The 110691-nt window shown below is 34.9% G+C and overlaps 12 protein-coding genes across 24 annotated transcripts; 9 read left to right on the forward strand and 3 right to left on the reverse strand.

The window, feature by feature from the left end:
* The first annotated feature begins 7583 nt into the window (after positions 1 to 7583).
* Positions 7584 to 9278, forward strand: LOC100854924 (uncharacterized). Of its 5 annotated transcripts, none has more exons than XR_002031074.2 (2): positions 7584 to 8322; positions 8616 to 9278. XR_002031074.2 is itself a non-coding variant. In XM_019222820.2 (2 exons), exons 1-2 carry the CDS (start codon positions 7895 to 7897, stop codon positions 8835 to 8837), a joined length of 390 nt encoding a protein of 129 aa, XP_019078365.1. In that variant the 5' UTR covers positions 7886 to 7894; the 3' UTR covers positions 8838 to 9278. The 5 variants fall into 5 exon arrangements, 1 of the variants encoding a protein (XP_019078365.1); XM_019222820.2 differs by having other exon boundaries at positions 7886 to 8062; XR_002031075.2 differs by having other exon boundaries at positions 8074 to 8523.
* Positions 9279 to 11259: 1981 nt separating this feature from the next.
* LOC100254347 (uncharacterized) lies at positions 11260 to 16765 on the forward strand. 2 transcript variants are annotated; one of them, XM_002284538.4, is made up of 3 exons: positions 11260 to 11979; positions 15777 to 15848; positions 16421 to 16765. In XM_002284538.4, the coding sequence occupies exons 1-3, from the start codon at positions 11416 to 11418 to the stop codon at positions 16421 to 16423; spliced, it is 639 nt and encodes a 212-aa protein (XP_002284574.1). In that variant the 5' UTR covers positions 11260 to 11415; the 3' UTR covers positions 16424 to 16765. The 2 variants fall into 2 exon arrangements, with proteins under 2 accessions (XP_002284574.1, XP_059596704.1); XM_059740721.1 differs by lacking the exon at positions 16421 to 16765 and having other exon boundaries at positions 11346 to 11979; positions 15777 to 16026.
* Positions 16766 to 26432: 9667 nt separating this feature from the next.
* Positions 26433 to 44981, forward strand: LOC100254414 (casein kinase 1-like protein HD16). Of its 4 annotated transcripts, none has more exons than XM_010658032.3 (18): positions 26433 to 26667; positions 28042 to 28503; positions 32634 to 32759; positions 32850 to 32923; positions 33043 to 33112; positions 33230 to 33285; positions 33389 to 33460; positions 33555 to 33649; positions 33769 to 33835; positions 39637 to 39766; positions 39877 to 40095; positions 40188 to 40315; positions 40759 to 40933; positions 41040 to 41130; positions 42467 to 42624; positions 42704 to 42892; positions 44062 to 44168; positions 44549 to 44981. In XM_010658032.3, the coding sequence occupies exons 2-17, from the start codon at positions 28111 to 28113 to the stop codon at positions 44119 to 44121; spliced, it is 2103 nt and encodes a 700-aa protein (XP_010656334.1). In that variant the 5' UTR covers positions 26433 to 26667; positions 28042 to 28110; the 3' UTR covers positions 44122 to 44168; positions 44549 to 44981. The 4 variants fall into 4 exon arrangements, with proteins under 4 accessions (XP_010656334.1, XP_010656335.1, XP_010656336.1 ...); XM_010658033.3 differs by having other exon boundaries at positions 26448 to 26667; positions 28110 to 28503; XM_010658034.3 differs by having other exon boundaries at positions 26450 to 26667; positions 28064 to 28503.
* A 2333-nt stretch (positions 44982 to 47314) lies between these two features.
* On the forward strand, positions 47315 to 47674 carry LOC104880676 (uncharacterized). Its single transcript, XM_010658192.1, has one exon. The coding sequence runs from the start codon at positions 47315 to 47317 to the stop codon at positions 47672 to 47674; it is 360 nt and encodes a 119-aa protein (XP_010656494.1).
* Positions 47675 to 51386: 3712 nt separating this feature from the next.
* Positions 51387 to 58481, forward strand: LOC100266187 (FRIGIDA-like protein 4a). Of its 3 annotated transcripts, none has more exons than XM_002281119.5 (3): positions 51387 to 52507; positions 57468 to 57643; positions 57740 to 58481. In XM_002281119.5, exons 1-3 carry the CDS (start codon positions 51658 to 51660, stop codon positions 58313 to 58315), a joined length of 1602 nt encoding a protein of 533 aa, XP_002281155.2. In that variant the 5' UTR covers positions 51387 to 51657; the 3' UTR covers positions 58316 to 58481. The 3 variants fall into 3 exon arrangements, with proteins under 3 accessions (XP_002281155.2, XP_059596870.1, XP_010656337.1); XM_010658035.3 differs by having other exon boundaries at positions 51531 to 52507; positions 57450 to 57643; XM_059740887.1 differs by having other exon boundaries at positions 51530 to 52507; positions 57468 to 58481.
* A 3815-nt stretch (positions 58482 to 62296) lies between these two features.
* On the reverse strand, positions 62297 to 63063 carry LOC100249249 (multiprotein-bridging factor 1c). The gene has a single exon (XM_002284569.5). It carries the CDS (start codon positions 62861 to 62863, stop codon positions 62429 to 62431), a length of 435 nt encoding a protein of 144 aa, XP_002284605.1. The 5' UTR covers positions 62864 to 63063; the 3' UTR covers positions 62297 to 62428.
* MSH7 (DNA mismatch repair protein Msh6-2) lies at positions 62994 to 79764 on the forward strand. Of its 2 annotated transcripts, none has more exons than XM_019223216.2 (17): positions 62994 to 63778; positions 64860 to 65346; positions 68746 to 68841; positions 68958 to 69013; positions 69341 to 69422; positions 71051 to 71146; positions 72851 to 72982; positions 73084 to 73117; positions 73205 to 73252; positions 75423 to 75622; positions 75732 to 75858; positions 75965 to 76242; positions 76963 to 77157; positions 77910 to 78323; positions 78457 to 78553; positions 78747 to 78874; positions 79109 to 79764. In XM_019223216.2, the coding sequence occupies exons 1-17, from the start codon at positions 63423 to 63425 to the stop codon at positions 79613 to 79615; spliced, it is 3333 nt and encodes a 1110-aa protein (XP_019078761.1). In that variant the 5' UTR covers positions 62994 to 63422; the 3' UTR covers positions 79616 to 79764. The 2 variants fall into 2 exon arrangements, with proteins under 2 accessions (XP_019078761.1, XP_010656338.1); XM_010658036.3 differs by having other exon boundaries at positions 69341 to 69407.
* Positions 79765 to 80318: 554 nt separating this feature from the next.
* Positions 80319 to 85168, forward strand: LOC100255904 (ARF guanine-nucleotide exchange factor GNL2). The gene is made up of 2 exons (XM_002281148.4): positions 80319 to 81527; positions 81622 to 85168. Exons 1-2 carry the CDS (start codon positions 80464 to 80466, stop codon positions 84728 to 84730), a joined length of 4173 nt encoding a protein of 1390 aa, XP_002281184.1. The 5' UTR covers positions 80319 to 80463; the 3' UTR covers positions 84731 to 85168.
* A 1957-nt stretch (positions 85169 to 87125) lies between these two features.
* LOC100250739 (uncharacterized) lies at positions 87126 to 88174 on the forward strand. The gene has a single exon (XM_002281160.4). The coding sequence runs from the start codon at positions 87210 to 87212 to the stop codon at positions 88113 to 88115; it is 906 nt and encodes a 301-aa protein (XP_002281196.1). The 5' UTR covers positions 87126 to 87209; the 3' UTR covers positions 88116 to 88174.
* Positions 88175 to 88977: 803 nt separating this feature from the next.
* On the reverse strand, positions 88978 to 100247 carry LOC100245606 (uncharacterized). Of its 2 annotated transcripts, none has more exons than XM_003633078.4 (2): positions 98471 to 100247; positions 88978 to 89192 (listed from the first exon to the last, which is right to left on the reverse strand). In XM_003633078.4, the coding sequence occupies exon 1, from the start codon at positions 99574 to 99576 to the stop codon at positions 98476 to 98478; it is 1101 nt and encodes a 366-aa protein (XP_003633126.1). In that variant the 5' UTR covers positions 99577 to 100247; the 3' UTR covers positions 88978 to 89192; positions 98471 to 98475. The 2 variants fall into 2 exon arrangements, with proteins under 2 accessions (XP_003633126.1, XP_010656339.1); XM_010658037.3 differs by having other exon boundaries at positions 88978 to 89195; positions 98471 to 100176.
* A 715-nt stretch (positions 100248 to 100962) lies between these two features.
* Positions 100963 to 101997, forward strand: LOC104880677 (glycine-rich cell wall structural protein 1). The gene has a single exon (XM_010658193.1). It carries the CDS (start codon positions 100963 to 100965, stop codon positions 101995 to 101997), a length of 1035 nt encoding a protein of 344 aa, XP_010656495.1.
* A 1189-nt stretch (positions 101998 to 103186) lies between these two features.
* Positions 103187 to 107387, reverse strand: LOC100262777 (probable sulfate transporter 3.4). The gene is made up of 13 exons (XM_002281199.4): positions 106987 to 107387; positions 106521 to 106569; positions 106218 to 106425; positions 105781 to 105952; positions 105624 to 105689; positions 105410 to 105523; positions 105171 to 105287; positions 104976 to 105102; positions 104599 to 104885; positions 104126 to 104316; positions 103906 to 103988; positions 103669 to 103745; positions 103187 to 103576 (listed from the first exon to the last, which is right to left on the reverse strand). Exons 1-13 carry the CDS (start codon positions 107338 to 107340, stop codon positions 103439 to 103441), a joined length of 1983 nt encoding a protein of 660 aa, XP_002281235.1. The 5' UTR covers positions 107341 to 107387; the 3' UTR covers positions 103187 to 103438.
* Positions 107388 to 110691: the final 3304 nt, after the last annotated feature.

A 110691-nucleotide genomic window follows, 5' to 3' on the forward strand; every position in this document is an offset into this window, starting at 1 on the left:
AAGGTTAATGAAACCCTAAATTAAATAAATAAAGACAAAATATGGATAAAGATATTTTAAAATATTTAATAAAATAGATAAAACAAAAGAAATAATGTTTAAGAGGGTTTTACAATCCAATGTCAATTTCAAACTCACCATTCTTTTCTGCCTAGTTTGCTTCAATCACGCATAACATTCTAATTTCAGCTCTAATTGACACACCATTTAAAACGTTGGACTCTTGGCTTCCCAAACTTCGAAATGATATATAGTTTGCCCAAGATTGACCTCAGAAAGTGCTATAGATTTAACCTCAAATTCAAAGTATAAGCTGCTACCAAATTTTGAATTCCAAATTTTCATATGAATTTGATTGCATTTGCTTCTCACCTTCTCAATTATGGTTGTTTGCCCTCTATCTCACTCTATAACATTCATTGCTAGTACTATGACTTGCTTATTATGTCCTTACTTGGACTCTTCATGATTCATAAGTCTCAAGTATCTCAATTATGCATGTTTAACCCCTTCTGCTTTCTAAGTAGATAATAACTTCTACACTTGTCATATTTTTTCATTCTTTAAACATGGAATTAGCTCAAAATAGAAGTTAAATCCATAACTAGGGTCTTAGCATCAATTTGAGTTAAATTAGATGATTTGAGCTTTTTAAATTACATAAATCATGTCATATATATGTCATTATTTTGACTCCAATCAATCGCCTTAACCTTGTTCACCAAATACAATTTTTGTGAAGAGGCCCCCCAAGGGAATTGTTATCCCAAAGTTTAATATGTTCAATAGGAATGGCAACCCCCTTAAGCATTTAATGCATATGTGCTAGATAGTGGTACTATCACAAAACAATGACCGTTTGTTATGTAAAGTCTTCCCTTAAAACTTGCAAAAGCTAACATTGTTATGGTTTCATCAACTTCTACCTCCATCAATCTTAAATGTTAGCCCAAAGGTTCTCCTATGTATGTTTTGATGATAAAAAAAATATATAGTTAAGTGGACTAACGATTTTAAATCAAGTAAAGTTTTAGATTTGAATGAGAAAATCAAAAGAAAGTTTAAAGTTCACTTAAAAATGATTCAAATAACTTGAAGACTTGGATGTTTGAAGACTCATCAAGTCTAAGAAAAAATTGTAAGATGAATCATTTGGGTGTACTAAGAATTAAAATGTTTTGCCTTCATTCATTCATACTCAATTTTCATAAAAATGAGCTTAATCATTTATAAATTGTTTCAAACTGAGTTAATATTCAAAAACCTTAGGCAAAATTGTTTTAAATTAACATTCAAAGGTTTTTTAATGAGTTGTCTAAGTGTTGGAAAGCTTTAGAATGAAAACGAGGAGATTTTGGGTTGTTTTTATGTCCAATCGGTCAAGTCCTTTCTAGGACCGATTCAATTACTTGGTCTTCCCCAATTGGGGACCAATCAAGGCACCAAAATACTTTCTTTCTTTTCTAAAACCTTTGTGTTCCCAATAAAGACACTATATTTCCTGGTCGAGGCATTGTCTTTCTTAATCGAAACTCAAAAAGGACCAACAGTCACCTACAGTGTATTTAATGTCCAATGGCTATTCAATTGATTGAATTAGAACTTGTTTGGTCAAGGCAGACTTCTATAGAAAAGGGTACCTGAGGTTGGTTTCCTATATATTGAGAGCTCCTATGCATTTATTGATAAGAAAACAACTGCATTGAATTACTTAACTACTTTTTTCTATCTTTCAACGCTCAAAACCCAAGTGCATTGAATTCTTCACTTGTAAATCATTTAGTGCACTCATTTGTTTTCATTCTAGCTTTATTTGTATTGAGCCTTTATTGAGCTAGGTTAAGTGTTGTTATACTTCCTTCATTTGTGTAAGGTTGAGAGTTTTGAGCTTCAAGTTAGCATTGAACTTAAAAAGACTTATAGAGCCCACCGGGGCCATTGAATCCAATTGTACAAGTTGAAGGCTTAGTTTCAAGCCTTAGTTAGTGGAGTCTTCACTCAAAAAGAAGATTAAGGGGAGTGAACGTGGGCGGGATTTGCCAAACCATTATGAAACAAGTTTGCATTTCTTTTTCCCAATCTATTTATGTTTAATGCATGGTTAACTTAAGTAGTTTTCAAAAAAAGTTTTTAATCACCTGATCATCCCCTCACATCTTGGGTGTTTTCCTTAATCAAATTAGCTTTGTTTCACATTAAACTTTGAAGGCTTGGGAGTAATGTTTACAACATAGTATATCTACTTAATCCATTAGTAGAAAGGATTGGAGGCAATCTTTCATGTTCGAAATGTCACATCTTAAAGCCTAAAAACATGGTTCAACTTAATGTCTAAAAATAATCCATGAAATAAACATGGAAGATGTTATGGTGTTTATATTAATTAAATTATGACTTATGTCTCAATTGTCTACTCATGGCATCATTAAGTCACTTAATGTAATGTTATAAGCTTGCATAGACATGTTGACTACCTAATCTTGCTTAACAAAGGTATTCTTTACTCAAGTGAAGTTGACCTTCAATTTTGGCAAACTTGTAAGTTGTACTAGGCTTTGGCGGAGATTAACAAAGAAGACGATGATAAAACTAATGCATCAAGTGAGGGTGGAGATGACGAAGCTTAGAATTTTATTTTATTTTTTGTATTAAGTACCATTGTACCTCATTTCTTTCCTATGAGATAGTGTTAAGGCTCCCTTTTTTGTTTATACTCTCATAATGATATCTCATGGACTTTAAGACGATGTGTCCCATTTGGTCATTCTAAGAACATGTGATCATGAAACTTGTAGCATTATAGTAATTTCTTTAATAGAATTTTACATATGCTCTTTGTGATGTAGAATATGTCATTTGATCATATAATAAGAGGATAACTCAAGGATAGTGGAAGTAATTTTAAGAGATTAATAGTTTTCACCTTGTTGGATTACAAAAATTAGTTCATGAGGAAACTGTATATAGTGGATAGCAAGTCTTATTGTAATATACATATGATTTTAGAATATAATTGACTCTCTATAGTGGGATGTTGAGTTAACTTTAGAATTGGATTCTAGGAGAACTAGTATTGTCCTATAAGTCCTGGTGGTCCTCACTCAAACTCATATATCTTAACAGCATGGTTTCTGATGATTGGATTAGTTTTTGGTTCACTCATGTGCACTAAGATGTTCTAGTAAATATACAAGGTTTCATAGGAGTTAGTGAGTAGTATATTTAAACTAGGTTAATTGATTAATTAGAGAACTTTGTTAGGTTAATTAATTAATTAGCATCATTTATTAGGCTATATTAAGTAACTCAAGCTCATGGTAAGCTCAAGTCAGTTAAGTCTAGTAGAAAGCCTATAAATACCCCTTTAGAGGTTAAAGCTTTAGACTCTTAGATTTTTAGCCACTTTTTCCCTTCAATCCATAGAAAGAACTCTAATCTCCACCCTAGAGGTATCCACTATTTTAGTGTCTAAACTCAAAGAGGAGTCATCAGATGGAAGATTGTAAATTGTAACTTTCTATAAATTTGAAGTTTTCTACATTGATGGGAATTAATCTAGGAACATCCAAATTGGAAGTATGTAACTATATCTCTAGATCTAGTTTATTATTAGTTTTGAGTGTTATGATTATGTTGCATTTAGATTTAAAGAGCCCTATGAATAGACTGCATGTACCTTACGAGATTCAAGGCCTAGAAACGAAGTAATCCAATATTTCTTACATAAATATGTGGTAACTCTAGCCAAGAAAAACCAAAGATAGAGTTACCATGACTTTTTAGGATTTTGGGTTAATGTTCTCTAGGATTAACTCTAGTGTACTCATTTGTTTTAAAGTTAGAAAGATTAATTGTTTGTTAAAGTTAATAAAATCCTAATTTAAATAAATAAAAATAAAATATGAATAAAAAATTCTTAAATTATTCAATAGAATAAATTAATGAAAAGAAAACGTCCCTAAGAGTTTCGCAATCCAATGTTGAATCCTTAGAGAGAGAGAAAGAGAGCATTATAAAATCTAGGGTTTAGAATAAAAGTCAATTCGTGATAAATTGAATTATGTGACCAATATTATATGCAGAACTTAGATTTTTATTTTTGAAACACAAATGTATTAAACCAATTAAATATGATGATTAATTTTGGTTTTTGGTTTTATTCAATCAAAAGCTCATATCCATTTTGTAGATTTGACCCTTAGATTTGTGAACAATAGGATCAAACTAAGGTAACTAGTAATCAAGGTCTTTCCAAAAATCACCAATATCTTGGTAAGAATTATATCTACCTTATTTAAGGTGAACTAACACAGAAGGTTTATTCTTAACAATTCAAATATTAAAACATAAAGAAACCCAATCAATACATTACTGTTTTTTGGTACTTCTCCTTTGAATTCTTCACCTTCATTTTAGCATCTTTGGATCAATCAAGTTATTAGATGGTGAAAGATTTCTCCTCACAATCCATGTGTGGACAAGAAAACTAAAACTTAATTGAAGAATTTCAAGATGAGATATCAATCTTGTTCCCTATGTTCCACCTTCTTAAAACCTAAAAAGGATTTAAATGGCAAAAACTACACCTCGACACATGGCATAGTCCCTTTGGCTAAAAATATCTATAAAAAAATATCTCAAAAATCATAAAATTCTTGAATCTTAGGCTTGTTAGACTTTTCTTGGGGCTTGGGAGGCCCAAAATCAAAGTAAAAGAAACTTGGAGGGGCTTGTTTCATGTTTGAGAAGTTGAGTTTGAAATCTAGATATTAAGTTCAAAATTTTCAAATTCAACTTCTGCCCTTTAAAACAAATTTGAAATTCTCTTCAATTTTGAATTCAACTCTTGTTTATTTTGCATAGTTGTATTCAAATGGTCATATTTCCCTTGTTTCAACTCTAATGTATGCACCACTCGAAGCATTGGACTCCTAACTTCTTCAGCTTCAAAAAATACATAGGTTGCCCCAAAAAACTTCTAGAAAGTGGCCCAAAATTTAGTGTAAAGTTAGGCGTAGTGCAATTGCTTTTGTTTGAGCTGAATCTTCATCTAAACTTAGAAACAAGACCTTAAAACTTCTTTTTTCATGGTTTTTTATTTTCTAATTCTATCTACAACATTCATTGCTAATATTCAATGCCCATGACTCACTCATTTACCCTTAGACTCTTCATAGTTCACAAGTCCTGAGTCTCTAATTTATGCATATTTAACTCATTTTTTTCATGGTTGAACTTGACTTTTTTAACTTATCTTTTTTTTTCTTCCTTAAAGCTGAAATTAAGCTCAAAATACATGTTAGATCCATAACTAGGGTCTTAACACCAAGTCAAATTAATTATAATAATTTGAGTCTTTTATATTGCATATATCATATCATAAATGTGCTATTAGAGCACATATTTTAGATCAAATCAGTTAATGCCCTTGATGGTTTGACTATTAAAGGTTAGATAAGATAAGGTTGTCCTATGGAGGTGCTCAATCCATAGTGATTTTGTACCCTTAGACTAATGTCCTTATGGGTTTGGGCTATAGGAGTCGAAAAAATAAGGTCATTCTAAGGAAGTGCTCAACGTAGAATGACTTTGGCAAAAGTTTTACTTGAAGGTTACTATATTAATAATATTTTGGTAGATTATAAGCAATACATTTCTCTACCTCAAACTACCTAAACATGATATTAACTTCCCTAATTTAGGTCTAACTTTCCTTTTATAAAGTCCTTGGTATTCTCAAAAGCACTCCTTTGACCATTTTTTTTCATGGTAGTGAAGGCATAAAGATCCTAATAACCTCCCATAAATTTAAGATCAAGGTGTCTATTTCTCTTATTGACACTTTTTATGTAAATGAAAAATGATTTCTTCAAAGCTTACAGAGAAAGAAAGCCAACCACATGAAAGTATGAAAGTGTGATGTAATGGCTACTAAAATAGTGTGCATTGAAACGTTCTCCCAAACATACTAAGCAAAGCACATGCAATCAACAAACCTTGACTCTAGTAGTCTAGCCACAAATGAAAAGTTGCACCCAAGTGATTAATTGACTTACCCTTTTGAATCAATTTCAAGTCAAATGATATTGGAAAAGTAACTTCCTAACCCTAATAAATTAGTCTAAGGTGAAAATCATAACTATGACTACCATCAAAACATAGGCAATCTTTGAATTAAAACAATGGAGTAGTGCCTTCACACAAGAGAAGAAGTGTCTCAAAAGTAGTGGCAATGGTAGGCGAAGACCCTCCTTTAGGTGCCTCACTGTAACATATCCCTCTATAAGAACAATGGCCATGATTTATCCTTGTCAAGAAAGCCTAAGACCTCCACACTTATGGGGTTGTGATAATGATGAGGTAAAGAAACGTGGTCTTGACATTGTACCTTGAAAAAGAAGTTATTAGGAAACAAAAGAAAATAAATGAAGAAACTAGTAGTGCAAAGAATGAAGCAGAAGAAAGAAAGTGAAAGTAGAAAAAATGATTTATATGGTCACCTAGAAATGGCTACTAAGATACTCGAAAGTAGGTGCAATCATTACACAACTTCTACAAAATCCCTTGGAATATACATCAATTGAACCGTCTTTTAATTTTCCAACAAATAACTTACCCATGTGAGAAATAAGGGAAACTAGAGGGACACCTAGACCAAACGAGACATACCATACTAAGATGTGGAAGTCAACAAGCAATTAATTGGATAATTGGAGGCCAGTGTTGATGGAAGGTGATGTTTAGACTAGTGGTTGTCCATTTAATGCAACAAGACGAGCTTTAAACATGACTGATTTTATCCTCATGATTGGAACACATGTGGAGCCTTAACTTACAAACCAAGCATCTCATAATCAATGTTTGATAATGCATTAATAAGGCACAACATGACACAAGTTGCTTAATAACCAACATGGGCAAACTTGTCAAACCAATAAGACCAAAATATTATAAAACTTAACTAGAGCAAGCCAAGGTACAAAATACTTTGGATCTTCCTTCATTATCTTAATACTTATTTATAAAGCCTTTTTATCACCCGTGACTGACTTGACTATTGGAGAGAGGCCAACCAAATCGACCACTCCTGCATATGTCTTCTCTTGTATTGAAAAGAAAGGCCCTACATAAAAGAACACCTACCACTTTCCCAAGAATAAAACAAGCATAAAAAAACATAACTACATAAGATCAAGATAGAAAGAAATAATATTTTGAGTACTAACAAATAGAATTATTTTTATAACATACTGACTTTTTCAATGATCATCATCCTTTGTGTATGACATTAAAAAGTATTACCATAGAATGATCCAATTTGTAAAATTATGTATTGATTTGGGTAGACCGTAGACCAGCCTTTAGAAAAGCATTTTTTTGATATGAGATCAAAAAATTAATAACCCAATCATAAATCATTACGGGTTTTAAAAGTTGTCATTATTACTTTGTACTTTGGTCATGCAATACACTCGACCCTCGTACTTCTACCCTCGTGGTTGGACGTGATAGCCAATCAAGACGGGATCATTTGCCAACTGGATATGGTATCACCAGTCCACTAGAGTACTGCTCCTAGCACATTGACGCCCGTTGGTTTGACTGCTGATGAGAAGCCACGTGTGCCACTCATAAAACATCACACGCTACCCATCCATTTTTTCCCTTATTTGAGTTACTAGAGAACATGCCCCCCTGCCCACTTGTCACCTCTTAGCATCAAAACTGCAGAAGGCCTATTCCTTTGCCTGTCACGCACACTAGCCTTTATCCATTCTTGGAGTAGTGCGCGTTGCTGTCTTTCCGTTTCAATACTGGCCAGAAGGCGCCACCTCCCACCCCACCCCTTTCCTCTTGTCTCTTACCCAAGCATAAGAGATCAAAGCTTGGGGGTATGAGCATGACCACCCAGTATTGGAAAATGATCCTGCAAGTTGCAGTCTCCAAGGCCGAGGAGGTCATTGGATCAGATGACCCTTCCACTAAACGATGTCGTTCTGGAAAAGTTAGACCTATGTGGAAGTCTGGAAGAATCCAAAGTCTCTGGTCCACGTGGGAGAATGTAAGTGGGAGTTTGGGATCTTGGGGCTTAAGTCTAAGGGGATGAATTTGACGTTTTCCAATCAGAGAATATATACCACGTGTACATTCAGCCAGATAAACCTCCCCACATGGACCTGATCATCTCCTCATGCACACCACCCACCTCATCAACTGCTTGTTGCTTTTCCCCTTCAATAACCGCCTTCCTCTCCCGCTACTAATCAGTGATCACTCGGGTTTCTTTGCTTGGATATCACTTTTTGTCTTTTTGACTTCAGCGTAAGTCTTTATACCTTGGTTTAATCCAAAAGAATCTTTAGGCCTGATCCTAAATCCCTAATTATGAATCATCAAGTGTGGAGCCTACAGCTTGAGGTGTGCTAGCTGTGGATTTGGGCAGCACAACAGCCAAACAATTTGTATCCACCGGGCACCACTTGTTTGTTTGGTTCACCTCTTCAGACCTAGCTAGCTCGCGCTGTATATATGATATTGATGAAATAATAGCTTGTTTTCCATCATATTTCTTCGGTACTCATTTGGGGTTTCTTCATTTTCTCATCTTGCTGTAGAATATGGCCTCCCATGGCAGCATCAAAGTCGTCACATCCCCCAAAGGTACCGCCAACGGCGACACGAAATCACCCAAAGGCCACTGTCTTTGCTCACCCACCACGCATCAGGGCTCGTTCCGCTGCAGGTTTCATCGGTCTGCTACCATGAAGCGATCAAAATCCATGCCCTCCAATACCGCCGTGACGTCCCTCTCCCCCAAATCAGTCGACTCTACATAATTAACCACATGTCTCTAGTATTTCCTAACATACCAAGTTCTCTGGGGTCTCTCCCTTTTTTCTCTTTGGTGTGAGGGTATGATCTATCTGCACTTGTTCAGATTCAGATACACATATAAAGCCTATTCTCTCTTCTCTCCTTTTTCTTACGTGATCTCTCTGTGTAAGCTGCTTTTTCAATTATTTGCAGTCGCCATGGATGATGTTCATGAATGAATATTGCACTCCATATTTAATTTCTTCTGTTGAATCAGATTTCAATCTGTTTTTCTTTCTTCTACAGATCTTATGAGATTGAATACCACTGAATCATGTTGTTCCACATCTCACAAACCCACTCTCGTCCGCTCATGGCAGATGTGGAAGCATGAATTTCTATGTATTATTCCCTTTTTTTTCTGGACCATAATCATAAAAGAATGTTGTGAATCTTTGTGATGAGCTTTGAATGGCCAAGAATGATGGTGATAAAATGCTATGTATTGTGTATATGCAGAGAGCTTGATATTTGTTCCTGGAATCAGTTTCCAAAGAGGCCATGGCCATCAACAGGGACAGGGGAGAAAATTTCGTATGTTGCGATAACAACGCATCTAGGAGTAAATGCATCTGTGGCAGATAAAAGTACCATGTCGCTTTCTTCTACACTATCTTCTCCTCATTAAATACGGATCATTAAAATTCCTGTATTTATGGACTCACATCTCGGCTAATGGTCCATGCTTTCTCTACAAATAAATGTGTTGGACTTCAATTTGTATGCAAATTTAATCAACCTTTTTTTTAAGCTAGATTTAATTCAAATTGGTGATCATAAAATGGATTTTTTAATCTTGAGTTTGAAACATGCCTCATTACTTATTATTTTTCCAATTAAAACCAATTTCATTAGATAGAGTTATGGAAAATAATTTAGGCCATTAAAAATGTATAATCAAATTAAATTCGTTAGATGATGATATAAATATATATAAAATGAAGTAAAAATAAATAAATGAGATCGGACTATGTACAAAGTAATATGATCGAATTAAGCATAGATCAACGAGACTTGAGATACGTAAATTAATCTCAGTTTCAATATGAATCAAATTTATTTTTATAAAGAAAAACATGTGTTTTTTTATATAGATTGTTGGAAAAAATTATAAAGTGAGAACTCAAATTTATAAAATTTAAACTTAATTAATTTGTCCAATAATAATTAAGATTTTGTATTTTTTCGATATAAGATATTATGTTTTGATACACAGGTGTTATCTTTTAATGATATTTACGTAATGTTTGATTCCCAAAAGTGGTGACTATGTTTGGTGGTCGAAAAGTTTGAAATAGTGAAGGAAAAAAGCCAAGAAAAAAAAAATTAAATCAATAAATAATTTTAATATCCTATTTCAAATTCATTTTAACTTATATAACTTTTTTATATAAAGATTAAATAATTTAAAAGTATATAAAATTTTCATTAATTTTAATTTTTTATAACTTTCTTTCTTATTTTTCATAGTAAATTCAAATATAAGAAAATTATTTTCCTTAACATTTTTTTAACTGTTTTCCAAAAACCAAACAAGGGTAAAAAAATGCCAAAAAAAATAATAATAATATCAAGGCTATGTTTGATTCATAAAATTTTTTTCGAAAAAATGTGAAAGAAATAAAATATACAAAAAAAAATGTGAAAAAAATAAAAAAATAAGTTTAAAGCCAATAAAATATTTTTATATATTTTTTCAAACTCATTTCACTTATTTCCTTTCATTATATAAATATTTAAAATTTTAAAATACATAAATCTTTATCCAATTTTAATTTTATTTCATTTTATTTTACATTTTCTATGGTAAAATCAAACATGAAAAACCAATTTTTATTTTCTTAATATTTTTTAAAAATCAAAACATAGCCCAAAGAAATCAAATATAAATTAAATTAGTAATAAATTTATACATTTTTTAATTATTTAATCTTTATATTAAAGACTTAAAATAAATTTAAAATAATATATATAAATATTATTAATTATAAATTTTTCTTCACTTTTTATTCCTGTTGGCTTGTAATTGAAATTTTTTTTTCCACATGTGTATATGAAAACACAATAATCTTATTGATATCATTATTTCGATCTTGATCTTGAATCATTATTGCATAAATTGATTCATTGCAAGAATAAAATCCTTAATTTATAAATTAAGATTTTTTTTATTTATTTTTTTAAATTGTTGCGTAGGCGACTCTGTTACGAAACCGAGTAACGTAGAGTTCACCTCAGCTTAAATCACTTCCTATGTTTTTTACGGTAGTTTATTGAAAGTTTTTGAGCTTAATATAATAAGATTAAATTAAATATCATATGAAATGATGTGAATACTTTTATTTTTAGTATATGAGTTGTAAATTGTAATATAAGATTGGAAAATTTGGTTACGGCGGTTGTTGGGTAGAGGTTAAACTTATGACTTAAAACCAGTATGACGCTGGAATTATTTTATAAGCTAAATTTAAATAAATAAATAAACCAAATTTAAAAACAAGTCCCCAGGAAAAGAGTCTAACCAACGACGAAGTCTCGGCAATGACAACGAGTCACGACAACCTCGTCTACGCACCGATCGGCGGCGACCCCAACTACCAAAACGTCGTTGTTTTACTCCCTGTATACTACCCTCGCCGCCGCCGTCTCCTCTATCGCCTCTGCAATGCGTTCCTTGCCTGTGCCGTTTTCCTTTCTATCTCCGCCGCCGTCTACCTCCTCTATCCTTCCGACCCCACCGTTCAAGTTGTTGGACTCCACCTCAATAGCGTCCAAGTCCACACTTCGCCTGTGATTTCTCTCGACCTCTCTCTTGATCTCACCATTAGAGTCAGAAACAGAGACTTCTTCTCCTTCAGCTACACTTCCCTCACCGCCTCCGTCGGCTACCGCGGAAGACGGCTAGGGTTTGTAAACTCTTCCGGAGGGTATTTGAGGGCGAGAGGTTCGTCGTATATCAACGCGACGCTTGATCTTGATGGAATTGAGGTTCTTCATGATGTTTTTTACTTGCTTGAAGATCTAGCCAGAGGCTCGATCCCTTTTGATACCGTTTCGGAGGTTCGAGGAAAGCTAGGGTTGTTCTTCTTCGAGATTCCGCTGAAGGTATGTAATCAGTCTTTGTTGTTTCTGTTTCTATTTGGTTGCTGAAAGTTTGATGGGGAGGAATGGGAAATGGATAGGATTCAAACTCTGGCATTGTTTTGTTTTTCTCTGTTTCCTTTGAAATCAAACGGGCGGTTACGATAATTTTGGTAGTGCAACACATGAATTGGATATATTAGATTAGTTCTTGAAGTCATGCAGTTTTGAAATTCTGAAACATGGATACAAGATTTTAAGGGTGTTCTGTGGATGAACTAACATAAATGTAGAGCTGACTCTTGTATTTTTTTCTTTTCTGATATTGAATTGTGCTTTTTCTTTAAGTGTTTTTGGGATGAATCAAGGATGTAAGATTAAAATTCAACATTCCCATAAAAATTTTGGGCAGCTATTTTGCTTGTTTAGGGTTTTGTTTCTAACTTATGTCTGTAGGAGCTAAAAAAATTCTCCTAAAAATCGTAGAAATATAAACAGGATAAAAGAGAAACAATCCAAACAAGTACAACTCTAAAGATGTCTCGTCTTTCTTTTCCATCAATCACATCAATAAACGTGATTTGTTTTGGAGCCACGTTTTACAAAACTGTACAGAATGATACCAATTCATTGGATCATATGCAGATGGCATCCTATTACTCGGATGTGCATCTTCTTCCTAGTACTCAAATGTGCATCTCCTCAGTTGTTGTTTGCTCTCCCCCGAAAACTTTGCTTTCCTTTGTCCTTCTTGCTTTTAGCCCAAACTCGTAAGTTATAATATACTACTCCCCATCTTTACACCTTTGGCTTGAAGAAAGGTGGCAAGGGACTCAACTTCTCGTAGTTGATGGGAACTCTTCTTGACAATCTTCTCAGAGGCTTCTCAGATCATCTTCCCTATTCTATTCTGATGGGAACTCTACTTAACAATCTTCTCAGAGGCTTCTTGGATCATCTTCCCTATTCTATTCTGATGGGAACTCTTCTTGGCAATCTTCTCAGAGAGGCTTTTTGGATCATTTTCCCTATTTTATTCTTGTTTTTTAGTGTATTTGAAGTTGTTTGGACTTCGGGCGGCCTTCGCATTTTTGCTAAATTTTGTGCTAAAATACATTTGGTTTATTTATTTACTTTTAATATATTTTTTCTAAGGAGTATTTTCTTTTCATCCATCTCTTAAGTCAATTCGTAGATTGAACTTTTATAAGATATTTTATCAGTCTAAAAATAGTTAATTTTTAGTAGATAATTATGTGATTGAAATTTTATTTTATAAAATCCAGAAAAAATTAAAGAGGGTATGCAAGACATGTCTTCTTGTGAAACCTTGAAAGAATAAAAGTCTTACAGCAATATAATTATAATAATAACATCAAAACTATAATGATGAGATCAGTGTTTCTAAAATAAAAGAGCTTCTATAAATAAAATCTTGAAATGGTAATTATAATTAATAAAACTATAAATAAATGAAGTTTAAACCCACAAAAACTCTTCTCTATCATTCTCCCATGAGATTTGTGAGAAAGTTTTGGATGCTGATACTGCATGTTGCTTTGTACTCCGATTTCTAATTTTGAGATTAAACACCCTTGCTTTGCACTTTGATGAGAGATTGACTTTTTCATCGTTCCCACAGGTGGGATCACAGTGTTTGTTTTAAAAAATCGTCGTCCTTTTCTTCTTTCTTTCCTTTATATACATGCGATTTTCAATTATAATACATGGAGGTTGGACATGGGATTGCGAGCCACATCCAGCTCCCACATTCTATACAGGCAGGATATGCTAGTTGTAGTGGGATATTGCCCTGAAGTTCTCAGAAGAATTATCTGGTAACCATGCAATGGCTAGTCCGGGTTCTTGGCTGTGTTCCCCACAGTTTGGTTGTCTTTTAGCAAAGTTCAGTAAGGTCTCCTTTCACATGATTGGTGAAGAAAATTTTTGAAGGAGGGAAAGGAGGACATCATGTAAATCTATTAAAATAATATTAGAAAACTTGTTCATGGAGTATCAATTCTTACATGATTTTCTAAATTTAAAAATTCCAACATGTCACTAATTCAAGCACACGAGCAGGGAATGCCTGATTATTCATAATTTTAGGCATAGGAACATTAGAATGCTTGAGATTCTGCTCTCTTCACATTTCAATTCTGGTGTGATAGCTTATCACAGGAATTTTTTATTTTGCAACAGTACGGACCTGGTCTATGTGTTTAAGCAGATTGTTTTAATGAGTACTATTCCATCATGGACTTATGCCTTACTGCACTGTTGGTTAATATTTGGAATTGCATACGCACTCATAGTTATTGCATACTAAGTTGCAGTACACTCTGGACTGATTCTCATGATATACTTCATTATGAATATCCTGTATGCTAAAACTAATGAGGAATTTCCAAACAAGATGTTTCACAAACCACTGGAATTAGTTTTTATATATTTAGGCCATCAAACTAGATTAAGTTATGTAACCAAAGATGTTTCTTATTGATCTTACATCCCCTAATTTTTTAACAAAGTTGTTAAATGGGTTGTGTTTAATTATGTACTTATAAGTGGTTTTAGTTTGGACTATATTCTTATGTTTTTTTCTTATCTTCACTTGTCCAATGTTACCTTTGCCTATAGCTTGTCCTAGGCTGAAAGAGAAGAGGGAGGTTAGATTTTAGGTTGATGGCCTGCATAAAACCTTCAGTCAAGCTTTTAGGAACCTAAATTTGAAATCTAGAAAAATTCTTTGCCTAAATATATGGCTCCTACAGAGGCCTAGGTAGAGTTTTTAAAATAAATTCTGAAGAATTTTTATGTTAAAGTTATATAAGTTTGTAGCCTAAGTTGGCTTGTTGGCTTGCTTTACAGTATTGACCCATTACCTAGTAACTTAAACTTTTGGTTTAATTGGTAATTTAACATGGTATCAAAATATCAGTTTTCAAAAGGTCTTAACTCATAAGTTCAGACATCACCATGTGTTTATTTTCCCATTTGAACCCAGGGGCAAATTCAAGGAGTCTGCATGTGAGGCTGGTGTTAAAGGTCATAGCCTAAGTTTGTCCGTTGGCTTGATAACATTGTTGTCTCATTACCTAATAGCTTAACTTTTTAGGCTAATTTGTAGTTTAACAGGTAAAGTGCCCCATTAGGCTTGTGATTTATGAAAAATACATTTTTCAAGTAGGCCTGATCTGAAGGGGTGAGAGGAGGAGAGCTGGTGCTGGATAAGTCAAAGAGAGGATGTATAATTTGAAGGTGTTGAAAGTGGGGGGAATGTTGAAGGACTTGAATAAAGCTTTAATTAGAGCAATGATTTTGACAGACACACATGATGAAATAAGAGTCATATTTTTTATTTTTTTATTTATTCTTGATAAGTGATGAAATAAGAGTCATATTTTTAACTGAAAATGGGTGCAGGGGCACTGGGGCTTGGTTGATTAACTGATTTATAAGTTATTCAGCAATTAAGGTTGCACCTACTATTTTTGTACTCTGTAGCAAGTAATACTACATTTACGACCGCTATCTAGTAATGAATAGGAAAATCGTATTTGGCAGGTGGGGCGGTGATGTGATTACCTACTGACGTATAGATTCATATGAATGCATTTTAGATTTTATTGTAAAGGCACCATATTCTTGCACAACACAAAGGTAACTAATGTGAGAACACAAAAGATACACAACACAAAAATCATGCTCACTGGCTTGCAATTGCCTTGACCATTTTTCACTCTTTTTCTTCTTATTCTGCATACTAGATGTTACAGCTGCTTAAGTTTGTTTAACTGCATTATTTGGATTTTGATCAGGCAAGAGTATCATGCGAGGTTTATGTAAATACAAGCAACCAAACAATCATCCATCAAGATTGCTACCCAATGGTGAGTATCTCATCACCTTAGCTTGACCTCTTTGTGTGGAGAACAATATAAGCAAAATATGCATTTGAAAAATACTCTGTTGCTTCCTCAGTTGTGGACATATAGAGGCTGTTCAATCAGCGAGTCATGGTCCTATTCTATGCAGTTATTCGGTTTTGACATATTTAATTCTATTTCACTCTAGTAACCATGTTACATCTCCCTGAAAAATACATTTCCTAGGTTACAATCAGTAGACAATATAAATGTCCAGTTGCAAATGTCTACCGTCCTATTTTCATGATTCATCTGGCATGTTTTTACTAAAAGAAAAGATGCACTTTTAGTGAAAACTGCTGATTTTGCTGCTAATCTGTAAAATTCCATGCTTGGTTCTTGGACTTGAGCAACTGTAAAATGAGAACCAGGAGGTCACCCAACCCAACCAGAGTGCATGTGTCTTATATCATTCCCACAGGTGGCTTTGCTAGAGTTGTTTGTGATCTGTCTTACTGGTCCAATGAAAGGAGTGTCAGGCCGTCAGCAAGCATTTGGGTTTCTTTGCTAATTTTGAACTGGTATTTGACTTTCAGTGATTGCAGTGGATAATGTAAAGGCCAGAAAGTCATCCCAATCGTGATTTGGATATGGTAGCACATCATAGGGTTGTGGTTGGTACTGTCAGCAGCTGATAAGGTTAATTGAGAAAGCGTCAGCATGTGGATGTGAATAGCTTACAGGTTAGTGCCTGTGAAGAGGATTCATTTCATTAAAGGACAGCAGCAATGTGTGATAGTAAGAATATTAGCTCATTAATGTTAATTCTTCAGAAGATTGCTGCTGTAATTATAGCACCATGGTTACTATTATGTCTATTTGTAAATTCCATATGATGGTTAAGGACTTCTGCTGCAGAAGCTGAAAGTGGGTTTTTCTAATTTTGTTTTTCAATTTTTTTCCATAATTGTTGGAAAATAATAGTTGATAAAAAATAGTGCTAGTTTGAAAAAAAAATAAAATAATAATAATAATAATTAATTAAAATATATATATATACAATTTGCATTTGGAGATTCTTTTTCTTGGCATTCTTGCTGTCGCTCTCAGGTGGGTTGTGAGTCATGAGTCAGCCACCATCAAACTGAATTTTAACCTATTATAATATGTTATTTTATTTTAAACTAAGTATGGAACAGGTTCACTTGTAGAATACTCAATAGAATACGTGAAACACGTGGACACTGGATAATTCTTTTTTTATATATATTTTTTATTTTTTAAGCCGCAGGCCACGTTTTTGGCTTATTGGGAGACTTTGAATGTATTTTTAAAGGATAGATAATGTTGACAACTTTTTATATTAATTCTCATCCCCACCTTCCTTATCTATATTTTTTAAAATCTTTTTTACTCATGAAATTAATCTATAGTTGTTTATAATTAGATATGATATAATTATTTGTAAAGTAATTTTAATAAATTGTTATGAGAAATTAATTTTATAAAACAAAATTATTTAAAATGCCACTAAAATGCCTTTTTCTGTCAACCTTTCCTATTTTTTCTTCCAAACCCTTAACAGCTTACCCTTTTCAATGTCAAATATTTTATTTGACATTTGATGTGGAATATTTGATTAAATTCTAATTTAAATTTCAAGATTAGGAATAATAATTTTTATAAAAAAAAAAATAATTTGATGGTTGTAAAAATTACAAATCTATGAGTAAGGGTAAATTAAAAAAATTAATATATATATATATATATATATATATATATATATATATATATATATATGGATGAGACTTGAGTGGTGGTATTTCTTACATATTTAATCAATGTTTTCAAATTCAGACCGATTATTGAATCGAAAAAATTATCGATTCACGGATTGACAGTTCATCGACATTATAAATATATATTTTACTATTTTACATATTATTAAAAATTAATAAATGCTATCAAATTTTTTAATCCTTGATCCATTCACAACATCAATGCACCAAATAAAAGAGCCTAAAGAAAAGCAGATATATGCATAAAGGTAGATCAAAATTATTTAACTAAAAACGCTCTCAGCCCATGATCGTGGATGGCGGTTCTATTTTCGCATTTAAACCGCGCAGCGGTTTTCGTGAGGAAAACCTACGGTGTCTACGTGTATGGAACGCACTAGAGACGAAATTATGAATTGTTTAAGATCAATGCTAAAGTGGGCCAAAAGTAAAACTTACCAAACTCTACAGCCAGATTTTCTACTTGGCATCGCTCAATCTTAAAATAACTTTCTGATCTATCCCAATACAAAAAACAAAAAAATTGAAAAGACGAATCCTAATTAGTGGAAGAACAAAGCTAATTTGTTCCCTTGCCTTCTGGGTTATTCCTATCCCTTGACCTTTATCCAGAGAAATCACAGAAAGATCAAAGAAACGCTTCCGGTAAGAGACAAACACCATGCGAGTCAAGTAAACTTTACCATTAAGATCCAATTGATGAGAAGAGAAACATGACACACCTCTCTCATTTTTCATATATATACTTACAAGATGTAGACTAATCACTAGGTTTTTCTCTCGTAACTCGGCCACCCCACACGTACTTAGCGCGATGCAGCCTGCACCGGAAGGACCCCGGATGCCGTGTAGGCGAACATAGACAGCACTGCTTTACTGTGCCCTCCCGGGCATCTCCCGACGCTGCTGCTTCACTGCGCACGGTATTCTCCGCCACCATTGCAGCCAACTGCAAAAGAAGCCATCTTCTTTGTGCTGCCAACTCCTGATGATCAGGCCTACCCTGAGGAAGACCCGGGTGACACATCTTTGATCCTCCTCCTCCTTGTTGTTTGCTGGGTGAGAAAAGAGTTTGAAAAGAAAAGAATCTGTGGGCTACAAAAATATATAGAATAGAAACAAAAGGAATCAAGGAGAGGTGGGCAAGTAAAGTTGGGTATAAAGGGCTTTTAGATTGATTCCCAGAAAGTTTTTTTTTTTTTTTTCTCTTTCGAGTCTTCAACGAAGCGTTTCTATGTGCATGAGCCGCTTGTGAAGGTGTGGGGCGTGTGTGATGAAATCACTGACGACTTATAGCTTGAAATAAAAGTAAAAACTGATCATTGGTCAACTTTTTTGATGGGGCTGATAAAGATAAAGATAAATTTTAAACCATTTAAATCGTTAAATTTGAATTGTAAAACGCATTAACCGCTTATGGTAAATCACGAAAAATAAATTTTTAATTTTTAATAAAAAATGATAATTTGTTTACCATAAATTTTTTTTTAAGTTTTAAAGATAACATATCAAATTTTATTATTAAATGAAAATTTAATCACTTCATTTAAGCAATATATTATAATGAAATTAAGTTTATCAAAATAAATCATTTTTAAATTCTCATTATTTCCATTGAAATTTAATACTTAAACCTAGAATAATATTAAATAATTTTTTATTATACTTATTCTATATAACCATATAAATATTGTCCGGATCAAAATGAATTCTTATTATTTTAAAATATGTTTACAATATCAAAAGAAATTCATACATATATAACGTCAAAAATTTTCTCTCAAATATTACAAGTACGCACTCGTTGTATCTCATGAAATTATGAAATTAAACAAACAAACACCCCGAACCAAATAAACCCCAACAAAGGTCGAAGATCAACTCCAATATCATTTATAACGATTCACATTCAATCATATAAATGTTATCTACTTTGGATTCAAAGGGTTCTCATGATTTTAAAATACGTCTGAAAAGATAAAGGAGTTCATGTATATATAATGTAAGAAACTTTTTTCTTTATCCAGTTGAGATATCACATATTGAACGCTTACAATTTTAATTCTTTAGAATTTTTTTTATATCTAATTTTCAAATTTATTATAACACCAACGACCTGTTTTTCATATTCATGATTAGCCAAATACGTATTCAGCCACTGTGAAACAGAAACCATACATTTGTCCCTCGAAGCTCTTTACCAACAAAAACCACCTCCAGGAGTTCTATGCCACGTCCTTTATATGTCAGCATGCTAGTGCTACTGACTCAGCACTCAGCCACTTTTTGGTGGTACAGTCTCTGTTTTCTGTCTCTGGCACGTATTTTTCTACTCAATAATTTATATTCAGTTGGGTGCTGAGGCTGGGCCTGAACCCAAAACGCGGCGTTTTGGAAGAGGATAAGGCCATGACGATGCCCTTCTCAGTCAGATTATACAGTGAAAACCAGAAAAAAAAAAATTTGTGATAAATGTCCCTGCTAAACGACCCAAGTCTGTGACCATTAACCTTTGGACCTGGCGGCCCATTTCAAGGGACGAAGGAAGAAGTCATGGACCAGTTTGCTTCTAAATTTGGGCTGGACAAACCCGAGTTCACAAAAACAAGGCCCGTTTGGGGCTGCCCAGTGTATAAGTTTGACCGGAGATTAGAATTTCCTTCACAAAAAGGCATAAACATAGATTTGTTGCAAAGAAATGTGTGGGCCCATGTATGGGCCCCAACCTCGGTTGACAGAAAATGTAGCCCAGTTCTTCTACATCAATATATTATTGTGGAGCCGTACATAAGATATTATAATGCAATTGAATAGACTATATGACAGAAGACATCCAAGGTAACCAGTAGGATGGCACGAGGTGCAGGAAAATGGTAATAAAATCAGTTTTTAAAGACCATTCAAAACTGGCTTCCCATAATCAAATAGCATTCCCCCTTTTGACCTCCTAATTTGACTTGTACTCCACTTCCCCTTTGGAAAAGGACCCTTGTGTTCACATGCCTATCGAGGCACTAGGAAGGAGAATCCAATTAGAACCTGTAGAGTAAAAATGGTTGCGCTCTAGAACAGGTGATTTGGACCCTTAACCAAAGTCCACGGCCAATGGCGTATGATGTGACCAAATAAAACACAAGTTTCTGGACAGGCGAAACTTAAACGCCACGAGGCAGTTGTTCAGTCCCCCCGGCTACAGCCGCAGTCGCTTTCGGGGGACGAGTCAATAAGCCGCCAGTCGAGTCTAAAACTCGCGTTTCTCCCGCGTTATTTTACAATTTCCACCAATTCACACTCTCTTTTCCTGGAAGGCACATCCTCCACTTCACCCATATATATATACACGATATACCATAACCCCCTTCTCCATCCTCTCCTCAAAACGCCCTTTCCACGATTTTTCTCTCTCTACGATTCCCCTCCTCGCCATTTCTTATATCTTTTCTTCCCGATTTCTTTTTTAAATCTCGCACTTTACGAATCGAAGACGATGAACCCAATCAAATTCTACGCTTTTCCCATCGTTGGGTTGGTGTTGTTGGCCCTATTGGAAGGGAGCCGAGGCCAGGGAATCGCTCCTTCGCCTGCTCCACAGGGCCCCTTCAGCGACGGCAGTACGATTGATCAAGGCATCGCTTTTGTCCTCCTCGTGGTTGCCCTCGTTATCACATACCTTGTCCATTGATTTACATTTTTTTTTCGAGAATGTTGATGTATTAATAATATTTTTTTTATGTATTTCTCTGCATATTGTCTAATAGAAATTGCAGTATTCTTTTTTTATATATGTATATGAGCCTTTGTCCAACGTTAAAAGTATATTTAATATGATTATTGGAATTTAATTATGAAAATTAATGTTTCTCATTTTAAAATTTTGTTTAAAATTAATATCCTTAATATTCATTATGTTATCTACAAAATTGGGATTCCCTCACCATTTAATAAACATGTAACTCAAAAAAAAAATGATAAATTAGAATGATTTAAGATTTAAAAAAAAAAAAAGAGTATAAAAAGCAAATTTTTATGTCAAACAAAAGTTCATTGAATATGGAATGTATAAAATCTGGGTAAATGAGTATTAAATAAATTAATATTTTTATTTAAATAATAAAACTTTTGATCCTAACTCGGATTAGTGTACTAAATTTATAAAGTAATAATATTTTTAGAAATATTTAAGGGAACGAGGAAATATTTTAACATCACATCTCTTTTTTTTTAAGGAGGTATTTTGTAAAACTTAATACTTATTTTAATGACTTAAGTTGATTTTAAGTTAAATTATACTTAAGTTATTGAGTTAAAACTTGTTATTTGATTCTTATTTTAAGTATTAATGTCATTTGATAGATTTTACTTTTTGATAATTAAGGTAAAAAATGTCAAATAATAATAGAGGTTATGAAGTAACAAAACAAATCGTGGAGGTAATTAAAACAAATGAAAATAAAAATATAAAATGAAGATATAAAATTAATAATAAGTTAATTATTTTTATTTATTACTTAAAATTATTTTTTTATTTTAAGTTATACCATTAAGTTATTTTACCAAATATACTTAATTTATTTAATGATTTAAATTAAGTTATTAAGTCGTTATTAAATTGATTTACCAAACACCCACTAAAAATCTTTCTATTTCTTACAATTAATAACCAATTTTTATTCTTTAGAGTCTCTTAGGCTTTTATGTGTGAACTTTTTATCATGTTCGTTGTTTTTAAATTTATAAGTCTAATATCAGATAGAAACATAATACTCTTTATAAATTAATAAAATATTCATTTATCGATAAATCAATAACCTCATTAAGATAATAATTTCTTTTGATTATGGGAGTATTATTTTATAAGAGTTTTATCGTATGTCTTTTAAATTTGTATCTTTCAAACATAATGACCATTCATCTATGTTAGTTTTTTATTATCCCATCTCAACTACCATTATGCACTTTTCTAAACTATTCTTACAATATTATAAAAGTAAAAGAAAATTATATTTGTATCTACCAAAACTCCTTTTGTATCCATTTTATTTACACATCCACTTACTTAAAAATTTAAAGCCTATCAATACATCTACCTATAATTTTAAAAATACTCAAGATACTCTTCTCATTCTTCTTTCACTAAACTCGTCTTTTGCATCATTTTTCTCTTAACCTGTTGCTCCCCAACCACAAATCCTTAGAGAAAATCATTTTATTTTTAACTCATTTAATAAAAACTTTGCTTTAAAATTAATTGAAAAACAATTTGAAATAATTTAAAAGTGATTTAGAAGTGGAAAATTGTGAAAAAAGTACAATAGAAGAGAAAATAAAAAAAATAAAAAATTATACCCTCATGTCTGAACTTGAAAGGTCGAACAATGAAAAGATATTCAAAAGTATAGTTTCGAACATTCTTAAAATGTCTGAAAGTACAATATCGGACAATTGTAAAATGTTTAACAGTATAACTTCAAACATCATTCATAACACTTTCTTCTTTAAACTTGGAAAATCCTATAAGAAATACAAAAAATAAAATAAAATTACAAAGAACACACTTTTGCATTTGTACCATCATTGAAAATGATTATTTGATTATCTATTAATGAAAACACAATTATTTTGTTAAATTTTGTTGGGGTTATGGAGAGATTAGAATAAAAGAAATGAAGAAAGAAAGGGAAAGAACTTGATGTGTTTTTGTGTTTAAAGGGAGTTTAGGGATCTCAATAAAAGGGTATTTATGTCTTAAAAAAGTATTAAAATGGTAAATCACAAATGGGAAAGGAGTTATGACAACACAAATATAATTTATCAAAAGTAAAAGGAATTTCACAATTTTTTATTCCTAAAATACCTTTATCCATTTATTTAATACATAAAGCCATTTGATTTCCATTTTTTATTTATAATTTACCACAATGTAAATTCCCCTTATTATTTATTATAAGTATTAAATTCAACTTACAACCATTCAACTTTCACCATAAGTAAATCTACATGTTATCATCTCTCTTATTGAAGTTTTATTTAGGACAACTCTAATGATCCTTTCTCAATTTCGAAGATTATGACAACTATAACGATTCATTCACGACCATATAAATATTATCTGATATGGTCCAAAAACCTCATTACCTTAAAATATATTTATGTGGTTAAAACATTAAAATCACTCATTCATGTAATCATGATGTTATTGTCTTATCTCATAAGATTATAGGGTTAAATAAACAAATACTCTTTATAGAGTCAAACAAATTCCTTAATTGAGGTCGGAGATTACATTGATATCATTTGTAATGATCTATTTTAAAACGTGTAAATATTGTTCACTTTGAACCAAAAAAATTTCATTACTTTAAAATACGTTTATATGGTTAAGAGAAACATATACGTATATAGTGTCGATTTTTTTTTCCTTTATTCAATATGAGATTTCATAATAGCCGTGCTTTAAAGGTGTGAGAGACCCGTTAAACATAATATCTCTACATAATTGAAAACAAATCATTACAATTTTTAATTCATAAAAAGAAAATAATGTTAAGATATGGACTCATACATATTTAACAATGATGCATGATTAAGCTATTCGCCTTTTGATATTTATTTTGTATCAATTTCCATAGTATGGAACACCTTATGTGTAGAGCCCATTGCCATCACGGGCTTTAGATGATGGGCCTAAAACTCGTGAGGCTCAATAGCCAAAGGGTATGGTCCATAAGACAGGAGAGTATAAAACTAAAGGTTAAGTGTCTGTTCAGTCTAATCACATCATTTGAAATAAGAACAGACTTGTTTTCTCTCCCGCTCCCATCGTCAGAGAGAATTCAGAAAGAGGTGGTGCCCTCCATAACCTTAGAAGATTCATACCTTGTTCTTTCAACACTCAAAATAGAATCAGGTTAGTTCAAATTCTATATGTTCCCTTTTTATAGAAATGTTTGACATAATTTCTTCATATGATTCAACATGCGATTCCTGTCTAATAATTGGATACAAGCAAAATGGAGTTCCAACAAATAATAGCAACGAGTCTACAAATTAATTTATCAAAATTTTATATAAAGGCAATTCCACCTTTGTTATTTTCTAAAAATAGAAAAATAAATGTTTTTTAATTATATTTTAAAAAAATTTAAAACACCAAAAATGTTTATGTTTTCTAAAAATAAAAAGAAGAACATGTTAAATAATTATAGATATGTGAAGAAGTATGAAAAGGTCTCCCGTCATTCAACCACACCATCGAGGAATTTTAAGCCATTTATTTTTCTTTTTAATTTATTTTATTTTATTTTATACTTCTTGACCCATTGACTGCATTTTAATAATTTGATTCAAAACATGAACAACCAATCCCACGGGCCCTGCAAGCATGCAAAAAATATGAACCGCTCTTTCGATCTACGGCCCTAAATGGCTGAAGTTCATTTTCTCTCTTTCCAAACACACACCCACTCCTTTGGATCCATTCTATTAACCATTGAATTAAAAAAAAAAAAGAAAAAAAAGAAAAAGCTTTGAGATGTGGGTGAAGGGTTTTATATTAGAAACTGTTGCTTGTATCATTAGATTCATTAGCAGGCAATTATGGATCCAATCTTTCCATTGACCAATTCTAGGATCAACCGCTGATCTCCCTTTAGTAGGACCCATAAATAAAATTATAAAAATTACAAAATCATAAAATATAAACATAGAGTTAATAGGGAAAATAATTGTGCAACCCTACAACTATGCATTGGGCTGAATCATGATGGAGCATTATCAAACAAGTTAAAGCTTAAATTTTCCCACAAGAAAAGCATATCATCCCTAGTATTAAATACCATTAGGTGCATAAACTAAATAATCTATGGTAAAACCCTTTTTGCCTTTCATAGTCTACCAATGGACCAATTGGGAGTATTATATGCCGAAGTTTTTTTTTCACGTGGTTTTATTGAAGGAGAAATCAATCTTTGGATTCTTACAAAAAGAAATTCTTATGTCTTTAAAGTTTGAAAAAAAAAATCCCTTGATTTTAAGATAATATCGAAATTTATTAATCATAACGATTAATGAAAAAACTGATGTAATGCTTGTTCAAGTATAATTTGATTTATGATTTGAATTTGATGGGTTTAAGAAATTTTTAATTATAGTCTCTAATTTTGACATGTTTAAGATTTTTTTATTTAAAAATATTTTCATTAAAACACTTACATATACAAATATTAAGGTAGTGTTTGTTAAATAACTCGTTGATATCAACCAATATAATTAAATCGAACCTATTGATTCAAACAAAAAACAAACACCACTTAAGACATAATATCAATGAAAAATGATTTGAAATATTCAATATTTATATGAAATGTAATCAAAATGGTTTTATTTGTAATAATTATTTCAATAGATTTTAAGATTCTTGATATTTACTCATAATTATGTGTAGATATTATTCCAATTATATATGAATAAGTTTTAATTGTGAATGAATGAAGGAGGGGAGGGGGGGTTGGGGATGTGGTGGGGGGTGTGGAAGGAGTGTGGATATGAGTTGGGCAGGGCTTAACCCAGTCAGGAGTGACTGGGTCTAGGCCCAATTCTATTGAAATCCACCAATTGCTAGAGTCACAGCTTTCATGTATATATATATTTTTTATTAACCAGAATGTGAGTGGGTCTCCCCATCCTAGACTTCGTTTTTAATCAAGCGTGGATGGAGAGTCTGTGACCGAAAAAGTCACAGACACCTGTGACACTAGCAAGTGGGGGCGTTGATATTGTAGCGTGTACCCATGATAAGAAGCTACGCCCTCACCCCACCCACTCTCATGGTAACTCTCAGGGTCTGCTATCGTACGCACGTAGGTAGGGTGTGCACCGTCTTTCCCATGCCCATATCTCACGCACACACCACCGTGTCACCGACTCGTTCATTCGCTTAGAGCCCCCCACCCCCTCTCTCTCCCTCTCCCTAAAACCACCCCCATTTGATACAATTCATCTTCTTCAAATACATGTGATTGATCATCTAAATTTCATTTCAGAAGGTAATGGTTTTTTTATGTGTATACGAGTTTTTCAATCGTAATTGTCTTTTATTGCTAATGGGGCTTTATATAACAGTTGTATCAAGTCACCATGTCTCAATGATTGTCTTTCATTTGGTGTTTTTGTATTGATTTTGCATTGATTTCGATGAATCTGTTAATGGGTATTGATCGTCTTAAGATATTTTTGTGTGTTTCTGTTTTTGATGCATTTGCATGGATTTGTGAATGATCATCCGATCGGTGATTGGTGAAATTGACATGGGTTTGATTTATCCTAGTTTCAGGTTTCGCTACAAGTGATTTCACTGGCAAAAGTTTTGAACTTTAGGACCTGATTGTGATTTTCTATTTAGATTTTTTAAGAATTGAGTTGGTTAGTTTCCTTTTGTATTGAAATTCTTGGCCTTTGAAGTCCTGATCGAGTCTTTGGTTGGCCGCAGATGATAGATGGTTTTAACATATGATACTAATGAATAGATATTGAAGTTTCAGGCTTTCAGCCACAGCTTGGACTGAACCTAGCCTCGCAGCATTTTTCGTTTCAGATGATTTTTACTTTTCTTTTTATTTATGATGGATCCAAGTCTGCAATTCAACTGTAAGGGATCAACGATTGGGCTTTTGTATGCAGTCTGATTAGAATTTGAGGGTACATTTATAATGAACTTTGGGCTATTGAATTTTTCTCAATAATTTGTTTCCATTCTGCGTGCATGTGTAAAGCATCTCGTGTTTGTGTTTGTAACTGATGTTTTTTTATTGGCTCACTGATAGTTGCATAAAATTGAATTTGTGGGGGTTGAATATTCCGGGTTCTAATTTCGTTTTAGGGTTTTTCCTATATATTTTCCAAAACAAAAAAATTTCTATTTTAAGGGATTTTAGTTTTTGTTTAATTTACTTTAGCTGGGTATGAATTGAATGATACTTCGTGTCTGATTTTAGTTTTGAAGAGTTTTCCCCATAAATGAACATGAGGTGCCATCACATTATAATGATCAGGTTCAGGAATATTCACAATTTTAAATGATTGTAGGAGATTGCTTTGCCAAATTGTTTCTTGGGTTTTTTTTTTTTTTTGCTTAACTTTTGTTTCTGAAAATTTTCTTGAGTGCATGATATCTTTCCTTTTGTTTTCTCTTGATAAGTGTTTTCACTATTGATGATCAAATAAGTTCTGAAATTGGTTTGGATTTGATGTTACCATTTCAACATCCAATTTGAGATGTATTTTATAGCTAAATTTATGAACTCATTTTTAGGTAAGTTGGCAGTTGTGTAAATGGTTAACCTCAGAAAGTTCTTTCATACATATATATTTTGTTTTAACTTTTCACTCTCTTTATTTGCTTGTTTGGTCGAAACTTCTAGGTTTAATTTCAAAGTGTCTTAGGGTTTCGCAAGAAAGTTAAAAGGGGGTTTCTTTTGCATGGGAAAAGGATGCCAGATTTGAGAAGTGGAGTTCGCCGATCAAAGAGAATCAACGATATCCAAGAAAATGCTGCCGCTTTAGTTCCTGCTACCCGGCGTGGTGCTGGAAGAGGTGATGACTCGAAAGCTCAAGCCATAAAATCACCTTCACCAAAGCCATATAATCCAGCATTTTTTTATCCAAGGCCAAGGCCAGCTGGAAGAGGTAGAGGGGCTAGAGCAATGAATCAAGATAAGAATGGCAAGCTTTTTGGTACTGGAGTTGGTGGCCGGGGGCGTGTAGGCTTGGATTTGGCTGCTAGAGAGGTGGTCACCATTCCAGATGAAGTGGTTGCGGAGAAGGGTGCAGAAAAGTTGGCTGCTGTGGAGGAGGAAGGAAGCGCAAGTCCACTTCCTGAGAAGGTATTGTTACTTTGGTCTATCTTGATATTATCTATATCTATCGGGGTTTTACATTACTATTACCATCTACATATGGCTTCGCCATTGATTTGTTTATTAAATTTGACTACCTTCTTGATGATTGTTTAATCTGTATGATTGTATCCTTTTTATTTCTTGATAAGATATGCTTAATCTGCATCCCATGCAATTTGTATATCATGTATTAAAATCAGATGCCAACAAGACTCATAGCAAACAAAACCTGGTATCTAACTAATTGAAATTATTAAGAAACCACATATTTAGCAGTTTCACATAAAAAATTTACTGTTGGTAAGGAGGATCACTTCACATACTTGAGCTAGTGTCAGCCTATGGATGGTAAAAAACAAGTACAATAATTGTGAATTCATGTTTTTGCACCTCTCACTGTCGATGGGAAGCAATGTGGGGCAGGGTTCTTACTTTGGATTAGCTCAAAAACAAGGGTTGGAGGATCCCAAATAGATGTTACATTTGCAAAGAAGAAGAAGAAACGGCTTACCACATCCTCCTCCACTGTTCAAAAGTAGCTATATTATGGCACTTGATCCATGCCCTTTTGGCGCTCATTGGGTGATGCATTCTACGGCAAGAGGTGCCCTTTTGAGTTGGCATAGGTCTTTTGTCGGAAAGAAGGGAAAGAAGGCTGGAAAGCTGCTTATTCTAAACGCTAAGGAGGGAGAGAAATAGGGTAGCTTTCAAGAATGTTGAGGGTGGCGACCAAACTATTAAACAATCCTTCATGTACCTTTTGTTGGATTGGGTTGGGATGTCTATAAGAGACTGCTCCTTGTCCATCTTGGACCTTGTGGAGTGGTTAGGCTCTAAGAGTGTGTTTAGCTATGATTCTAGAAAGTATTTATAGTCTTTCTAATACTTGAAAAATAAAAATTTTCAAGTGTTAAAAAGATCAAAAACAGCTCCTAGAATCACCACCAAATGCACTCTACGTAAGGCATGGTTGGTGTTTTGGTGTTCCCCTCACTTTGTTTTTGGCCTTTTTGATGTCTTTGTATATGTCGTGTATACTTTTTGCATCTCCTTAAGTGCTGTTAATACAATTAATGTTCTACTTATAAAAAAACAAGTCAAGTTTTCACTTTGTTGTGTGAGGAAATTTGTTCCTCTTTTACCAAAAGAGATGGAAGTACTCATACGAAAAGTCAGAAAACTCACCTCTATAAATAATTATCAACAATGAAATATTAGCATGATGACCTAGTAAATATAAGAGATAAAAAATTACATAAAGTACATCTTGAAGTTTGTACAAGTGTCTAAAGGGTCTTCTGTTGGAGGGTCATCCAATGCTTTAGAGGAGACTTGTCTATCTAGATTTGGCAAGCAGCCACAGATGGCATATTGATTGGATGACTTGGAATTTTTGATAGTGTATATTGATTGGATGACTTAGAATCTTTGATAATGAGAAAGCTTTCTCTCTTTCTCTCTCTCCCCCGTCCTTCTCTCCCTCCGTACCTCCGTCCCTCCGTCCCTCCGTCCCTACCTGCGAACCACACTCTTATATAGAAACTTCAAACCACTCTCATAAATAGAAACTCCAAATCACACTCAAAGTAGAAACTTCAACTTCATTTATTAGTACATTTTGGGTATGGTAGCTTACAGCTTCCTCAGCAATGTTATCTGATCAAGATGGTATCAGCGGCTCCTTGACTGCCGACAAATCTAGATGGATGTGTTTCCTCTCTTTAGAGTACTAGATGACCCTTGTTCTCTCTCTCTCTCTCGCTCTCTCTCTAACTTCAATAATAAAGGGCATCAATATGCTATTTTTCAGTATGGTTACTCACAGCTTCTGTATTATCAAATATTCTAGAGTCATTTATTCAAGACGCCACCTGTGGCTCCTTCACTGCACAGCAAATCTAGATAGACACATGTTCTTTGTACATAAAATATGCAAGATATATACAAATTAAATTAATAAATAAACAAAAAGAAAGAAGAGATTGAAAAGCCAGCATAAACCCCACCTACCCGAGCCCTATGCCTCAACTCCCACTAATTATCTATAAAATCCAAGAAAGTTCTCCTTGCTACCATATTAGGTTCCACGTTCAAACAAAAAGGGATTGGAATGCAATTTCTTTGAGCTTCCAAACTGTTCTTTTATCCCTTCTCACATTCTTCCATCTTTGCTTCTTCTGCAACCTTCAACCTAAACTCAAAAGATGCTGTCAACGGCCTTCTTCTTCTTTTTCTCCTTCTCCTCCAGCCCACAAATTTATCATGCCATCTCAATATCAAAAGAACCCAAGAAACATCAAAAGCAGAAACATTACCACCAATATTGAACCAGAAAACAATTATGCAACCAATAATCGGCATTCTTCCCATCCTTGTAGCACATATATCACCAATTTGGAATGAATTTACCCCTCCTTCCTAAATGGTCAATAGTGGGTTTGCCTTACGTTGTGTGATTTCAAGAGTCAACGTATTGCAGAACTTCCATCCATAGTCCACGTGCAAAGAATATATGGAACATTACCTACTAATCCACATATTTAAAGTAGAGTATGAATTATTTATTTATTTATTTTTCACAAGTAGAAGGGATAAATCTATCGATATTAGTCAGAGGCAAATATAGACATCACAAAATCAGCATTTAATGTTGGTTGGGAGGTTTCCAAGTTGCTGGATTATATTATCCTAATCATGGAACATCTGAACCTGGAATATTGGAAACTTGATACAAAGTTTCTTCAGAATTACCTTTCTCCTTATTTACTTGTGTTTTTTTTTTCCTTTTATCTTTAAATTAGCAGCTTCTTAGTTCTCGTACGATTACTCGTACCCCTGGGTTGAAGTTTTCTCAAATAAAGACTTGCGTATTTTAAAAATGTATCTATCTGATCCACTTGTACAAGTAGGGTCTGATACCTTAAAATTACACTGTGCCTTTCACTCATATATTTTTTTCCTCATTTTATTTTTTTCTTTCACATTTGGTTAGAAGCAAGCTGTTAGCCTAAACTTTACAAACCAAGAAGCTTAAATTTCAAGGGAAGAATAATAGTATGGAACCTCAGATGCATTTAAAACTATTTTATTGCCTGACACGTACTGATTTTATCTGCCTCTCATCTCATGTTTTTATGTTCCATTTTGTAGTGATCTCTATTATGGTCAACATTGCACTCATTTGATCACTTATGCATGCCATTTATTGTTTGATTTTTAGCAGAGGTATGACAGCCTTGCTCTAGCATGTATTGAGTCACATGAGAGCTCTAGTTAGATGAATCTAATATGTTCTGAACTATTTCCCTCCTCTAAATGAATAAATGGAACTTCCCTAATTTGTTTTCTTGCCTATTTTACCCGAGGATAAGCTTAATGTTTGATTAAGCTTTGACCCCTTATGCTAAGAACTAGGGGGAATTTCTGTTGCAAGTGAAATAAACGTGTAAAACTTTTAAAAAGTCTCTGGAATGTTAAAATCTCACATTTTGAAGTATCGTGTTGTTTTATTTATTGTCAGTTTCTAGCTTTCTCTTTTTTGGAGTTTTATTCTTCATTTAATAAAAGCTGTGGTTACCCTTGGTCTATAGAAGAGCCAACTCACTCACATAAAGACAAGAATAGAATTTCATAGTAGAGGTTTCTTCTGTGCGTGCATAGTTTTAAAAGGCACGCTTTAAGTGCACCTAGGCTTAAGGCACAACCACTTCCTAGTTATAGGGCCTCGCTTGCCAAGACATGTGCCTTGATAAAGAGTCACGCCTTGTGGAAGAGTCACACATTGTCTACTTTCCTCTTCCTTTTTAAACACTTTTATTCTGGAAATTTCTAATTTTATATCGAAGTTTATATAATTTCACTACTTTATTAATGAATGCTTCTTTTAAATGTTTGGAATCTTAAATTTTTAATTGATTATATTAGATTTTGAATCATATTTGATAAAATTGATATGCACCACCAGTTGCATTTCACTTCACTCAAGTGCACGCCTTGTGTTGCACCTTGCGCCTGAGGGTTTCTTTTAATGAACTTTTATGCATCAACTATACCCTGTATTTCATTATATTGAAGCCTATTTTTGAAATATTTTTTGTTCTGTTTGAATCTTTCAGGTACAGATTTCCAATTCCCCTATGTACAAGCTAGACAGAAAGCTGGGTAAAGGGGGTTTTGGGCAAGTTTATGTTGGAAGAAGGGTAACTGGTGGCACAGGGCGCACTGGACCTGATGCTTTTGAGGTTTTATTTATATTCTTCTCATGTAGTTTCAGTAGACTCCCTAGGAATTAGTTCTGTTGCTAATGACACTGTTGTTCTTTTGATATGTAGGTTGCTCTAAAGCTTGAGCATCGGAATGGTAAAGGCTGCAGTTATGGCCCACCTTATGAGTGGCAAGTCTACAGGTGACTAAATTTCATTCTTATTGTCTTCTGAACTCATTCTTTTTCTTTTTCGTTTTTTCATTTTTTTCCTTGTCATTTAATATCTAACTGGACTTTTCATTTTAAATTTTATCATGAAGCACTCTTAATGGTTGTTATGGACTTCCCTTGGTCCATTATAAAGGTCGCCAAGGAGACTACTATATCCTTGTGAGTTTCCCTACTATTTGTTTTTAGATCTTTCTGTTTTGAAGATGTCCTTTATCTTTGCCATTGATGGCTAATTATTTCTGATTCCACCATTATGTTGTTTTCTTTGAAATTCAGGTCATGGACATGCTAGGACCGAGTTTATGGGATGTATGGAACTCTAACAGCCAGATGTATGAAATTACATATCACAAACTAATATTTTTTCCCTCTAATTTTGAGATGGTTATGTTAATTCTTTGTTCTTGCTTCTTATTGGTTTTTCTCGTTGCTTAGGCTGTCTGAGGAGATGGTTTCCTGTATAGCTGTTGAGGCTATATCAATATTAGAGCAGCTTCATTTAAGAGGGTACTTACGCAGTTCCCTCCTCCTCCCCCCTCCCTCCCTTTCTTTTTTCTTCTCTTTGTGAAAATGTTCATAGTTACTTGGTTTATACCCTCAGTTTTGTGCATGGAGACGTAAAGCCAGAAAACTTTTTGCTTGGTCTGCCTGGATCACCTAATGAAAAGAAGTTGTATTTAATTGATCTTGGTTTAGGTATGGCTTCTTTCTTAGATGACTTCCAAGTATACTTGATAGTTGGCATGCAGACATGTGACTATAATTAGCAAATTGTAGAAAGAGCTGTAATGTGTTTAGTTCTATTTATACTTCAGCTTCAAGATGGAGGGAAGCGTCCTCTGGTCATCATGTGGATTATGACCAAAAGCCCGATGTTTTCAGGTAATTATATCCCTTTGTAATGCCGCTTTTTCCATGGTGGAATGTCCAGGACTGGAAGTGTTTCCAGAAAACTTGCACCATTATTTATGTGTAGATCATTCAACATTAGACAAATGTTTCTTTTTCTTTTTCTTTTTGCTTTTTGAGTAAATGGATTCTGTAATTCTCTACAATTTGGGTCCTTATTCAGGATATACCCTGTCTCTAGATGCCTACTCAATTTAATACTACAAAGTGTTAGTCACAAATACTTGGGTTCAGCTGTACGCAGCATTTTTGTTATTCGACTGTCTAGAACTATATCTCTTAGATCTTTGTCAATCATGACTTTTCTCACTGCCACTGGTCCATGTCTTTCCTTCTCTTCACTGAATCTCTTGACACCTTTAACTTGAGCCAAATTATTCCTCTGCAGTCCACATTACTGGTTTACTTGGCCTTGTTGCATATAGTTGAAGCATCTTAGATAATTTTCCCTCATCTTGTCCTCAATTAATGCTGCCTTTTCTTTCTCAAGTGTAATTATTTCTCGTTTAAGCTGTCATTTTGCTACTCAATTAATGCTTATTTTTTGAACATGCTGTTTCTTCACTGACAAACTTTTTCCACTATAAAGCATAACCAGTTGTCCTTCCTTTTATGATGATATGGTATTATATGATCACACCATACACTGTATGTACGTGGTATTCTTCATTCATTCTGTTGCAATCTCATGTAGGCATTTCCTCAATTTAATTGCATAGCTTGAATGGCATGGACTCATATCCCAGTTTTATTTTCTATTGTAGAAGAGAGATTGAAGAATAAAAGGTAGAAAATTCCTTGATTGATCTTTTTAATCTATACAAAGACCCATACATACATATATATATATATATATACATTCCTAGCACCAAAATTAGTAACATTCTCCTAATTCACTTCCTACTTACAATATTATACAGTTACAACTTTTTAATTTCATTCTTCCACACTCCCCCTCAAGTTGGTGAATAGATGTTTTTAATTCCCAACTTGGATATACTTATTTGAAACTTTGTACTGCTTAAACCTTGGGTGAGTATATTTGCAAGTTGGCGATCAGTAGACACATAAGGAATACAAATCAATCCACTATCTAATTTATCCTTAATAAAATGTCTGTCAATCTCTATGTGCTTCATTTGATCGTGTTGCACTGGATTGTGTGCAATACTAATTGCAAATTTATTATCGTGATAAAGTCTCATTGGGCCATCCCATTGAATCTTGAAATCTTCCAAAATGATCTTCAATCATGGTTGTTTACATACTCCTTGAGCCATTGTGCGAAATTTTGCCTCTGCATTGGATCTAGCCACTAAACTCTGTTTTTTACTTCTCCATGTTACCAGATTTCCACTGAGAAAGGTACAATACCCGGTGGTTGATCTCCTATCAATCACAAATCCAACATAATTTGCACTTGTGTATGCTTCTAGTATTAGCCTCGAGCTTTGTTTAAATAGGATACCCTTTCCTAGAGACCCTTTGAGATACTGTAGCACTTTATTGGCAGCTTGTAGATGTACCTCTTTTGGATTGTGCATAAAGTGGCTAATCACACTCACAACATATGCTATGTTCGGTCTTGTGTGAGAGAAATAGATGAGTCTTCCTATCAGATGTTGATACATTCCTCTATCTACAACAACATCTTCCTCAGCCTCTCCAAGTTTATGATTAGGATCTATTGAAGTGCTTGCTGGCCTACATGCCAACTTTCTTGTTTCCTTGAGAAGGTCCTTTACATATTTCTGCTGAGAAATAAAAATGTCCTGCTTATAATGTGCAACCTTAATTCCTAGAAAGTATTTCAACCTTCCTAATTGTTTAATTTCAGATTCCCTAGTTAAGCACTACCTTAAAGTTTGTCTCTCTTTTTCATCATTTCTTGTCATGATTATATCATCTACATAAACCAACAAAGTAGTAACTCCCCCTGAATCTAACTGTTAATCACATACTAATACATTGTACAGTGGCAAGAATTCTGTGGGATATGATATGTGCTTTGGTTGGTATTAAGTGGGTCTTTCCAGAAACTGTAAAGGAGGTACTATTAAGCTGGAGGGGCCCTTTTGTAGGGAAAAAAAGGAAAAAGATATGGAAGTCTATACCGTTGTACATTTTTTGGACTCTTTGGAAGGAAAGAAATAGGCTTGCTTTTAGGGGGGGGGGGGGGGGGGGGGGGGGTGTTAGATATACAGAAATTAAAAAATTCTTTTGTCTGTATTTTATGGGGATGGGCGAGAATGTATAGTGGAGAGAGGTCGTTGTCTCTTATAGGATCCCTGGAATGGATAGCCGCCATATAAGGGCTGGTGGGCTTTTTGTTGTTTTTGTTTTCCTGTGTTTTTTGAGGCTCTAGCTTGATTGTATACTCCCTGTATGCGTGTGGCTTTTTGGCCTCTTTTCAATATATTATATGCTTACTTATCAAAAAAAAAAAATGTTTGATGAACAACGTGTGATCTCCTTGACTTTGTTTGTATCTCATGTTTTTTATTAATTTAGCAAACCTTCTAAACCATGCCTTTGGAGACTTTTTGTCCATATAGAGTGTTCTTAAGTTTACATACCTTTTTAGTGGCTAGGTTACTTTCAAATCCAGGAGGAACTTCCATGTAAATTCCTTCTTCCAAGTCTCCATGCAAAAATGTATTTTTGATGTCGAATTGTTGTAGATCCCAATTATAGTTAGTTGCCAATAATAACAAAATTCTTACTGGTTCATCTTTGCAATTGGGACAAAGGTCTCTCCATAATCCACACCATATGTTTGAGTGTTTCCCTTAGCCACCAATCTCGCCTTATACCTCTTTAACAACCCATCTACTTTATACTTAATAGTATAAACCCACTTGCATCCCACTAGTCTTTTTCTTGCAATCAGATCTACCAACTCCCAAGTCTTACTCTTCTCCAAGGCCTCCATTTCTGCATTCATGGCTTATTTTAAATTTTCATTAGATAAAGCCTCGGATAGAGTAGTAGGAATATGAATATTGTTCTAACTTGTAAGAAAACCCTTATAGGATCGATACAACTTTTTGAATGATATAACATGGGAAAGTGGATACATCATACAAGGGAAGTTTAGTGCATTCCTTCGTTCCCTTCCTAATGGAAATAGGAAATTTTGATTCAGTTGGTAAGGGAGGATGAGAAACTGTTATCTCATTCCTAGAAGCCGGTTCAAATTCTTGGACTTGTATAAGTCTAGGGACTATAGCTTTCTTCCTTAAGTATACTTTGCCCGTCATTCGATTCTCAGGAGTAGGATGAATGGGTGATGACACAGGTTCAGGGCTAGGATCAACGAATGATAACTCAAGTTCAAGGATAGGATCAACGAATGACGACAACTCAGGTTCAGAGATAAGATCAACGAGTGACGACAACTCGGGTTCAGAGATAGAGGGTATAGATACTAGACCAATGACTTTAGGAGGGTAAACAAGAAAGAGATCAATGAGATAGGAATCCTGATCCTTGTCTTCCTTGATGGAATTCTCATCTTGAAGATAAGGAGCAAAAAAATAAGACTGGCTTTCATTGAAAGTAACATCGGTTGAGACAAAAAAATTTGGATAGTGGATGATAACACTTATATCCCTTTGGAGTTGAGAAATATCCCACAAAAATACATTTAACTGCTCTTAGGTCCAATTTTCCCCTATTTGGACTGTAAACATGCATAAAAGATACACACCCAAATATCTTAGGAATGAGATGACTTGTGGTTCTCATATTAGGATAGAATGATAAGAGTATTTTCATGGGACTTTTGAAACCTAGGACTTTGGAAGGTAATTAGTTTATGAGATATGTGGCAGTGAAGACAAATTCCTCTTAAGAAGATTTAGGCACATGATTGTGGAATAAAAAAGCTCATGTTGTATCAAAAGAGGTGACCATTTGTTCTCTTAGCAATTCCATTTTGTTGAGAGGTGTTGACATATGATGACTCATGAATTATTCCCTTATGTTGAAAGTATGGAGTTAGGACTTGATTGAAATAATTTATGGCATTATCGAACTGAAACCTCTTGATAGTGACACCAAACTGGTTTTTTACCATGTTATGAAAATTTGGAAGAATAAAACTCATATCAGATTTGTGTTTAAGTAAGAAAAACCAGGACACCTTGGTACAATCATTGATGAAAGACACGAACCAAAGCGCCCCGGATATATTAGGGATAGGGGAACGACCCCAAATATCACTATGAATTAGATGAAAAGGTTCTAAACTTCCTTTATTATTTGTGGGAAAGGGTGAATGCTTGTGTTTAGCAAGTTCACATACATCACCATGGAAACTCTCAACATCTAATTTACTAAATAGAGAAGGGAACAAAAACTTAAGAGTTTGAAATGATGGATGTCCAATCCTATGATGATGAAGCCAAATTTTTTCTTTATTTAAAATATGGTGCTAAAAAATAAAAATAAATTACTTGCTTGGTGTCTCAAGATAGTATAGCTTGTTCCATTCCTTAGTAAGTCCAATCATGTTCTGCAAGTCCTAGTCTTGAAATACACAATAAGTTGGGAAAAAGGTCACAATGCAACCCAAATCTTGTGTAAGCTTTTGGATAGAAACAAGATTAGTGGACAACTTTTGAACATGGAGCACGTTTCTGAGCGTGAGTGTAGGACTAATTTGGACATCTCCTACACTTACGACAGTGGTTAAGGAACCATTTGCTATGACTCTTTTCCTACAACTTCGACAAGGGTTATAGGTGTTAAATTGGTGTGACGAATGGATCATGTGATCTGTGGTGCTTGAATCTATAACCCATGATTTGACAAAGGCTTCATTCGAGACTTTTAATTAAATGGAAATAGGAAACTTAACTGAAAATGCTAGTGAGCAGGTACTTGAAGGTTTCTTAAGAGTTCCTAACAAAGCTCTTGTTTTTTCAATCTCCTCCTGATTGATTCCGCCCTGTTCCAAGGATTTTTCTTCAATTGGATGAGCAGAAGACAAGTTTGTTTGCCCATGATTCCTTTATTAGCCTCCATTGTAACCCCATTCTTTGCTAGATGAAGTTGGCTTACCATGAAGTTTCCAACATTTTTCCCGTGTATGTCTAGGTTTCTAACAGTGAGTGCACCATAAGTTATCCTTGTTATCACGATTTGAAGCCCTTGACTGATCAGTCCTTTTGTTATCAATAGTGCTAGCCTTTTGATCATTGCTTTTGTTCGCAACCATAGCTGAGTCTTCCATATTCTGAGGTTCAAGCATGGCACTTCTCCTACTTTCTTCTGCTCAAATAAGTGTATCTCCAACACTCTTTCATGGTGGTTTCCTCTTTGGGCATCCATGGACAGGTTAGGGTTTTAGAGCAAACGAGGCTCTGATACCATGAAGAAACTAAGAATGATTTGAAAATTCATTCAAAAACTATATCTTTTTACATAAACGTATCCCTATTTAACAAATACACAGAGAGCAATTAAAAAGGAAAAAAATACAAATATGGAAGAACACAAATTATCACAATTAGGGTCTCAATCTTTCCCTATTATCCTACCAATCATCATTTAAAATTATAACGGATTTCCACAATATACATTCCTAGCACCAAAATTAGTAACCTTCCTAACCTAATTACAACCAATCCCTTTGATCACAGGATTCTCCTAATTCACTTCCTAATTACAATATTATATAGTTACAGCTTTCTGATTTCATTCTTCTACATCTATCAAAATACATGCTTCTACATCATGTAATGATTAGATATGCATTTTGTTTTTGACAGGGGAACTGTACGTTATGCAAGCGTACATGCTCATTTGGGAAGGACCGGCAGCCGAAGGGATGACCTTGAATCATTAGCTTATACGCTAATTTTCCTCCTCCGAGGAAAGCTTCCCTGGCAAGGTTTTATTGTAAGTTCATTCAGGATTCAACCATTCATTGCTATTTGCAACTTCACTGCTGTAACCTCTTAGTTTCTTATTTATAATTTTCATTGCCTTGATGAACTCTCAAACTGTAGGGGGAGAATAAAGGATTTCTTGTTTGTAAGAAGAAGATGGCAACTTCTCCTGAGATGCTTTGTTGCTTATGTCCTCCCCCTTTTCAACAGTTTCTTGAGATGGTGACCAACATGAGATTTGATGAAGAACCCAATTACATAAAGCTGATTTCCCTTTTTGATAACAGCATTGGTTCCATTGCATCTTTGCGGCCTATCAGAATAGATGGTGCTTTAAAGGTTGTTACTCGGTGACCCAAGTCAAATTATTAGTCTTATAAAGTTCATCTGTTTTTTCTTCTATTTGTTATTAAATTTCTCGTGAATTATAGGTGGGTCAAAAAAGGGCAAGGCTTTCTGAGCAAGAAGATGGTGGTCAGCCTAAGAAGAAAGTTCGGCTAGGTTCTCCAGCTATGCAATGGATATCAGTTTATAACTCCAGAGCGTCGATGAAGCAGAGGTAAATGATGGTAGTTAAGCATTATAGGATTAAAAAGTTAAACCCACCACCTTCAATCCATTCTCTCCCATCATACCTGAATTAGAAATTGTTTCCTTTTTGGCCATTTGTTTTACTTTTCTTTTTTTGGCCCAAATTTGTTTTACTTTGATATATTCATATCTTAACTATTCTCATTCAAGTTGGTACAAGACATTTTTATTATTTCTTTTTGAATGTAAAATCAAATTTCAAGATCTACTTCTCCCACCTAACCACTGTTTTAGATGTTATCATTGCTACAATATGAGAAGGCCTCAGAACCTCATTGAAATTGAACACTGCACAGGGCAAACATGAATACTATTAGATGGCAAGGTTTCTGAGGGTGGTTCTCCCTATAAGTTTTTGTTTCTTTTGGATGCTTTGATATTTTAGCTAAGGGATGAGAGGTTTTGCTGCAGATATCACTACAATGTAATGGATTCAAGGCTTCATCAGCATGTGGAGAAAGGAAGGGAAGATGGACTGTATATTAGCTGTGTAGCTTCGTCAACAAATTTATGGGCCATCATTATGGATGCAGGAACGGGGTTCACATCCCAGGTTTATGAACTCTCAACCATTTTCTTACACAAGGTGGGTGCTAACAAAGCTCTTTACCATGAGGCATGACCTCTTGCAGTTTGATTTATCAAAAAATATCCAGGGTAAAAAAGCTTATTCCTTCTGATTTCATTTTCAGGAGTGGATAATGGAACAGTGGGATAAGAACTTCTATATCACTTCCGTTGCTGGTGCAAGCAATGGCAATGCTTTGGTGGTAATGTCAAAGGGTAAGTGCAGTTCAGAATTTATTTTTTCCTTCAAATTCATTTTTCTACATTTTAGTTTATTGTAGTTCTCCAAACTCCAAAGAGTGGCATGTGAGGTGGCCAGTTTTGGTATCAGTGTCCCCTCTCGATTGTTTCGTTAGGAATCCACCTTGGATGTTGCTGAGCTAGAACTCATTTTAGTTTGCAATTTAAGGGTCTAGATAAAACCAATGGTCTCTTTTGAACATATATTTTGATAAGAAATAGCCTTTTCAAGATATCAGAACATTTCCTAGGACCTCCTTTGGGTGACATTGAACTTGTTGCCACCTACCATTATTTATGGTGACCAAGATATAAAGCTTCCTTAAGATCTAGAAGGATGTCTCAACACTGCTTTAACTACATCACCAAATTCAAAAGATTTACAGAAACCCAGTATGATATTAGCCACTTGTTTCTCAAAATAATAGCTATACCTGCATAGCCCAGGTTACCTAAAGAACATCCCTGTATGTTAAGGTTGATATGGAGGGGTTTCACCATCAAACTCCTGGGTTGATGGGAGTTGGGAAGTAATGCCATGCAATAGACCTACCACCTTTGAGGATAGGTTGAAGGTAAGTTGAGCTCTGAGGTTTGTTAGTACAGATTCCTATGTAGAAAGTATCATATGAATCTTGTCAAAGGGTAGGATGCACTAATTCAAACTCATATTCAAATACAGATGTTCCTCTTACTCAACAGAAAACAGAACATTTCCAATTCTGATTGGTGGCCAACACATCGATTATTTATATTCCCTGTAATTTTATTTAGAATCACATGGGTCTCACAATCTTGAGGGTCATGCCTAATGGTGTAACTAGTGGGTTCAGGAAAATATACTATTGGAACTGCATTGTTTAGATGGCTGTAGCCTCCATTTTACAAATTGGTAAATGTGTTTGTCCAAAGATGGCCTCTTTAGAAAAATGTTCCCTAATCTAATAATAATTGTTCATAAATAAATAAAATTTAGGCAAAAACAATTCTAGATTATTGGATACCATTTGCCTTAGCAACACAAGTCCTCACCCTCCATCCAGCTCCAATTTTTTGACAAATCCAATATTCCAACTATGTAGGGTTGGCTACATGGATCCTTGTATGCCATTCCACTCTATGAGCTTTATGAATCAATATCTGGGTTTAGTTACATGATTCCTTTGCTGTCATATATCTGTAAATTTTCAGACAAATTAATCTGACATATTTCATTCTTATAAGCAATGATGAGATTTCCATTATCTTTTTCCTACAATTGCCTCCTAGCAGTTCAATGATAATTACGCTAACCTTATCTCTTCTCTTTCAGGGACCCCTTATAATCAACAATCATATAAAGTGAGCGATGTATTTCCTTTCAAATGGATAAATAAGAAGTGGAAAGAAGGCTTTTTTGTTACGTCCATGACCACTGCAGGCAGCAGATGGGGCATTGTCATGTCCCGAAATGCAGGTTTTTCTAATCAGGTAGTACATTTTCCAAATTTTTATGCTCACATTCTGGAAGAATGCTGCAGAAAGCACTTAGCTATCCCTGTTTTTTCAGGTTGTTGAGCTCGATTTCCTCTATCCAAGTGAAGGGATCCACAGAAGATGGGAGAGTGGATATCGAATTACCTCAACCGCTGCAACAGCAGATCAAGCTGCATTCATACTCAGTACATCCAAGAGGAGAACACAAGATGTGACGCAAGAAACTCTCCGGACATCTGCTTTTCCTTGCACCCATGTTAAGGTGAGTTCAAATTGATGAATCAATTGATGATTTATCATCCATTTGAGGATCATCTCAGGGAATCTGAACTTTATTCTAAGCGTGTTTTAATTAGATTTTGAATCCTCCTGTTTTGTTTCCTTAAAACTTGAAATATGGTTTGTTTTGTTATTAAATGGAAGATCATTTATCAGATTCTGAAAAATGAAAGTGTTTTAGTTTTTGAGTTATGGTCCTTGAAATAAAGTGGAATGGGTCTCCAGATCTCCTTACAGGATTTTTCATAGGATATCATATCCATTGAAAATTGATATCCTTCAGCTCCTCCTCTCCTCCTACCAAAGAAATCTTTTGACCATAGGGAACCATGCATTCAAGGTTCTCTGGGGCATTAGTTAACTATCATGGAGGCTAACTTCCTGGCCAATGATATGCACCTCAACTTTGGAGGAGTTCATTTTGTCTTCCAGCCTATTTAGTTTCTTATGCTGTTGGGTTTCGACTTTTGACTTCTTTTTTCACCTCTTGTTTCCCTGCCTTTTGGAGTAGTTTCACCCAGGGTTACAACTTGGGTGGGTTTAAGTTAGAGATTTTCAACCTAAGCCTGATTTGGTCAGGTGTGGGTGGGTTCTCAGGTTGCATGGGTTGAATAAATTATTAATTTTTGTGAAGAAGAAATTATATACTTTGTATTTACTATATGCTTTTCTTTGTCTTATTTCATGTATTAATAGGTAAAATTGACCCAGCATTATTAAAAATGTCAAATACTATTAGTAATTTATTACTACTACAATTCTTTGAATGTGTTTTACAAAGATATTAAAATCTAACTTTTAAAATTATGATTATGTTAATATAAAATATGTATACTAGGTCAGGTTTCGTGATGAGCTCGGGTTGATCAAGTCTGAAAAACCAACCTAAGGTTGGATTGGGCTCAAAGGGAACCAGCCTATGTTGCTGCCCTAGTGAAAAGAGAAAACCCAAGCAAGAGTTTAGTAACCTATACTGGTTTGAGATTTTGTTAATGCAGTTCTTTTGGATGAAACATCTCAGCTGGGAAGTGACTGCTATAGAAACAGAATATCAGGCATTATTTTGATTGTTTGACACAAAATGTTTAGTTAAGACTGTTCAGTAGGATGCTCAACTCTTGTAATGTAAATGCTTGCTCTTATCTGTGGCAGGATAAATGGTCAAAGAATCTGTATATTGCATCGATCTGCTATGGGAGAACTGTCTCTTAAAGTCTGGAATTTGAAAGAGGAAACTCTGGTTGCAGGTTTAGTGGCAGGTAGGTACCATACATGTTTACCATTAAAATTTCAATGTTCCTTAATTAGATTCCCAGTCAATGATTTTTAAAGTGAAAAAATCTTGCTGATGTTCAGGTTACCTTTCTTTGAGATCTGCTCTGAGTTCTCTGAATCATAAAATTTATGTTCACATACTTCCAGTTCAAAAATGGGTTGTGTAGCACACACTTGAACCATAAATGGCTTTCAATCTTTTACTGTCTGTGGAGTTAGGAATATGCGAAACATAATCTCTCTCTCATCCTGGATTATATAAAGGATTTTCTTTCTTCTTTCTTATGGAAAGATTTCTTTCCTCTTGAACAAAGCTGGTGAAGCCTTGACCTGAATCCACCTATTCTTGTGGTTATCCATGCAGGTTAGCGGTTTGCACAGAAGAAGTTGCCAGCCCCTCTGGAGAAAATGTGGCGGAAGTCTTTCAAGTATGTAAAGTTGGTCTTCTGGACATGTGGATAATCATATGGCGCCCCAACATCTTTCTTAGAAGAATGCTTTCCTAGAGGGAGTTCAAAGCCTAGATGTTTGTACAATTCTTGGACACAATGTCTCTGGTATGTTTCAATTTTGGCTTCAGAGGGTTGGGATAGCAGTCTTGGAAGATGGCCTCTTGGTGGGAACTGAAATTTAGGGGTGTCTCCTGTTGGGGGAGTTACAAAGAAGTTAAACCCCAGAATGTTGTTATGTTGACATAAACGGACCAGCTATGTTATAACTTTATTTGAAGAGATTAAAAGAGGAACAAGAAAAAGAACAATTGGACCAAATTTCATAAAAACAATTTTCATATTTAATTTTTAATTTTATATATTATCAAAAGTCTTGTATTCAACACACTCACAAGATTGGCTAAAAAGAAAGATAAGAAGCTGTAGGAGGCTGATGAAAGATAGGCAGAGAAGAGGGTAGCCTTTGGCATAAAGAAGATTGTTCAATTCTTTGCACTTCAAAATATATAGAACACAATACCTTATTTTATATGATCACATCATTTCCATTATTTATCAAGCTTCCCTGTTTAGGGATGGTAACAGGACGGACTCGGGATAAGTTGTTTCCACTTTGATCTTATCCTTTTCATATAAGTTAATTCTCAATCACCTCTTAATAATAAAAATAAAATAAATATTTTTTTATAAATTTATTTTTGTTGAAAAGTAACCCTTTTTATTATTTTGTGTTAAAAAGGAATAATTTAAATTATAAAAATTAATTGCCTAACCTGCCTTGGATTTTAAAAAAAATCCTATAATTCATTTTTAACCCTTTATTTTTAATTTCAAACTTGTTCCCCTAAACGTAGATGAGATAAGCATCTCAAAACCGGTCATATTACCACCCCTTTCCCTACTTTATTTTTGAGATGTAGTAAAGTTCAACTTTTGTTTGAAGTGAAGTTAAGTCGAAATAGAGGGATCAATGACCAAGTAAAATTAGAAACAAATGAATCAATGATAATAGAAGATTAAGGGAATGAAATCTAATTTGAGACTTCAATGGCATGTTTAATGTGTGACAATGAGAAGTACAAATGAACACTTCATTCCTGTTACAAGGAATGAACATTTAATTTATTTTCTCATTCATTTTTATGTTTGGAATGATAATTAACGATTGAAATAAAAACCGATTCCAATATATATGAAATTTTACTTATAAATAAGATTTCAATTAATTTTTATGAGATGTTTTGATTACCATAATGTAGGAAATGATATAAAATATATTAAAATTATTATTTTACGTTTGAAAATTATGATTAATTTTTATTTATTGAATAAATATTAAGGTATGTTTGGTTTCTATTTTCAAGAACTATTTTCTGTTCTTGAAAACAAAAAATATAAAAAACTTGTTTGGGGAAGGGGAAGTGTTTTTATTTTTTATGTTTCCTGTGTTCTCAAAAATTACTTTTTTAAAAATAATAAAAAGATATTTTCATTGTTTTTTCACTGTTCAAAACATAGATTGTTTTTCGTGTTTTCTCTTTTTTTTTTTCCACAAAAATGAGCTTCACCCAACTATTGCACCCCTACCCACAAACTCTTTCTTTTTCCTTAAATTATTGAAATTAATATACTTATACATGGTTACAAAATCATAATTTATTTAAGAAAATTATAATAGATATAAAAATTTAAAATTGAATAATTTTTTTTTTAATTTAAATGAATTGTGCATATGAAAATTATTTATATATTTATAATATCAAGTTAATGAAAGAAAATACTTTATTAATTAAAAAAATAGCTTTTAAATATGTTTTTTTGTTTTATTTTTATTAACTCAACTAAACATATATATATATATATATATATATATATATATATATATATATATATATATATATATATATTTAGAACAAAAACTATTTTACAGAATTCAGTTCTCAAACATAATTTTTTTTTTTTTTTTTCTGAAAACACAAAAAACTGTTCTTAAAAACTATTCTAAAAAACAGCAATCAAACAAGCCCTTATTTTTCTTAATAATTTATTTTGAACTTTATATAAGAAATTAAGAATATTATTATCAAATCCTTTTTTTCCCATTTTCATTCTCATTGTTAATTATAATCACCGAAATGCATCCCTACTTCCCGTAAAATAGGAATGAGAATAAAATCATTCCCATTTCTCTTTCTCTCATTCCCAATTCTGACTTACTAAACAACCTATCCAAACATACTGATTCATTCTCACTCCCTATTCCACTGTTCCAAACATGCCCGATGGATTCGCGTGAAGGGCTACTCGGTGGGTAGATAAAAACATACGCCCAACCCGTACGCCCTTGGAGTCACGTGAGTAGGGTGGGCTTCAAAGAAAGCTCTCACATGAGGGAGTGGCGTGCAAGTGCAACCCTGAAACTGTCACGTGATCGTAATAATATATAGAGTGGGATCCATACAATCCGGGGAAAAACAACTGATATACCCATGATTTGTTTTGCTATTTTTTTGTTATTCAGCCATTCAACTTGTCAACAAGCTTAGGTCATTTTTTTTTCCTCCAGTCAAACAGAGCCCAGCGCACTTCAAAGTTCAAAACATTAGCTTTATAATCAACCATAGCCAGCTACAGCTATGGCCTAACCACTTGGACCAATCTGGTCGTCACCAGCGTCCATGCTTCGACAGTCAAAGCCTTGCTCCTGTCCTGCCATGGATATTCGGAACTGCTTCAGCTTGTGCAGCAGGACTATTCAATTGGGGCGGAGCCTGGATGATATGGGATCCACCAAATTAGCTTCCTCAGCCACTGAATCCTGCAAGCTAAGGTGGAAAGTGTTATGGAGAAAGTTTAAGAAAGAAAAGGAGAAGATGTTTCAGCCTTGGGGCTCTGTGAAGGTTACCTACGATTCGTACTCTTATTCTCAGAATTTTGATCAAGGGTCACTCTGGGATGAACCTGATTACCACTCTCGATCATTCTCTGCTCGGTATGCTGTTCCTTCCAGGATCTTTCTAAAGGAAGGGACGATGTAAGGAAAGCTCAAAAGAACTTCATGTGTTCATATAGTTTGTTTTTGATCATTTGATTGGAAGCTTATTCTATAGTGAGTTTAATGCGTTAGTATTATATATTCTCTCAGAGTTTGATTGATGATTCTTAATCAACAAGCATGCTCTCTTGTTTTTCAAGATCTAAATGATCTCTTCTCCATTTCTCGAAGTGTGTGTTAGCATATTCTTGACAAGCATGTTCTCCTTTTTTGCTTTGGATTTTCTGCGAGTCTTTTGCTTTTGTTTGTAGGATTTAAGCAGAGAGATTTGGAATTGACCAAGATCAAGAACAAAGCTCATTAATTAACCAGACTTTATATGAAATAAAGTAGAAAAGTTCATTGTTCTTGACCATTTCCCACACTTTATCCACCAAGTTGAGATGCCCTGAGGAAATTCATCATTTGGGCATCTGCCATCTAAGCCTTTTCTTAAAGAAAAAAATGGAAAAAGGTTGTGAAAGATACACATCCCATTAAAAGCCTAAGGAATCTTTCAGTATTTTTCTTTCCTTTTTCCAAAGGGAATTCACATGCTATGAAAGGGGTTAGCCTTGGAAAAAAGAGCTTGGCTCTTAGATCGAGCCAAGCTTTCATCCGTGAGGTAGGTTGAGCCTTTTATAACATTCGATCATCCTCATTTTAGTGACCCTTTCCCGTATTAAACATAGGTCATTCCCTGCTTTGTGATCCAGGTCGGTCTGCAGTAGCAGCTTCATTGCAGGCAGTCTGCAGGTTTGAGCTAACTGGGTGTTGGTTGATTTTTAGTTGCGGAAATGGCTTAGCTTCTTTTGGCTCTTAGTCAACCACAGTGGGCTAGATCCTGATTACTTTAACTAAAGTCATTTTCATTCCATTTTTATTGTCTAGAGGTTTCTTAATAGGAAGTAAATGCTGGAGCAAGTTGCAACCTGACAAATTCTTTGAAAAATTATGCTGACTCCTTGGGCATCATAGAATGATAATACCCTTTGAATCTCAACAAAGATAATGACAAAGAATGCGTCCCACGTCACTCCATCTGCTGGCCAAATCAATTTGCCCTTTTGTGAGCTCATGCATTTGAAATTGAGTTCAAGATGAAATGAAAATTTCCACTTCAAGTGCTCGTGCAATAGCCCACTTCAATTAAGAAATTGTTAGGAAAATGATTTAAAATCATTCGAATTCATTAAAACTAATTTAATCACTCAATCAAATTGATTTGATTAACGTTGGTTTGATTTGGTTCAATTCATTCTAAAATTTAAAATTCATATTTTTTTTTGACATTTAAAAAAAAATTTAAATCATAAATTTTTTTAATACCTCAAAAATTTTAAAATCATTACTTTCTCAACATAAGTTTATGACGGTTTTTATATTTTACACAAAAAAAAATTATTATTTTTTATTTAGAAAACAAAAGGTTTATCAAATGGACTTTCACACTCAATTATAATTGGAAAAATACAATAATTTAATTCACAACAGTACACATATTAATTTATACAAATATGTATGATTGATTCTATCGATTCAAATAAATTTCATGTTTTTAATTTTTAAAACTAATAGTAACTTTTATATAAAAAATAAAAAATTTATACAAACATTGTATATTTACCTTATATATATTTTTTTAAAATATTTTCAAAAATTTTAAAATTTGAGATGGTAAAAATGATTTGATGTCCCAATTTAGAAAATAAAAAATAAAAAATTATTATTATTTTATTATAATTTTCTAAGAGTTTTGTATCCCATGTGAAAGTTACTTTCATATAAGATTTACTATCATTTTTCCATTTAAAAAAAAAAAAAGTGTTTCCAAATAAGCAATTAGTTCTTCTCCTCTTTCCTTCTAGATATGTCTTTTTTTTTTCTAACCATAAACATAAAAATACCTTGATCATTTTAGAATCACCTCTTTAAATCAAGACTTATCCTTACAATTTTTAAATATCTTTACATCTTGGATGAGATGCCTATCTCATTATTTTTAGAAAACATAATTAAATAAAAGAATCATAGGTGTACTTAATATGCCAACTTCACGATAAGATTGACAGACTTAACGAAGTAGTTCATTTATTACTAAAATTGTTGAAGCAAACACATTAGTCGACTCATATTCCCTAAGTTTCATCCTTAATATGAGATAGGGGATCTAATGCATTTTTGACACCTTAGGATTTTGATACAAAGAAATGATGCCCTATTCTGCAAGGCGATTTGCAAGGGCTTGCTTTTGTGTGATTTCACAATCTCTCTAATGAATCATTTTTTTTTTTTTTTTAAGATTTGTGCATGGAATTTGTATCCTAATACATATGCTCTTCTCACCGAACGAGAGACATGAATTCCCACTTTAATATTCAAACAAATAAATGTGAGAGCATAAGAGACTATGTTAAGTAATTTATCATGCCCTTGTTCCAAGTAGAAAAATTTGACAATGTCACAACTTAGATAACCTTCAAGCATGGTTTGCTAGTGAGCTCAGGCTTGTACATGTCTATTCTTAAAATGAAGTCACTTATCATAGAAGAGACTTTTACCAAGGCCTACAAAATATGCTAGCCCACAAGAGAACTTGACAACATTTGTCTTTCAAATGGTGGTAGCAACTAATGTACATAACAAAAAATTTGAAGCAACACCAATGGATTCCGAAGGAAAAAGATATAGAACAAATTGGCAAACTATAGCAACTCAAGAAAAGTATAGGTAACGTTGAGGGATTTATACTTTATATTCGCTAAGTTGATGACACCATGCTCATAAGTCTTTAAAGATTTGTCCAAGTTATCAAATCTCATATAACCTCCTCAACCACAAAAAGGCATGTCTAAAAAGTATGTTACCAAATATCATGCTTATAACCTTATTTAAATATATTTTTCGGAGGTGTGCTTAAGTTTGAAACATGTGGAGGAAATGTACACTAACAAGGAGCGATTGTGGAATTTCATGGTTACGAGTGATTAATCACCTTTGACGGTTGCTATAATAAGATTTCCTTAACAAAACCTCAAAGATAGGTGATTTTGATGATTTACGGTGGAAATGGAATTGACATGATTGAAATGTGAGGCGAATCAATATCCTTTAGATTAACAAAATTAGAGTTTTCTCAACAAAATCTCTATTACGCTAAAATTATTGGAAAGTGGGATTCAACTTATAAAAGCTTCCACTTTGTCCTTATTAGTGATAACTTTGTTTCTTTTGACGGACATCTCCCCCACCAACCTCTCTTTGACTAACATAATCTTTCACGACATCAGTGGAACAAGTTAAGGGATCATAAAAAAGAGGACTCATACATCTTAACCTTTTTTATTGAGTTAGGGTGTTTTGACTCACAAAAAAAAAATTTTTTGCTTGGTAATTTTTTTTTTGGGGGAGTTGTAACTTGTAAGGTGTCTATAATATAGGAATGGAAGGATAAACTTCTCCATTTTGATTTGAACACTATATTCTAGGGGTTGAACAAATTCAATGCTAAACCAAACTTTTAATTGTGGCAAAATTTGCTTCCAACTCCTTGGAGGTTCTTCAAAATCAAAAATGGTCAGAACCAAGAAGGAAAAAGAATAATCAAGGACGCAACAAATTGTCGACAAAAATAATGTTTCCACAAGAACATTGACACATGGCTACACAATTTTATTTGATTATGTATTTAAGTAAATAGGTTTTGCGCTCTGGCCGGAGCGGCACATGATGGTTCATGCCACTGTTTTATTTGGGTTCGGACCATGTTTTCTAAGAAAGCACTGTTTTCACATCCTGAAAACGACGTCGTTTCGTATCATCAAACTCCCCCACAATTTAGCAGAAAAGAGAGAAGGATATAACTAACATATTAACGCATAAAAATGAACACTACTCTTGTTCTGCTCGCGATTAGGGTTTAGGGTTTTTTGCTTCAGAAAATCTTCGCACCAGCAGCAAGCTCAAATTTCTCCCAACTCTTCGCCAATGGCTATCGACACCGACCGAGTTCAAAAACTATTCGACTCTCTGGAAGCCCAAAAGACGATTCTATCCACATGCACCCAACTCTACAAAACTCTCTCCAATCATTTCTCTTCCCTCCAGCACTCCCTTTCCCAGAAATCCAGTTCCCTTGACTCCAAATTCCAAGCCCTAGAATCTGACTCCAAGAAAACCCTCGAATCCCTTGACCAGCGCGAAAATTCTATACCCGAGCGCGAGTCATCTGCTGCCGCCCGCATCGAGGAGCAGAGGGAGGCGGCGCTCTCCGAGTTCGAGAAGGCCGTCCCTGAAAATGCTGAATTATCGGAGTGTTTGAAATCGTACTGCCGCAAGATGGATTCTTCAGGTTTGTTGAGGTTTATGGTGTCGAAGCGGAAGGAGTCGATGTCGTTGAGATCGGAGATTGTGTCCGCGATGGAGGAGTCGGTGGACTCGGCACGGTTGGTGTTAGATGCAGTGGAAGAATTCGTTTCACAGAAATCGGGGAAAGTTGGGATTCCGGACAAGCGTTGGGCATGCGGAATGCTGATGCAGGCATTGTTTCCTGCAGCGGAGTTGGGTGGGAAGACGGTGCCAAAGCCTGCATTTGCCAGGAGCGTGGTGGAGAGGGCGGCCAGAGTTGCTGAGTTGTGGAAGGGAAAGATGGGTGATGGAGGGGAAGGGAGCATGATTGGTCCAACAGAGGCAGCTATGTTTATGCAAATGGTAGCTGGGTTCGGGTTGAAGCCAAAGTTTGATGAGGAGTTTTTAAGGAAACAGGTGCTGGAGTTTGCCTCAAGGAGGGATATGCCGAAGCTGGCCATTGCATTAGGATTTGGGGAGAAAATGGGAGGTTTGCTTCTGACTTGCTAATTATTTCTTGGCGAGCAATGTATATATGTGTGGACTTAAATGTTAACGTCTTTGTTTGGTTGAAATTTGGTTGTGGTTATGGTCTGTTACAAGGTTTACTTGTTAGTATTTGGATTGCGGTTTTTTATTGTGCAAGGACAAGTTCATTCATGATGTTTTGTGATAAAAAGTACATCTATATGGTTTACCATAGTTTCCACTGTTTGTTAGTTGTTAATCTACAGAGTTTTCAATTTTATTATTGAAAATGAAACGTCTCAAATTTCTGTAAGAAAATTAGAAAAATATGTTAATTGGTATATTTGAAAAAAAGGCACAACCTTAGTACTCAAGAAGTATAGAAAGACACTAAAGAAAAGAAAAAAAAACCATGAAAAAGAACTAGAGGAATCACTAACTAGCCTCAACTGCTCCTAAACTATCTATAAAATCTAAGACAAATACTGAGAAATGTTCTATGAAACTTAACGGAACCACTAGATCAACCAAATAAAGGTTTTTAGGAACAACTCCTTAGCTTCAATTTGTAGACTCTTCCACAACTTTGCACAACCAATGCTAATTAGCAAGCAATTGACCTTGTCCTCTAAGCTAATCAAATGTAAGAATCCTCTCCAATGCTACCTACCAAAAGAAGAGCCAACGTCTAGCAGTGCTGTTGGTACCCAAATCTCCCTCAGCGGGAACGAACAAGGAGAGCCCAAGGAAAGAGAGTTGCAGGACTTGAATGAAAAAAAAAAAAGGATCCTTCCCCAAGACTCCAACCTCAAAGATAGCCAATAAGGGTCCCCTTTTATCATCTGAAGACAGGATATGCTATAGAAATGCCGCTTTCAAGCTTAGGTTTCTAAGCTACCCAAACATCTGCCACTAAAGCATCTTTTTAAAAACTGGTGCCAAAAAGAACTGGAAAACAGTCTTTAGGCTCTAACTCCCAATACAACACAGCATGCCAAAATCTAGTCAGGTCATTACCCATCTAAATATGCAGCAAGGGTCAGAAATATTCTAACTCTTCCCAATAGCTTTCTATAGGTTTCCATTCTATACTTCTCTTTCCCCTCCTTGGAACTCCATTTCTCTCCATCTCTCCGAACTTTCCTGTGATAACTTGCCTCCCTGGGCTGTCATGCTTCCCTGCTCATGATCAAAATCACTTCCCAAACAAGACCTTATTAATGATTGAAAGGTTCCCAATACCTAAATCAGCTTTGTGATTATAGTAGCAATTGCTAACTATTTGACCAGATGATACTGCCTCTTTTATGCTTGCTCCCTGATAAGAGATCACATTGAATCTTCTCTAGCCTATTCTCTAGTTTCTTTTTTGTTTTGACGCTTCTAACTTGATGATGCTTGCTTTTTCTAGGTTTTTAATTGAGAAAGCTTTGCATGAAGTCCTATATGAGCTGAAGGATCATGATGTGAATTGTGAAATTGCATTACTACATGATGTTTTATTGAATTTCCTAAAATATGGAACATTGGAACTTTTTGGTCCTTAGTAGTTATTATATCTTTGTAGATAAGAAGTGTCAAATTTTTATATCTTTTATTTTTTAAAATTTTGCATGTATAGCTAATGCAATTTTAGCATGGCATGTTTTTTTCTCTTTAAAGGTGTATGATATAGAAGATCCCTTAACTGGGTAAGGAATCAATCAAGAAAAGGGATACTTGCCTACGCCATACCAGGACTTCTAAGATGACTAGATGATTGTCCAGGACAAGGACTTAAGTAACTACCCACTTTATCCACCTCTTTCAAGCTCACCTGGTGTTGCACTACTCCCACTTTTGTGGCTTTGATAGTTTCAGTTCCAAACATCTCATTTGAGTCATGTTTCTTTGTGCAAGAGGCATCTCAGGCTAAATTCTTAACCATTAATCAGTTGATGAGAAGAGGGTGCATCTTGGTTAGTGGGTGTTTATATTGTCAAACAAAGAGTTTGTTAGCATATATTGCTTTATTGTGTTGGAACTTGAGCACTCTGAGATTCTCTTTTTCCCATTTTGAGAATTTTCTGGGTTTGGTCTTGTTCAACATAGGGTTTCTTTTTAGTTGGCAAGGTGTTTTTGTTAAGAAAAGGAAGAGGAAAGTACAAAAAGTTGTTTCCTTATACTTGTTTTGGTACAACAGGATGGTGTAATTGAAAATTTCTTGAATGGTTGGAGTTGTCTATGTTGTGGCTGAAAGCTCTTTTCCTTGGTGACCATATACTAGAATCATGTGCATTAAGGGCTGCTTCTGCTAGGCAATCATCTTCTAATTCATTTTTTTCTACAAACCTAGGCATTTGACGCTACTTTGAAATGTTAACCTTATTTGCTTCAGAGAAGAGTGGATGATCTGCCGGCTCTTGCACAAATTTGTAAAGGTTTTTGTAAACCCCCAATTCTGCATTGGCATGAGAGACAGGAGCCCTAAGGTCCACCCTGATTTCATTTAAATTCTGTAGATTGGAGTTAGAGCATTGTAGTTTGTAGAAGTGGGAGATTGATTCGTTTAAGCAGTTAGGGTAAATAAACTTGGTAGCTTGCTTCTTCTTTCTGAATATGGACTTTCAAGTGGTATTTCAGATGGGAGTACAAACAAGTAAACTAGCTGGCCACATTCCCAGCAACTTAGTACCCTTCTTTCACTTACAGCTATCTAACACATTCAGGAGCTGTGTAACTGCTGTTAGAACGCTTTTCTTAATCTGTAATGGATGTCGAAAAGTGAAGATTGGTTCTGTACCAGGTCATGATGATATGCTTGATAAAGGTTTGTTTTGTTGATAGCATTTTATGATGTAGGATGCGTAGTAGCTGTTGTCACAATAGGGGTCCTAAGGTGTGATATGAATTTTTTTTGGATAGCCATTCGTTGGCTTGAATTCATGCTTGGGACCCTTGTTGGACCTTGGTCCGTTCTTTGGGTCCCCTTATTTCCAAATGTGCTGAGTTTGCCAACTTTTGGTGTTTTTACTATATTTTGCTTATCAAAGAAGCATCTATCATCTTGCATGTGATGACAAGCTTATTTTATCACTTCTCTATGATGCAAATCCCATAATCTTGTTAGAGTTTTTAATTTGATAAGGAGCCAGACTGATGACAACCAATATGCATCAGCCATCCCAAACTTGGTTTAGTCCAAATTTTTTGCTGGAAATCTTTATATTGAATGATTTGATGTTCATCTCATGCCTAGCTGACATGATGGAAATTAAGCATTAGCTGTGGTCGATAAAATGTTGATTCTGTGTTGTTGATTTTGAGTCAAGTTTAGAATGAAACCACAAATGCACAAAGATGAAATCACATAGAGATCTTTAAGAGTAATTGTACTCTAGAAAGTCTATTTCCTGCCTGAATAGTATCATTGCATGCTGCCTCATGTTCATCCTGAGAAGTTCTTTTCCACTTTTAAAAAAGGACTTGACCTAGAACTCAAAGACCTACTTCCTTTCTAAATTCCTGCTCTCTCCCTCCCATATGTGCTTCAGTTGGTTGCCCCTTTTATACCCCATGTGGGCATGGTTTGCACCTTTTTTTGTTTAGGCTCTATTCGAATAAAAATGTTTGTGCCTATCAAAAAAATAAAAAATAATGATGCAACCTCTGAAATCTTTGATTTTAGTGTGTTATTGTCCATTGGTTGTATATTTTGTTGCCTTTTTTTAGTAGAAATGGTAGACTGAAGCCACAACTTTAAAGGTATTTTTCCTCATTGTAAATCATGCCAATGTGACGTCCTCCTATTTCCTACCATAAGCTCATTCATTTCTCAAACTCATTTAAGAGCTCCATGTTTCCTTTCTGCAAACCTCACCTCTACCATCTGAAGTTCTAAAATATAGATTTTTTTATTAATTTCTTTTCCTTCTGTTGTTTTTTTTTTTTTTTTTTTTTTGGTGATAACCACTACTTCAATGAATCAGTTCATAATGTAAAGCAACACATAAATAGAGATGCTTGAATTAAAAATGTTTTGATAATTATAGTGAGAATGGTTGGTGTTATGAATATGAAATTTATTTTTAAAATTTTTGTTTTTTATTATCTGAAGTTGAAACATTCTTCATACAAAAGCAAACCATTTGTTTATGTAATTATTCATTATTTGATGGAGCCTTTCTGGGTCAAGAAATTAATATGCTTGAATGGATTTTAACAAGTTGCTATTATCTATATGTATGCTGTTGTGCCCTCTAGTGTAGGCACTGGTGATATATTAATATTTGCCTATCGTAAATGTGCTATAATCCATATGACTACAATTTAGGGGAAAGTCAAGTAGAAGAAAATGAAACCTTGAGAAATTAAGAACACAAGGAAAATAGAGAATGCAATATGGCTGGAAATTAAATTCAAGGGTGCATTGTTTCTTGAATTATAGTCAACTAATGTTTGTATCTATTCTCCCACCTGCCACCTGGATTTATCAAATGTCTGCTAAATCCAAAGAAATGTATATTCTTGTCATATGATTGACTTTATGTTCAATTCCCACCCTAGAAGGTGAAACTAGATTTCTCAAAGTTAATTAGGAACTCTAGTTGAGGATAAATTAACAAGAAGAAATAGGAATGAGGGCAGAAGCTTTGGTACATTTTATGTCTTGTATATCAAAAAAGAAAAAGGGAAAAACATTCACTTGTTGGAATATTTGTTTCTGGCATTGCTAACAAGGTATTATGAGATTCTGGTCTTTTAGCTTAGTGCAAGACATCAATTTGGACATGGGGATTGTATAGTTGACAATGAATGGTTGAACTATATGGTTTGGTTTATTGTGTGTTGTTGAGTTACTTATGTTAGAGAAAAATGAGGTAGGATAACAACAAAATACAAATAGTTTGCTTTCAGTTCTAATTTCATTTCTTAAACAGATGTGTCTCATTAGGATGCATTTCACTGAATATGCTTCATTGAAGGAACTTGTGTTTTCACAGATATAATTGATGAATTGGTGAAAAGTGGTAAAGAGATTGAGGCAGTGTATTTTGCTTCTGAGTCTGGGTTGACTGAACGGTTTTCTCCTGTCTCTCTGCTCAAGTCTTATCTCCATAACTCAAGGAAAAATGCTACAACTATTTTGAAGAATGGCAACTATAGCACTGCAGCAACGGTGTGTTTTGCATCATCTTATCTTTCTCAATTCCCAATAGTTTCTTCAATACTGATTTACCATCTGCAAATTTTGTTAATCTGGTTGATGTTTCAGGAAGAGTCCGGGAACGTAGAGTTAAATTCGATAAAAACCATAATCAAATGTGTGGAAGACCACAAGCTCGAATCAGAGTTCTCCATTGATAGCTTAAGGAAACGGGCAACCCAGCTAGAGAAAGCCAAGGTAGAGAGAAAGAAGAGTTCAGCAGGTGCAAGCAAGCCTCCCAATAAGCGAGCCCATGGTGGTGGCAGTGGGAGTGGCAGTGGCCGGGGTAGTGGACCTTCAGCTTTCCGTCCAGCCAAAGCACCTAAATTTTCAAACTCCACTTACCCGTCTTTCGGCAGAAGGAACCCAGCTCCTCCTCCCCAGCACAGCCCAGCGGGGAGATATTCTGGCCCATTCAGCTACCCTGCTCAAGGTGTCTATGATGGTCCCACCCCACCCCCTTATGCATCTACCTACGGTGGGCCTCACCCCCAAACGCCCACCATTCCTCAACAGCACTACTCACTCTCTGTGGATGATATGGGAGCTGGTGGGATGAGGGCCAGTGGCTCGTATGGAGGACAGACTAGCTACAACGCATATGACTACGCCGCTGCTGCTCCCCCCACTTACCATACTCAATAGTCTGCAAGTTAAAACACCAGAAAATTTATTAGAGGATTGTATATTTTTGCTGTCGAGGTCCTTTTTTATCATGGAGCCCTGTTTTTGTCGTTGGCCTTTACTTTTGATACTTTTGACCTAGAGCTAAATCTTATTCATAGGAGAAGCCGAATTCTGGATCCTCAAATCTTTCATCTCTTTGTCAAGTTTTATATGCGGCCGGAGCATCTGTGGATGAATGTTGGTTTCTTTCTAAAAAAAAAGAAGTGAAAATCTTAAAATTGTCTTCTAAAGAATATAAATCTTAAATTTTAAAATTTATATTCAAACTGGTTTTTTGAAAGGTAATCTTTATATGATGTTATTACATCGAAGCAAATTATTATTTTTGGAAACATTTTTTCAACTTTTAAAAATTCTTAAATTATTTTTATAATTATTATTTTTTACAAATATTTTTTTTGAAAGAGTGATACAAATAATTAAAATCTGTATCTACTACATCAAATTGGAACTAATGCCATGGCATACAAGCTATATCTGTAAGGTAAGTCATTAATGGCCAGTAATTTGGGAAAGTTAAAAGCACTTTCTAGAATTTGAATGGTTGTTTCAAACAAAATAGATTTTAATTTTTTTTTATAAAAAATCCCTTAAAATGATTTCAAAATAATATTTAGTAGATTTTTTAAGGAAAAAAAATGATATAGCCATGTATTGGAACAGTAAAAAAAAAAATTGGGAACTAAAAACACCCTTTTCTTTTTTATTTTTCGTGATAAGTGCAAGAGGAAAGATAAGTGTTGTTAACGATTTTTCTTTGTTCATCTTTGTTTCGAAAAATTTAATAAGAGGAAGTGTAATTCATCTTTATTACAAGTTTAAACTTCATCGAAAATTCAATAGGAGAAAGTGTAGAGAGAACACAAATTTTTTTTGGAAGACAAAGAGTGAAATGGGGTCATTTTTTTAAAATAAAAGTCATCCATCTATATTAAGTTGTTAGCAAGTGGAAATTGACTATGGTTATGGAAATGGAAGAAAATAAATTTCAAAAAGTAAAAATTTGATATTGAACCCTCAAGAATTTTAACTAAACAAAAAGCTAGAACTATAAAAAATAAAATTAAAATTATGATCATTCACTATGACTTAGACACCAAACAATAAAACAACATAACAAATGTTTTTTTATTTTATTTATTGCTTCATGTTTGACATGCTTCATAGGTGCTGCTCATTTTTATCACTAGGCACCCAACAAAACTAGAACCTTGTTAGTGGAGATAGTATATTCCACTAATTTTTTTGGGTAGGGACTTCTATTTCCAATAATGATAAACTCATAATTTGAGTTACTAATGGATATCCTTTCTACAAACAAGTCTTATGGAGGTAAATTCTTCACATAATGTGCAACCTAATATTAGTTTGATAACAAGTGGAAAATGATCAAGGATCAAGGAAGTGGAGTATCCTAATTCAAGAGAATAAATTATAACAAGTGAATTTTTTTTATGAAATATTTAATTGCTAATAAAATTAGGAAAAAAATAATATAAAATGTAATATATATATATATATATATATATTATTTTATATAAATATAAAATAAAAAATTTTACCAAAGCAAAAAAGTTGGAATCATAAGCAAAAACTAAAATCATGTTATAATCTTGAAGTGAAAAATTAAAATTTAGAATAATATTAATAATAATAATGTGACAAATATATTTTTATTTTATTTGCTTGTGATAAGGTTTACAAAATAATTACATTTTTTATTTAGCATTAATATGAAAATTATTATATCCTAAACCTCTAAATAATAAAACTCAAAATTTAAATCTAAATCTTTAATTATCAAATGTATTATCATAATTAATATTTAAAATTATCAAGGGTTTTATTTGTGACAAATTACTGTTAGCTATTATATTCCTTTGGTGGATAATGTAATTGCATTGAACCTCAACTTCCCGAGGTTTGGTTATATGTTACAAGTATTAAAAAGTTTGATTCCATCTACCTTAAAAAAATGAATAATATTTTAAATTAAACTAGTCACCTATTTGCAAAGTTTCATTGAATTGACCATCATTTGTTATTTTATAGTTTGAATAAAAAAATATTTTGAAATAATATTATTTTGATTTGATATAAAATTGTTATTTACATAAATAATGTCAATTGAAACTATTGAATGTCCTATAACTTCAAGAATTTTTATAAAAATGATTGTCAAATTATACCTCTTGATTTGTATTTAGATTTGAAAACTTTTTATCCATAAAATTGTATTAATTTTTTTATTTGTTTTAATCAAGCTTTGAAATATCTCATTGTTGACTATTTTTATTGTATGATATCCCACGTCACATAGGAGAAAAGTTTTTGACATTGTATATTTATGAGTTTCTCTTAACCTTATAAAGATGTTTTAGAGACATGAAGGTTTATTGGGCCTATAACGAATAATATCTACATGAAAATGAGCAAATCATTATAAATGACATTAAAGTCGATCTCTTGCCCTAATATGAGAATTTGTTTAATACTGTAAAAAGTATTCATATGTATAAAGGGTTGATTGTGTGATACCTCACACTAGGTTGGATTTTTTTTTTTTTTTTGACTCTATATATGTGTGAAATTTTTTTAACCATATAAATACATTTTAAAATCAGGGCCACTTAGGTCGATGATGAAAAATATTTATATAATTGAGAGCAAATTGTTATAGTTTATTCAATGTTGACTAATGTTAGTAATATTAGGGATGGTTTACATGATCTTACTCACTGGAATTGAAATATGGGGAGAATCTATGAAATAATTAAAAATGCTTTCATATCTAAATGAACATTATTCCATATATGTTTTTAATTTGGGCATTTGGTTTTTATTATAAAAATTATATTTTCTATTTAGTTAGTTCTCAATAAAAGGATGGTTAAAGGTTTTACTTGAATCCTTTGATGCTTGATCATTGACTAACAAGTTTTAGATTGATTATCCCAATATTGAAAAGGAATCTTAGAGATGGGTCTCATGTTTGATTGTTAAAACTAGAAAGAAAATATTTAAGGTAAATTTTATACACTTAAAATATGATTTGAAATTGTCAAATCAAAGTTTTAGATTTTAACTAATTTTAAAAGACAATTTATTCCTAGAGTGACCCTTTAACAATCAAAGCCTCTATTTTTTTTTTAGTGGACTTAAAAAATTGGAATTGTGATCATCTTTAAATGCTTTCATTTCTTTGTTAGTTCTATTAAATATTTTAAGGCATATTTATATTTAAGAGGAGTTTATATATATATATTATAAAATACCTTTATATAAACACGATATTTTCATCCCTGTGTAGACACAAAATTCTTATTGTGTTTACGAGATTATAAGGTTAAATAGATAAACATTTTTTGTGAGTAACCAAACAAACTATCATGTTAAATTCGATAATCAATTATGATACCATTTATAATAATATTGCTTCCAATCATATCAATTTTATTTAGGTTTAAAGGTCATGACTCCAAAGTTGTCTTGCATGGTTTAAAAAAAAGAAAAAAAACTCAATACATTTTTGTTATCCAATATGAGATATTAATAATTACCCTTACTTAGATATAACATATACGTAGATATAACATATTTTTTATGTCAAATATAATTACTGGACCAAACAAACGAACTCGTACCGAGAATTATTCATCTACACAATTAAGGGAATATATATAAAATAATTTTCTCTTCTAACAAGGGACATCCAAGTTACATCATATGCAAACACAATAAGGTCATTGCGTCTCATAAAATTGCACCATATCATTCTTTAATTTGAAAAAAAAAAAAAAAAATTCCTCGGCCTAAGAAAGCATTTACAAAAGAAAAGCCGGATTTTTTTTGAAATCGTAATTGCCCTTTTAAGAGATTGGTAGATCAAACCCAGAAACTCCCCAATAATTGAAAGAACAATAAGAAAATGGATAAACATTTTCTCTCACTCTAAAGTTCTTATCATATTATTATTATTTTTTGCTAACATTTAGAACCTTTTTTCACAACCAGGCACCAAATCCAAATCACGAGCGACGGACAAGACACTAGTAAGAACAACAACCAACATCACTTGCTGATCTTTCCTCTAAGCTTGACACCTAGAACCTTCTCCATCTTCGCAAGCACCGCCTGGTTCGGCACTGCCTTACCGTTCTCGTACTCCTGAACCACCTGAGGCCTCTCGTTTATCAGCTTAGCCAGCTCCGCTTGGCTCATCTTCTTCTCCAACCTCGCTTTCTGTATCAACTGTCTCACATCCACCGATACCCTGTCCAAAGCCGCCGGCTCCGTTCCTTCATCCAGCTTCCTCGTGTTCATGATCGGAGCCGCCTTCTTGTTCGCACCGCCATCGAACTTCTTCAAGGTCTGGACTGGCGCGCCTGACCGGATAGCCTTGTTCACGGCCTTTGGATCACGAAGCTCTTGCGCTTTGGGCTTCGACTTGTGGAGAACCACTGGCTCCCAATCCTGGCTCAAGGCTCCTGGAAATCTGTTTGGCATCCTAGAGAATCGAAGAGACAGCAAGATATTTTTGGACAAAGAGATAGCTGAGGGAAAAAGCAGACGTGGGGTTCTTAAAAAGCTGAGGGGATCTCTCTGGAAGGTTCGATATTGTCATTATCGGGATGGGCTTTGCTTTAGAAATAGGCCCATTTATTCTGCACTGAGGTCGTGAGACGTGACCCGGGCGGATCTGGAACCTTCTTAATAGCAAAGAAGGGTAATTTTGGCATTCTAAATTAGATACCATCTGCGATTGGACTTCCTCCAGTCGGATTTTTGCCACGTACGTTTGTTTGGAGGACCATTCAATCGAACGGTTCACGAGGTATGTTGCAAGCTAATATTGTAGTCAAGTGAATGCCTCTGTTTTGGCGCGCTTTGAATCACAAAAGTTTATACAACGGACGGCTCAGATCAAACCACTCGACTGAGGGACATTGTCACCTTCAAAAACTCGGAAGGGGCAAAAAGAAATATTGGCGCCAATTCTTCATCTGCAGATTCTAGTTATCATCTCTCGTTCTCTCTAGCTCTCTGTGTCCACGCCAATCTTACGATGCAACGTCAGAAATCTATATTATCTTTTTTTCAAAAACCCTCGCCGGAGGACCAAAAGTGCGGAGGTTCATCAGCCGCCGACACATCCGCGGGCCGGAGCGTTTCTCAGTTTCCGGCGAAGCAACGGAACCAAAACTTCGCTGTTGGTGATCAACCTACATTTCAGATCCCAAAGCACTCGTCTATGGAAATCACAGGTACGGACACTCCGCCGGAGAAGGTGCCACGTCAGATGATACCGGCCAGCTTCACCGCAAATGACGACAGAAAAGCTGCTTCTTCTTCTTCTTCTTTGTTCTCAAGTATCATGCATAAGTTTGTGAAAGTTGATGAAAGAGAAAGCTCTTGCGAGAGGTACTTGTTTTGAATCTCTAGGGTATTTATCAGTTCTTTGAATAATCATTGATCTGGTCACTAATATGTTGTTTGATAGACATTTAATCATTTGGTTTTACTTTAAGGTTTGATTGGGTTAAGTTTTCGGGCTTTATGTGTTTTGATGGTCCCTCGATTCGGTGGCCAAAAGATGGAACGGAAATGTAATTTCCTTTCATGCTGTTTATTTTCTTGGGAAATGACAGTTTTGACTTAACTCAGCTGAAACATTTACTAGAGCAACTGTGATTTGCTGATTATTTACAATGCTATTGTGGATTCAAGAAGTTATAAGAATACAGTATGTTCTACTGCACAAGCGTAGATGACAGTCTTGAATGTGACTTTACCAAATCGTGATATTGCAAAACAAGTTGGAAGGTGGATGATGGAGACTGCTTTTTTATTTGTATTTGAGTTTATTTTATGTGTAGTTCTTATGAATTATTGGGCAGAAATAGTTGGCTGTTTTATATTTTGATTTGTGATCCCCAAAACCTATGGAAGATTGATATTTCTTGATTCTCTAGAAAGTTAAAGTTAAACAGTAATTAACACTTGATCAGTTTGGAAACTTCCTCAACCGAAACGCTGTCCACTAATGCATTTCTCTTTCAATTTTGTTTTTGATCTCAACTAACTTCTAGAAATTATGACTTGTTACTAACAGATAGTATGGGAAGATTATGGTTTTGATTGTACGAAATGCATCTTAATTTGTTTTTACTCCCACAGGAAAATGCATGGGCATATAGTTCCTTGACGATGTTACATTTAGGGTTAATTTCATTCACCTCCTCAGAGGCTTGGGCTAAATATACTTAACCATCATTAGTTTGAAATTTCAAGAAATACCTCCCCTTTGATGAAATTTCAAACTCATGGTGCCCAAGTGTATTTAGCTCAAACCTTAGGGCAGGTGAGTGAAATTTACCCATTACATTTATGTTATATTACTCTCACACTTCAATGCGTAGAGTCTTGTATCAATTGGTGCACACACTTGTAGGAAAGAAATGCACAGTGGATCCTCTAATACTTGCTCGACATCTGTTAACAGTGACTGTGAAGTGCTCCCTAAAGAAGGAAATGTGTTTCACAGTGATGCAAAGGAAAGTGGTTTTAATTCTACCAAGCAAGTTAATCAAGTGTGTTCACTTCATAGTGAAAGTGGTGATGATGATATCATTGGGCCTGAGACACCTGGTATGCGACCTTTTGTCCCCCGTTTGAAACGAATTCAAGAAGATAACTTTGAGAATAAGAATGAGTGTTCCTTGCTGGATTCTAGCAAAAGACTGAAGCTTCTTCAGAATTCAACAACTGGAAACAAAAACTATGGGGAAGTATCTGATACAACTAGCAAGTTTGAATGGCTTGATCCTTCCCGAAAAAGGGATGCTAATAGGAGGAGGCCTGGTGATGCTCTTTATGATAAAAGGACACTTTATATACCGCCTGATGCTTTGCAGAAAATGTCAGCAAGTCAGAAACAATATTGGAGTATCAAATGCCAATATATGGATGTTGTTCTCTTCTTCAAAGTGGTTAGTTAAAAGATGCATTCTGTTTTTTATTAGGGTGCATCAAACATCAATTGGTATGTCTATGCTTTCTGTTTTATTCAACTGAGATTTGGGCTTTCACTATTGTGCTTTGTCACTATCTGAAAGTTCATAATAAGTGCTTTCATGTTTCATGTATATACTGATTGAACTTTTGTTACTTCTGTAATCCAGCAGTAAGGAAAAAACTTTAGATCAGCAGTCAATTGTATTGATAATATATATGATGATCTATTGCATATATGAGCATCTGAGTAAAGTCAAAAGCCTTTATTGTTTATGCAGTCAGGTACTATCTTCTTCAATTGAAATGTGAGTACATAATATTATAATAGACAACTGAAGTAATTCCCTTCAGACGTAGACAATGTTTTTAGATTTTGTTATGCTTTAGTTTAAGATTATAATAAACAAGGAGTTAGTAGAGGCAGGCGGCTAAGAAGATAATTGAAAGCACTTGGAAGACAGGATTCCTACATAACAATCCACCATGATGTGGGAAATAAACCACTAAATGCCATCTACATGCTATTGACTTATTGATAAGTGGATTCTATATGAATTAATGATGTTCTCAATAATTCTTAAAAGTATTGGAGTCTGATTGTATGTCTATATACTTAAGGATGTCTGTATTGCACAGCATTGCATACCATTGTAAGTAAATTATTAGCTATATTTTCCTTCACTAGTGTAAACAAGACAAAATCTAACTAGAAATTAAATGAGACAATGTGATTACGGTTCATCCTGCCTCCAACTTATAGTTTAAGAAATTTAAAATAAAGTACACGCTTGTAATGGTAATGCTTCAAGCTCTTTTCTTTATCATTTGAGTTATTTTATATTATGTAACCCTTGAAATGTAGGCATATTAAATAGATTGCCCTTTTTGGGTATAAAATTAATTTAAATCATTATTTGTGTCAAATGACAAATTTGATAGTCAAAGTTTCATAATTGTAATGCCTTTTGTTACCCATAAATTTTTTTTTAAAAAAAAAAAAAAGAAAAAAAAACTGTAGTGCCTTTTGTTCTTTCTCATCCATACTAGTTATCATGTATTACATGAACTTTGGGATATAGGCATGTTCTTGTTATATATATGTCTGTTTTTTATTTTTTTGATACATGGGTAGTGTACAGAAGGTGCTAAAGGTGAGAAAGAAACAAAACCAGCAGCCACAAACACTCTTCCACCATGTAGAGCCCAAGCATTTGATGAGGAACCAAATTGTAGTGGCTGACGAGATCAATGGAAGAGGGTACACTTAAGGGATCTTTTAGGGATTGATTTGAGTGTTGCATTTCAAAAAGATCTTCAATTGCATTCTTTCCAAATTGTTCAAAACAAGTGCAATTGAGCCATCCTCCATGCTTTCCTGTGCCTCTTCTCGCAAAAGCCCCATGCTAACCCATTAGCAACTCTTTCACCAAAGAAGGGAGTACCTAATAGATGCTGAATAAAGAGAACAAAAGATGCCATGACCCTTTACTTTCCGACAATGGATGAGCAGGTCATTAGCTGAATCTTTTGCCCTCTTACTAATGCAACAATAATTTACCAAAAACCATCCTCTTCTTTTGAGCTGATCCAAGGTTAAGATTCTTCTCCAAGCAACCTCTCACACAAAGAAGCCCACCTTCAATGGAGCCAAGAGTTGCATGCTTCTTTTGAGAGGAAAGTCACACTTCCATCCAACTTCAAATCCCACTCTTATTTGCCTCTTGGTGCCATTCAGCCTCACACCCATTGTGCCTCCCTAACTCTTGAACATGCCTCAACAAACTTTGAACACCATCCAATTCCCAATCTTGGAATTGTCTTATGAAATGAGGGTCCAAAGCACCTGCCCACGCATTTCCTCCTGAACATCAGCCATCCCTACCTGCTTACAGTTGCAAAAGAGACAAGATGGGGAAATTTTTTCAATGGCGAATCTTCATGCCAAGCATTTTTCGTAAACTTGACTCTTCTCCATTGCCTACATAAAACCAACTCTTCGGTCTCTGCATGGGAACACCACCTTCATGACTCTTTCATAAAATTTCCCACAATAACCCATCTCTAAAAAGGCTCCCTCTCTAGACCTATCTCTTAAGACCATCCTTTTTTTTTTAATCCATACAAATGGATGACCACTTCACAAGGTGCAAGTTCTCCTCAAGAGCTCTGTCCTGCTGCAAGAAGTCAAAGTAACAAATATATGAATTAAATGGGCAAAATTGAAAGAACACATTTTAGGAGAGTGAGCCTCCTGCTCTTTGAAAGGTATTGTTGTTTCCAGTGAGTCAACCTCTCATTGAACCTCTCCTCCATCATGTGTCAAGCTTCTGAAGATTCAAATGAAGCTCTCAAGGGCAGGCCTTAGTAAGTGGCAGAATGTTTCTTCTCTCCACAATCCATAAAAGATTCTAACTCCTCTATTTAGGGATGCTTCTCATAGGAATTAATTCACTCTTATTTAGAGTAACTTTCAAACCTAAAGAAGCCTGAAACCAAAGAACTGAAAGACTTACTGCTCGGAAGAAGACTTACAAAAAAGAAGGGGGTCATCAGTGAAAAAAGAGGTGGGAATGTCCACATCCTCTCCTTCCCTACTGGCTACATTCAAGCCCAAAGTGAAGCCTGCCTCCTAGCCCTTCGGAAAAGCACAGTAGGAGCTTCCCACATTTCTGATTTCTGCTGTTCATTTCCTTTTTTTTTTTTTTTTTTTCACTTTGTATTTCATAATCTAGGATGGCAAAACATGTGTACAAGTTAAGGCTTTGGGCTCTTTTATCATAGCTGTAGCTTCTAGTAAGGGTTTGACCACCCACCCTTGTGGCGCCCCCCAACCCTAAAAAGGAAAAAAAGAAAAAGTGTAAATATGGGTTTTCTATTTATTATATAAAGAAATTTAAATTCTAGAATATCCTCCTGAAAGTTCTTTGTAAAAGATCCCACTAAACTTTACTGAAAAGATATACTAAGTCTCAAAGTGTCAAATCTCTTATACTTTAAAATGCTTTAGTTGTAACCAAACATCTTGTGAAGCCCTTTTAACAGTTAAAAGAGCTTTTAGGCATCTAAAAAGTTGCACTGAATTGGGCTTTTATTGTGCATCCTTCCACAGGGCCACAGTGGTTGGTTTGGATATTGAAACATTTAAAATGCATCTTGAAAAAAGTAACTCTTTAGAATGTTGCCTCTTGTGCTTCAAACTTATGTTTATTTTATTTTTTGTTAGGAAATTCCTCTTATAACTAAGAAAATATCTGTATACAGAAGTCCTGTATTGTAGGAATTGCATGTGACTGATTTTAGTTTTTCTTTTAGTTTAGACTTCATTTGTTTTGAATTCATGCATGCTTAATTCCGCAATTTTTAATACAATGTAGGGAAAATTCTATGAGCTTTATGAACTAGATGCTGAAATTGGCCATAAGGAGCTTGATTGGAAAATGACATTTAGTGGTGTGGGGAAATGTCGACAGGTAGCTTCAAATTTTATGTTGTTTGTTCTTTCTCCATTTTGTTCAGCCTGTTATAAGCTATTGCCATGTCTTTAAGGAAGTCATCTGTATTTCTTGACATCCCACTATTTAATCAGGTTGGTATTTCTGAGAGTGGGATTGATGAGGCTGTGCAGAAGTTGATTGCTCGTGGGTAAGGGAACGATATTGCAAAAGTTCATTTTAAAATAGAGTTTTTGTAAGAAGGAAAAGTACCCACATTAGCAAATATTCACTATAAGCTTATCTCTCAATATTGGTACAACTTTTATACACACTAAACTCTTCCTTTTTTGTACTACAAGCTAGTAGAGAATGTAAAAGGGGCATTCCTAAACTTGTTTATGGCTTGCACTTGGTCTTCTTTTATATGGCTCCATATAGTTCATGCACACTGGTTAAGCTGATACTTGGTTGAGCACTTGCTCCTCTTATTTACCTATTATTATCATTATTTTATTTTGTTTTGTTTTTCCTGAAGATATAAAGTTGGACGAATGGAGCAGTTGGAGACATCTGAACAAGCAAAAGCCAGAGGTTCAACTTCAGTAAGTTTGCCAAAGGTGGCCTACAGAGCCAAAATCTTTTAGATGTTGATAGAATTATTATCACTAGGGCTGTTTGACAATTGAAGATACTTTTTATTCCTCTCACCATTAGAGGAATTAATATATTTCATGTTCTTAACCCCATTTGTGATTTGGACCCATAATAGTTATCTTAAGGCCATTGCCCTGCTGCTTTAACCGTGGTTGCCAAAAACAAGTTCCTAGTTTCTTGACTCTGGTAATGAGCTGAAATCCATGGATCCTGTGCAAGGGCAAAATCTAGGAAAGTGGAGGAAAATAAAGTTTCTGTTTGGTTGCAACAATTAGAATTGTTTTCTGTTTTCAAAATGAGAAAAATGAAAACAATATTGAAAACATGTTTGGTAATGCATTGTAAAACCTGTTTTTTGGAAACATTCTTGGAACTGAGTTGTTAGAAAATAGTTTTAATTATCATTTTTTTCTTGCATTTTAAGAATACAAACACTTTAAAATTTGAAAATGGTCCAAAAATATACATGGTTATTATTATTATTATTTTATTTTTGAAAATGTTAAATCTTTGAAAATACCATGTTTATTTCATTACTACTCTGCTTTCCTTGACCCTACATAACCTACTACAGTCAGTCCATTGAATATCTTTACCTTGTCTGCTGCCTACATATGAGAACAGTGATGATATTGCTTAATGTAATATAGGCATCTTGGGTTTACACCAGGAGCTGCAAAAATAGAGAAATCAAGAGGGACAGTCCACTAAGAATGGTTCTTACCTATTAAAGAGAAAGGAGAAAGTCTTTGTTATCTTTCTTTGTGGTGGGAGTTGGGGATATGGTTCTGTAAATGGTTCCCTCTTAAGGCCCATAATACCAAACTAGCCTTCACTTGGTAATAACCAGTATGTTTTGGATAAACTTTGTTTAAGTAGCTAAAGTGACTCATTGAATACCTATAAATTTTCAACTGGCGATTCTTGTTTAATATGTTAAACTAGCTAATGTGGGAACTTTAGCAGCATGTAAAAACTAAGGGCCTATTTGCAAACTGTTTTTGGAAACAATTTTCTATTCCAAAGAATAGAAAATAGTTTTCTATTGTAAAGAATAGAAAATAGTTTCCTAACTTAAAAAAAATATTTGACAAATTTTTCACTCAAAAACAGTTTTTTGAGGATTTGTTTTGGGGTACTTTCAGGTTTTTTTTTGTTTTTTGTTTTGTTTTTTTTTTTTTTTTATGGAGTATTCTAGGAAACAATTGAAAATATGGAGGAACTTTTGCGTTGTGCACGAGTGCACAGTACCACAGAGAATAATATGAGAAGACTACTTTTCATATTTGAGTTCCCAAATGAAATTTTCTCTGAAAACAATTGAGAATGGTTTTTAAGAAGTATTCTAGAAATTGTCTTTTGAGAATTGATTCTGAAGATGTTGCTAAACAAGCCCTAATTCTTCCGCATATACTATTATCCTTAGTGACTGTAAAGTCTGTAATTATTTCTAGTTGCTTTGTTCCTTTAGCCTCATATTTGAAGTGTATGTTTCCTCTGTTACTAGAACCAGATGTTTTTAACTACATGCTATGGCATTGGTTGTATGGCTATCAAAGTCCGGTGTGTGATTAGTAATTTTGGGTTTCAGGTAATTCAAAGAAAACTAGTTCATGTAGTCACACCATCAACTGCATGCGATGGCAACATTGGGCCTGATGCTGTTCATCTTCTTTCTGTAAAGGAGGTTTGTATGCGCTTTTATTGATTACCTGTATACATATCTTTATTTTTGCATTGTGCATGAAATTTTAAATTCTGTTAGTTGCTCTCCAGTTTTAGTGTCATGTGCTATTTTGAATATCTAGGCCTTGGTTGTTGCTTACATATATATTATCCATTGATTTTCCTTCTTTTTCATTTTCCTCCCTCAGTGTGTTTTATATGGGTGTGGGGAGATATTCATCTTTCAAATTTAAAAATTCCACTCAGGAACATATTAATAATACTTAATTGTGTAAGCAAAGTTTTACTCAAAATTGATGACTAAAATCATGGATACCTTCACCTACTATGATATGAGTCAAGCTTCATGAACTTTTACCATTTTATATGAATTGATTTCATTTCAAATCTCATTGAAGCTAAGCCCAAAATTAATAATTATAATCTTAGATGGTCCTGTGCTTGGTCATGTTTGCATGATTTCCTCAGCCTTCTGGAGATTGAATTGGAAAATTTTGCAGAGTTGTAAATTCATATTGACTGTGCAATGTTTTGTTTTGAGTAAGTGCATTATGTTCGGATTTGCTTTATTACTGATCCTATACAAGGGGCACCTTGTCCTGTTTAATTTTTAGGACATTTTTACTGCCTCCAGTAACAAGTCTTCTGGGCATTTTCACAATACACATGTCTGAAACCATTCTGGGTGCATTCAAATTTACCAGCCATTATTTGCTTCTGGAATGTGTTGAAGCATGCTACCATGTGTATTTCATTTTGTGCTTTTTGTTCTGAGGTTCTTCCCAAATTTTTATTTTCTTTATTCTGTTGTGTGTTAATAATTTTTTGGATTTGAGCTATTAGAGGCCCACTCTTTATGGTTCTTCAATGCAGTAATATATACATTCCATTTTTCTTTTTATCAGAAACAAACATTTTCATTCATCAAACAATTGATATATACAAGAAGGATAAGTAATCCTTCAAAGATGTACAAAAGATGGTAGAAAATCACCAAAAACTAGAACCACAAAAACTGCCTCTTGTCATAAAAACCTGCATTTAAACAGGAGCAAAAAGCATTGGACGCTCAAAGGGGAAGGGAATCTCCAACACGGGAATAATATATACATTCCATGAAGCGCATATATGACACATCTATGTAGCCTTATTTTCATGCTTATAATTTGAGAGTTGTGTCCAACACCCCATATTTCTGCCAATATGTTGTATTGGTGTCCTTGTCCACTAATTGTTGCCAAATGAAATAAAAAAACAGCTGAACAATTATTAAATCGGATAAACCTATAGAACTAACCATGCCAGCAGACTCAAATCTCCCAATTATCATCCAATAAATTGTGTCTATTTATGTCATAGACTGGATATGCTCAGATGACCAAAGGACCTTGGATGTGAGAATAGGGACCGTGTTCCTTCCCTTCATAAAATGGCTGGTTCAAATGATTTAATGTTTTGGATGCAATATCATGGTATCTTCCATTCCTTTTTCATGGATACAATCTACCTAGCTCCGAGCATTACTAAATCTTCTGTGTATTAATTTCTTGCTATCATAAATTTATTTTTTTGAACTTGACCAGTCCAATTTGATTATTTTTTAATTTTATTTTTTTTATCTTTTTTATTTTTTTCTCGTGATTTCACCATGAGGCTTTCTTTAGACAAACGCTTATCAATGGTTTGCATCGGATTTGGTTTTTAGGGTAACAACATATTGGAGAATGGTTCAGTTATATATGGGTTTGCTTTTGTTGATTGTGCGGCCTTAAAATTTTGGATTGGATCCATAAGTGACGATGCTTCTTGTGCTGCTTTGGGGGCTTTGTTGATGCAAGTATGCTCTTCTACCTCTTGTTTCTATTTAAACTTCTATCCTAATGTTCTACCTATCAGAATAAGAAACATTCTTATTTTCTTATTTGGTTATGATTTTAGGTGTCACCTAAGGAAGTCATATATGAAAACCAAGGTGAGATATTTATTTTTATTTTTATCTTTATTTTTTTAGGCATACTGACTTTTTGCTTCGTGCAACTAAATATGCTGATTATTGCAGAGCTGTCCAAAGAAGCTCAGAAAGCACTCAAGAAGTATTCATTATCAGGTGAGGATTGCATTAACCTCATTCATATTGACTAAAATGAAACATGTTCTACGTGCCTGTATTTATCAACAACATCAGTGCTTTTAGATGTAGAAAACAAAATATGTTCTGCATCTTCAGAACTAGTAAAAAACTAGCTGATTACCATGAATAAAAGTCACATGCATAGTGAAGTAAGACTAGGAAAAAACTCTTTGTTCATCTAATTCAAATTTTTTTCTCCTACTTTAAGTTACGCATGTCTTTGTCATGATTTTGGAAGAGAATATAATTCAGTTTATTCCTTGAAAGTATTTCTTTTCTAAGTGATATCAATGCCTGCTTCATTGCAGAACATGGTTCATTTTATGTATTTATGATTGTATAGGCTGACCATGGAGGTATCCATGGGCTGGGAATGGATGTATGGTATTTGTTCATTCTGCTGATATGAATATGAGCATGTCCCCCTAAATTCTGTAGGTAAACCTGATTTAACTTGATAAGTACCTTAAGGAGCTCAAGAGTCATCAAAATGGATGTTTGATGCACCAATAGAGGCCTCAAAGAGTACCCAAAATTTTTTGTTATTTATTTATTTTTTGTGGTTTTATTTAGTGCATGTCTCATTTTCTAGAGATGGGGAACATTGCATAGATACATGAAATGTTTCCCTGTACCTAAAATTTTATTTCCAATTAAGGAACATATTATAGAGTGCTTCTAACTAGTTTCTAGAAACTTATAATAGTCAAGAAAATATTCCTTTTGGGTTCTCATTTGATCTTTGTTGCTAGTTATTAGAGTAATTAACTTTGGTAATATCATGATAAAGATTTTAGATTATTTCTCCTTCTTGGTTTGTTTGTTTTTTTTCTCTCTTGTTTTTTGAGGAACTTTAACAAGATAGGAATTTATGCTGAAGTAGAATAATGAGATCCACTATAATTTTCATATTATCCAGACTGAAAGGTTGATTAAAACTGGCTGGATGGTCTAAACCATGCTCTTGGCCACCCTTTAGTTCAGCCTGCCTGATCCTATTCTGGAGAAAATCAAAGTCATCAGTGTAAAATACCAACTGGTAACCTGTTGGTTGTATACTTGTCACAGGAGGGCCACCATGCCTAGGTGTGTCATAGGTGTGCCTTTTATATGTAAGCACGAGCTCTAAGTTCAATGTTGTTTTATTTATTTATTTATTATTATTATTTTTAACATTGTGACCATGTAACCTCAGCATGCCAAGTGTCCAGGAAGTCATTTCTTCATGTCCTGTCATTTTGTATGTTAATTTAATTCTTAAAGACTGTCTTGCTTTTAGTTGTGTGCCAGAAATTCAGTAGACATTTATGATGCCCGTGGCTGGAGTAAAAAGTACCAAACCGATCTTTTTTTTATGTGGTAACCCTTTTTTCTAAAGGAGGTCCATGCTTGAAACCAGGCACCTGTGCAACTATGCTTTCTGTACCATTTCTTTTCAACAATTACTGGTACTTGCTCATTTAGTCTACCCAAACATAACCCCCTTTAGGCTTTGCTGAAGGGTTGGGGAGGGTTTGTATTCTGTTGGTTTTCACTGATTTCCTATGATGATAAATCAAGGCATATTCAGGGCACTCTATCTGTAAGAGAACTTGGTGACAAACAATGTGATGGGAATATGGGAACACAAGCCCTGGATCTTGATTTCGTGGTTTATGTATCAATGTATTTGTTTGCTTGTATTTACTCATATGTATCTTTCAAATTTTAGACAACACCTGAATGTTGTTTAGCACTTTTTGGTTTTATTTTGTTTGTTTTTGTTCTTTTGGTTTTTCTCTATGGGAAGGCTTTCTGTATTACTTGTGATCAAATACTCTTCTTTGACTAGAGAATGAGTCATTCTTTTGATCATGCTCAAATAGGTGTTTTGAGTTTCTTATATGTAGAAGGCCTGCCACTTTCTTGATGTTGCTCTTGTTTTCCTTGTTAGCCATCTGTACCATTAACATGATATCAAGAACTTGTACAATCCATGCATCAATTTGTGTTATCCTCCTCGTTAGTTGATCTGAAATGCTCATTTCTGTTTATTAGTTCATAGTGTATCATCAATTGAAGCACTATTTTGACATTATTTGGAATTTATGTTGTTTAGCCATTTGTCATAAGCAGGAATTGTGCCTAAGTTTTGTTCACATTGCAGGCTTCACTGCTTTGAAGTTGACTCCTCTTCCGCTGTGCACTGATTTTGTGGATGCTTCAAAAGTAAGAAATCTGATTCATTTGAAGGGGTACTTTAAAGGCTCTGATAATTCATGGGATCATGCACTTGATGGTGTCATGCACCATGATCTTGCTTTATGCGCTCTTGGTGGACTTCTTGGTCATTTGTCCAGGTTGAAGGTAAGCTTGTTTCTATGCCCATTTTTGTTTTAATTTTTTTTCATTATTGGGAGCATGTATGCATGTGATACTTATAATAGTCAACATCTTTTTTCACGTTTCTAAATAGTTGGATGATACTTTACGTAATGGAGATATTTTACCATACCAAGTCTATAGCGGTTGCCTCCGGATGGATGGACAAACACTAGTCAATCTTGAGATTTTCAGTAATAATGCTGATGGTGGCTCATCAGGCAAGTGTTCACTATTTAGCTTCCCGGAAAATACCTAGGCACTTTTATCCATCCTGTACTGCTTAGTTCTGTAATGCTGACATGTTATGTCTTACTTGAGTTTCAGGTACTCTATACAAATATCTTGATAACTGTGTAACATCATCTGGTAAGCGGCTTTTGCGGAACTGGATCTGTCATCCACTGAAAGATGTTCAGGGAATCAATAATAGGCTTAATGTAGTGGAGCATCTAATGACCAATACAGAAACTATGTCGTTCATTGCTCAATGTCTTCGCAAGCTTCCAGACTTGGAAAGGTTACTTGGACAGGTCAAGGCTAGTGTTCAGTCATCAGCTTTACTATTGCTGCCTTTTTTTGGCAAAAAATTATTGAAACAGCGGGTATGTCTTCTCCACTAATAGCTGAAGTCCTTGTACCTTGCACTTCTTCTGTATTGCATTGTTTAGCAAAAACATATCATCTTTTAATCCTTTTTCTTCCTTTTAAGATATTGTTACCGCACCTGGCCTTCTTTCTCATTTTTGCATTCTCTATTCACCATGGAAAAAAGTGTCTAGTTTTTGCATTTTCTGATGAGTTACATGAATCATCTTAATTGTAGGGAGCACAAGTGTTAGAATCATCTGCCTGTGTTTTGGCATTGTTACTTGGGATTTTACATGCAACTATGTAATTCAGACCTAAATCTTGTATGTTGGGGGTTGTTCAAGTGCAGCAAAAAAAGTTCGTCACATTACATACACAAACTTCTCATGGATAAGAAACTCAATGACCAACATTTGGCTTGCCTATCTCTTATATTTGGCTGGAAAAACACCTATACTGGTCTAAACACACTTAGCCATTGCTCTGCGGTGTTAAGAACACTAATTTTCCCCTTCAGAGCTGGGGTTTTCTTTTTGTACCTGTTATAAAGAGCAATATGCTTAAATATGTGTTAAAAACTCTATGGCCTATATACACACTTCAGAATGAATCTTAAAATTGCTAATTATCAGATAATTATGGTATCTATTTTTTAGTCGCAAAAAAATAACCTTTTTGTATCACTTTGTTGTTTTAAATCAAAATATATAACTTTCCTTATTATTGTGGCACAGGTAAAAGTGTTTGGGTTGCTTGTTAAAGGTTTGCGCGTTGCAATAGACTTGCTAGTGCAGCTACAGAAGGAAGGGCACATAATGCCATCATTATCAGAAGTCTTAAAACTTCCAATGTTAAGTGGTAGTAGTGGGGTTGATAAACTCCTTACTCAGTTCGAAGCAGCAATAGATAGTGACTTCCCCAATTATGAGGTTTGCTTTTTTTCTGAACAATGCTGGTCTTTGGTCTTTTCAAGAGTTCTCTGCCTTTGTTTCAATATGCTGTTCATTACTACGTCTAATAGAGCTTAACCATCACTTGCATGCATAAATTTATCCATCATGAATATCAGCTTAGACTTAATTTTGTATTTTAACTCATTTCTCCCACTCCAAGTTTCCAAAACCATAGAAATATGTTAAAAAGGGAGATAGGAGGAAAGAAGGGGGGCCCAACTAGGGCTGTAAAGTGAGCTTAAGCCAGCCTGATAACAATGTGGTTGATATATATCTGGCTGAGCTATGAATGAATGTCAACTGAGCCAAGTTCGGTCATTTATTTCAGCCTGACATTAAATTCTGAACCTCAGTGCAGCCTGACCTGTATGGGTACTTCTGTAAAATCTGGTGATCTATAGTGATTTTAGTCTAGCTCACATTTGCTAAGTTCCAATTTTGAATCTCCTGTTTCTACAATAGATAAATTTTTGTGTTCAAAGATCAAGACCAATTTGGTCAGTTGGTTGATTCATGTTGTTTTGAATCTGAATGCCATGTACTCAAAATCCAGTACTTCTCTTAGTAACCATTTGTTTTAAAAAAATTGCGTTTTAATGAGCTCTTTGAACCCAAGTGAGCCAAAACTCAACTCCACAGTTTATGGGCTCTGCGTGAGTTTGTATGTATGTTTCTATTCTTTTGTAAATAATTTTGTGCTAGTAACTAACACTGGTATGTTATTGCAGAACCATGATGTAACAGATTCAGATGCCGAAATACTCTCTATTCTGATTGAGTTATTTATTGAGAAAACTACTCAGTGGCTTCAAGTCATTCATGCTATTAACCACATCGATGTACTAAGGTCTTTTGCAGTCATTGCAAACTTTTCATGTGGGGCTATGTCTAGACCTGTTATTTTGCCTCATTCAGAACCAGCAACTTTGTCTGGAGAGACTAGAGGACCTCTACTTAAAATCAGAGGTCTATGGCATCCATTTGCTATTGGGGAGAATGGAGGACTGCCTGTCCCAAATGACATACACCTTGGTGAGGATACAGATGGCAATCATCCACGCACTTTGCTGTTGACTGGACCAAATATGGGTGGAAAATCAACCCTTCTGCGTGCCACCTGTCTTGCTGTTATACTGGCCCAGGTTAGTTTTGTTGTTTGGAACTTAGATTATCATAATGGATAGTTTAATGTCTTTCATAAATTTCAGGGCATAGGGATATTCTGATCTTCAATAGTTTCTTTTTCCTCATTTTTAACTCCCCCATGACTTGCAGCTGGGCTCTTATGTGCCTTGTAAGATGTGTATACTCTCCCTTGTGGATGTTGTCTTCACAAGGCTTGGTGCCACTGATCGAATCATGACTGGAGAGAGTAAGTTCTCCTTAACAGCTTAATGGTTTATGGATTTCATTTGAGTGTTACAATTGCTTTTGGTGATCCAAAATCTGTCTTTTCTCTGAGGCATGTCATGTAGGAGAATTCATCCAATACTTATAGCAGTCCATTTGTACGTTTGACATCTGAAATTGAAAAAGACGCTGAAACAGTCTCAATTTATTTTTAGGTACTTTCTTTATCGAGTGCACTGAAACAGCATCAGTTCTTCGAAATGCCACTCAAGATTCTCTTGTTCTGCTTGATGAACTGGGTCGAGGAACAAGCACCTTTGATGGATATGCCATTGCATATGCTGTGAGATTACAGTTCTTCAAACCATTAATTGATTTACCTTCTTAGCTGATACTCTTGTTTTTACTTTTCCAGACTACAATAAACTTCTTACTTTTAAGCAAAAAAAAAAATTATGTCAAATATTCACCTCACCTCTTCTAAAAGTGTGCAAGTTTACACATACATTTCTATTTTCTTTGCAGTTTGGATGTGTACATTGCCCATTTTAATAAAACATACTAAAATTTTGTATAGGTATTCCGCCATCTTGTTGAAAAGGTCAACTGCCGGTTGCTATTTGCTACACACTACCACCCACTGACAAAGGAATTTGCTTCTCATCCTCATGTCACACTACAACACATGGCTTGCACTTTCAACCTGAAGGGTGAAAAGTCTTCTGGAGGTGAACAGGAGTTAGTTTTTCTTTACCAGCTTACATCCGGAGCATGCCCAGAGAGTTATGGATTACAAGTGGCACTCATGGCTGGGGTCCCAAAAGAGGTGGTTGAAGCAGCTTCAACAGCTGGACGAATGATGAAACAGTCGATCGGAGAAAGTTTCAGGACAAGTGAACAGAGATCAGAGTTCTCAACTCTCCATGAAGAGTGGCTGAAGGCCCTATTGACCGTTTCAAGGCTTGGAGAACATAATTTTGATGATGATGCCTGGGATACATTGTTTTGCCTGTGGCATGAGATGAAGAGCTCATGCCAATCCACTAACTCAAGAAAGGCACTAAATTCACAGATTGCACCTTAGAAATCCTGAAGCAGTCAATTTTGAAATGATTTGGCAGTTCAGATCCATGACTTTGTACGTGCATAATTTAGATATTTGGTTGTAAATTGGGGAAAAGAACTGCACTGTAAATTGTTTCCTGATGCTAATAGCCTAAGAGCTTTCTTTCATTTCGGGTTTCCGGACATTGACGAGAGGCTGTGAAAGAAATAGGTGAATTAGAACTACTGATTCTTAAACTTAGAACACAGCGTTTTTTCTTCCACGTTCGAACTCTTTCGAGTTGCACTTCCAATTGTTCGAGACGCATTTACATTTTGAGCTACACAGGATGGGCCTTTCCTTCCCCGAGTTTGTTACCAAATAAAATCTACGGTAGTAATGATTTGTCTGGCCAGTGTCGACCATTTTTGTGGTGGGCCCACCATAGCTTGATGACCCGTGGCTTAAAATTCGAAACGTCAAGGCCCACTTTCTGGATTTTTGTGGTGTCCAAACCCAACTTGAACAAATATAGAGGCCCAACCTTTTCCCACTCTGAGCACTTTGCCTAACAGAACAGAACAAAATCAGCAGTGATTAAGGGTAGAAAATTTCAAGAATTCAACCTTAACCGTACAAATTAAGCAATAGTTGTAAAAATAAAATAAAATAAATTAGCCCCTTGTTTAGCAAACAATCCGGCCATCGATTTCACTCCCACTTCTTTGGGGTGGGGGTCTGAGTCTCAAGCAAAACGTTATCATTACAAAAATGCCCTCCTGTATTTCTGAAATGACTCCCCTTCGCCTCAACCCCAACATTCCTAACCGTTTTATGTATATCTCAAAAACGGGTTTTTTTGTCCGTGAGCCTGGAAAGGGAAATCAATGGAGAAAACAAGAGATGATAATGGTGAAGAGGAAGAAGAGGAAAATAAGCCTAAGAATGTGAGGGAACTGAGAAGGAGGGAGCTGGGGCTCTCATGCATGCTCAACACAGAAGTTGGGGCGGTTCTAGCGGTGATAAGGCGTCCATCAGATACCAATTCACAGTTCCTCGCCGCTCAAGAAGACAACTTCGATTCCTCTCTACTGCATTCCTTGAAATCCCTGCGAGCCCTTATCTTCAATCCTCAGCAAGAATGGCGAACCATTGATCCATCCATTTACCTGGCGCCTTTCCTAGACGTGGTACAAAGCGATGATGTCCCAGCTACAGCAACAGGGGTTGCTCTCTCCGCCATATTCATGATCCTCAAGCTTGAGATCTTTGACGAGAAGACCCCAGGAGCTAGAGATGCCGTCAATTCCATTGTCACTGGGATCACAACTTGTCGCCTGGAGAGAACTGATCCTATTTCCGAAGACGCCATCTTGATGAAAATCCTGCATGTTTTGACAGAGATTATGAAAAAGCGAGCTTCCATTTTGCTCACTGATCATGCTGTCTGCACCATTGTTAACACATGCTTTCAGGTGGTTCAACAGTCAGCCATCAGAGGAGATTTGCTGCAGCGGGGTGCTAGGCATACAATGCAGGAGCTCATCCAGACTATATTTTCCAGGTTTCCCGAAATCAACAAGGATAGAGACAAGTCACTGAATGATTTCCAAGACGGTGACATCAACAATGAAATGGAATCCGGGTATGGGGTTCGTAGTGCTGTTGATATCTTTAGCTTCTTGTGTTCCCTGCTGAACGTAGTAGAAGTTGTGGACATGGACGGTTCCCAAGTTCAAACTGCCGATGAAGACGTTCAGCTTTTTGCCCTGGTGTTGATCAACTCTGCTATACAATTAAGCGGGGATGAGATTGGGAAGCAGCCAAAGCTTTTGAGAATGATAGAAGATGACCTATTTCACCATTTAATCCACTACGGAATGTGCTCTAGCCCACTGGTTCTGTCCATGATTTGCAGTACTGTATTAAATATTTACAACTTTCTTCGCAGGTTAGAGTTGACCCATCTGAAGAAGCCCAACCCCAATGTTGTTGATTTCAATTCAAACCAGTGAAGTAACCAAAATGCATCCTTGTTTTCACAGGTTCATTCGTCTTCAACTTGAAGCTTTCTTCACATTTGTGTCGTTTAGAGTGGCTGTCCAAGCAAGCAGCTCACTCCAACTCAAAGAAGTTGCGCTTGAAGCAGTAATAAATTTTTGCAGGCAGCCAACATTCATATTTGAAGCATATGCAAATTATGACTGCCATATTATTTTCCGGGATGTGTTTGAAGAGATAGGGAGGTTGCTGTGCAAGCATGCATTTCCAACAGGGAGTCCTTTGTCCACTTTACAGATCCAAGCCTTTGAAGGTCTGGTAATTATGATTCACAATATTTCTGATCATGTTGATGGGGAGCATGATTCAAGCTCATCTGGACCATACCCAGTTGAGATTACTGAGTATAGGCCTTTCTGGGATGAGAATTTCAAGGCAAATGATTCGGAGGATTGGGCGGACCATGCAAGGCTAAGGAAAGCGCAGAAAAGGAAAATAAAGATAGCTGGGGACCATTTTAATCGAGATGAAAAGAAGGGATTGGACTACCTGAAAATTTCCCATTTGGTTCCTGATCCTCCAGATCCCAAACCCTTTGCTTACTTCTTCCGTTATACTCCCGGATTGGACAAGAGCATGATTGGAGATTATCTTGGCAGTCCTGATGAGCTCAACCTCCAAGTTCTTAAAGAATTTACAGAAACTTTTAACTTTTCTGGCATGATTCTGGACAATGCTCTCCGAACTTATCTAGAGACTTTCCGATTGCCGGGTGAGTCCCAGAAGATTCAGAGGATCCTTGAGGCATTCTCAGAGAGATTCTATGATCAACAATCCTCAGAAATTTTTGTAAGTAAGGATGCAGTTTTCATTCTTTGCTATTCCCTCATTATGCTCAACACTGATCAGCACAATCCACAAGTTAAGAAAAAAATGACAGAAGAAGAGTTTATCAAGAACAACAGAGCAATCAATGGAGGGAAGGATCTTCCTAGAGAGTACCTTTCTGAGCTTTTCCAATCCATTTCAAACAAAGCAATCTCACTTTTTGGTCAGTCTGGACAACCGGTGGAAATGAATCCAAGCAGATGGATTGAGCTGATAAACCGATCCAGAAACAGCGAGCCTTTCATAAAATGTGATTTTGATCATCGGCTAGGGAGAGATATGTTTGCTGCCATTGCCGGTCCTACAGTTGCAGCTCTCTCTGCAATCTTTGAGCACTCTGACGAAGATGAAATCATAAATGAATGCATGCAAGGATTGATCTCAGTGGCTAGGATTGCCCAGTATGGATTACAAGACACTCTTGATGAGCTCCTTGCCTCATTCTGCAAGTTCACTACACTGTTGAATCCCTATGCCTCTGCAGAAGAAACCTTGTATGCCTTTAGCAATGATTTGAAGGCAAGAATGGCAACTCTTGCGGTTTTCACCATTGCTAATAATTTTGGGCACTCAATCAAAGGGGGTTGGAGGAACATTGTAGACTGCTTGTTGAAGCTCAGAAGGCTTAAATTACTTCCCCAATCTGTCGTGGAACCCGAAATCGCTTCCACCTCATCATCTGACCTTCAAATGCACACAAGATCCGACTCAGGTGTGATTTTTCCTTCTTATGAATCTTCATTTGACAGCAACTGCCAGACTTCTAGCATGATGAGTCGGTTTTCGCACTTTCTATCAATGGAGACTGCAGATGACTCTTTAACACTTGGCGGAAGTGAATTTGAACGGAATCTAAAAATTATCCAACAATGCCGGATTGGAAACATCTTCAGCAATAGTTCAAAGTTACCTGATGATGCATTGCCAAATCTTGGGCGTTCTCTTATATTTGCAGCTGCAGGGAAGGGCCAAAAGTTTAGCACCCCAATTGAAGAAGAAGAGACTGTTGGATTCTGTTGGGATTTGCTCATCTCCATTGCTTTGGCCAATGTTCACAGATTCTCAACATTTTGGCCGTATTTCCATGATTATCTTCTTGCAGTTGCCCAGTTTCCGCTATTCTCTCCTGTCCCATTTGTGGAGAAGGCCATGCTAGGTCTTTTCAAGATCTGTCTAAAAGTCCTTTCTTCCTACCAATCCGATAAACTCTTGGAGGAACTCATATTCAAGTCCATAAATTTGATGTGGAAGCTTGATAAAGAAATTCTTGATACCTGCTGTGAGTACATCACACAATCAGTAAGCAAGATTCTCATTGAGTACCCTGCAAATTTGCAGAGCCAACTTGGATGGAAGTCAGTTCTCCAGTTGTTATCAATCACTGGCAGGCACCCTGAAACCTATGATCAGGCAGTTGAGACCCTGATCATGTTGATGTCGGACGGGTTCCATGTTTCAAGGTCAAATTATCCCTTCTGTATTGATTGTGCATTTGGTTTTATTGCACTCAAGAACAGTCCATTGGAGAAGAACTTGAAGTTATTGGACCTACTGGCAGATTCTGTGAATTTGTTGATCCAGTGGTCCAAAAACGGCTACTCAGATCCTGGGAATAATCTTAGCATAGCAAGCAGCACAAGTAGCTCCTCATTTGAGGATAATTCAAAGTTCAACCCTTCTAACTTTTCCATGAACTTGTTTATCAAGCTAGGTGAGGCACTAAGGAGGACAAGCTTAGCTCGGCGGGAAGAGATAAGAAACCATGCCATAGTAGCTCTTCAGAGAAGCTTCACACTAGCTGATGAACTAGATTTCACGTCAGTGAGCTGTATCAACTGTTTTAACCTTGTGATTTTTGCAATGGTTGATGATCTACATGAAAAGATGGTGGAATACTCAAGAAGGGACAACTTGGAGAGGGAGGTGAGAAGTATGGAGGGGACTTTAAAGATTGCAATGGAGCTCTTGACGGATGTGTTCCTGCAGTTCTTGAAACCACTGACGGAAAATTCAGGTTTCAGGACATTCTGGTTAGGAGTGTTGAGAAGAATGGATACTTGCATGAAAGCTGATTTGGGAGGATATGGTGAAACCACATTGCAAGAACTAATCCCAGATTTGTTGAGAAAGATGATCACAATTATGAAAGAAAAGCAGATTTTGGTCCAGAAGGAAGGTGAAGATTTATGGGAGATTACCTACATTCAGATACAGTGGATAGCCCCTTCACTCAAAGACGAGCTATTCCCCGATGAAGACCTGTAGAGGAAATTGGATGAAAGGGTAGTTTTGTTAGTTTTAAGAATAGTAATCCCAACAGATTAAGTCATTTTCCCTTTCCTTTTTCTGTCTGTATACTTTTTCCTAGAAGAAATCCATCCATTAGCCCTGAGGTTGCATCTATTAATAGGACCATGTTCTTGTTCCATGAGGGCATTTTCATTACAGAGATTCTGATGTGTTTCCTCCAAGATAAGAAATCTCATTGTTAGGTTTAATATCATTTCATAGGTTGGAACTTGAATTTGTGTATCTGTCTGCAGAAAGAGTCTGCAATCAATCATTCACATTCCACCACCAACTGAGATTCATGTATTCCAGAAGAGTAGGCTTTCAACTTTCAAGGATGTGTGTAATGAAACAGAATTATGACTTCATGCCTACTGGTTTGCACTAGAAATGATCATTTCTGAAATTTGCTAATGTCTTCCATTCCATGTGCCATCTCATCGCTTTAAACAGACTTGTTAGAAATATGCCTGGATTATGATTAGTGATCAGCATAATGGAAACATAGATATTCATTTCTCTCTTGTTTTCCTTGAAGTGTAATGGGGTCAAATTGGGCTGATGAAATTTATGTGGAAGAACTAATTGCTTTTAGAGGGCATGATCTTTTTATTACTGAAAGTAATATGGATTTGCACGTGAATAAGATTAAAACATGTCACTAGAGGATTAGTCAAACAAATCTAAGAAAAGCAATATATTAAGCTTTGAGACGATCTCTATTCATTCACATGGCTAGGAAAACTCAAATCACCATCCAATTTTTTACAAAAAGTAGGTATCATTGCATAAAAGTACAGACAACTAAAGAGCATGGATCCTTTTTCCAAGTGTTTTCTCTATTGTAGACCATGTCCATTAGTACCTGAACTTCGATTAAGGTTCTCTCTTACTACTAAGAAATCATAGAGAAGAGGAATAAAGAAAAAGAAATTTGAAGTCTTGTTTTTCTCTGTTGAAGTATTCCTAAAGGAAGTTTCAGATCAAATGGAGCATAATTAAAGTATTCTCTTTAAGATACATCCACAAAATCCTGATTTTCCAAAAGAATTTTTCATGGGTAGGAATGCTTCTCACAAAATTATGAACCCATGTTGCCAGTTGCTACCATGTTGGTTGTCTGGGACAAAGCAATCATTTTAGATTGTCTTTCTTGTGACAACTAAGATACCCATAAACCATTACAAACAATTAAATGACATCATTTTTGTTCCAGCATACCATTCCCTGGCACAAAATTGGATCCACACATATTTTATGGACCTGAATTATTGGGATTTTATTTGGTGGAAGTAGAGATTTGTGTTGAAAGAACATTGGTTTAGTGAAAAATGTAGGTTGTGTACTGTAATAACCTACTCCCAATCATGTACATGTTATCAATTTTGAGTCTATTGAGTTTTCATGACTTTAAAACACATTTACATGGGTAAGAGGAGCTTATACAATCACTCCCCTCATGCAGATACGATGTCTTTGTTACGTCCCATAGAATTGGGGAGCCAAACAAATGGACACCCCTTGCAAATCGACTCTTAATATGATTTGTAACAACTTACTCCCAATTATAGGGATATTGTCTATTTTAAAAGCCCAAAGTAAATAATATCTATATGGAAGGGAACAGGTCCGTCACATGCACATTTGCTAATCATGTGAAAGCACAAAAGAGTATTTGTTTATTACTGCAGTTGCTCATAGGAGATGACTTTTTCCTTTTGGTCATTCATGCGCAGATCAGTGTTAACATGGCTAGACCTGGACATTTACTTTCACCCTTTTCTGTATGCAAATAAGTAATCTCTTTCTCATAATTGCATCCACACTTATAATCCCTCCACTAGTAGATCACTAGAGAAGGCAGAATCATGATTTCTCATTCAAGGAAATCATGAAACCTTTGCTTCCACCTTAACCACCCTTAAATCCTCCAACCCCATAATCATTTTTCCTAATCCTAGCTTTTTGTCAAAACAGAAAAAGAATATACGGCTAACGGTAGAGCCTTTTGAGCCCTAACACCATATGGATCATCAACACTACAGATCATAAACTGACAGGTTTTAAATGACATGGACGACTGATTTTAAGTAATCAGAGTTCTATAAGTTACACAAGCTAACAATTAACATGAGCAAAGATAATTGCAAGCAAAACAATCTAATTTGATAACCTAGCAGCTATCCACATTAGGCCTGTTTAAGGAATATCATACTGCAAAATTGTCTGTCCTCTAATGATTGGTGGGGTTAAAACAATAAGCCAAATAGCCCAAAACCCATTTTCACGGACCTTATTTCTATTGTATACCAATCCCTAAAATAAACCTCTTCAATCATGAAGTATTAACATGCAAGCAACCGAATCAATAGTTAATCTTAAAAATGAAGCTTTTCAATTCTCCTAAGAACCTCACAGTCACTCTGCCTCCATACTTCTTTCTCTTCTGCCCACAATGTCAAGAAGAACGACCCAAGTCCTTGAATCAATCCACCTGATGAACACAGCCCAGATTTTCAGAGAAGCAATCAGAATTATATTTCTCCACCCAACCCATTTCCATTCCATCTCCATCTTCCTATTCTCACCATTACCAATCTCCCTCTTCATGTCTCACTTCCTCATTCACCAGTTTCCACAAATACCAATCTCAGCACTTAAAGCCATAGACCATTCACTTGGGCAGCATGGAGTTCTTCCCCTGCCCAAACTTCTACCCAAAACCCTTGTTCACATCATCATTTGCTTCCCTTCAATTATCACTTTCTCTCTCCTTGGAAGAGCTGCTACTGTTCAGGCAGTTTCAGATGGTTACCATGGAATCAACCTAGACAGAAGAAGGCTACTTATGAGAAGTGGATTGGTTTGGGTCAAGCTTCTCCACACAAGTTTCTGGGAGTTTCTTATTGTACTTGGCCTTTTTGGAGCTTTGGTGGCTAGTTTGGCAACAGTGCCAAAGATTTTGTTTGCATTTGGGGTATGTTCGAGGGTATTAGGATTTTTTAGTGTCCTGGGGTTTGCAGGGATACCCTTTTGTGTTGTATTTGCCCATGTTATGATTGTGGGGAACTTGGCAAGGGTTGTATCAGTAGTGGAGAGTGAGTGTTACGGGTTTGATTCTATAGTAAAGGCTAAGAGACTCATGGAAGGCAGGCGACATACAGCCCTAGTCATGGCTTTGTTGAGTAATGTGGGATTTAGACTTGTAGAATGCTTGTTTGAATTTAGGATGTGTACAGGGATGAGTTTGTGGGAAGGCCCCCTGTTGGTTTCCATGTATTCTTTGGTGCTTGTTTTGGACACAGTCATGAATGCTGTCTTCTACTATGCATGTAAACCTCCAGATTTCAGCGTCTTCTGACAAAGAAAGGATGCTCATATACTGAAAATAATCCTCCTATGGTTTCAGGAGAGGGGAGATTTTTTATTGCGTAAGCCATCAGAAAGTTCCTTTATCCAGGGCGAAGGTAGGTCGGGGACTAGCACAAATGCTTTGCTTTATCCTTTAGAAAAGATAAGAAGAAACGTTTAGTTATTGGCTATTGCTTATGAGAATCTCTGCTGTAATTCCATTTCACCTATAAAAAAATAGAACAAGAACTTGAATAAAAGCATGTTCTCACATTGGAGATGGGGTTGGTTTCTTCACTCAAATAAGAGCTAGGAGTTATTCAGATATTTTGTTTGAATAATTATTTTAATGTTAGACAAATTCAAACCTGCTTACACTTGACTAAAGATAAAACATGAACCATCTAGGTCTTATTTTGACAAAATCATATTTGGCCAATCTACAACACTCTGCACTGGCTTTGCTGTAAAGTAGAAGACTAATCTTGTTGCTGCATTTCAAGTCATAACCTAAAAGACTAATCTTCTACCTGAAAGACCATGGAATCCAATGTCAACTTAACTTCTGCCAGGGCCGAAACTTAAACAGCTTCCCTACTGATATATGGAGAAGTAGAAAAAACTGGAAGTAGGTTGCCAGGGTAAAAGAAATAATTACAAAAAATGTTCATGGCATCTTCATACAAAGGTCATTGGTTTGTGGGAGGCAAGAGAGCATATGCTGGATGAAGCCGGAAAGTAATATTGTAATTAGTTTGAATTAATTTGAAAGCTTGAAAGAATGTACATGGTTTTTTCCTCGAAGAATGTCACAGCTTCTCCACACAGTCTAGGGTTATACGTGTCAAAATTGAAGACATGAGAATATTAAGTAATCAAGCCAAAAGAACATAGGTTTACCGATTTCCAATCAAAGTAGAAAATCAAGCTAATCATACAAAGCCTCCATGCCAATTACATTCCATAAAATCTGTAACTCTCAGAAAAAACAACAGGTAATCTCTGTTTGAATTGATAGAAGGGGGGCCCTTTATCCATGGCAACTTCAGCAAGGTTCGGATGTTATAATGCCTTGTCCAATCTTCAACTGCTGAGAAAACAAGTAAAATCCAAACAAATTGTTATTGACATTATCTTATGTTATGGAAGGACATAGAATAGTCAATCTACCATCAATATCTTGGGAAGTCCCATTATATATAGGCAGCTCAGTTCACCAAATCATATTTATACTGATTTTTATAAGTTTATATATAAAAAAAAAAGGATGAAAAAGTAATAAACTACAGGTTCAAGTCAGCAAAGTTTATGTAGTTGAAAACAATAAAGAGCCTTCTCCTTCCATATATGTGGATTGGGGGGACCTGCTCAAGAAAGATTCCGGATCATCCCATTCTACAAATTTAATACAATACTTGCATCCTGTGCAAACATTAATATTTGTCATAATTTGAATATATTTCCTGCTTTTTGTTTGTTTTTAAAACAAAAAACAATAACAACTCCATATAAAATATAGTAACTCTAAGACAAAAGGTAGGGACTAATATTATATTCTAAAAATTTTCTATCAAAATTTTAAATTTGATGTAGTAAAATTTTTAATACTTTCATTTTTTTAAACAGTTTTTAGAGATCATTATCTCTTTAAGCTAAGTCTCTACCATCTGTATGAAAGTCCATATTATTTTTATTTTAAAAACGGAAAACAGGAGGTAAACACCACTAGAAAATTTTCTTATCATGCAAGAAAGGCACATTTTGTTCCATCTAGCAAATCTTAAATCTGTTTCCATGATATGATCACTTCTACTAGTGCTATGCCACAAACTGAAGTGTGAATGTGCTAAGTACAAGTCTTATAACCAAAATTAGTTATGGCATTATAAAAAATTAAAAAATAAAAAAGAAAAGAGAAAAGGCCAGAACAAGATAAGGAGTAATAAGAACTAGAAAGGTTATCTCTTAATTGCAAGTTCGCAATAAAAACTTATACACAGTGATAGTGAATGTACAAAGTACTCCAGGAATCTACCCGGTCATTAACTAATTTATGATGCGTAGCTACAAAGTCATATATTGCATTCTTTCATTATAATAGGACTTGATTACTGATGAGAGCATATCAAAAGAGCTTCCACTCGGATTTTGCAATATCCTAAGTTAGAACCTGACAAGAAGGTAGTCTGGCTCATTTAAAAATAACCATGCAACATAAAATGTAAAAAAAGGATTCATGTAGCCAGTGCAAAGTAATTTGGATTAAGGCTTTGTTGGGCTTACTTGAATTATCTCAAGTCAATTTTTGCAATTATTGCATAGCACTGAGTCGTATCTACTTCCAATCTAGAAATTCAGGTTTCAAGGATACATAAACACATCTGATAGCTGATGCTTCAACAAAGAAAAGAAAATGTTGAATTTTCCTCCCACTTGTGTGGTTGTTAAAACATATGATTATTTTTTTATTTTTTATTTTTTGATAACCGTGGATGTCCAGGCCAGCTTACGCGCACCTCGACTAATTCCACGGGGCCCTAAAGTTAACGACCGGGTAAACCTCCAGTAGCCCTGAGGGGACTCGAACTGGTGACCATTAGGGAGCAAACCCAAGGCCGAACCAACTGAGCTACTCCTCAGGGTTGTTAAAACATATGATTATTGTTATACACTATGTATTGCACAATATTTTTGATGTATTACATGATAGAGTTGGGTCGCCAGCACAAACAATAAGACTAAACTCTCTTATTCCTAAATCTTTTTATTTTTCTTTCAAGTAAAAAGGGGAATTGAGATTGGGTCTCAGGGCCATATTCCAACTTTCACAAGATTCCAAACTTCTCAGTCTACAGAGGTCCAAAATTTAAAACTTCTCTTTCTACAAAACCTCCAAACTTGAGTCTGTTTTGCTTTAACGTTTCTTTACAGGAAAAGAAGCTATCAAAGGTAGTTTTTCTTTATTGCCTCTCTACACTTCTGAAAACAAGTGGCAAAGACGAGATTCCAGGAGACAATGAGAATGATTTGGGCATAGAACTTGAAGATGATGAGTGTAAAACAAAGACTTCTGCTTAATTGGTGTACATTGTCCACAGTCCACGTGTATCCATGGACACATGGATACAAGTTGAATGATGAGATTCCAGGACATGATGAAGATGATTTTTGGATACAGAACCTGAAGATGCTGGACATAAAACAAAGACTCTTGCTTACTTTATGTACATAGTACACACATCCCACAAATATCCAAAGACACATTGCACTCAAACGTATACGTCACAGAATCCAGATATGTAGATATATTTTTACATGCTATGTTTTTACATATATATTGATATAGTATTTTGTTAACATAGGCGCTGGAACTTTTTTGTATTCAAGTTCTTTTTTTTTTTTGTATATAAAAAAAAAGATGTATTAATTAAAGTGAATAAAAACATGAGAAGGATGCCTCCCTATGATATACAAACATGTTCAAAAGACCCAAACAAACCTCCGTTTTACAAGGACTATATAAAAGGAACAAAAAAACCTATATAAGTATAACCTCTCCTAAAGCTCATCTAGGGACCTCACCATGTAGGCCTAACCCTAGGGTATACATGGAAACGGGTTTAAAAACGTCAGTATAGTAGGCCTAAAAATAAACATAGAAATGAAGCAAGTCTCACATCAACTCAGGCCTCTTCATTTGAATTCAAGTATATCAATGAATGATATTCAATATCATATTCTAACCCTTTTTTGCAATATACATGTGTGTGCGCATATTTTTTACTTTATTTCCAATATACAAAAAAACACACAAAAAACAAAAATAAAAAATAAAAATAAAATAAAATGAAGATTACAACAATGACACAATAGGTTACCCAACACAAAAAAATAGGAAAACGATACTCAAGACATTTACTCAACAACTAGCTTTTAGGTCCTTCTGATATACTCCAAGGATTGGGTTTTTCAATAAGACCTATGCAAAAGGTTCCATAACACAAACCCTTCATTCTTTGTGTATTCCTTTCAATTCCTTTTAGATCCTAAATTCAAAATTTAAACCCTCAATGTACCCAATATTTAATTAATCCTTTTGGTAAAAGTTGAGTGTCACAACTCTTGCTAGCAAAAGGCCAAAAAAAAAAGGAAAATGCAACAATGCATGTGAATGATTATTGATCACAAACGGTGAGCAATTAAAATTACAATCAAGAAAAAAAAATGTGACACCATATTTTTTCGATCATCAGCTTAGGTAGCACATGTGGATAAGGAGATTTACCATTTTCTTTTTCTTATCACTCCTTGTATAGTCAAACTAGGCGCAATTAGAATATACTTCATGTGTATATAGGTTACACCTTCTTTGGTGTTTCTTGATCTATCTCCATTATCGATAAAGATAAAAAATAAAAAAATAAAAAAACTTTTGGTATATAGGTGTATTGATACAGGTTGTACTCATACGATGGTTTTTTCTTATTCAATATCCATGTGTTTCATATATGTATGCAATTTTGCCATCTATTTCTTAATAAACCAATTACAACACATAATGAGAAATGATACAGAAGAATACAACAATTAGGCACAAACAATATGTTTTGCAAGTTAATAACTATGCTTGTAGTTCATTATTATATACTCCCAATATTGATTTATGTTATATCTTATGTAAAAAGTCTTATCCTATAACACAAAACCTCTATTTCCTATGTATTTTCCATTTCCTTCTATGATAAGTCCTATCATACTTTTGTGTTAAGTCCAACTATAGTTCTTTATGTGGTGGGAGTAGAAGTAAAAAGATGTTCCTGACTAAAGAAATTTGGAAGTCCCATTTTTTCCCCTTGGGAAGTAGTTTGGGAGGAGAATCTTAACCATATATATCCTCATGAGAAGAGGGTGGATGATGGAAAACAGACATAGCCTCTATAAAGATAGTAAAGAAACAACAAATCACATTTTAATTCATTGTAATATGACCAAAAAAAAGTTGTGGAATCTTATTTTTATCAATTTTTGGGTTAAAGTGGGTGTTTCCAGAATCCAAACTTAGTGAAAAACCTTCTTCTATGATGGAAAACCAAGCCGATGAAGAAAAGGCAAAGGAAGATTCAATGCATGGTTCTCTTGTGGACTATTTTATTTAGTTGTTTTTTATCTTTATTTTTGAAACCTTTTGTATACCACCTGTGTACATCAGGGTTCAAAATCTCGGTCGAGACCGGTACAACTCGAGATAGTCGTATCCGCCTCGGCTATGGCCGATACTGGATCGATACCCGAGTTGGATATTTTGTCAACTTGTGAACAAACTCGGTTGAATTGAAGATAAATGAACAGTCTCGGAGTGAATCCCATGGAAACTTTGAGACAACTCTAAGATCATGTTGAGACTAAGCTATTTGGGTAATTGGTAATGGAAAAAAAAGGTAATATTAGAGTAGAAATGGTGGAGAAGATGAGAGGATCAAAACCCACGAAAATAAAAAATACAGACAGTTAGAACCCTGCATCTTCATCCCTATTTGCATCTTCATCCTTTGGGTTTAGAGGAGAAATGGGTATCTTGAGAGAGAAGCAAAATAGAGAAAGTCGAATTGAAGCCCTAGGCATGGATTCACACAGAGAATAAGAAACAACATGTAGAGAGTGTGAAACTTAGAATGATTGGAACCGATGAAGAGAATGGGGAAGCCATTAGAGGATTCCTACCAGGTAGATATTCAGCAATGAATTTGAATCGTAGAGAGAAGTACAAAAGCCCTAGCTCTTACACCCAACCTTCTCTCTCCGTTGTCTCTATAAAATTCCAAACTTCTTTGTTTTCAGAAATTGGGAGGCAGTTGTTGCTATTTCTGCACACGTGGTATATATGAGAAATTAATTTTGTCTTAAATTCACACGTGCTTCATTTCCTAAAGTTAAATACAATATAACAAAACTTTTATTAATAAAACTATCAGTTCAAAGCGATCCACTAGTCTTTACTCTATGATAGGCTCTCCTGCTAGGGTTGGTGTTGGTTTTTCAAGCTATTTGGGTTTAGAGGATAAATGGGTATCTTGAGAGAGATAGGTGTTTGACCGGTGGATGGGGGTTATGGGTATTTAACAGAGATGAGGATTTGAGTTTTAAATAATATGTATTTGTTTTTTAAGTAGATAATGAGTATTTGGGTTTTGAATAATTTGATGAAAATTATAATGATAAAAAATGAATAATGAATATTAGACTTATATCAAATAAATAGGAAATGAATATTTATATAAAAATTAAAATTAATGAATATATTTTATAAGAAAAATTATATTTATTTTTTTAAAGATGAATCATGGTTTTATTTTTTTAATAATTTAAAATATTTTTTTTTTAAAATCAAACTATTTAATTTAAACAATTTTTTATAAAAAAAAATTACTTTTTATTATTTTTATCTTCAATAAGAAATATTTATTATCAAGTGATTAAATTAAAATATTTTCAAAGATTTTTAATATTATTATAAATCATCCGAAAAATATGCTTCTACTATAATTTGAATAATTTTAATATAATAGAAGTTTATTCTATTAATTTTTTACTCTACTTATTTGTATTTAATTTTTTAATAATTTTCATAATTTTTTAAAATTATTTTGAGCTCTTAAATTATAAGTTTTTGCGTATCACCTGATACCGATCCAAGATACCGAGACCGATGTGTCTCAGGACCTCCTGAGTCAATGATCGATACCGCGACTTTGAACTATGGTGTACATTGGGCGTGTCTCTTTTTATTAAGCATTGCTCTGTTAATATATATATATATATATATATATATATATTTTTGGGAAGCAAACAAAGAATCTATTAAAAGAGTGGTAGGGTGCACCATATGTATACAGGAATTGTACACAAAAAATAATATAAAATATAGAATAATAGCAGGTATCTACAAAAAAACAACCTTAAAACCAAACTATCCAGAACTAAAACTATTTATGAAGGTCGTCATTAAGAAATTTCCCATCTCTAACAGTACTTTAGAACAATCAAGGATGGATTCAATGAAACTCTCTTTTAACCTCCAATCTGCAAGCTTTTTTCTATTAAAGATTTGATTTCACTCTTTTCATAACATAGAGCACCATTTGCCAAATATGACGACTCTTCTTATCCAAACCCTTAAACTTCCAATCTAGGAGTAGAATCCTCACTATAGTTAAAAACACCCATTTTTGACCAAAAATTGTTAAAAGAAACATCCATAACAACTTTGTCCTTGCATAGTGGATCAAAATCAGTAAACTCTTCACTCTTTTTGCAAAGGCTATAGCCATTAACCATCATCCGCCCCTTATTCATTAACATAGCTATAGTTGAGATCTTCCCTCATACTACTTCCCAAGTTAAAAAAAAAAATGTGATCTCATTAGAGCTCAGGAACCCCATATTTCTTTGGCTAGGAAGTCCCCTAGATTCAGCACATCATGAACTATTGTACAACTTTACATTGAAGATTCCCTTCCCATTATCCTTCCAAACTAAAGATACCTCCCCCTTCTTCTCGCACTTTCATTTTATAAATAAATTCCCAATATTGAGAAACCCCCTCCATTTCCCAATCTTGGGAGAGTCTTCTAAAATGCACCAGCCACTAACCTCCCCTACCTTTCCTTTCCCACATGTCAACAACAATAGCATTCTTATGGGAAGCTAGTTTGAACAACGGGGAAATGCTCCTTTCAGATAGATCTCTCCGACTCACATATCCCACCAAAATTTTGTTTGTCTACCATTTTTAACCCAAATAGCTATCCTATGGCTAAATTCCTCCTAACCTTTTCGTATGTCTTTCCATAGACTCGTACCAAAAGTCTCCCTCACCTCACAAGTGTTCCACCCCCTAACTAGTTCCCTAAACTTTCCTTGGATGATCTTCCCCAAAAGCACTCTCGCTCAAAGACAAACCTCTATAACCATTAGCCAAGTAAGGCCTAATTAAAAGGAGGTGTTATATAGTTGGGGAGGTTCTTTTGTGGGGAAAAAAAAGAAAAAATTCTGGAGTTCCATTCCATTATTCATTTTTTGGATGGTTTGGAAGGAAAGGAATAGATTAGCTTTTAGGGGGGGGGGGGGGGGTTTAGCAATTCAGAGGTTCAAATATTCTTTTGTTTGTTATATCTGGGGTTGGGCTAAGTTGTATATGGAGGAGAAGCTGAATTCCCTTTTAGATTTCCTGGAGTGGATTGCCTCCAGTTGAGGGGTGGTTTGTTTTTTTTGGTCTTTTGCTTGTTTTTGGCCTTTGCTGCCTGGTATAAGTCCTGTATACGTTGAGGTTTTTTGCCTCTTTAATGAATTGTGTTTACTTATCAAAAAAAAAAAAAAGTAAGGCCTAATTAAGAACCTCCAGTCTTTTAATGCCTAAACCTCTGAACTTCTTATTTGCAAAGCTTAGACCAGCTTACTAAATGCAATCTTATTGGCTTCTCAAAGATTTCCCCACAAAAAATCAATCTGAATCCTTTCTAATCTGATCCTCACTTTCCTCGGCATAGTAAAAAAGGACAGACATAGAATAAATTGGTAAGCTTGGGAAAATGCTCTTCAAAAGATCTAATCTTCCTCCTTTTGACAAATACTACTTCTTCCAAGAAGCCAATCTTCTATTGAACCTTTCCTAAACATCATCCCATGCAAACACAAGACTTATGAGGTGCTCCCAAGGCCAAAATAAAATAAGAAGTAGGAGTGGAAAACCTCCCAACCTTACACCCAAGCAAAGATCTCAGTCTGCCCACATCCTCCACTTCCCCCACTAGAATAAGTTCACTTTTTTGTAGGTTTATTTTCAGATCTGACACAACCTTGAAGCCTCCTACAATCCACCTCCAATATCTTAGTCGATCCAAACTGGTCTCTCAAAAAAAGAAGAACATCATCCACAAACAAGAGATGGGATACTTGGGAAACCTTCACCCCTTCCGCCCCTGACCTTGAAGCCAGGAATGAACCCTTCCTGCTCAACCCTTGAAATCATACAGCTTAGAGCTTCCATGACAATCATAAAAATATGTATGCATGTATGTTTCAATTTTTTCCTGCTATATCCTGAAATTCAAAATTCTAACCCACCTCATAGCTACTGTTTAATTAAATCCTTAGGTAAAACTCAAGTTCCCACCAACTTTGATGCTTACTAGGCAGACAAAAAGAGCAGGAAAAAATGACAATGCATTAGTTTAAGCATGCACTCAAGGAGAACCAAAAAAGGCAGCCAAGTTAATAATATGCATGAATGGTGCGTTTTGAGTTATTGGGTCGATTATTGAGAGTGCAATTATTATGAGTTTAATTCAAAGATTCCAATGAATCTACTAGACCTCCAAAATTCAAGCAAAAGTCACATATTTAAAAAGTTAGGAAGAGTTCACTCCCAATCCAAGAAAAGGTACATTAACTACAAGAAACATGTTGATTCATCCCAAGTAAAGGCATCATATATTGTATGCACTTTTATGGTAAAACCAGTTGGCCAACATAATAGAAGCATACTAATATCCAAGCAAAGAAATATTAGAAAATCTACCTAAAATGAATTGCTATTCCACCTACTTGGTACTTCTTCATGTTATTGACCTCGTAAGCAACAAATGTAATAGAGTTAAAGAAGCACCAAAATACTGGAATAGAAATACAAATATAATCTAGGCACTTGAGTGCTCCAATCCCTCTTTGCTAATACATTTTTTGGAAGGTTGGAAAAACCCTCCCTCTTGCAGTGAGACACATGCATCCACTCTCATTCTTCATCTCTCAGGACATGAAAAGGATGTCTTGTTTCAGTGCACAGCACACAACCAAATCCAACATTGAAATGTATCAACACATGAGAAAGCCACATATGTGCTGTCTAAGCACTGTAAGTTTATTTTTATGAATATAAATATGTAATAAGTATTTACCTGCATAACTATGCCACACATGTTGTGTGACTAGACAAATCCTTCCATCTTATTACTCTCCATCTACAGCCATAGGTTTTTCTCAAATTCCAAGTAACATGATACGAAGGCAAGAGATATGAAGTACCAGACAAAAAGCATGTCAAGTACTTCCTTGAACAATGAGCTGCATAATCTCATGATATGCAATGATAATAGAACATTCCAACAAATCATCCATTCATATATATCCAACAAGTAAATAATAGAGATCAGGCATCGAAGTAAGAGTCATGTAAACAATATCTTATTTTACTATTTATCCTCACAAACATAATACAGCAAAGTATAGTTATGCTTCACAACTAAGAACAAAAGAGCAAAGAAATTCAATACACTAACTACATGCAAAAGAGGAAAAAGGAAAACCCACCTGCATCAACCACTGTAGTTCTCATCTGAAGCATCAGTGTCTTCATCATCCCCTTGCCGTATTTTTGCAATCTCTGCCTGAGTTCTCTCTAGCATCTCCTTCCTACGCAACTCCAATTCTCTATGAAAATCCATCCTCATCTTCTCCAACTCCATCATCTGCTGCCTCTTGGTCTTCTCAATCTTCTCGTAAATCTCACCAAACTTCTCAATTGAATCTGCCAACAACCTAATTGAAGATCCCTCCTCATCGTCCCCTCCCGGGTTAGTCCTCTTCAGAGGAAGGCCCTCTGAATCATCATCACCATACTCCGAATTCCCAGGGCTATCCCTCATCTCATCCAATCCGTTCGACCTATTCAAATAAACTCGGGGATTCATAAACACGTATTCCCCGGAATCAACCCCACAAGCAAGCCCATACTGTTGCCGACTTGGAGTTGGCGACAACCCCATTAACGCATCCATCTTCTTGTAGAAAACCCATTTGCTATTCCCACCTCCCATTTCCTCCACTTTAGCCCTCTCCTTCTTGTACTTCTTCTTCAACGTATCCAATCGATTTCTACACTGCATATCCGTTCGTTCAATCTTGGAACCCTCCGAGACCTTCTCTGCAACATCGGCCCAATCATCAGACCTCAAACTCTTCCTCCCAAGCTGAACAAACCTCTCTCCCCACGCCTCCAACAACAAGAAAGTCTCGTGCTCCGTCCACTCCGCCGACGAATTCCGTCCGCCGAACGGCAACCTCGAGGTCGGCGGCGGCACCACACGTGGGGCGAACTCGTAATTGTTAACCAAATCCCTCAGCTTCCGCTTCTTCGGATTCAACCCCGAGTCTCCCGCGGGTTCAATAACATCGTCGTCCTCGTCGTCGTCTTCCTCGTCATCGTCTTCGTCCAATTCATCCTCTTCTTGGGCGTTGTCTTCGTCGTCCTCCTCCTCATCTACGACGTCGTATTGAGGTGGGACTTGAAGGGCATACGAGGCGTTTCGCACGGGAAGCTTCTGGCGGTTGGAAGACGGCGCCGTATTGAAGGAGGAATGGTGATTGACGGAGTACCGTTTCGGAGGGTACCCAGCATCATCTTCAGTATCGTCCATGTCACAGATAATTTAGAGTTGCGAATACCAAAACCTGACCCTAATTTCAACGTAAAGATTCCGATTTCATAATTTCAGGAACCGTCATCTGAAACCAAATCATATGAAGAACGAATCTCGAAATTCAGAAAACCCTAATTGACATGAGTTGGGGATGGTCTTGTTAGGGTTTTGTAGGTCGGAGAGAGAGAGAGATAGAGAGAGCCGAGGTTTTTGACTACTTGGCTCTGTAAATCTATCGAGGTTCCATCACCTCGGCAAACATCGGATCTTTTCGGCAACACGATTTTCCGTACACAATCTTGACTCCATTCATGAAATTGATCTCACTCCCTCATCAGATATCTAATTTTTTAAAATAAAATATAAATAAATGGAAAGTATTTTATTGAATGCAACTTCTAAATCATTGAACAACCTCATCAACTCACATTTTACTACAAATTCTTATAATTTCTAAAAAGAGTCGGACAATTACTTAATGCCAAATAATAAATTTGAGGATAAGATTTGTGCAAAATCTTTACTACATCATTATTTGAAGTTTTTTTTTTTTTTTTTTTTTAACTACGCATATTTTCTTGGGTTCATCTCAAACTGTGCAGACCGATCCAATCCATCTTTGTTGATTCAAATTTAAAGGCCAACCCTAGATCCAAAACATGGGCCCACGTCAACATGGGCCGAAGGCGTGTGGATGGATCTGCTTCAAATGGCATTGTCTCTTTACAATAAAATCATTACTTCTACCATGAGGTGTTGCATCCAAGCATTTACTTGAGCCCAATCCGGTTCGGTCCATCTTTTGGGTCGGAGGACACGTGAACCGGTGTTCTGGATTGGCTTCTTTTTGCCCTTTAGCAAAAGGAGTGGTATCCCACCCCACAGCATTGGGCCACTGGTGGAATGGAGGATATTGAAGTTTTGAAAAATCCATGAACTATAATTTAAGTGGAGGGGTTGATAGACTGAAATGGCATAAGAACAATACACAGCATTTGATATGTCCTGCCGATGCCAATATGCTATTTTTGAATGAAGTGGCATGCTTCTTTTCTCATCCAAACAGAAGGATAGCATGAATTTCATTAATTCTAAAGAAAGAGAAATGGGATGAGAGGGGAAGGGTCAAGGGTGGCCATGAATGCGATATATGGCAGTCACGTAGATGGTCATGTTGTCGAGCGGTGAAGCAATTATTAAAATGTCCCAACTTCCAACAATATTTAATCTCTCTTACTTTTTTTTAAAATTGGTTTGTTGGGAATTTTTTTTAAGAAAAAGTATTGGAATAGGAGGAAGAAGCAGCAGTGGGAATATTAAATAAGGTAGGTCGAAGAAGTTTCTATATAAAGAGATGAAATGTTGCATGTAATGTGTGTAGCAATGGGAAGTTTCATGGCGGGAAAATTTGGTTGGGGGGTTTTGTGGGTTTGGGTGTTGGTGGTGGTGGGCTGTGCATGTGTTGAGGGTAGGAAACTTGATGAGAAGAACGATGGAGGAGTGAAGAAGCCAGAGTGGTTTTTTGATGGTAATCCAGGATGGGGTGGTGGTGGGTGGAAAGGGCTGAGTTTTGGGCATTCCTTCAGTTTTGGTAAGGGGGTGGGGTTTAGTTTTGGTTCTGGAAAACCTGGCATTGGCGGGAAACCTGATTGTGTTGGTGGGGGTGGGGGTGGCGGCATTGGTGGTGGAGGTGGAATTGGCGGCGGCAGTGGTGGGGGGATAGGTGGTGGTGGCGGGAAACACCACAAGAAGAAGGAAAAGAAGCATTATGGTGGTGGTGTTGGAGGAGGAATTGGCGGTGGAGGTGGAACTGGAGGAGGAGTTGGTGGTGGAGGTGGAACTGGAGGAGGAATTGGTGGTGGAGGTGGTGGTGGTATTGGAGGAGGGGCTGGAGGAGGCATTGGGAAGGGAATAGGAGGTGGAGGTGGTGCGGGTGGAGGAGGGGCTGGAGGAGGCATTGGGAAGGGAATAGGTGGTGGAGGAGGAGGAGGTGGTGGTGGTATTGGAGGAGGGGCTGGAGGAGGCATTGGGAAGGGAATAGGTGGTGGAGGTGGTATGGATGGAGGAGGGGGGGGAGGCATTGGCAAAGGGATCGGTGGTGGTGCTGGTGGTGGATTTGGGGGAGGCATAGGTAAAGGGATTGGTGGGGGAATAGGAGGTGGTGGTGGTGGCGGTGGCGGTGGCGGAGGCATCGGCAAAGGAGTTGGTGGAGGCGCTGGTGGTGGATTCGGGGGAGGTGTAGGCAAAGGGATTGGTGGTGGTGGAGGAGGCTTCGGAGGAGGTGGGGGGGGCGGCTCTGGCGGAGGGATTGGAGGAGGTTTCGGGGGCGGTAGTGGTGTTGGTGGAGGAATCGGTGACGGTGGTGGAGGATTTGGTGGGGGTGGAGGCGCTGGAGGGGGCATTGGTGGAGGTGCCTGAATCGGCAACGACGGTGGTGTAATTGGCACTTCTGTTAACAACGCTGAAGTAAAGAAACCATGAAGCAGAATCACTCCGTAATAAAGCGACAGTGTAAGGCTGCAGACTTACACCTCTACCTCTACATTATGCCACTAAGACCTTGTATCTCTTTCTTTCATATTTACACTCCCCTGTTTCCTCCTACTCCATGTATCTTTTAATTAACATTATCTTAACAAAGTACTCTATTTATGTGGTTCCCATAGCAGGATCTTCTGCAATCCCATCTCTTTCATTAACTTCCTCTCCGAATTCCTTTGCACCCAAATATATAAATGGATTCAGGATTTGATCTGTCACTAAGATTTTGATCTATTGACTAAGATAAAGACAGAATAATCATAAACAATATAGAGTTGAATTTTTACCACTTCACTTTTTTCATGGATTCCATTATTCAAAAAAAAAAAAATCATACAAAAGAGAAATGTTTTTACCTATTTTTTTTTTTTTAGTATAATTCTTAAAATACGATTGAAGTGCATAAGAAGGTTATATTTATTAAACATGTACAGATATAGCTATCTATATATCCATCTCCTCTTTTATTGCATTTCTATTCGAGTTTGTGCTCTATCAAAATTCAAATTTTTATTTTCTATTCAATGAAAATTGACACACTATCATTTGAATTTACTATGGGCATCATATTCATATATAGATAAGATACTTTATTAGATATTTATGTAAGAATTATGTTTTGGGGTTACATATATTCATAATTGCTCTTATAATTAAAGTATGAAGGATTTTTTATTCAAAAAAATCAATATTGATTAGTTTCTTTCAACTATAGTATCCCACATAACAACTCAAGTGAAGACAAATTCAAATCCTATTGAGGGTTCTTTTGTAACGATACGCTCCCAACAACTTTAAAACGCTTCTACAAAGTTAAGAGAAATTCATACTTATATAATCCCTAATGTAGGATGTCACAAACACCCATACCGAGGTCGAACCGTGTAGATAATGTCCGTTTTTTTTATCCAAATGGGCTCTCATGGCTTTAAAATGCGTTTATAGGATTAAGAAAAGTTTATATTTATATAGCATTAGAAACTTTTCCCCTATTCGATGTGAGGATGTCACAAAAAGTCTCTTGATGATATTTCAATGTATAAACACCCAAAAAAAAAAAAGAAAAAAAAAAAAGAGGAGAATCTGCCATCACCCACATTTATTTCCATCCACAAGTGGAATTAGGCAGCAAATTTAAAATATCATACATTTAAATGGTAGACACTTGGGACATCACACCAACTTGAGAGTGAGGGATAGTTTACAAACCACAAGTCAGCTCAGGATGAGAATTTTTCAGAAATCTCCATCGTACACTCTTGAGGCACAGAGTGTAGATTCTTGTTGAAAATCAATCTATTCTCCGCTTATGGTGAGGCTAAGCCTTCCATGAAGATGATATGTCAGTTACTGCCTCTCCAACTGTCAAATAAAGTTGGTTTGTTCCAAACAAATCAAGGATTTTTGAGTGATGGAGCTTTTCCATTACGCTTCCAACAGGATTTACCAACACCAGCTAGAAAAAATAGTCACCACAAAACAACACAAAGTCATGATCTTTAACAGGAAAGTAAATCGGAAGTTAGGGTCTTTGTCATGCTGCCTTACCTGAACTGATCTATTCAGCAGTGTCTTTCTAAGTTCATATATAGCATCAATACCGCTGCTATCTATGGCTGTCACTGCTGAAAATTTTGGGGAAATTTTGAGTTAGCATAGGCTTATCCAGTCCAGACAGATTCATCTTTTTTTTTTTCATGTTATTTCAAGGAGTTATTCTCATAATCATTTTTGCCCCATCTCATACAGGACTAAATTTCCTTTCAGTGTATTGAACCCTCATACCTGTCATATCCAAAACCACACATTTCAGATTCTCCTCCTTTTCTTTAAGCCTCTCTTCCTCTTCCCAAACCCATCTTAATATCCTGCAGGAAGAAAAATAAGTTTGAACAATCATGATATGGAAAAGAAGGCTACTTAGGTGTAGTAGACAGTATATGCTTTTGCAAAAGTATATCAACTTAACAAGAGATTGACTTAAATTACATAGGTACAGCTAAACCTTTCTTGAAGATAAGTTGAATTTGCAAAATAGATGGGAGATTCAATGCCTAGGATGAGGAAGCATGGAACTCTTGAAGCATTCTCATAGCGACTGACATTTTGGTATATTTGAGTACCGGGGATATTCCCCAATGCCACGGTGTTAGGCCTGGTAACATGCAGGAGAATCTTGAATACTGAAACTCCAACCTGAAATCATGGGAAAAGTATCAAATTCCTTCCAAAAACCATAAAACCATCTAATGCTTGTAATGCCCGATTTCTTGATGATAATGACTAATCATACAAAACATGTGTATATGCATGATTTTCGTGTGTGAAGCCCCCTAACCATGTCATGCAGCTCAAGAGGCCACAGTTGTTGTTTCAGTTTCTTGGTTTGGTGAATAATGTAGCCTGCATGAAGAATGTTTCTGACCAAATGGAGCATTAAAGAAAACTAAGAGAAAAGTACAAGGAAAAGAAGATTACAGAAATGGCGAGACCCATTGGCACAGAGATAAATAAGACACCAAAGAAAGAGCACAAGCAGGCCAAAAACTCAAGCTTGTCAAGCTTCCACAACAGAAATGCAGCATTGTAGTCTATCAACCCAATCACTGCAGTAATGATGATCGCTGCTAAGACTAAATTTGGAGTGTGATAGAACAGTGGCATGAGAAATAGCAGTGTCACAAGCACTGCTCCTGCCATCACTATGTTTGAAAAGGCTGTTTTTGCTCCAGCATTGTAGTTTACAGCAGATCGGGAGAATGACCCTAGAATTCATTAGATTAAAAGGATTGGCATCGTTCTTGGAGAATATAACACAATGACTACACTATATATCGAATGGATAAGACTATTACCTGTAGTAACATAGCATGATGAGCAAGAACCAACCATATTCATTAGACCAATTGCCATCATCTCTTTGTTTCCATCAACTTGATAATTTTGCAGAGAAGCAAATGTTCTTCCCACTGCAATTCCTTCCTATGAATGAAAGAAAATATCAATTTTCCCATGAACTGTTCTGATAGCAAGGCCAAAATACTACTTACAGTGAGTGATAATATCCCTGTCACAATGCCTGCTTTGATAGCAAGGCCTAGATGAGGGCCATGGAAATATAGTATGTTTGCTGAAGGTGGGTTCAGACCATCTGGCAATTCACCAATCTGTTCAATGGCGATAGATTTACATTCAACATCACACTATTTGAATTTTCTTGACAATTAAATGGAGGATATAATCATCTGAAATAAAGAAAATATAGCATTTGAAAGGACAAAGTTCTTACCACTGAAACACCATGAAGTTCAGATTTGAGTAGGTAGACTAAAAGAGTTGACAGAATAACAGAAGTTAATGGAGCTGCTGCTGAAATCCAGAAAAGCTTTGGTCTCTTCAAGCTCTGTCAGTTGATTAAAACAAACCAAATTGTTAGAAAACATTTCAAAATTGACTGTAAAATCATTTAGAAAAATTGAGTTTGGTGACAGATTATTACTCACAGTCAACCTTGCTGTTAGTAGAAATATTAGGAAACCGAAACCTAACACAATGGTTTTCCAGGACCACTGCATATAAAAAATATGCATACCATATAAGTTAGTATTTTTCTTTTCACTTTCTGAGTGTAACTTAAACTCTCTTGTTCTGTTTCTTTACCTCTTTTGTGTGGCCGAAAACAGAGGACATTACAGGGATGATCTGCATTTTTTTAGTGAAGTGAACAATCCCAAGCAATCCTTTTAGCTGCTGCAAGGACACAATAACTGCTGCTCCAGCCATGAAACCAACCAGTGTCGCTTTAGAAAGAAAATCAATTATGAAGCCTAACCTGTAAACAATCACATCAAGGTCCTTGAAAGAAAAAAGGAAGAGAAAAAGGAGGACAAAAAACTATGCTTTTCATAGAGAAGCCACGGCCAAAAGCTTGAAAACTAATGAAAATCTACCAGATTGGTGTTTCAAGAAAACAAAGTTGGTTAATTAAAGCCAAGACAGTGATTAATGTTTAGGTGAGCTATAACTGTGGGGTTTAGTGGAGATTGCGATTCTTCCATTAAAAAAAAAGTTTTCCATTGAAGCTTGAGCTTTCCTACCTGAACAAACCTAAAGAAGCTTGAAACAAACCAGCAAAGAAGGTAGCAGTGAAAGCAAGTCTAAGATAGAGATCTGATTCATGAGTAGAAGAGACTGTTTCACTTAGCATTGTGCCCATGACCAAGGATGCTATTGAAACTGGACCCACACCAAGATGTTTAGAGCTCCCAAGAAGAGAATATATTAATGGTGGCACAAAACTTGAATCTGCAAAATTTTTATTCATAAGAGAAGCTTATAAGAAAGAAAACAAAAATGCTTGAATCTTATTTGTTAGCTGAAGAGAGTGTAGTGAAACTCACAAAGTCCAATTATAGGAGGCAAGTTTGCAAGCTTGGCATAACTGATTCCCTGCAACAATAGCATATCAGCATAGCAAAATTTTTTATTTTCTATGAACCAAGTGTGGGTTCTCAATTTTCATTGACTTTCAAGGGTGGTGCCATAAGTTTCTGTTAATTATAGAGCATTTTTTTTTATTTTCTTGAAAAGGAAAAAGGGAGCAAATAAGATAAGCTGTTGAAATTCTTATCTCCCCACTAATTCTGATGAGAAAAACAGCTAATTAAATTCACCCTGATAACCCAAAAAGTAAAAATAAAAACCAATTCAGATAATAGCCCAAAAATGCAGGAAAAAAAAAAAGGTTCATGCAGTTTAAAGCTGCCAAACCATAGAAAAAAAAATCACTCATTTGTCCAAGAAAGAAAAAAAGATAGAAAAGATTAAAAAAAAAAACATGTGCTTCATGTTGATTTTGTATCTCACCTGAGGAATGGCCAGGCTAGCAATGGTGAGTCCAGAGACGAGATCAGATCTAAAAGTACTGAGACTGTAACTAGGCACCCACTGCAGTATAGGGAAAAGACAATGGAGACCCAGAACCACTTTCCTGAGAAAAGTCTGGTTCTTGAATCTGTGGAAAGGATCATCAGGGAAGAAAATCTCAGACAGTCTGTGCTTGAGTTTCTGAAATGTAGTTTTCTGGGGTGGCAAACAAACTCTATGTATCTCCAGAGGCTGCAACAACACTGGGCCTATTGAGAGCGTAAGATTGAAAGGAGTTTCAGGGGTTGAAACAGCTGAAGAATCTGCTTCTACTCTCTTTGAGTCTACACCCATTTCTGCAAACTACCGCCTTTCAAAAGCGTTGGACAAGCAAGAAACTTGGTTTGAAACCTATATATATATATATATATAGGGGTATTTGGAGGGCATAGTGGAAAGCGTTAGTTACCAGCATTTGTTTGGCTGGGAAGAGAATTTCATGCACTTCGCACAGTTATTCACGCTCTGCATATGTCACGTGGAAAGCACGCTCCAACTTCTCTCTTAGAAATTTTGAATTACACATTCCATAATTTTTTTACTTAATTCTAACAAACTAAAATAATCTACTTGAAAAGATTGAGCATATTAAAAATCAACAAAATTGAAATGTTAATTACAATTGCTAATCCATAAAATTTGTTAGTGTCCATTTTAGATACATTTCCTATTTTTTAAAAATAAAAAACTTTTATATAAAACTAAGGAGAAAGTGGGTTTGGCCCACTAATTTAAAAATATATAGAAAAAACAATCTTAAATTTTATAAATCGATTTTATTATCATCAAATTAAAAATATTTTAAAATACATACACTTTTTCATAAATTCGATAATCATTTTCCTGTGATAATATTAAATAAAATTTATCAAAAAACCAATTTAACAAGTTAAGTTAATAAATATATTTTATAAATAAATATATTATAAATTTTTATTATATATTCTCAAGTGATAAATAAGATTTTTTTTCTACTTATTTAGTTAATAATGATTTTATATTTTATATTATATAAATCTCTTCATCTTCTTATCTTTTTTAATAAAATTGAATAATTTTTTTTATTGACATCAATAATAAAATAAAATAAATTTAAAAACTTAAAGCCTAAAAATATAAAAATAAAATATTGACTTTCACTTTGCTCGTAAAGTACTAGCTAAAAATAAAGAATTAAAGATATTGAAAAAGAGAAATACATTAGAAGTCAATATTTTACTTTATTTTTAAATTTTTTATTTTAATTGTATTTAATTTTAAAGTATTTTAGTTTTAATTTTTAAAAATTTCTTATTTATTAGTATTCAATATTCCTAAGGATGTTTGTTTTTCTAAAGGAATTTTTTTTAATAAAAAAGTTATCCATTCTTTAATTGGTGTTATTGACATAGTAAATAAAAATGGTCATTTTAGAAGATAATTATTGACTCATGAAAAAGTGCATAAAAATTGATAAAGTTGATTTATAAAATTTAAAGTTTTATATATATATATATATATATATATATATATATATTTTCAAATTATCAAGTCATAACTTACTTTTCCCTAAAAGTAAAATATTTTGTACAAAAAATATAAATTTGTTTTACGTATTTTGACATCTTAAATTTTAAATTGTTTTTAAAATTACCAGTTTTTAAGTTTATAAGAATTCTTATATCATATATAAAAATAATAATTATTTTTTATTATAAAAATAGAAAATGAAAAATAAATTCACATTTAATTAATATTTAATATAGTAACTTATTTTTATTGTCATAACTTGCATTATTTAAACCAAAATTCTCGGTACTCATAAGAAATGTAAATGGGTGTAACTTAATGACTTAAAGTAATTTAATAACTTAATTTAAGTTAGGAAGTAAATTAAGTATTTGATAAAAAAAATTAATGATATGACTTAAAGTCAAAAAACATTTTCAAGTAATAAGTGAAAACAATTAATTTATTTTTAAATTCATATCTTCATTTTACATTTTTATCATTTTTTATCCTCATTATTTCCATAATAGATAATTTAAAATAATTTTATTAAGTAACTTTAATGCTTAAAGTAATAATTAAATAATAAATTTTAAATAAACAACTTAAAATTTTTTTAACTTAAAATCAATTTAAATTATTAATTAATAAGTATTGAATATTACCCAACACCCCTTAAATTTAATTATAAATTTGATCATGACAAAGTGAGATGTTAACTCAAAATTAAAAATAATAAAAAGTAATATTATATGTATAAATTAGAAATGGATGAGTAACACCCGCAAGCACTTCCGTCCTGGCCCAATTAATTTTCTTAGAGGAAGTGTTTGGCAGATGGGAAATAGCAGTGTGAAATGGGAAAATTATTAGGTAGGGAGCAAACAAGAGGAAAGACAGTAATGGCAGGGGGGAGAAAGCCAATAAAACAGACTGGTGATTCCTTACTCTAAAATTATAGAATAGTATATCCAAGATTACCTCCCGTGAATTTCTGCTTACAAAAGACATCGACATCACACGTATGTCACATGCTAACTATTTGGATTCACCCTACTCTGCTCCCTCCATTCCTATCTACTCAAAATATATTAATTTATTTTTATATTTTATATAATATTTTATACTTGTTCTGAAAATTATTTTTAACAAAATATTTATAATTAATAATTATTTGATAAACCAACTTAATAACTTAAAGTGACTTAATAATTTAATTTAAATAAAAAATAATTTTAAGTAATAAATAAAATAATTAACTAACTTAAATTCATATTTTTATTTTACTTTTTTATCATCATTTATCATAATCACCTTCATGATCTCCTATGTTACTCAATGACTTCTATTATTACTCGATTTTTTTTACCCAAATTATAATTTATAAAGATAAATATATTAATTTGATGATTTAAAATAAATTTTAAGTTAATTTTATCAAACAACCTTAATACTTAAAAAAAGAATTAAGTAATAAGTCGTCGACAACTTAAGTATAATTTAAGTTAAAAGTGAACTTAATTCATTTAAGTCATTGAGTCTTACCAAACCTTGGGCCTGTTACGTGAGTTGGTCCACCCCAAGGCCCAGATGAATGTAAATGGGCTTTGCTTGAGGAATACTTAATTTAAACCTAATCCAACTCAACTTTGTTTTGACAAGCTTATAGGTTCGAGTTGGTTGGATTAAACTCAAGTTGGTCAAGTTTAAGTCGGTTATATTTTGATTGTCAAACTTGAGTTAGCGGAGTTGATTAAGTTATATAGATTAATATTGTTAGTCAAATTAGATGGAAACTCAATTTTGACTAAGTTGATCAAATTATAAGAGTTAAATTATATATTTGGATTAAACTTGTGAGAAATAGTTTTTATTTTACTTTTTTTTTCTATATACTTTTGCCGAAATTTATATGGTAATTGTGATAAATTTCTAGATGATAAAAATAAATTATCTGACTATCTAGAAAATAAAATAATATATAATGTAATTAAAATTTGATACTTTTATTCAAAATTAAAAGTCATATAAAATAAATATTATTATGTAAAATAATATAAGTTATAAAATTTTTTAAAAAATTGAGTTTGACTTAAATATTAAAAAATGATTTGTTGTTAATTTGCAACTTCAACAAATTATAAAATTTTGAGAGAA

The sequence above is a fragment of the Vitis vinifera genome, chromosome 11 (genome assembly GCF_030704535.1).
Source record: "Vitis vinifera cultivar Pinot Noir 40024 chromosome 11, ASM3070453v1".
NCBI lineage: Eukaryota > Viridiplantae > Streptophyta > Magnoliopsida > Vitales > Vitaceae > Vitis > Vitis vinifera.

Coding starts and splice junctions, on each gene's coding strand:
- LOC100255904 (XM_002281148.4), top strand. CDS start 80,464: ATGGAGAAAACAAGAGATGATAATGGTGAAGAGGAAGAAGAGGAAAAT. Junction 81,528..81,621: donor ATTTACAACTTTCTTCGCAG/GTTAGAGTTGAC, acceptor TTGTTTTCACAG/GTTCATTCGTCTTCAACTTG.
- LOC100254414 (XM_010658032.3), top strand. CDS start 28,111: ATGCCAGATTTGAGAAGTGGAGTTCGCCGATCAAAGAGAATCAACGAT. Junction 28,504..32,633: donor CAAGTCCACTTCCTGAGAAG/GTATTGTTACTT, acceptor TGAATCTTTCAG/GTACAGATTTCCAATTCCCC. Junction 32,760..32,849: donor CTGGACCTGATGCTTTTGAG/GTTTTATTTATA, acceptor TTTGATATGTAG/GTTGCTCTAAAGCTTGAGCA.
- LOC104880676 (XM_010658192.1), top strand. CDS start 47,315: ATGCTTCGACAGTCAAAGCCTTGCTCCTGTCCTGCCATGGATATTCGG.
- LOC100854924 (XM_019222820.2), top strand. CDS start 7,895: ATGAGCATGACCACCCAGTATTGGAAAATGATCCTGCAAGTTGCAGTC. Junction 8,063..8,615: donor TCTGGTCCACGTGGGAGAAT/GTAAGTGGGAGT, acceptor ATCTTGCTGTAG/AATATGGCCTCCCATGGCAG.
- LOC100266187 (XM_059740887.1), top strand. CDS start 51,658: ATGGCTATCGACACCGACCGAGTTCAAAAACTATTCGACTCTCTGGAA. Junction 52,508..57,467: donor ATTTGGGGAGAAAATGGGAG/GTTTGCTTCTGA, acceptor GTGTTTTCACAG/ATATAATTGATGAATTGGTG.
- MSH7 (XM_019223216.2), top strand. CDS start 63,423: ATGCAACGTCAGAAATCTATATTATCTTTTTTTCAAAAACCCTCGCCG. Junction 71,147..72,850: donor ATCTTCTTTCTGTAAAGGAG/GTTTGTATGCGC, acceptor TTTGGTTTTTAG/GGTAACAACATATTGGAGAA. Junction 75,623..75,731: donor GTCATTTGTCCAGGTTGAAG/GTAAGCTTGTTT, acceptor GTTTCTAAATAG/TTGGATGATACTTTACGTAA.
- LOC100254347 (XM_059740721.1), top strand. CDS start 11,416: ATGACAACGAGTCACGACAACCTCGTCTACGCACCGATCGGCGGCGAC. Junction 11,980..15,776: donor TCTTCGAGATTCCGCTGAAG/GTATGTAATCAG, acceptor GATTTTGATCAG/GCAAGAGTATCATGCGAGGT.
- LOC100249249 (XM_002284569.5), bottom strand. CDS start 62,863: ATGCCAAACAGATTTCCAGGAGCCTTGAGCCAGGATTGGGAGCCAGTG.
- LOC100245606 (XM_003633078.4), bottom strand. CDS start 99,576: ATGGACGATACTGAAGATGATGCTGGGTACCCTCCGAAACGGTACTCC.
- LOC100262777 (XM_002281199.4), bottom strand. CDS start 107,340: ATGGGTGTAGACTCAAAGAGAGTAGAAGCAGATTCTTCAGCTGTTTCA. Junction 105,953..106,217: donor GCTTCTTTAGGTTTGTTCAG/GTAGGAAAGCTC, acceptor GATTGTTTACAG/GTTAGGCTTCATAATTGATT. Junction 105,524..105,623: donor TACTAACAGCAAGGTTGACT/GTGAGTAATAAT, acceptor ATCAACTGACAG/AGCTTGAAGAGACCAAAGCT.
- LOC104880677 (XM_010658193.1), top strand. CDS start 100,963: ATGGGAAGTTTCATGGCGGGAAAATTTGGTTGGGGGGTTTTGTGGGTT.
- LOC100250739 (XM_002281160.4), top strand. CDS start 87,210: ATGTCAAGAAGAACGACCCAAGTCCTTGAATCAATCCACCTGATGAAC.